Here is a 121,896-nt window from a genome sequence, read left to right as displayed (position 1 = left end):
TCTGGGCCAATGGGGATTTTCCTCCGTCCTGGCGGGAGTCCGTCATTGTTCCCATCCCAAAACATGGAAAAGACCGAGCTGATCCGAATTCTTACCGGCCGATTTCTCTCACCAGCTGCCTGTGCAAGTTAATGGAGCGAATGGTAAATCGACGTCTCATTTGGTGGCTGGAGCGTCGAAAACTCCTCTCTAGGATACAATGCGGATTCAGACGGAACCGTTCCACAATGGACCACTTGGTTAGGATTGAAAATTTCATCCAAGAAGCCTTCCTTCTCCGCCAACACGTAGTCGGTGTATTTTTCGACTTAGAGAAGGCTTACGACCGGGTCTGGCGACGTAAGATTCTACGCGTATTACGCGAGTGGGGTTTTAGAGGCTGTTTGCCCATTTTTATACAAAATTTTTTAACCAACCGTGTTTTTAAAGTAAGGACGGGACAGTTGTTGTCAAATTTTTACCCTCTTGACAGCGGAGTTCCCCAAGGCTCCGTTCTGAGCGTGACGTTGTTCGCTATTGCGATCAACGACATAGCTCACTGCATCAAGGAGCCAGTGTTAGGGTCACTGTTTGTGGATGATCTCGCGATTTTCTGCAGATCATCTAGGGTCGTGAATGCATCGCGAATGGCGCAACTCACCATCAATAAACTTCACAAATGGACCCAAAATAACGGCTTCCTTTTCTCTTTGGAGAAAACAAAGTGCGTTCACTTTTCTCGCACTCGGGGCGTCCATGTAAATCCCACGTTACACCTAGGTGGTAGAAACCTCCCATTTGTGGAATCAGTCCGTTTTCTGGGGATGACCCTCGACCACAAACTCAACTGGAAGGAGCACATTAATTCTGTCAAGGTAAACTGTTTGAAGTCTTTGAACATTTTAAAGTTTTTAAGCCACGCATCTTGGGGAGCAGACCGCACCACCTTAATTTTACTTTACCGCACACTGGTGCGGTCGAAATTAGACTACGGCTCATTCGTGTATGCGTCCGCTCGCGAGACGTATTTGAAAGCACTTAATTCAGTGCACAACGCAGGTCTGCGACTATGCACTGGGGCGTTTAGGACCAGCCCGATTCCCAGTATATATACCGACGCAGGCGAGCCTCCTCTATGCTACCGAAGGACCTGGCTTCTTTGTAGCTACGTTTCCAAAATTTTAGCAATGACGAGTCACCCATGTTATAGTTTACTTTTTAAACCCCGTTTTATTAATGTTTTTAACCGAAGGACTAAAGCAACCAGACCAGTAAGCGTTCGTTTTAACGATTTTATTCGCGGATGCGAATTCACGCTACCTGAAGTGTATCCTGTTTCATTCTCGGAACACCCCCCTTGGATCACTCCCACTCCGGTGGTGAATATTCTTTCACGATCTCGACCGAAGTCTTCCACAACTCCCTCGGAGTACCAGCGTTTGTTTGCCATGTTCCGATGGAATCACCCCAACCTTACCCCCGTTTACACTGATGGTTCGAAAGATAACTCTGCTTGTGCATGTGCAGTGTTCTCCCCTATCCACGGGAACATCAGAGCAAAGCTTCACCCGATGTGCAGTGTGTACACGGCGGAGCTTTATGCCATAAGGACAGCTCTAGAAGCCCTAGATGACCACGGCGGCTCCTTTGTGATATGCACTGACTCCAGGAGCTCGCTACAAGCCATCTCTGGCTTCTCACCCGTGCACCCGATCGTGCAAGAAATACACTCTCTCCTGCTGACCCTTTCGAGAAAGGGTTTGAATATCCATTTTCTGTGGGTACCGGGACATGAGGGGATAGCCGGGAATGAGATAGCAGACGCTATGGCCAAGGAAGCTCTGAATAACGAAGTTCTTGTCTCAACGCTGGTTCCCCACGAGGACTTACGAGCATCTCTAAGAAACGTGGTATTTGGAAAATGGAGGGAGTCATGGAGGATTCTAAATAATAACAAGCTCCGTGGCATCAAGGACACGGTAGCAGCGTGGCCCTCCTCAGCTCGTAGTAATCGGAGAGAGGAAGTAGTACTTACACGATTGAGGATAGGGCACAGCCCCCTGACCCATGCGTATCTCTTTACTGAAGAGAAGGAACCTCCCCAATGTGGGGATTGTAAATGTCCATTAAGTATTAGACACATCATGCTAGATTGTGTTAAGTACCGCGAAGCGCGAAGGCGAAATAATCTAGGGGGAGACCTAAAAACCCTTTTAGGAGACCACCCTACCAACTTAATCTGTACATTTCGGTTTCTCAGAGAAATAAACATTTTTAATAAAGTCTAATTATGTACACTTTCAACGAAGACATCAGATGCATTAGATTACTTTATACATAACAATTGTAATTAAATAGCACAGTAGTGGTGCAAAATGACCTTGCCGTCGACGCACCCTAAATCCAAACACTACTACTACTACTACTCTATACATAACTTTTGTAATTAAATCGCACAGTAGTGGTGCAAAATGACCTTGCCGTCGGCGCACCCTAAATCCAAATACTACTACTACTACTACTAGAGGAAATCATTTTGTTTGCCTTGTCAACATACTGTGAGACTGCTTGTCCTTCTCCACTATGAACTGGGCAGTTGCCAGTCCATCAGTACCCAAGATACGCACAGGAGAAAAGTGCCTGTGTTATGCAGAGATATTAGGCAAATCTGTGGTGATGATCTAGTGAAACCTGGACTGGTAACTGCAGTCTATCAGGGCCAAAATTCCGTGATGCCATTGAGGGGAAGGTGCTATTTAGCTCAAATAACCACCTCAATTTATACAAAACAGTATATTTTCATGTAGTAAATCAGTATACAGAAATGCACAGAGTAATGCCGGTTGGCGTGGTCACAGTAGCGTACGCTCAGCTCGGTGGTTTCGATAAGACTCCCTGTCATGGCGGGATGGCGGCGCCCAGTCAACGTCGTGGATCGACCATTGCGACCTCTGGCAGCAGCGTCGCGAAACTCTCCCGACAATTAATGGTAAGCACGCACTAGGTCTATTCGGGAAAACATGCACTTACCGACAAAAAAATGGGCAAAGTCCGCTATGTGTTGCTCCGGGTAGAGATCAGGAATGGTGCGCGCATTCAGTGCTCTGTAATCGCCGGAAGGGCGCCAGTCACCATCCTTTTTAGGCACCAGATGCAGTGCCGATGCCCAACAGCTGTCGGAGCGCTGCACTGTGCCGTTCCGCACCATCTCCTCGAACTCCTTTTTTTGCAATGTTTGCCTTGTTCGGTGCAAGGCGGCGGAGCTTGCAGACGATTGGTGGACATGGTGTCGTCTTATTATAATGTACTGTCGTGTGCCTAAATTCTGTCCCAGATGGCCGGGTGATATAATAAAAAAAAAAAATTGACTAGCTCTCCCAAATGTGGCGAGGCTGTCGGATTACTCTGTTTAGGTCAGGGTCCCTTTACACCCCTGCTTTATTCAAAATTTTATAATTTTACACTTCAATTATTCATAAGATTGTCTAATACAATACATATGTAACGTTCCGCAAACATAAGTCTCCTTATATACATTTCACTTTCATTGTTGCTTATTTAGAGGATGTATATATGAACAGAAATAAACAAAGAGAAAGCAAACAAATGAAGTGGACACCTCCAACACTGATTTCTGCACTTTCACAAATACATATAGTTCCACAATTATTTTCAAGATATTAATATGTCTAACTTTATAGATACATTTAGCTTTAATGTTGCTTGAATTAAGGAATATTTATATGATCATAATAAACAAAGAGAATAAAACAAAAGGACAGAGTTTTCCAACACTAAATCCAACAGTTTTACAATTACATACATACAGTTCATGAATGATTTTTCAAATTATACCTCAGTCTAGTGTACATATATTTTACTTTCAATATTGTTTAAAATAGAGAGTATTTATATGACCAAGATAAACAGCGAAAACAAAATAACAGAGTTCTTCAATACCAATTCCAACAGTTCCAAGAAAACAAATAGTTCCGAAATATTTTTCAAAATATACATAAGTCTAGCTACTTACATTTGACTTACAATGTTGTCTTTTTAGAAAATGTTCATGTGAACAAGATAAACAGAGACTATAAAAGCAAAAGCAAAAAGGCGGAGTATCTCCAACACTTATTCCTGCACTTCCACAAATACATGCAGTTCCAGACTAACTGTGGATACCCTCCAAATTTTTCCAATCTTGTTACAGTAACTACTATTTTGTCGTTATCCGAGTGGCTGTTCCCCAGCGAAATGTTTGATCTCCTTCATGGCATCCTGGTTTTCGAAAGCTATTTTTCCAAGGAGATAGGGGTCTTGCGGCCAGTCTCCCATGACTGCACTTAGTCTATCCCTTTCTTCTTCGTAGCACGAACATTCAAAGAGTCTGTGTGTCACGGTATCCGCATCCTTGCCGCACATGCATAGGTCAGTTTCCCTTTTACCGATCCTTTTGAGGTATTCCACAAATCCCCCATGTCCAGTTAGAACTTCGGCGAGTGGTTTGTCTATGTCTAATTTGTATTCTAGTATTTCCGCTATTTTCGGGAAGAATTTCTTAGTAGTCTGTCCCCTAATTTCCTCGTCCCATTCGTTTTGCCATTCGATGTGGATCAGTTCCTGTATTATTTCCTTATTCCTTCTCCATGTGTTGCTGTTGTCTATATTAATGTTGAAAAATTTTGTTGTTCCTGTTCTTTTTAGTTAGCTTTTGACTTTTTTTTCATAACTTCATATGCCATTGGCGTAATTCCTGCTATTACTGCCAGTGCCGGCTGACTCACAGTAGAGTATGCTCTTTGGGCTTCGTTGACTTTACGTTTAACTCTGCTGTGAAGATGGTTATGTCCCCAAATTTCACTCCCGTATGTAAGAATGGGTATAGAAACTGCCTGATATATGATTTTCAAGTGTCTATTATTCATTGAAAACTTTGTTACGCATATCCGTCTGATCTGCTGGAAAATGTCTTTAACTTTTTTGCAAATGAAATGGGCATGTGGAGCATATGTCAATTTCTGGTCTAGAATTATGCCTAAGTATTTATATTGACTTTCCCTTTTAATGTTTACTCCGTTTATCTTAACTGTGGGGTTTCTTTTCAAGTTTGTTTTGAAGCATACGTACACGGATTTCTTTTGAGATATCTTGACCTTATTTCTCGTGCACCATTTCTCCAGGATTCGGGTGTAGGTCACAGCTCGTTCTTCAAGCTCCGTTCTGGTGTCCCCCGATATTGTTATCGCCTGGTCGTCTGCATAAGCTGTGGAATTGCATCCTTCTGGTAATTCTTCCCTGAGTAGGCTGTTCATGAAGATGTTCCAAAGTAGAGGTCCCAGAATGGAGCCCTGTGGTGCTCCTTTGGATAGTGCTTTAGATGTCTGTGTGTAGTTTAGTCTATATACGGTTTTTCTGTTTATGAAGTAGCTTTTTATTAGCCCGACGATGTTTGCAGGTATATTCAGTCTTTTGAGTTTGAGAATACAAGTAGGCCACCACAACGAGTCAAATGCACCTTCAAAGTCTATAAAGAGAGTTATCATGTACTTTGTTTCTGTAGTCGTGATTTCGGTTGTCACTTTCTGTAGTGCGTCTATGGTTGACCTTCCTCTTCGGAATCCAAACTGATTGTTGTGGATTAGTTCTTCTTCCGGTACTGCATCTTCAATTTTCATTTTGATGACTCTTTCAAATGTTTTCCCCATTTCCGATAGCAGAGTAAGGGGTCTGTAAGATTTGGGATCTGATGGGTCTTTGCTTTTTCCTTTCAATATCGTATGTAATAGTCCTATTTTCCAGATGGTCGGGAAGTATTCCAATCTTAAGCAGTCCTGTAGTATGACGGTTAGATACTTTTTTAGAATGTTGATAACTTTTTGAAGGAAGACGCCGTGTATGCCATCTTCTCCCGGTGCCTTATTTTTCTTTATTAGCAGGATTGCTATCTCCACGTCCTCTTCGCTTATTCGCGTTAGGGCCTTCTCCGTTTCCCTCGAGTGCCATTCTTCTGATTCCTTGATGCTCTTCGGTCTCACCCTCCTCCGTGTCATCAAGGATAAGATTTTGAATAATATCTAACATTGTGTCTTGTAGGAATCGGATATTGCCCTCTTTATCTCTGTTTGAGCATAGTGGTGGTGAAATTTTTAATCTGTCGCAAGCTAATTTATAAGCAAATCCCCATGGATGTTTGGCTATATCCTCTTCAACAAAATTTTCCCAGGTGTTATTTTTGCTCTTTGTGACTTCGTTGTTATAGTCACATAGGGCTTCAATGTACCTTTGCTGATGAATTACCCTATCTTCGTCGATCCTGCAGCGTTGGTATGTTTTCCTCAATGATCTGCATCTCCTTTTCAGCCTCTCTAGCCTTGTGATCCACCAGGGGGCAGTCGGATGTCTCTGCTTTTGCTTGGGGATGGCAATGTTTCTAGCCGATTTGAGACTTTTCGTCAAAGATGCTATTCTTTCGTCTACATTTTCAGTTGTTGGGGTCCAAGTAATTTTTTCGTAGTACGTCCAGGTGGTCTCCGAGAATGACTTCTGGAATTTCTTCCAGTTCGCGGCTTTAACAATGTATTTCCTAGGTTTTTTATTAGGAAGGTCATTTTTCGGTGCTATTATCCATGTTATTAATCGATGATCACTAATGGTTAAATCCCCATTAACCTCCCACTGTTGAATAAAGTGGAGTGCGTTCCTATTGCTTATAGTTAGGTCTATATTGGATTCGCCGTTAGGCGAATAGAAAGTGCTTGGGTGTCCCGGTTCGTTAATTAAGAATATATCCTTTTTGATAAGAAACTCCTCAATCATAATCCCCTTTACGTCTCTTCCTTTGCTGAACCATATCTCATTTTTTGAGTTTGAGTCCACTCCAATTACCAAATTCTTTCCATTACAGTTAGAAATAAGGTCCGCTAGTTCGTTTAGCAATGGTCGCATATCTGCTGTGGGTGGGAAATACCCGGAAATAGCCGTAAATGTGATGTCCTTCGATCTTATCTCAGCCATTGCAAAGAATTTTGATGTCTTAATGTTGAGTACGTCGAAGTTGTCGTTTATCACCGCTATGGCGGCTAGGAATGGTTCCGGCGAAAGGTAGGGTGCTGTTTTTGTACAAACGTTGAATCCTGGTATTTTCCAATTGCGGTTCCTGATTGAGTGGAAGCAGTATGGCTCTAGAAATAGCAAGATATCTAGTTTCAGTTCAACAGCAGTGTTCTGCAGATCTGCAGTGTTGATGCGGGATTTCTGCAGGTTTATTTGTCCTACTTTTATGGAAGTTTTGTTTTTATGCTCCATAGTCGATTGTACTAGCTAGCCATTCCACTTTTTGTTCTCTAAGAGGGCACTTGCTAAAGTGAGCATCATGGTCTACATTGGTGTATTGAGCTACTGAGCAGTTGATGCAGCAGGGTTTTTCAAGTTTTTTCGTACATTGCCTGGAATCGTGGTCTTCTGCACAGTGGCTGCATGTTTCCTTATCGCTTTCGCAGGATTTGGCTAGATGATCCTATTTTTGGCATTTAAACCATTGGATGACGTTAAGATGGTATCTTACCGGGCACGACTCGTAATCAATATGCACTCGTTCATTATTAAGAAGTATTTTCCTTGTATTTCCATCTACTTCTATCACCCAGTGTATTCTTGTTGCCCCTCGTTTCCCGAATTTATACTTCTCAGATACTACACTTTCTGTTGGGAGGTTGTTTTGTGTCCTCAATGCATTAAGGATATCCTCTTCGTTTGTATTTGCTTTGATTCCACTGATCAGCATCCTGGGGTGGTGTTTTCTTTCTTCTTGAATTATTAGCTTCTTATTCTTGAAGCACTCTAATTTTTTCAATTTTTCTTCCAAGTTTACATCCTCGGTTTCCAGCCTTATTCCCTTATTTCTTACTTTCAATATCCTGGACACTCCTATACCAGTTATTTTTGGATCTACCTCTGGTGATCTGGGGGAACTCAGCCAACACCGCGTGAAAACGAGAATTAATAACAACGGTCTTCTCTAGTGGGTGATGGGAGGTCACCTCACGGCCGCGGGTCGTTAACGAGGTGACGTCGACAAGTGGATTAAAAAATGAGAGGAAGTCGATGCCAATTTTCAGCCTGTCAATGTCCGCGACGACGAATCGCCAGCGGAAGTCGCATTTGAGGCCGAAATAGTGCCAAGTCGATCCACCCGTAAGTCGAGATCACCGTACTGTTTGCGGCGAGTAGCTGATAGGCGGCTAATTCTTTCCGTCCTTTCACTTGGGCATGCGGATAAACACATAGTTCGGAACCTGTATCAGCCAAAAATTCAATTTTTGTTGCGGCATCTATGACGAATAGGCAGCGAGGTGTAGAGCAACGGCCATCAGTTGCCATTAACCGCTGCTCTTGGGGTTTTCCGCCGCGTAAGCCCATGGGGGGCGGCACTTGTGTGAAGCAGCACCTAACTTCCCGTGGTAGCAGCAAAACTGCGGGTCACGACCCTATTTTTTATTTTTATTTATTTCAAAAGCCCACGTACAGCAATTATTGCCAATTTACAGTGGCGCAATAACAAGATAATAAATAGTATATAACAAGAAACAAAGTACATATAATGTTACGGGAGTCATATCAACCTAAAATAAGCCGAGAATCAAGTACATAAAATATAACTAGAATCAAACCTCGAAATTAAAGAACACAAGTGTATAAAGCTAAAGAAAATTGTAGCAATGGTAAGAAATGGGAAGTGTTGTCATTGATGTTCAGAGAGGTAAGATAAAGCCAGGTTGGTAAAGACTTTCGGGGATAGGGAAAAGGGATCAATACTCGGAGGAAGGGAATTAAGAAGTGAGGGAAGGCGGAAAAAAAGTGAGCGCTGAATGAGTGATAATCTGTGAACTGGTGTGTGGAGCAGTGAGTGGGTGTGCGTAGGGCGGGAGGGTAATCGGAAATTAAGAAAAGAAAGGAGTTCAGGACAGTCTGTGATTGAGTTGAGGATATTGTAGATAAATTTAAGGTCACTTTTAAGGCGTACAGAAGGAAGATTGTGAATGAAGAGAGAAGTTAGAATGGTGTTAGTTGGCATATTTCGCATGTGAGGTACTCTATATTTTACTATACTTGAGAAAAAGTTAGTAAGAGATTTAAAGGCAGAGAGATTGGGACGGTTTTAATGATCAAGCTGTTATGGACATAATTCGGAAATGTTTTACCGTTCACCAGGTAAATGTCCTTATCCAGAAATGTGGAATAGAGTCTCAGGTTGACAATATATGGAACCAGAGGGTATTCGTGTTGAGCATTGTGTAACCCAGATGGGTAATCGATGTGTAGCAGGGTCAAGAAGCAGTTATCGCTATAGTGGTCTCATATTCAAAAATTTTATAAATCCATCAGCGGATGTTGATCTTGTGCTGACGGTGGTTATTAGGATCTAAAGAAAGCACAAAATTCCTTTCAGTGTTTTTTATTGAAAGAATTACAAATGATCTTCATTCGTACAATTCAAAGCAAAAATCCAAATAAACACTTATTTTTACTATTTTATTGGTCAATAGTATTTTGGAAATACAGAGACCTCGTCAGAAAAAAAATTACCATCATATATAAGAGAATCAAAGTTTTTAGGCTACATCAGAATACAATATCATTAAGGTAAAACCACCAGTAGTTGACACCTTAAGGATTTATATGTCTGTTTGTTAACATTACTTAAACCGAATTCACTGTAGGGGAAACTTAAAGTTACTGATAGCTGTACAAAGTATTCCTCTATCGTACTGTCACAAGAATAACATTAATAAAATGAATGTGAATTATTATTATTTTTTTTTTTTTTAACGGGCACAGGTCTAGTAGTTGACACCAAGCAAAAACAAGAATATTTAGTAGTTGACACATTTTATTTTCAGTAGTTGACACACTTTATATAACTCTTTATTTCAATACACTCTTTATTTATTGACACTCTTTAGTAGTTTACATATGTTTTAAATGAGAAAAGGTTTAATAAATGAATTTTTGCCTACTCTGTATGAATACAGGAATGAAATGAATGATAAAAGTTGTAGAAAAATACAAAAATTGAATGTTAACGTATTACATAACTTAGGCTCATTCTCTAGTTAATTAAGTTAAAAAAAATTAATATAAATTGTGCTAAGCTATCAGAATGCAAGAAGTTAATCCCATAAAAATTCAAGTTCCGGGACTGAGTAAACATTTCTCGTGGTACTCATTTTTAAAGGCTCGTCAATGTGGTATAATACAGTTTCCCATTCGTAGTCCAATTTATCCTCTTTTTCTGGCCATTTCCAGAGTCTCCCAGATTTTTTCATAGCTGTAATAGTAGCAGCTGTTTCACAAACATCAGTTATAACCCCCGGAAATAACTCTTCTTCATAAGAAAAAACTACATACTCCCCTACTTTCCTCTCTACTGGTTTCTTTAGGTTTTTCTCATGTATGTTTTCCTCATCGCTCTCATCTTTAAAATCACTGTCACTATCTGATGGCACCTCTTCTATGCCAGAGTTAGAGCTGTCTTTGTAATGAAGCACCCGCTTTGCAGTCCTTTTCTTATGCTGCCGAACTTTATCTTGTTTCGCTCTTTCTTTTTCATCTTTTTTCCTTTGTCTCTCGGCAGCACGTTCCAGTTTTCTTTTTTCTAATTCTTCCTTTTTTGCCAACTTCTTTCTAAAATAATCTTTACACAGCTGTCCTGAGACAATGGCAGGCATTTTCTCCTTCATTGATCGTTTTTGTTTTGGTTCATTCTTGTCTTTCTGGAAAAAAAAGTGTCTTTTGAATGGGCTGGGGATTTCTGCAGATACTTTAGAAGTTCCAGCTTGACAAAGATCAGTATGATTAATACTATCTCTAGCAGGCTTATCGATACAAGTAAGGTTGTTCGTTCCAGATGGCATATTGTAATCATCAGTGGTATGATAAGTGGACTCATCGATAGCACTAGGAGTGAGTGTTGCAGATGACAGGTCCCCATCCACAATGCTTAGATTGTCTGGCTCATTAGTAGCACCAGATGCATTTAACAAATTACTTTCCAGTTCTAATTTTGTCTTCTGCCACAGTTGAAAGAGTGAAATATCTTTTTCCTCCAACTCTTTATTTGTATCCCTGTTACAAAATATTTTGAGCTTGCTTTCTGGAACACTCTCATTGAGAAATCGAAGTCCTTCTTTTAAAAATTGTCCACGTTCTTTGGCTTTTGTGACTTGATTATCACCTTCAATGTTTAATGGGAGAGTGATAGCTTCTGGGTTCCATGGAAACAATCCACATTTTCTAAAACTATTTTCCAGGATAGTCACTTGTAGCACATTGTCTATAACTTCTTTCAAAAGTTTTGGAAATTCTTTCTTCTTTAAGACTGGAGCCTCCAAATTGGATAACCTCCATTCATGTACTTTCTTCTTCCAGTGCTCTTTAAGAGTCCTGAAAACCGAAACATCCATCGGTTGCAAGAGATGCGTCGCATTTGGGTACAGTGCAATGAGAATGATGCCATTTTTTTCACAAAACTGGCTCACTTGCAAACTCAAATGAGATGAGTGCCCATCCACAAAAAGAGCAACTGGCAAAGGAATATTTTCTTTCTTCAGCCATGGGTAGAAAATGTCAGCGACAAACTCGAAGAATGCCTCACAGGTCATCCAACCAGACTCTGTTCTTCCCAAGCCCCACGCTGGAGGGAAATTCTCTGCAATTTCCTGCGGGATCCTTTTATATTTGTACAAAACTGTTGGGGGAGGTACAGCACCACTTGCGCTACCTGTGATAAGGACAGTAAGGCATTCTTTCTCATCCGAATTTACTTGCTGATATACAGTCTTATCCCCTTTTTTTGCTAATACTTTACCACCCTTTGGGTTTAAAAAAAAGGCTGTCTCATCCGTATTAAAGATTCTTCTTGGATCTTGTAAAATCTCTTTTTGTTTATTTTCAACCAAGAATGTCTCTACTTCTTTAAACCAATTACAAAGGCTTTCCTTGGACACTGCAGCCCTCGTTGTGGTAAGGTTTTGAGACATACGAACAGCTATTCCAGGGTTTCTTCTCATAAATCCTTTCATCCATGATTTTCCTGGGCAGCTGTCTTTGAACGGGTTTGGCCTCTTTAACTCTTTTAAAAGGCGCTGCACACTGAAGACAACTTCCTGCATTGTAACAGGAAATCCTGCACGGGCCATGCTGTAAATCCAATTACTGATAGTGGTTTCTTCACCTGTACTTAAAATAGCCGCTGGACCCATTTTCCTACACAAATAGAATAGAATAATTTTTTAATCCTTCAAGTATACAACACGCTATACAATTGAATATGTCAATACAATAAATTACATACTACACACTCAAAGTAATTGTCAAACATTCTGTTATTAAATTTAAAAAACTCTGAGAGAGAGTACAGAGGATTCTCAGTTAGAAACCTTTTCTGTCTTAGCCTGAACTGAGATATAGGCATGGTCCCAACCAATGACGGGAATTTATTAAAAAGTTTCAAAGACAACATAAGACAAATGCATAATCAGAATAAGTTAGATAAAGTAGGTAGCCACATACTATGTAAAGACTAGTTTCCTAAGTCTTGAGCATCCTAAACTAGCCAATTATTAATACAAATAACAAATAGATTTAAGTTAATAGAAATAACAAATTTATGTGTAGGGATAAAAATACAGCCCTGCTGTCTTATTGACACTATGCTTGGGATGTAGACTCTTAAGCTAGACATAAAAACATGTAGACCTGTGTTACCTGTCAATTGGGTGTTTTCCTTCAACCTTGTACTTCAAAGTGACCCTTGGAACATTAAATTTTTTAGCTGCAGTTTTATATGGTGTTTTATGCAACCTTACATCTTCCACAGCTGCTTCCATTACCTCTTGAGTATAATTTCTAAAATTTCCCTTTGTTGGAGGCATCTGAAAATGAAAGAGGGAGTAATTCAGAAGTTGACACATTGTAACTCCAATAGTTGACACCCCCTGTCAACCTGGTAGAGACCACGAGAAAGGGGCCGCATGGGAATGGGCTGGACCTTGGAAAACCCGGAGGGCGACGACACTCGCCGAAGGGGGGGGGGGGGGGAAATTCAACACCTAGATTAGGAAGGGAAGATTTGGTTTTTGTTAATCTATGCTGGTTTAAGGATAAGAATTTCTTATTTCTTGTACTATTCCCAGTCACCCCTTCCACCTACCTTCTTCCTCCCGATACCACATGATATATAAGGATGTTTGTTTCTTTGTAGCCTTTGTACCTGATGATGACGCCGCTGCGTCGAAACTAGTAGTACCACATAAATAAATTGGTGGATTTATACATAGTTTGTTTGCTTTTATTTATTAGAATGAACCTCCACAAAGTTGAGCCTGTTACGATAGAGATTAATATTATGCTTTATGGAAAAGATTAAAATAATATCTGGTTCTCAGAACATTTAGGCACAGGTATTAGAATTAACAGTTTTAATCTATCTAAACTTAATGCCTTTGATATAAGGATAAACACCTAATACATGATTGCATTCTCCTCTGTTGAATCCTCGAATGGCTCCTTTTTACATTAAATCAGCATAAATAGTACATTCTAAGATATTCCAAGCATGCGGAAGGTCGGTAGATGTAATCCTTGGATAAATTAGAAAGGCAATTGTAATGACTTGACGCTACGATGGTTGCCGTGCAAGTGACGCTAAAGCATAGCGTCCCATTTATTGTTTGGCGCCAAAACAAATGGCACACTAAATTATATCTAACAGGTTACAAACAATAACAATGACAATATATCACATCATCTCCCTCCCTCAAAAAAAAATTGATTACAATTTTGCAACATCACAAAAAAAATGAAACTATATTGGAGAGAGAAGAAAAACCAAAGGAGATATACTTCATGTTAATAAATTGAACATTACAAAGAAGAAGAAAAAAAACTTCACAAATCCAAACACTCCCTCTCTAAGAGGGTACCTCCTTTGAGGGACACTGTTTCCGGTCACACTCTGGTCATTCACATTCCCTCCCACTTTGGGCAGCCTCGGTCCCCAGACACTATTTTGACACTCCCAACCCCCCACAGATTGCACCAATCCTTCTTCTAAACTGCTAACTAGGTTGGGACAAGATCTCAATTTCCTCCCATCCTGACTTTTCCTGACTTTTTCCTGACCAAAATCTTGATATATCCTGACTTTTTCTAGCGTTCGCCATAAGTTTTAACGCATGAAGAAAGATGTCATAAGAGGTCATATACAAGGAAATAGCTCAAAATATGCAACACTTCAGTATTTTTTAATTGTAATATCAGAAAAACTTACAAGAAATGTTACTACTGTACAGTACTACACGTTAGGTACTTTGGTACTTTCCAAACAAAATATGGCCACTGTGGACTAGCAATCATTGTGACTTAATCATTAGTCAAAACAGTAAAAAAAACAAGGTGAACAAAACAATCACAATTTACTTATTTTAAGTACACTTCACACATAATAATAGTTCTTTCATAGTGACTTTCCAAACAAAAAATGGCCACTGTGGACTAGCAATCACTGTGACTTAATCATTAGTCAAAACAGTAAAAAAAAAACAAGGTGAACAAAAAAATCACTATTAATTTAAAGTGCACTTCACAAATTGTCTAAGTTAGAAACTCCATTGTTAAGTTAGAAAGTACCAGTCAACTTTTTTATTTCTTCATCAATGGCATCAGCCTCCTTCTGGCTTGATGCTAACACTTTCATCTTTTTGGCTTGAAGCTCCTTAACTTCAGTTCCAATCATCTTCTCATGGGTCCTTTTTTTTTCGACCTCAGCGTCCTCAGATCGGCGCTGCTTCTTTGCTTCTTCATACTCGGAGCGCGCGTGCCGAAATCTGTTGATCATTTCAGCAGATATTTTTATGTTTTCTACGCCACCAGCAGCGTTGACTGAGTCGTACACTTGGCGCTGAGCCACCAAAGACATATCTAATTGGTTCTCTACTATTATCTCCTTATTGATGGAGAAGCCACGCTCGATGAAAGCTTGGCCATGGCTTATGATCAGAGCCATTTTAATCACTTTCACTAAACCATCTGAGCACTTATAACGATCCCAGATACCTCTCCAGAAATGATCTAGTCTCTGCCTCTGACGATCATATTCTTGACAGGCGTTAGCAAATACTTGTTTGTCACAGAGCACCTTAAAGTCAGACAAAATAGTGTCGCACTCACTTGCAGGAAGCCAATTGCGGCTGTGCAGTTGTTCCAAGAAGCCGTTCAGTCGAGTAGAAACGGCAGTTTTGGAATGTGAAATCAGTTCTGGGTCACAAAAAGTTATGGCTCTGCAGAGTTTGTAATTCAAGGGAGCCTTTTCAAGAATTTTACTAACCATAGCCTTCAGCAGGAGCACACACTCCTCCTTGAACTTCAGCATTTCTGGAGTAGATACTTGTACTTTTTTGAGAGCGTCCTTTACAGAAAAACTAAAATTGAAGTTCTTCACAGGAATCAGATTGTCTTCATTGGTAATGTCAACTTTACATACATCTGACTTTCGATTTACATAATCATTCTTGACAAAATGTCTAAGCAGGTTCGACACTAAGTTCGACAGGTCCGTGTGCAAGAACGGCGCCATTGGGTCATTGGTTTGATAAGTAGTCAAGAATGGCTCAACAAGTCTTGCAACATATGAGAAGAAGGCTAACTTAGGCCCCAACATCTTATCTTCAACAGCTTTTGCAACATACAAGAAGCCGGCAGATTTTATTTTATCCTCTTCAGGTCCAGTTCTCACTTTTTCAATAAAAGTTTTTACGTTTGGCAATATTTTGATGCAATTATCGGCACCAGGTGCATTATTCAACCACCTCACTGCACAATACTTATTTGGGAAAGTAGTAGAGCCTGTCCACTCTGTATACTTACTGCGACGGGCAGGCACATTCTTAAATATATTGTATAAGGCCCTGAGAAACATGACAATATTCCAGCCACACTTACTAACCCCCTCTTTGAAGGAATTATGAACTACGTGCAAACCACAGGACCCCATGAGCAGCAGCAGTGGCTCATCCTCACCAAACTCTGTTTTCATATAAATCTGGAGATCTTTCAGGAACTTGACATTAACATTCGGGCCATCCATGCCAACCATAAGCACATGAGACTGCACACTTCTAGGAATTGCTGTGCAGTATGCCGATATGAGATCAGTCGCCCTTGAGCGACCCAGGAACACTGAATCATAATATTTCGTCACCGTTTCATTTTGATCATCACACCAAAATTTAATGGCAAGATCCATTTGAGTCTTCTGGCTACACTTATTGAGACTCTCGTCAAATAAAACTACCACAAAATCCAGTTTGGTTAACTTAGATGTGATAACATCATGGAAATGTGGGGCTAAACCATGTACAAGTGAATAGGCGATTTTGTTCCGACCCAATTCCATTTTTGCAGCAATCATACTATCTGGGAACATTGTGGGAAATAACTGCACTGCCTTGCCCCCAGAAGACAAAGAAGTATGGCTCGTTACACAATAGATACACCACAAAATCTCAGCTTTGGTAGTATCTTGCTTCATTAACCAGGTGTTAAGACCTTGCAAACCAGCAGTCTTCGGGACGGCGATAACTTCGTTGGTACATCGCGCACATGGGCATGAACATGTGCAGGCAGGTGAAGCTGGTGTGGGGTCATCGGGATCGTCCCGAGGGTCTTCTGCAGTCCCACCCGATGCTGAGGAACCAGGTGCCGCCGCCGTGGGGTTCACCGACGCGGATGTAGAGGTAGAGGGAGTTGCTGTAGTCACCTACAAAAATCAGGCTGGGGTAGAGAACCAGAAAACCCCGAAGATTTTACAAATAACTCACCATCACTTACCTTCTTAGCGGAAGGCAAACAAAATATCTTGATCCCGTAACAGCTCTTCTTGTTCTCGACGGCAGTATTGTGGTGGGTTGATGACAGGTGTTTAGTCAGGGCACCGCGACCCATGTTGCCGAGTTGATTCGTCTTGCAGCACACCGAGCAGTAGAAAGATGTTGGTTTTCCTTCTGGCAATCCATGCTTTAATGCAGTCGAAGTCTTTGGTGAGAAGCAGCTGAAATGAAGCTCCTTTGACCAATCCTCGTTCCAATACGTCTGCTTTCCCCCGACCATGACTAGAGACGAAATGGGCCTCAGCATTCGGGTCTGAAAATAATACAATCTCATTTTGAACTACAGCACCATTAAGTTTCAATGAATAGTCGAATGGAGTGGATAAAATAACACGACAGTGAGTTTGCTAATATTCGTGACAGCCTACCTTCAATGAAGAAAACGCAACCTCCGCTGCTCTCCAGGCACACCGACTCGTCCGGACTCGTCACCGTCGCACTGTTATTGTTGACCCGCCGCGGGCGTAGACCCGGGGAGCGCGTGGGATGGCGGGGGGTGTGGGGGGAAAGGCGCGGAAAAGGAGCGACCGTGGAGCCAAGGTTTAGAGCCTAAGGTTGCCTCACTCGCTTCTGCGCATGAGCCTACCAAGCCGCTACTATGTCACAGACGACCCAATGCAACTTTGCTATTGCATTGTCGTATGGTAGTACAGAATTCATTTAAGGTTCCTGAGACGCTGCGTCGCCATGCGTTCAACACAATGTAGTCAATATTTCCTGCGCTTTCTCCGTTAATGGTCTCAGTAGTCCACAAATGATAAAATGACTTTTTGTGGAAGAAGAGCGCGTTACACTGCCGTGTATGCCGGCCTCCCGCTATACAGTGGCGACGTGCTCAAACTGTCAGAAACGAAGAAAGCTGGACGAAACGTCTCATACTACACGTGGGCACTTGAATTTAGGAATCCTTTTATTTCATGGATATACAAATCGGCACCAACAACCTCTTAATACCCCTCACACGTTAAAAAAATATCGCTGAAAGTGAATCGGTCAAAATTAATATGTATATATACCAAAGAAGTGATGTACAAGATTTGCGATGCTCCTATCACATGTGATAAGCTAGATTTTTTTCCACTTTTGAGATAAATTACCTAACATACTTATTCGTGCAAAGACAATTATGTTTTTACATCATCAACCCGAAAGGCATGACCTCCACTGTATCCCCATTGTAAGAAATCATTCAACCTCATTTCTAGACGTGAGACTAAAAACTAGTTGTAATTTTATTATTTTGTACGCCATTAAATAATACAGAGCAATTTTCCAGGCAATGGCTGAGCAGAATAACCCATAACATGTGATAATTGAAGTTCAAAAATATTTTAGCGCATTAAAAATATTTCTCAGGCATCACGGGAAAGATCGTAAATCGCATGATAGAAACCTATATTTTTTATGGTAATTATTCCTTCACTCGAACAAGCTATAAATTGGTAGTCTTGCTAAACTTCTAAGGTAAATTAGGATAAACCGTTTCAATTTTTTTTCTTTTCACGTCATATGTACTTGCAACTGTATTGAATCAGAACCTCTTCCAAGTGAAGGATTCTTTTTACTTTTGAGATTTTAGCCTGGTTATCCGATCAAAAGTCATTAATTCAGGTATTGATACTTTGCTCCAGATTTATTGGTAATCTTCATTGCGTTCAGACTTTATACTTTTCTCTATTCTCAATTATCAACTAATTTTTCCAGAGCATGATAATGAACGACAAGACGCATGGTGAGAAAATAGCGTTTTGCAATGACATGGTCATCCTTAGTGAAAAGCATATGCATATATGTGTTTTAGTTTTATTTAGCTGATAGCATACCTGACGGGTGATCGAGAGGAGCTTTAAAAGTAGGCATATGAATTCAATTATAGTGCATCTGAATTAGCAATCGGTAATTTCAAAATTTATTTTATAATCAATGATCGTTATTTTTAAGTGACTCACATTGCTGAATGTTTTCTAGAAATTTTCTAAAAATGCTTTGACTCTTCTGAATTCTCTCTGAGCTCAATATTGAAGTTGGTTCCTTTTCAATAGTCTAAATTATTTGCTAAACGTTTGCCTAATTGGAACCGCTGCAGCAAGCGATGTAAAATTTCAACCCTTTTCACTTTTTGCACTCGTCACATGTTTATTTTATTTTTTGATTACTCCAAAGGATTTCATGCATGCATGCATGCATGAGAGGGTTAAGAGTGTCTAAAGGCCGTTTTACACGGTACACGGAATTGCGCAGTCTGACGTACGTGCGAAGGCGCAATCAAAATTGCGTCGTGTAAAGCGGTGAATTGCTAGAACACATGCGAGAACCTTGCCATGCAGCGGCAGGCAGAGCGACGCCAGCACTCCTTGCTTCGGCGGTGAAGGCGGCAGCCCAGTTCGGCACGGGTTAGCACGAGGGGAAGGGAGGCGGTGAGACAGCGCGGCGCGGGCGTTCTCGGCTCATCTTGCGGCTGTCGCTTGCCGCCAGTGCGGCGTGCGGTGGCCGGCGGCACAGCAAAAGGCACACAATCCGATCCATCCTGACTCTTCGGGCGCTCATCCTGACGATTTCCTGATTTTCCTGACCAAAACTTTTTTTCCTGACTATTTCCTGACTTTCCTGACTTGTCCCAACCTAGTGCTAACCTCTTCGCTTCTGGGAGCTATTTCATGAGCAACAGCTACATCTTCAATCTCCACTCAACTTGGCCTCTCCCTCATTGTCACCCTTGTCTCCCTGCCCTGGATTTGATAATAATAATAATAATATTTATTTGCCCAAGGATACAATATGTCATGATAAAATCATTAAACAAGTATATAGGGCACGTCAAAATTAACAAATTAACATAAGAAAATGCTACATTTCAGATTGAAGATATTCTTTTATACTATAAAAACACTTCTCTATTAAGTAAGCAAAGACCCTCTTTTTAAAAACATCAATATTTTCTATACTTTTAATGTTTACAGGTAGGTTATTATACAATTTTGTACACATGTGCTCAGGCCCTCTAGATACCAGAGCTAGGTTCGATTGTTTGACATGAACGTCATAACATCTCCTTGTTTCATAGGAATGTATCTTATTATTCATAGTAAAACAACCTTTATACCTTTTTACATATATGACACTCTGATATATATATACGCAAGGTACAGTGAGTAATTTAAGGCTTTTAAAAAAAGGGCGACAATGAGCTCGATACTTTAGTTTGCACATACTTCTCACAAATTTCTTTTGTATAACAAACACATCATGAAGTTGGGGCGAAGATCCCCATATTATAATTCCATATGAAATTCTTGAGTAGAATAGTCCATAGTAAAGGGTTTTCAGAACATACTGGCTTACACTATGCTTTAATACTGATATAAGATAAAACACTGTATTCAGTTTTTTACATAGGTGCTCTATATGTGCATCCCACTTCATATTTCTATCCACATAAATTCCTAGAAACTTTACACATTCCATATCATTAAGATAATTATTTTTACATTGCAGTAGATCATTGTCCTTTGGGCTGTGCCCAGCAGAAAACAATATCACTTGGGTTTTATCATCATTAAGCCTTAGTTCATTGACATCACACCAAGTTTGCATGCATTTTATTATATATTGACTGGAATCAATTAACGCGGTCAGATTTTTTCTTTTTGATAAGATGGTTACATCATCTGCATATAATACACACTTATTATCTTGGGTTACAATTTTATTAGGTAGGTCATTGATGAATATTAGAAAGAGAAGAGGACCCAATACTGACCCCTGTGGTACACCCTTTTTGACTTCTAATGTGGAGGAGAAATAGACCGTCCCATCTTTCCTGTATGCTACTTTCTGTTTTCTTCCATGAAGATATGTCTTAAGCCAATTTAGAGGAATGCCCCTAATACCTATTGATTCACATTTTTTTAGCAATTTGTCATGATCCACAGCATCAAAGGCTCGGCTCATGTCAAAAAATATCCCCATTACCTTATTCTTACTATTTATTTCCTGTGTAATATTATCAATTGCATTAAATAGAGCCAATTCTGTCGATTTTCCCTGCTGAAAGCCATATTGATGGAGTGATATTATGTTTTGCTTATCAAGATAGTCAATGAGCCTTTTACAGAATACATACTCAAATAATTTACCAAATTGTGGCACTATAGATACTGGCCTGTAGTTTTGCAGATTATTTCTATTGTCTTTGTTCTTATACACTGGGACCACCTTAGATACCTTCAAGGAATCAGGATATACACCTTCTGACAAGGACTGGTTGACTAACGAGAGTAAGGGTCTTCGTATGAGGGACTCACAGTCTTTAATTACTTTTCCCGTTATTCCCTCAATGTCAGCAGACTTTTTCTTTCCTATCTTGGCTATATAGAGAGACAACTCTCTTTCTGAGCAAGGCTTAAGATACAATGAGCTACTTATTTTATGGTTTTCGAGAGTAGCTCCACTTTGGGTGGTAATCACCCTCTTAGGAAGTTGCAAGAATGAGTGGTTTAGGGTATTGGAGATTTCAATGGGATTTGTAGTAATTTCCCCTTGTTCATTTGTAACTTGATCTGGCAGAACTGTTGGGTTGGCATTGACATTACTTTTTATGATGTCCCAGGCTACTTTAGAATAATTAGAGGCATTCCTAAACCTTTGGTCATTATACTCCCTTTTTGCTTTTCTTATAAATATCTTATATTCTTTCTTAAGTTGAGAGTACTTCTGTCGCAACCCATCATCATTTGAGTACCGTATTTGCAAAAATGTTTGTTTTAGAACTCTGGATAAGTTTTGAACTTCTTTTGTAACCCATTTTTTTGTGCTGACACTCCTGTGTTCCACGGACTGCAGCGGAAAAGCTAAGTTGAAGTAATACTTAAATCTACAAAGATATTCATCAAAGTTAACATTCAGAGGTCTTCCACCATATATGTCTTTCCAATCTTCTTGATTCAACAATACACAAAAATAATTCATATTATGCTCATTAAAGAACCTACATTGATTTAGGGTTTTTGATTGAGGATGCTCCTCATGTATATGAAAGATGGATACAATAGCTGAATGATCAGATATTGCTGGGTCAAATACTGAAGTATTAACATTAGATTCATTGTAATCAGTGAAAACGTTATCCAGTAGTGTCCCTGTGCCATTAGTAATCCTTGTTGGAGTATTTACCAGTGGTTTCATTTGATAGGACTGTAAAATTCGCAAAAATCTTCTTTTATCTTGTCCGTCCTTTAAAAGGTTACAGTTGAAGTCTCCTGCCAATATAATATTTGGTCTTGACAATTGACTTGTCAAGGTGTACAACAGATTATCTAAAATTTCTAGGAAACTATTAAAGCTACTAACAGGGGATCTATATACAGATAATACAATAAAATCATTACTTGCTACAGTGTACCTCACTGCTGCACATTCAAAAATAAGTTCAGCATTTAGATTATGCACCAAATGCGACATATTAGAAAAAACTAATGTACTTTTTACAAAAATAACAACACCTCCATTACGATGATCTTTCCGACAATAAAAGTCACCAATCACATAGCCTGGTATTGATATAATTATATCACTCATCCAATGTTCACTTAAACATATAAATTCTGGTTTCTCTGCCTCTGCTAGTGCTTCAAGCTCTGCTATTTTGTTACTCAGGCACTGAATGTTTAAAACCAGTAATTTAAACCCTGAGTGTGTCTTTTGCTGATTTGAGTCACAGAAAGCTAGTCAGGAAGACTTACCCTTAGGTTCGACTCTCGTGTCAGTCGACTGTTGTCTTGGTCTTGTAAATTTGTTGATGATCACGCCAGAAGGCCAGTGAAGCGGATTAATCACCTGTTTAAAATCACTGTATTCCACGCCGAGTTTGAATGCACCATGTACACTTTTACCTTCTATTTTTTCACAAGAAACACACGTGACGTCAAACTTATTTTTTACATATTTTACCACTTCATCTTCAGTGGAATCGCTGGCCAAGCGGCCCACATATACGTACGTTATCATTTTCGCAGCTCGGAGACCTGCACCGTTGTTTTCAGTCGCACCTTTTCCGATACCAAAGAAGTTTCGTTTCTTTCTTCTGTGTTGCACTCGGGTATAGCCGTCGTCATCTGATTCTCTTCGTGATTGTTCATGGTTTAGGCGCACTATTCCGCAGCTGGTTTGATCAACATGGGTCGTTTTTTCCTTTTTTGCCGAAGGTTTTGAGTCAGAAACAGTGTTTGCTCCAAACTCATCCTCTTTTCCATCTCTTTGACGATGTTTCACCGGCTTAGCTACGTCATGTGAGGCCTCTGTTACGTGATTTGCCACTTCAGCAAAACTAAACTTTTTCACACGATTTTCATTCCCCGCGTGAAACTTAGGGTTATCCTTTAGATTGTTAATCTCTTCTTTTAATAATTCGATGTCGCACGCCATCTTGCTAAGTCGGTTTCCTTCAATAACGCGACATGAAAGACATTTCCAGAATAATCCGGGAACTTCCTCCAAAGCTCTCAAAGCAATTTCTTTAAGGCCCGTACACTTATAATGATAAAATTGCTTGCAATTTTCACAAGGAAGGGCTTTTTCACAATCCTTTAAATGGTTTTTACAAGCGTGACATTCAATGTTTACTTGACCGGCCGCCATGTTGTTACTGCCTTAAGACAATACTTAATGAAGAGGACACAAAGATCAATTGCATGTACCTCTGTGGAAGGAGTAACAGTGGAAAGAGTTTTATAGTGCAAAGTATTGCACGTCATTTTATATCAGCTTATGCATCGAGTTCCCATTCATTGAGTGAATTTGCATACGAAAATTTTCTGAATAAATCTTTGATTGTTATTGAAGAACCCTTCTTTATTGAGTGCACTTGTGAAGATATGAAAAGCATTTTGGCGGGTGCCCCTTTTGAAATCGGGAAAAAATACTGTTCCAAACAAAAATTAAAAAGAACTCCGGTGTTAATGACAGGAAATAATCATTTGCTGGGTAAAGGTTATCTTAGACCTCTTGACGAAGAGGCATTAAACAATAGAATTTTATCATTTGATTTTAACATTGAATTTAAACCGGACCGTGTTCTTAGTCCGGAACAGTTCGCTGATTGGGTCTTGTATGTTTATAGGGGATTGACATGCTGAAAAGGACGATGGCACAAAAACGAGCCGCAGAGGACATTCTAGATACCCCTCCACCGACTCAAAGAACGAGACGTGATGTTGGTGGTTCCTCGGGGGGCACGGGAAACTCTGGACAGCACGGTATACCCGAAGGAGAGAGTGAGTCGCCGATGGAAAGACCCATACCCTTCAACCACGTGACCTTTACCTTTCGACAACGCTCCTGGGAGGAAATTGATTGTTCATTAAAGACACTACCATTAACGATAGCCCTACACTCCATGCTCGATGATGAAATGATAGACGATCCAACGTGCTGCCAACTTGTTTGGGTTTCAGGATACATAAACCGATGGTAAAAATTTCGAATTTCATCGTACTCACGGATGAAATTACCGTGAGGAGCAATTCCCCTACGGAAATGTCTTCCTTTGTACAACAGAGTAAAATTATTCATTTCATGCCAAAACACACCGTCACCACCGGTTATACTATTACAAATACTGATTCTGCCAGTAAAGTTAAAATGGACGATTTGCTTAAACAGAAAAAAGATAATTTCTTAGTTTCTCTTCCGAATACAGAAAATTTTGAAAAATTAAATATACATTGCATAAGTCATCCCATTCACGCTAATTTATTGAATAACGATGAACGATATCAGGGCTATATTTTGAACGATGTGGATTACGGTGCCCACGATTTACTTGCAGCTGCAACTACTGAGGAAGAGAAGGAATGGCTTAATTGTAGATATTATTACGGTATCGTAGATGAAACGGGTACCGTGTCGGCAATGACGGATAATTGGGAAACGAAACAAATGACGTTAAATAGTTGCAGAAACAGAGACAAAATTGAAATTTTAGGTGCAGGGGATATTATCGAATTTGAAGTAGAAACGAATTGCGAGGGCGATATGTTGTATCCGGACCTCATTAATACACGGACCCCAGGGATTTTTAATACCTTTCAATTGAAAGGAATTGAAAAGAAATCGCAATTGACAACGATTAAACGGGGTTACACACCGTGGCCGAGTTCTTTTAATCCCAAACTATACAGAAGGAACGCAGCACTGGGAAGTCAGTGGTTGTTCGCAAAATACAAGCCCTTACAACATCACTTTTTCACCATGGTCCCCATTAAGAAAAATAACGGCTCACTCATGAAGACTAGGGCTTCGTGCATGATGGAACAGAGTTTTCAGGTTACGTTCGTATTTAGAGACGATGAAACATCAACTGTGGCACCACTCGATATGTGCCATCTGCGGGCTAGAGGAGGATGGGTGAACGGGAGACAAAACTACAATGAGATGGGAACTCTGATGCCATTTTTGACATGATTGTAAAGATTTGAAAATAAAAAGATATTTAAAATGTACATTTTTTCTTTTTATTTAATCACATGTCCATACATCTTTAAATTTTGTACCCTTATACCCAAAGGGTAGGGTATGTACTCTGTCGTTCAAAACGACCCTTTTCCTATCCTCCGAGGAGAGAGCCAATCTTCGTTGTACGACTGTTTGCAAGTGGTGTTCTTTGGACTGGATGCTGTACTGATCCACAAATATACTTTTATTAGAAAACAAAGCATCCTTGTAATCCTGAAATTTCACACGGGTACCATCCGGGACGGTTTTAGCAGAGGATTTAGTTCCTTTATTTTTCAGGCTGAACCCATCTTCGAATCGGATGGCATATGATTTCGCCCTCAGTCCCACAAATTCCATAATTTTTCTGTGCCCACTCTCATCGGACCACAGTCCGGCTTGCTTGTGGGTCCCCCTGGTTTTGATAACGAAATCGTCCGGAACGTCCTCGTAATCAAGAAGGGGTCCTAATTTCTCATCGTGCAGCATCGTCAGCAAGGGATGTTGTTTGCACTTTTTAAAATGGATCATGAGACAGTCCGTGTCACTGTACAAACAGGACGCATCGTCACCGAACACCTCTTGCAAACGGTACAAAAATTCATATACTCTCAATTTGGCCAACTCCAATATGGAAAATCCTAATTGGACGGGTTTATTCAATACTATATCTTTCTTCTTAAATTCACAAAAGTACTTATCGTCTACAATGATGTAATTTTGACAATCCTTGAGGAAGGAATTAGTTCTCCCAGTGCCCTCGTTATGTTTATCTTGCAGGACGGAAAAGCGTTTGTACTTGAAAGAGTCCTCAGCGCATTTTCCATATAAACTATTGTTGGCCAATTTGAATAGATTTGCATAAGATTTATTAGTGGATTGCTTTCTTAAATTTATATTTCTAGTCACATAGTCTTTGAATACATATTCCTGCGTGAAAATAAACACTTTGTGCACTTTCGTGATAATGAGTCCCATTTTCACATAATACTGTAAATTTCTCATATGTACCAAATAGTGATCTTTGTCCAGGAATGTTGTACAAAGTCTCTTGTTATAACTGTGCGGGGCCAGAGGGAATTGGTGGTGAGCATCGTGAAGTCGTGGAGGATATCTGATATCCACCAAGGCAAGGAAGCAGCGATCACCATCCTCCGCCCACCGCTCCCAATCACATGGAAGCTCTGTCAATGTCTCGATATGTTCGACACACAGTTTTTCACACATCACACTCGAATACAGACCGTTTATGTCCGTGAATAATATGCTTTCATCCGCTTTACTTTCGACATTGGCATATCGCGTGATGCATTGGGCCACTCCTCCTCTGATATTTTCCCTCACTAGTACATATAATTCAGAATCCGTAATAATTTTGAATGCCATGGGATTCGACAATATGCTGCAATGCCAGGTGAATGAGGGAATTCCTTGAAAATAAACTGGGTCACAATTATATGTTACGAAGGAAGCTTCGCGAAAGGCCTCAAACACTTCGGTCAACAACGCAACGTCAAGATCGAGATAAAAATTATGGTAATCTTTGAAAGTCAGCATGCATTTGTTATCGAAGACCTCGAAGGCCGCTTCCTTATCTTGCTGAACTCCCGTGACCTTGCTATACCAAGCGTCATCGCTATCCGGCAGTGTGTGATTCAGTTTGTTTGGGGAATCAAACCATTCATAAGGAAATGGGGCCTTGGATCGATATTGCTCCGGCAAATATTTCGCATACTCGATTGTATGCGATAGAGCATCAAGGGAAGACGGTAGGAAGTTAAAACTATCCATTATGCGAAACCGTACCTCTTCGGTAAGGACAGACATCACATCAATTTTTTCAAATGACTTGGCGTTACATTGTACCTGGGTACCGAATTCCCGTATGATTTCACGTAAAATTAGATGACTGTCATAACCACGGAAATTGTGAAAGAGAATCACAGCGGCGTTTTCGTAGTAAAGCCAACATCTTTTATGATACGAACCCCTCGTCCCGTCAATGAAGTTACGTTTGCCATGTAATACATTCTCCCTATTCAAAATTTCGTTTCCACAAATCATACACTTAGTAGTTTCAAAACCCGGAGTTAGCGACCACAACTTAATCCATGATGACAGCGTTTTTACAAAATGAGCAGCAAGTTCGGGTTCCTCGTCGACGGTGTGAATACTTTTCTTAATTATTCCTTTTGAACTTAAAACATAAAAGCAGTAACCTGAGATATGGTGCTCACCCGATTCTATATAGGCTTCGAAGTCCGCGTATATAACCAGGGAATGTTTACATTTGGGTTTGTTACCCACCATAATTCGAGAATCGGTTACGGTAGATACACGAACCTCACATTTTCCCATGGTATGGTAGCGTTTGCATCCCTCGCAAAATGCCCTAGCGTTTCCCTTCGTTTTATCCCTCAGAAACGCGTCTAGTTTTGTGATGTAGGAGAACCTTTTATCTTTATAGAACATACGTATTAATTTATCGGAAGGATTTCGCGAAACATCATAGATAACATTACCTCTTTCATTAAATATTTGAATATTGTAATTATCAACCGAAATATGCCAAGCCGGTAACTCGGATATATGCATATTTTCCACCATCACACATGGATTTTCACTCAACCATTTCTCGATACTTCTCATTTGCTGTCTATTGTTCAGCGTCGGGTCCCACGTATGTCCAAGCGCCAAGCATCCCGCGAACGTATTTTTCATCCTCGTGCGTCTCGTACCGGTGCCCCGGGAGAAGTATTCGGCGTTCCGGGTATTTCTCGGGGTTGGATTCGGAGAATTGTTGGGTTGGGAAGGCGCCATGGTAAACCACCACGATGCAATGCCAAGGAAGGTGAGGCCGGATTCCATCATCTGAGAGAACTCTTCGATGTCCGTCAACTTGACATAGGCGTCCCCGAAAAAGTCCTCAACCTCCAGCATGTCCACATCCAAAATAGCGTCCAGGTTGCAGCCCAGATGAAGCTCCACCTCCTCTTCGTTTTTCATGAAAAAAGCTGAAGGGTGTAATATCAGCTTTATGGATCTAACTTCATTCAAATACACCGTAATGAAATCTACGGCTTCTTCGAAGGTAGAAGCGACCCAGTAACCAGCGGCAGGTACTGCGTTCTGCACTCGCTTAGCCATCACGTTCGACTGATTTGATTATCGCCAAACAGGCCGCTATATAAAGAACTTCGTATTAGCAACTACTCAAAAGACTCCCCTTTAATATACCACCACTCAACACTGAAAAAACGACCTCCTCGACACAGAACAGTTGAGGACGATTGATGCAATTCTCCTATGATAACCCCGTGACATCACTCAGGCAAATGCATCATCATTACATCAATGCCCGCCCTCAGCCGTGCCCGTGCCCAGCAGTACCGTTCCCAGCCGTTCCGAAACAATAATATATATTAATTATATATTAATATGCCTGTGAATGAGATTCCCATCATCAGTCAAATTTTGCAGTTCCTTGTACCAAAAACCTCTTTCACCAATCCCTTCACCCACTTCCCTATACCATATGGGTAAACTTTCACAATCACCTCTTGACCACTTTTAAACACTCGCCCAAAAGAACCCCCCCGAGCTCCTCCTTGAGCCATTTATTGTTTGGCGCCAAAACAAATGACCCACTAAATTATATCTAACAGGTTACAAACAATAACAATGACAATATATCACTGCAATAATACGAAAATTAATTTTCATAGCAGCTTATTACGAGTAACAGTACAAATAACAATCATCAATTTCAATCTGATATATATCCATAGGTGAATACAACTCAAGAGGTTTAGCTATCAATTCTTAAAACAAAGAAACATGTGTACAGTAATTTACAACTCTAAAACTCTTTATACAAACATACTTGAAAAAATTGCAACGTATTCCACACACACTACATATACATTAATCATGGATGCCACAGAACAGATACAATGGAATTCCAGTACTTAAGTCCAACATTTTCATGCAAGAAATATGCAATGGGGAGAGGCTAGCAGATACAAGAATAGAGTGGAAACCATGTCAAATCAACCATATAAAAATTCAGAACACCCAAAATTTAATGCCCTTTGAACAATGTCAGCTTGGTGTTCAAATTACAGACATAATTTTCTCATTTCTGAGGCATGCTGCTGTCCTTTATGATGGAGCCGTATTTTAAAGTACTCAAGTAGTACAGCATTCAATACTAGATGAGACGAACAGAATGTTTGTCTTATCAATGTCCAAGCATTTGCATACAGGGAACATTTTACATTGCTACGTACCAAGATCCGTTTATAAGTTGCTTTAAACTGCCTTGCAGTTGGGTTATTATTGTGCCCTCCCTGGCTTCTTATTGCAGAAAAAAAAGTTTCCAAATGATCCTGGCTCATTTTGTAGGTCAAAATAAATGAAATGCAGGGATTGCTAAGCAACTTCCTTGACAATTTTCTAACACTATCAATACATATTAAAAGACCCAAAAATCCCATCTTCCTGTTTGACAATAATAATGGTGGCCCATGGGTTGACTGCTTCAGCCCTTTGATGTAAATCGATACGTCATCAAAAAACTCCATTACCTTACTTATGTTTGCCATTTTAATTGGGGACTTGAAGCCCTTACTAAGCAGATTTTTGCTATTCAACACATCAAACAAATTATTTAAGTACCTTATAAATCTTACAATGGCTTCTGATCCCTTAAACTCCTCCACCTTTTAAGTCTTTGCTTAAATACTCCAAGGCTGTGGCAACACTATTGCTTAGCATCTGAGCAGCAATTTTTACCTTCTTCTTTTGCCTAAATCAATTTATATGCTCAGGTTTCTATTTATTTGCAGCATGTAGCCCTTTGTTCGCTTGAAACCTTTGTAGTGTAGCAATATATTCCCACTTATCAACAATACATCCTTTACTTGCCAAAGTATTACGGACAAGTTTCAGCGTGTGGCATGCATCTAGCAGCACATGTAAATCTTTACCTGTACCTTCATGTTGAAATTCTGAGGATAGGTTTTCTGGGTCAATTGATGCCCCAAGGAACTTTGCCATGGCCAGATTAGTACTGGTCCCATTGAACGTAAGTGATACAACCTATTTCACTTAACTCCTCAATTACCCTGTACACCAAATTACCTCTTTCTGAGGAAGAGAGCCCATCGATTAAATAGTATGAAACTGGTTACTTCCTGCTTCCATTCAAGCATGTGGACATGAAGACCAGAGCTTCCTTTGCCACAGGTAATTCATCATTATCTAAATTAGTACCGTTATCAATGTAACCACTGAAATTTGAGCCATCCCACTCCACATGCTTCCGTATCGCCATTTTATCAAACATTAAGCCACAGTATACCTTTTTACCTACAGACCTTGCCTCATCTGCTTTCATTTTCAGCATTCTCAATGCCTCTAAGGTCATGCTAGGTGCACCATCTACGACACTACCATTTCCTCAGAGAAACTGGAGGAGGGAGACCAAGGCTGAATGTGCTCCTAACGTAGCTGTATGCCTTGGCACTATAGCAATTTAGAGTCAACGCAAAGCTCCTCCGGATACTTTGCGTGAGAAACACCTTGCTCCATTCTGCAAACTGTCTCCTTTACACATGATGGAACTGACGTCTGTAATGCAAAGAGGAGTTAGTTACCCACTGAATAAAAACCTCCATATCTATCATAAACCTACATATGATGAGGAAACTCAAAAAGTGAAGGAATAGCATCCTACTTAAGCCAGCGGCCACCGAATCATTCTTGAACTAAACATTGCCTGGCAAAATGCTTTGAACAAAGCTTGGAAAAGACTGTTGGCACAAATCCATCCCTTTTCAGCGCAATTATCCACTTCCTTTTGAGTTCTTGGCCATTAGGACAACTATTGTATGTGGGAAAGATAATACACATATATGAGTTGATTTTAAAATGAGTAAAGAGAAAATTTGGCTATCTATAATATTCAGAGAAAAGAGCAACTGAGGTCTTTCATGCTATCCTCGCACCGTGACCAAATATACTTGAAACTCTCAATATTATTCTCCATAATCGTTTACTCACAGAAAGGTATATAGTGCATGGACCTTGAAATGATATTATCTCACCTGTGTAAATATATTCCACTTCCTTTTACAAATCTCTCTTTGCAACCGTAGGCACTACAGGGGTGAACCATGTTTCACTGTGTGGCGTTAAGCAAGATCTGCCACATAGCGCGTGGCCAAGCTCTACCTCATCCCTCCCTCATGTTCGTGACGTCATGCTTCATCTAGCTATATTCAAAGTCTATGGTAGCGTTCAACGGACCGCACCCATACTTGCTGGCAGGCAGAGTCGCGGGAGTCTTAAACTGGCCTTCCCCGTCATGCAGCGTAACCGCTCACTGTTGCTAATGCTCCCCCTTATTCTTTGAGGAGAGAATTATGATTGTTCGCAACGGGAATCAAAGTAGCTGACATCTGGTGGCCAATTTCAGAAATGAGACAGAGGTGATTAAAATTTATTTACATTTTGTGTGGAGATCCTGGATCTTATCATGATGTTAGAGTATTGAGGCGATCTGATATGTATGCAGCAGTAGAGGCCAACATTGAAAGATATTTCCCTAACCAGACATTTCTGCTAGGTGACAAAGCATACAATGGAGTGGGTAAAAAATGGATTGTCTGTCCATTTAAAGAAAATGGGCAGCTCACAGATGGCCAGATTGACTTCAATTTCAGAATTTCTCAAACAAGGGTGGTCGTAGAAAGGGCATTTGGCATTTTAAAGGGTAGATTTCGCCGACTGCAGAAAATTCAGCTTCAAGATATGGAATTCACTGTAAAAATTGTGGTTGCCTGCTGTGTATTGCACAATATTTGCATGGATAATGGAAACAATGGAGAGGAGATGTATGAGGATGATGCTGGAATGGATCACAATGGCGTATCTGAGGATGAAGAGACAGAGAGAGAAAGGGATCGGCAGACAACAGATAGAAGGGAACAATTACTTAGAAGGATGCTTTATTGATGTAATAAATATTCATTCATTCAAAGGAATAAATCTCCCTTCTTATTCTTAAGTTATCTCAGTAAACCAATTTTTTCCTTCTCCAACGCCATCCTTTCCTTATGCCTGTCCATTTTCTTGGTCAGCTTCGGGGTTTGTAGCTGAAGTTCTTTCTTCCTCAACTCCAGCTGCTCTTTCATGTGCTTGTTTCGCTCCTCCTTAAATAGACACAGCTTCTCCTGGTGTAATTTCTGGTCATCTGTCCTTGTCTCGCATTTCTGCAAATGCAGCAGCCACTGTCTCTCCAGCTCCAGCTTCGTCCTAGCCGTTTTCAGCCCTGTACCACGCCCTCGTTTCCTCAGGGCAAATGTAGGAGTGGCCACCGGACTTTGAGCAGGTGTCGAATAAGTCTTCTCAGTTTGTGAGCTGTCGAGCTCCTGGGTTTTCCTACTGCTTTCCCCAATTTGTTTCAAGGAGAATCCACTGTTAGGCATGGGAGAGCTGAATGTGAAGCTGTCTCCACCTCCAGTAGACCTATCTCCCAGAATCTCAGCCATTCTCTCCTCAAATTCATCCAGTTGCCGTGGATCATTCCCACTAACCCTGTTGTGGACCTTAGTCCTGTGATAGGACTTTTTCAGGGCACTAAACTTCCAGCGAACCTGGTCACCAGTCAACTGCAAGTTATTGACCATACAACTAAATTAGATACCAAATAAGCAGAATATATATGAAATAATGTAATTCACATTTTTTAAAATATGAAATGGTGGTAACACAAATTTTTAGCGGTATATGACTGGGGTCCATTATTTGTACTGTTGGACCAATACCCTACTCTTTACCAGTTTTATATACAAGAAATTAATATCACATACACACATAAAATTTATTATATTTTTTGAAACATATGAAGGTATTATAAAACTTTCTCTGGTTCAATGCAAGGCCATGGGAGAATCAAGTCAACATATACATGATTGGCAGTGAATAATGATAGGAATGTAATTAAAAATCCTCATAATAGGTAATGTCCCCCTCTATCATAAGTCTAAGACTATTAAATCAAGTAATATCTCCTGCATTACTTACCGCTTACCACAGTGAATAATGATAGGAATGTTACGATTGATTAATGATTGATAAGGCAACTCCAACGAATGGAAAGCAGAAAACACGACTTGTGTCGACGCATGTCAACTTGCGTCGACGATTGGAAAGCACCCAATGAGAACACTCACCTTGATTCTCAGTGATCTTCAATAATGGTCAGCGACTTGATACGTGCAGCTCACCTCCAGGAGTTGGGTGGAGTTGATGATGAACAATGTAAGGATCGCGTTAATATAGGGCCAGAAGTCACCGTATGCTCGACTGTACTCCATGGAGAACAGGAGATCTCCGGAATTTACAGCTGCATTGTTGAAAGAATAGAAATACGTAGATTTGAAAAAATAGCTGGTAAGAAAATTAATAATAGTAATAATGATAATAATAATAATACAACTTTATTCCATTTACATTCAAATATATTACATTAGAAAACACTTAAATAATTATGGAATATATAGGTACCCCTTATTGAAAAGTTACGGGGCTACCATCTTACACTTTTTGCACAGGTCTGTTGCTAACACACATGAGAAGTAAATTTATTTCTTTGCATTCAGTTATTTGTTATCTTATCTTACCGATTGCATTCATTATTATAATATGATATTTCAAATATTTACTCAAGGATAACTATCTTTCTTATATAAACGCATAAATTGAGTGGAGAGCTGCCTCAAACTAATCTTAGGATTATTGACCGGCAATGATGTATGTTGAGAACACTCACCTTGATTCTCAGTGAATCTTCAATAGTGGTCAGCAACTTGATATTTGCGGCTCACCTCCAGGAGGTCGGCTGAGTTAATGACGAACCACCTGTGTGCAGATCGCGCTTATATAGGGCCAGAAGTCACCGTATGCTCTCCAGTAATCCAACACAGGATATCGCAAGAAGTTATAGCTACATTGTTCTTTCCTGCACTATCAGGGGTTGAGTGCTTATTCGATAATAATTTTCGCGTGCCTCATCTTTTACACTAATGTGCATCCAGTGTGATCGATGTTTATTTTTCATGAGAATGAAATTATCTAACTATAAATTCCTCCGGTTATCTGTGCAGGCGTAGGCACGCGCATGACTCGCTATTTAGCCAACTAGCGCCTCCAGGTGGTGGGCCAGTGGCATAGCCGGGCGTAAATATTTCTTTAACAAATGAAGTTATGAAAAGTGTTAAAATTAGCTTAAAAACACCTACTTATTACCCAGTTTTTAAAAAATTTCCCCATGGTCATGGACCCCCCCCCCCCCCCCGAACGAAATTCCTGGCTACGCACGGCGCCACTGTGGCGGGCAGTATATTTACAAGTCAAAAACCATTCAAAAGGATATAGACAGCGTCGAGGCTGGTTTCCTGTTAATTGCATGTATCATGCCCTGCCATAGCGTAATTGCCGCCCCTATATTACCGTATATACCCGCAGAAGCCGCGCACCTTTTTTCCGGAAATGCCGGTGAAAATAATGGGTGTGCGTGGCTTACACGAATCCTCCAAATTGTAATGCAAGCCGCATACCATTTTCCTTAAAATTCATATCGTTTATTTCTCCAGAATTTATCGTTGAAACTAGGAAACCTTCGCAGGAATTACATTTCTAACATTATTAAACCTTATTAATCATAGAAACACACGAGTAAATACGGTATTCATTGTTAACTTGTAAAATCAAATCAAAAAATGAAAGCATTGCGGATGTAGGAAGGGCCAACCCCCGTATTTTCTGGAAAAATTGAAAAGATAGTAATTTTAAGGGTGACTCCCGAATGCAAGTTTTTCTTGTAACTGCTTAAAAAATATATTCTGGCTGATATTCTGGTTCTTGGTATTGGACGGCCTGAAATGGTTAAAGGCAGGAGCTGTGGTCATTGACTGTGGGATAAACAGCATTCCAGGTACTTAGTGTTCATTTGATGTGACGTCAAGCAAACAATTCCAAGGTTTAAAGGAAAATATATTTTGGTGGTGGGAAAAGATAAAAATTTTTGTATAATTTCACTGTATTGGATGTCAGTCATTAGATGCCATGTGGAGTGTCCCTCACCTACCAAACTACCTTCAGGTTGATTCCCTGAGTTAGTGAAACTTTTTTGTCTGGGTAACTATTTTATGCTTTTTTCAGTCTTGCAAAAATGAAATATCTTTCATAAATCCATGCTTAATAATGCATTTACTTCAGTATTTGTAATGTTGCACACAGCACAGTATATTTATTATTCAATGAGATGTACTAGCAACAACTAATTGCAAAATATAAACAAAGCATTTTAATGCATGGTAACAGGTATCTATTTACATACATTGCAGTATAATGTTATTGGTTTATCTTGAAAAACTGACTTTCAACATTGCACTCAGAAGTATCAATTTTGCTTGCATGTAAACTTATGCATAATGACATGAAATTTTTATATTTTAGCCTTAAAAATCTTGAATTATTCATGAATTTATATTTTATCTTGTTGACGTCCTGTTCTAGATCCTACCAAAAAATCTGGACAACGACTCGTTGGTGATGTAGCTTTTTGAGAAGCAAAGAAGGTTGCCCCCTTTATCACTCCAGTGCCTGGTGGAGTAGGACCAATGACTGTGGCCATGCTTATGAAGAACACTGTTTTGTCTGCCAAGAAGGCAGCAATGAGAATGATGAGCCTGCAGTGGAACATCAAAAGTATTCCATTGAAACTGCAGGAACCTGTGCCAAGGTATTGTAGTAAATTATGGCGTTCTTCTGGAAAACTTCCTGGATGTATCAGTAATTACTTTAAAGTCAGATAATTTCAAGTGTTCTAGAAAGCCATGAAGTGTTAATTTAAATGTGAATAAATCTGGAAAATATTCTTTGTTGCTAACTCAAATGGTGATCTTTCCTCATACACTTAGGTATAGGTAAATGCCCTGGTACTGTTGTTAATTTTGGATTGTTGTTGTTAACTATTTTTAGTTTTGTTATGTTCCTTTTGTTTTGAAGGCAGCACACATTGCAGACATGTGGCATAGGTTTTTTTTAATGGTAGTTTCCTTTGACCTTCTGATTGCAATTTTACATTTGTATGTAGTAATGTAGTTACTTCAGTTACAATTGCAGTTACAATATATAGTTACTGATGTAAAGGTGGTGATGCCAAAAGCTTGGATGTATCTTGAATTGTGGATTATGTGCAGTAAAAAATTGTAATGCTCACAGAGCAAAGGGTGACACCCCCTTTTGTACTCCCAATTGACTGAAGTCTTGAAATGAATTGAACTCATTTTTATGGCTGTCATATACCATATTTACATGGATCTCAGAAAAATACAATTATAAGACAACGCCCATTTTGGAACTCCGCTGAGGAAAAAATTTAGTTTGGAAAATTTATTACCATGTATCTCTGATTTTGGTCTCTTCTGTTTTTTGTAAAACCTTTGAGAAGTAAGTAATAAGGTGGCCTATATGAATACGTCCATTAATTAATTATTTTTAAAGGAGGCAATGGAAATGGAAGCCAGGGAAAAATGTAATTTTGAAAATTAATTTCCATTTATGTATCTCTGAATATATTGCCTTTTGTTTTCTTAAAACCCCGTAGAAGTAAATGATAGGATGGCCTCTATCAATGTCTTCTATAATAATTTATTTCTAAAGGAGTCAATGCCTTTTTTGGAGTGCAAGTACTTGAGTGACTAATTCGGCTATCTGAACATCACCATCACGGCATAAATTGTTGGGTGGTGGACATAATTATTTGTTGGTGTATCATTGTTAAAGAAAAATGAAAATGTTTTTATAGTTATTGGAAACGAGAGACCTGATTTCGAAGGAATACTTGCAAGAATTCGAAGTGCGGGCATTGCAATCATGGCAATCCTTTTGTTTTTGTAAAGTAAGAATTTCTTAAGCAATTTATTATTTAATGTAAGTTCCTAGCCTTAAGAACAAAGGGAGAACAAGACTATTTGCACTTTTCTGTAATCATTCATCGCTGAGAAAAGTTATGGCAGGACAATCTCATGGTCTGTCGAAGTTATGGTATTATGTTTTTGAAATCATATTTACGTAATTACTATCTCGCCACAAGAGGGACTATGGTGTGACAATTATAAAACGGGAGATTATCTTAGCCATACTCAAGGCTTTTTGAAGCAAATTCATAGATATTACGGAGTGCACCTGACGTCTGATTGGTGCTGGCTGAATCTTTGAGTGCTGCCAAAAATATTTTTTGTTTTATAGAGAGTAATAATAATAATAATAATAATTTATTTGTCCGGCGATTTGTTCTCACAAATATAGGACACGTCAATTATGGTACAAAAATACACAGATACAAAAAACTACAAGGTATTACCATACATCATGTAAAAAGCAAGGTGTTATGGATGAAGAAAATCATCCACAGAATAAAATAACTTTTTCAAAAGAAACTCACGAAGCTTTGATTTGAAGAGATATATGTTTTTGACTCCCTTCACTTCTGGTGGGAGTTTGTTAAATAGCAGTAGGCCCATGTGCCAAGGTGCATAACTTGAGTTCTTGGTTCTTGTAAATGTTTGATGGAGGCTTGTAGAACTCCTTGTATAATGACAGTGGTAATCACTATTTGTTGCATAATTCGAAAGATTCTTTTTTGCACAGACAATTACAGCATACATATATACACAGGGGAGAGGTAAAATGTTGAATTTCTTAAAAAGAGGGCGACATGGAGCATAAACAGGCACCTTGCCGATAATACGGAGTATCCTCTTTTGAATTTTGAAGATTATTTTGGAATTGGGTCTAATAAAATAGTTTAAATCATGGAACTGAATTTTTAACATTAGCTTTTGTTGCAAAGCTATCGGATGGTAAACTCAGGTATCCATAATTTAGATTATGCAACCCACATTAGATGTTGAGAATGTTGCATGTGGTTGTAAGATTGTTTTCTCATTTCTGCAGGTGTTGGGAGGGAAAACACCTTAGATTCTTGCAAATATAGTTATAAACACTCCTTTCTGTACAGTTATTTTTGCATTCTTGTGTTTAATTATTAATATTCCCACTATATTTTTCTTGTTATTACTAACCCTATTTTTTGTGCATTGTGACAAATATATGTTTATTTGTTGGCTTGAATAAAAAAGGAGTATTCAGTGTAATGGTGATTATATGTTTCTAATTTGTAGTAATACCTCACCATGATTCTAAGTTCTGTGATTTTGAACTTCCATTATTTTCCAGTGATCTTGCAATAGCTCGAGCTCAGATACCCAAGGACATCACCCAATTAGCAGAGGAGATAGGCCTGGGTGGTAGTGAATTCTCTCCTTACGGGAACAAAAAGGCCAAAGTTGAACTTTCTACTCTCAAGAGGTTTTCTAATTGCAAGTCTGGAAAACTCATCGTTGTGGCTGGGTACGTTTGTGATAATAATAATATTTAATTTCCTGTTGGCTATACAAGTATAATATAGGATTTAGTCAAAAAAGGAAGAAAAGTTTATACAAAAGTTACATAGAAATTACAAAGAAGAGATCAGCAGTTAAATACATACATAATTATATTAATTTGTCATTAAGATACTCATCAATGCCATAATAGCATTTTTTCTTTTAGCTTATTTTTAAAAGTATTATCACTCACTGCACATTTTATTGGATTTTGGAACTTTATTATAAACCATGGAGGCTGAGTGGTGAGGACCTTTTCTGCTTACACTTAAAGGTTGATTATTCAGATGGACATTGTCTTTACCACATGTCTCGTGGTTATGGATTGAGGAGTTAGACATAAACAGGTGCCTATTGTTGTGATGTGAGTGAAGTACACTCTTGCATTAGAATTTTGCAATTATTGTCACGTAATCTTTCACCTTATTACTGAAGGGACGTTTGCAATGAGATGATAAATGTATTCACCAAAATCAGTATGAGCGCGTGTAAGAGACCCTATTTTGAGCATCGGTAAAACCAAAATGCGGAATTTTTCTTTCCCTCATTGCGAGGAGTTGCAGACGTATGCCTCTACTATCGATAGTTATCTAATTGTCCCCTTTCAATACCAAAAAAACTTAAGTGGCATTTTGAACTAAACGTTTACGCGGCATTTTGAACTAAAAATTTATCAGCGCTAATTTTCAGCTAAATTTATCCGGCGCTTATGGTTCGCGGAGTTAAGTTCGTATTCACTCGTAGTATTAACCTCTGTAGGATCCCGGATAACCTCTGTAAGACCTGTAATTTTTAATGTCGTTTTCCCCCTCATTTTCCAAATGGACCAATCGCAGTCATTGTGAGGACAATCTTTTTAGCCGAATCTAATTTATACAAACTACTCTTTGCCGAAAGTCATGGCGAGCTGAAATGCCAACATATGAAAAGCAAAGTTTCCTTGCGTCAACCACTTAGAAACAATCCATGAGGGAAAATATTATATGAAAATCTGAATAAATAGAACTATGATGAAAATCATGACTTTCAATAGAAGTAAGAGCACTCATTTATTTATTGTGAAAAACATTTTGAAACTTTCAAAACCACATAATTTACATAAAAACGGTTGATTATATTAATAAGACTGGTGTCGCGGTATGGAGCATGTCCTGTCACATCCATTTTGAAGTCACCGTGTGGCGAAAGAAATAATACACGGTTCAGAAGACCTTCATTCTACGTCGCTGGTATCATCGCCCTCTCCAGCAGAATTTCCCTCGTCACTGGTATCCCAAGTTATTAAGTCTTCGTTCCTATTGTCTTTTTGCTGCTCCACCCGACACACGCAATTTTGCAACCCGTAACTTATCCGCATCAGCCCAGCCACTAATTACCGCTATCTCATCCAAACACTCAAAAAATGCAAACGAATTCTCGGACGGGCCACCCGTAAACACTCCATCATACGATAATAACGAGAACTTCCTACTGTCGGGGTCTAAACTGGGGTTAGAGGCGCTATCACGTTCAACCAATCGGGATTTGAGAGCTTAATTTTCACAGGCTAACTCACGTAGCCTCTCATGAACGTCCTCTATTACTTTCTGCAACTCAACCTCCTTTACGCCAACACTAACTCGCCCCGCCATAATGGTCTTACCTCCTTATTCTGCTACGATATTCCGTCCTCAGATCTGCTACAGTTAGATGGACGACTCCCACTTCATGATACCAAGTTGTAAGGCCCTCTCGTCTTCGTCGCCCGGGGATTGATCGGGAAAATCGCACTGAAAAAGGAAACAACTCATGTCGTCAACAATCACTCTTTAATCTTCCCTTGTTAGTGTACACTCGCAGACTGACTCGCACGCTGTCATCTCCCTCTGATAAGCGTTTTTCTGTTATTCTCGGGTGCGTAGCAGGCTCACGTTCTTAAGAAAGATGTCTTACCTTACGTGGCCATACCAGCACTTCCTGTCGGGGTTGGGTGTTGAGGAATCGTGGGAGCCGAAAGGAAAGGAGTTATAGCTGAGTTTGGAGGGGAAGGGAAATGATGTCAGGAAGATGACAGCCGCCTCTTACACTATCCAAATTATTAGTAATGCAGCACTTCTTGAATTTTTTTACCTCCAAGTCTTCAGGAATCAACTTCCAAGAACCAATGGATCCACTGGCATGTTTGCATTAGACCTGGTTATTTATTCGTCCTGTTGATGTTGTTTCATGCTCCGTGCCTGCCATCCACTCTGTATAATGCCTATTCATGTTAGCCTTGAAGGGGCTATTTATACAGACATCCAGAGGCTGCAAAACTGAAGTCATCCTCCCAGGAATAATTACTTGGTCAGTTTTACGACTGTTCAGATATTTTTTTCAGGTCATCTGTTGAATGGCCACAAAAACTGTCCAGGGCAAGCATATTAGGAAGGTTGAGCAGAGCCCCTGGGCGACGTTCCCACACACACCTTATCCAATCCAACACCAAACAATTGTCCATCCAACCATTATCTAGAGCCTGAACAATAATGAATGGAGGTAATAATAATAATTTTTTATTCACCGAACTGGCAATATACATTGCATGGTTTCGTCACAAAAATCACTATGATACAAATTACATAAATACAATAATACAAATTACATAGAATCATTTAAATAATCGCTAATATCATAATAGGCTTTACCTGCTAAAAATTTACATAATTTAACTTTGAATAGGGAAGGGGGACAGCTTTTCAATTCAGATGGAAGTTTATTAAAAATGATGGATGGAGTGTGATGAGGTCCCTTGAGAGCTAGAGATAGATGGTGACTTTTGAGGTGAACGTCACATTTTGAGCGAGTGTGGTAGTCATGCCATTCATGATTCCTTGGAAAATGCTCAGGATGCATTTTAACAAAAGTGGCACAATTCAAGATAAAAATGGAGGGAAGTGTTAATATTTTTAGTTCCAAAAAGATCGGTTTACCAGGAGTCCTCTTAGGCACTTGAACCATAGCTTTCAATGCTTGCTTCTGTAGAGAAAATAATTTTTTTGCATGGTGTGAAATTCCCCAGAACATAATACCATAAGATATATGAGCATGAACATTAGCATGGTAGATAAGTTTGAGGGTAGAAAGAGATAGAAATGGGGCCAGCCTTCTAAGCATAAAAATACCAGTGCTAACTCGATTCATGATGGCTTCAATGTGTGGTGTCCATTTAAGGTCGTCTGAAACCAGAAGACCTAAAAATTTAACACAGTTACTTTGGGTAATGGGCTCATTCATCAGATTAAGTTGGTGATTAATTATAGGTGTGACACTCTTAGGGTGGAAATCCAAGAAAACAGTTTTGTTAATGTTAATTGATAAATGGTTGGTATTGCACCACTCAGCCATCCTGGAAATTGAAGTATTGACAGAATTTACCAGATCAGAAATATTTCTAGAATGTGACAGACATGAAGTATCATCAGCATATAACACAACATCCTGTTGAGGAAACAGGTTTGGTAGGTCATTAACAAAAATAATAAACAGGAGGGGGCCAAGTATGGAACCTTGGGGGACCCCAGTATTAATATCTAAAGGAGAAGAGAATGAGATATCATTACTATCCTGTGACCGGCACGTATATTTCACAATTTGTTTTCTACCAGTTAAATATGATCTTATCCAGTCCAAGGTTTTTCCTCTCATTCCAATGTTGGCCAGCTTAAGTAAGAGAATATCATGATTGACTCTATCAAAAGCTTTTGACAAGTCATAAAACACTCCAAGTGAATGTAAATTTTTGTCTCGGGCATTATAGATGGAATTTAACAATTGATATGCGGCAGTAATTGTCGATCTTGCTTTTCTGAAGCCATGCTGTGAATCATGTAAGATATCTTTTGATTCAAGATAAGAAATAGGTAGTTTTTCTTTCGGGAGGTTTTTCCTTTTAAAAATCACAAATGGAGGAAGTTTCTTCCCATCCACCAATGCTGCAAGCATCACAGTGCACCGTTGTTTTTCTCCTCCTCCAGTCGTCAACATTTCGGATTTTTCCCCTTTCTCGTTGACTGTGCATTTAATTGGCATTTCCTAATACACTGGTACCTGATCTACGTTTCTGATTTGGCCTAACAAGTACGAATTTTTTTGTCAAACTGCAAACATACTGCTGAAAGGTGAGCAATATCTCTTCATACATTTTTGGAAGGCGCTGAGAAATTGTCGTCCTTCTTCAAATGGAAAATCCCGTCGATAAAACCCATGAACTCATCCCTCACTTGCCCTAAACTGATTATGGCTGAACTTCATCTCTCTGGCTATTTCAAGCGCCTTAAAAACAAATATTTCCATCGACGCTGCGTAGCCAATTGTCGTCTATTCCTGATGTAATGCACCAGCTTTGTTCCAGGATGGGGTGGGTGGCAGATTTTCCCCGGAAGGATTTTCTTTCTATAAAAGATTTATTCTTTACAAGTTCAGTTAATACACCATGACTGTGACACCTTAAATGCCGGTCTACTACCTTCACCTCCAGTTCAGGGTAGCTAACTATCCATACATAAAATCACAGGGTTGCCAGCTATACATGCATAACATCACAGGGTTGCCAACTATACATACATAACATCTTCCCCTTCTTATACATTTCCTTTTTTAAATTGACATTCAGTGAATAAAACATGCGTAATGAAAATTTCAGGCACTCACATAATCACTGATGTATTTGGGTTTCCCAACATTTCTCGCTGGTCTATGACCTGAAAGGTTACTTTCAGTATCTTGTGGAGTCAGTTCTACACCTTTAACCTACTCTTGGGATATGGGAATACCAATTATATGACGACGATTTCGCCTGTAAAATGTCCCTTGAGTATCTTTCCCTAGATAGAACCTAGGGGTGGCACTCCTCCCTGCTACTACTACTACAGGCTTCTTACCCTGTCGCATCCTACCTGAGTCTCCAGTTTGAACTCTGGAAGGGGTCTGCAATGCTTGTCATAGGTGAATTTGTGTTGATCCTGCCTATTTATTAACTTTTCCCCAATGCCTTGTGGTACTTCTGGAGCCAAAAGGTTACTGTGAGTGGGTATTTTGTCCTTCAGCCTGTGACTCTGAAGGAGTTGAGCTGTTGAGCTATTGGGGTGTTGCGGTACTCCAGTAAGCCCACAAGGACACTACTGCCACTTTCATGTGATTTGTGGAGGATATTCTTAGTTATTCCCACTGCCTTCTCTGCCAGGCCATTTGCCTGAGGGTATCTAGGGCTTCTTGTTGTGACCTTAAAATTACATTTAAATGCGAATGAGTTGAATGCAGCACTGTTGGCGTCGTGTGGACATTAACTTGAACCGATAATACAGTTCATTTTTTCTTGGGCGACTATACTCTTCGAACTTATCAAGAACTTTCTGGAAGTTGGTTTTATCTCCCGGTGTCGTAAGTGTAAAGGTGTTATACACATCCCCCGCATCACCGATGAGGCTCAGGAGAATAGCAACACGAGAAGTTTTTTCGTCATCTTTGATTCCATTCGCCTGGAGGAAGATTTCCTGTTTCTGCCTCAATTTGGCCTGTAGGACGTATGCTACAAAAATACTCAGCAGGTTGAGTGTTAGATGTCCGGGTGGACGTATTTATTCGAGGTCGCGGTTACAAGTAAAGGTCACGATCACAATGTGCTTGAGAAGTAGTTGAGTACAATGAAGCCCAGCTCACAAGTTTCTGGTCGCACGGTTGAGGCGAGACTGGGGTAGAGCTGTCATGGTACGTTGCTCCTCTTGGCGTGGCCGCGGCCTCTGCCATCTGCCGGCCGTGGACGGTTACTTAAATGCTGGCGCAAGCTCGGCCGGCGAGCCACTTGAACTTGTGCTGCCACATCACCCCCTCCGCAGACTTTAGGTAACTAAAGAAAATATAAAATGGGAAAAAAGTCCATTAGTATAAATAACAGAGGGGAGCAGGGCATTAATGAGTTCATCAGTTCTTAAAGGGAATAGCTAAGTGGTATAGTCTGCCAAATGTTTTGGGAAATGGACCCGTCTCCCAGAGCGGGTCACTTATTGCTTCTGGGCAGCAATGGGCTGAGCAGGAGCAGGAGGATCAACAGCACCCGGTGGTGTTTCCAGTGTTGCCGGCAGGGTAGGCGGCGTCTTGTTGTCATCGATGCTGGGAGCTGGGGTAGCTGAGGAGCTGAGGCCCTCTGCTAGGATGTAGGAGGGCTTCAATCTATCGATGAAGATGAGCTTCTCCTTGCCCCTGACATTGATGATGAAGAATTTTGGCTCCCGTCGGACGACCAGGAATTGACCCTCATGTGGCGGTTGCAGGGGGATCGTGTGGCGTCGTTCCTCACGAAGACGTGAGAGGCTGTGTGCATGTCCTGGTGGATAAAAATGGGCCTCTCTTCATGGTGAGGTGCTTGGAAGGGCTGGATACGTCGGAAGTGCCGGCTCAGCTTTGCGACGAATGACTCGTCCTAGTTGTCGGGTTTGGAAGGAGCGAAGAACTCTCCAGGAAGGCGACGAGGTTCTCCATAGAGAAGCTCCGCCGGTGATGTGCCAATGTCGGCTTTCCAAGCCGCTCGAATGCCGAGAAGCACAGCGGGTAAAGTGTCGTACCTGCTGTCGGACTCGTGGTACATAATCGCAGCCTTTAACTGCCGGTGGAATCGTTTCACCATTCCATTGGCAACGGGATGTCGCAGTGGTACGGAGATGGCGGGGGCAGGTAAGCACAGAAAGCCGGTGAAAGAGAGCAGACTCGAACTGCCGGCCTTGGTCTGTGGAGACTCAACAGGGTGCCAAAACGTGATATCCAGCCGCGAAAGAACTGGCGTGCGACCGTATCTGGGAATGGCTTCGGCCCATCGCAAGTAGCGATCGACACAAGTTACACAATAGCGGTAGCCATTGGACACTGGCAGGGGGCACACTATGTCGATGTGGACATGGTCAAATCGTTGGGAAGAGGGGACGAAACTGCCTATGTGGGACAATGTGGCAGTGCACTTTAGAGCGTTGGCAGGGAATGCACGCTCGCGCCCAGGTGTCCTTTCGCATCGACGGCCACACGAACCTTTTGGTTACAAGTTTTGTGGAAGCCATAATGCCAGGGTGGGATAATTGGTGTAGAGAATCGAACACAGGCATATGGAACGGCTCCGTTAGATATGGCCTCACAGTGGGAGTCGATACGTCACACCAAACGGCACTATCGCATCTGGGGACGTGCACTTTCTCTAAACTAAGGGAATTGTCACTATCATCACACTCAGCGAAGACCTGTGCCTGCGATTGTGTTAGCACGTCGAAATCTATTCCAATCGACAGTGCTTCCACTCGTGAAAGCGCGTCAGCGACAACGTTGTCACGACCGGCAACGTGCCGAATATCAGTGCTAAACTGAGCCACGTAATTTAAATACCGGAACTGCCGGGGGGAACACTTTTCGGGCTTCTGCTGGAAGGCGAACTCTAGGGATTTATGGTCCGTGAATATTGTGAATTCACGCCCTTCCAACGTGTGCCGGAAGTACTTCACTGCCTCGTAATCTGCGAGAAGTTCACGGTCGTAAGGGCTATATTTATGCTGGGGCGGTTTCAGCTTACGCATGAAAAATCCAAGGGTTTTCCACTCGTCACCCTCTTGTTGGTTCAAAGCACCACCAATAGCATTATCCGACGCGTCACAGAATAGGGCCAGTGGCAACCGCACATCGGGATGTGCCACGGATGCCACGCTCATGAGAGCGTCCTTGCACTCGTTAAAAGCGCGGTCTAGTGTAATTGTCCACTCGATAGCATCACTACCCTTCTCTCCTCTCTTCTACACTCTGCACAGGGGGGATTGCACGTTAGCGGCATTCGGAATCAACCGTCTATAAAAATTAATCATCCCTAGGAACTGGCGTAGTTCCTTCACAGTCTTGGGTATAGGGTAACACTTCACCATGTCAATTTTGTTAGGGGTGGGTTTAACACCGGAGGCAGCCACTTTATGCCCATGAAAAGTAACTTCATCAACCCCTAACACGCATTTCGCCGGGTGAATCACAATCCCGTAATCGCTAATCCGTTTAAAGAGTGGACGCAAGTGGCACTCATGTTCACTGTCATCACGCGATGCGACCAGAATGTCATCCAGATGGGCATACGCGTGATTGAGGCCTCGCAGCACTTCATCGATGAGACGCTGGAAAGTCTTCGCAGCGTTGCGCAGGCCAAAGGGCATGCGAGTAAACTCGAAGAGGCCAAAAGGAGTGGTGACGGTAGTTTTAGGGACGTCTTCGGGGGCCACAGGAATTTGGTAGTACGCGCGCACTAAGTGTACTCTTGAAACAAAACTCTTACCGGCGAGGTTGTGCACGAAGTCCGCTATGTGCATCACCGGGTACAGGTCTGGAGTCGTTTGGGTGTTTAAGGCGGGGTAGTCTCTGCACGGGCGCCAGTCTCCGTCTTTCTTGGGCACCAGGTGAAGAGCCGATGCCCAACAGCTGTCCGATCTGTGGCGGTCCTGTTCCGCAGCATCTCTTTGAACTCCTACTTAGCGATGGCCAACTTATCAGGGGCTAAGCGGCGAGGCTTGCAGGCGACGGAAGGACCTGGTGTCGTCATGATGAAATGCATCGTGGAATGCGATCAGTATGTAGGTGTCCCAGATGGACGGGTAATCTGGTGAAATTCACTCAACACGGAATGAAAACGGGATGTGTTGACCACCGTCTTCACTTGCGGGTGCGCACAATTTACTTAACGACCGCGGGTTGTCAGAGAGGTGACGCTGTCGACCAGGTGGCGTTGGCGAACATCAACCAAGAGGTTATAATATGTCAGGAAATCAACGCCAATGATGGGTCTGTCGACGTCGGCGACTACGAAACGCCAACGAAAATCTCGTTTTAGGCCGAAATTCAGGGCCAAATCAATCCACCCATAGGTTGCATAAACCGAACCATTTGCGGCGAACACCTGGTAGGCGGATAGCTGTTTCCTAATGATTTCCTTCGTCTGTGACTGAGGGTACATGCAAAGGTCGGATCCTGTGTCGACCAGAAATTCCTTTTTGCTGGTGGCATCGATCACGAACAGGCGGCGGGGGTTGGAGCAATGGTCATCAGCCGCCATCAAGCGTTGCTCTGGGATTTTCCTGCCGTGTAGGAGCAGGGGGGTTGGCACTTCCTGGTGGCGTTGCCAAATTTCCCGTGGAAATAACAAACCCGCGGGTCACGGGTGCCTGATGGACTGCGATCTCGTCGCGGTCGGCTTTTAGATCGCGAGCGACCGCGAAACCTCCTTGTTCTTAAGGCTGCAATCTGGCGTTTAAGTTTCACTATTTGCTGGCGCAACTCTGACATTTCCGAGCACGCCGCGACGCTGGCGACCTGTGGTAGCTCTTTTACACGCGCTCTGCGGTAATGTACTTTTTTGTATATGTGTGCGTAATTATTCACGTATATCATACACATGGCTTTAAAGATTTTCCGACTTTATGAAAGGAGATTAAAGGGACAAGCAATTAAGGCGAGGTATTTTTTTGCAATGATTCCTAAAGGAAACGTTCTTAAGAACTTTGTTATTATGAACCTTCAGTTTTTCAGTCCTATGAACTTTGTAATAACGAGAGTCTACTGTATTTCTTCCCTAATGCCACCAATTTTTCCATGACTTGGGGTTTGAATTTTTATATTATTATCTTGTATTTATCTCCAGTATCACACCGACTCCTTTGGGTGAAGGGAAGAGTACAGCCGCCTTTGGACTTGTTTCGGCTCTGACAGTGCTAAAGCAGAAGAACTCTTTTGCATGTGTAAGGCAGCCATCTCAAGGGCCAACATTTGGAATTAAAGGTGAACTATAAAGATAGACTGAATTAACTGCTGAATTTAAAAGAAAAACCTTGCCAGCCTCGGTGGCGTTGGGGTAAAGTCCTCGCTTGCCAAACTGTAGTTTGTGGGTTCAAATCCTGCCTGGGTTGGTGGTCCCTATCCAGGGCATGGTTGTATGTGTCGTGATTTGATAATTATCGGTAGTAAAGGCTTCTCTCTATGTGCTGTTTACGGGGAAGTTAGAAAATAAATAATCAATTAATAAATTATGGCAAAAGTTCAGTAGAAATGTTTTGTTTGCTGTTATGATGAATGTTTTGGTTGTCACTAGACTTGAGGGAGTAACAAATTTTAGACATGAGCTGAGGTGATATACATTGACTCATTGTTGAAGATGAAGGTCTTCAATGTCTGTAGCTTGCAATGCCTATCGTTCCTCTTATTGTGATTGAACAATTTATTCACTATGTATAGGATGGCATACAGTAAATATTGTTGAAGATGCAGGTTTTAAACGCCTGTAGCTTGCTCTGCCATTCTTTCCTCTCCCAACTCAAAGTGCCCGTCCCGCTGCCCGCGAACACTCCACGGCGAATCGCAGGCAGCGCCACGCCTCATCCGCGTTGTGAACCATGGCGGCAGGAGTATGAAAGGCCAACTCTCAATTTGAATAAAATATTAAGTACCTTAGAAAAGCTTAGCATATTAAATTGTCCATTAGGCTATACCCTGGTGGTGATGTTGAGGTCATTCAAATTGCCTGTATACTAGGCCGGCCCTTATTTTTCAGAATTGCGAAAAGTTATGTTTTCCTAGTCTCAAAATGATCCAAATGAGGTTTATATTCACATGTTAAAATTTGGTTACTTTAAAATAACGGCAACCCTTGCCCCAAGGGCCCTAAGTACTGAGGACCCTCAATTGAGTTATTTGGAGAAGAAAAAGTGCTATCCATATGTAAAACGTAAAAGTAAAGTCGTTTAGGGCCGATTTTTTGTTTGTTTTGACCTATCTGAAGGCGCTTACGAGATATTGTCCGTCGTAATGCAATCCACCCCCCAGGGCACCACCCCGCACCGCGGCGCCGCTGAGGTACAGGCCGCACCACTTACTAGAGACTTCCCTTCCACCCCCTCCCCTCCCTCGGCAAAGACTTTCCTCCTCCTGACAATATTTACAAGCTAGTGGTACAGAATTGAACAGGTTGTTCCTCTTGTGTCATGACTAATGTTGTTTAAGCCTACAATGTCAATTTTAACTCTTCATTGCCATCCTATGCCCTGGGTACCGACCCCTTAAACCTTAATTTGTTGCCACCATATTGTGGCATATATTAAACCTTAATTGCGATGGCTATACTATTTGTGTACAGTGTACACAAATAGTATAGCCATCGCAATTAGTTTTTCTCCTGGACATTTTTGCAAAAATAGTATTTTATCCTGAGGAATATGAAAAATGATGGAAAGGTATGGCCATACATACTCACTGAAATTAAAACATCCTATTATCTGCTTATGCATTGCTCTTTTATCAACCTCTCCCTCCTTTGATTTGACTTGAGTTTTGAATATGTAGTTGAGTCCAATTTTTTTTTTCCTTCAACTTGACTGGGTCTGATTTCCAGTTACACACACACCTTTAATAGGTTCCAAATGTCTATTTGGGGCAGGGGAGGGGGTCACAGAAATTGGGAAGGTTGAATAATGTCCAAGCTGTTTTGTTGGCTCTACTGATTGAATTTAATGTTTGAGTGATGATTGTACTGCTGTATGGCAGTCCCAAGAAGTGCAAAATATGATGATGTCATAAAAGTATTGATAATGCAGGTAAGTACCGCGAAGCGCGAAGACGAAATAATCTAGGGGGAGACCTAAAAACCCTTTTAGGAGACCACCCTACCAACTTAATCTGTACATTTCGGTTTCTCAGAGAAATAAACATTTTTAATAAAGTCTAATTATGTACACTTTGAACGAAGACATCAGATGCAGTAGATTACTTTATACTTAACTTTTGTAATTAAATCACACAGTAGTGGTGCAAAATGACCTAGCCGTCAACGCACCCTAAATCCAAATACTAATACTAATAATAATGCAGGTGGTGCAGCTGGAGGAGGCTACTCTCAGGTCATACCAATGGAGGACTTCAACCTGCATCTGACTGGGGACATCCATGCTATCACTGCCGCCAACAATTTACTGGCTGCACAGTTGGACACTAGGGTGTTCCACGAGGCAACACAATCTGATTCGAATCTGTTCAACCGATTGGTTCCGAAGAAAAAGGGCGTGAGGAAGTTTTCAAAAATACAGGTGAGCTAATACAGGAGTATGTGGAATACTCAACCACCCCTGCATTATAGTATACATTTGAAAGCTAGTCATATGGCATGTTGAAAAAATTCAGCTTTTCCTAAATTTTCAATCCATGATTATTTGTAAACCATCCTGAGGATATATATAATTTAACACTTGCCCGGTGAATGGAATGAATAAACTTCTGCTGCTGATGTTTTGGGATCTGTATCGTTGCCTTTCATTAGCCTTGAGAATGGGTAATGGGATGGAACTCGAAACATCGGCTACCTTAGATGTTCTACCACTGCAATCAAAGCGGTGGCCATTGGTCGTTTCTCGGGGAGCTCTAGCATCTCAATGAATGATTCTGGCGGCCATTCATTTTCATGTCCATTCATCCAAGGCGGTCCTTGCCACCATGATGCCATCTCGTGCAATTGTTGTGAAATGTGATCCGCTGGATTGTCCACTTCTCTGATATGCCTCCATTTGCATTGCTCGTGGATCTCGGCAACCCTGTTGGCGACGAAAGTCTTCCAATTGGATGATGATGCCTTCAGCCATGAGAGCACTACTGTAGAATCTGACCACAGAGTAGGGCTTCCCGAAAACAAGAGTGATGATGAGACCTTATGAATGAGGTTGGCGAGGAGTACTGCTGCGCAGAGTTCTAGCCTGGGAAGAGTGGTTTTCTTCAGCGGCGCCACTCGCGACGTGGAGCATAGAAGATGCATCATGAATTTTCCATCTGATTTGATGGACCTGACGTATACACATGCACCATAAGCAGATTCTGAGGCATCACAAAAGCCGTGAATTTCATGAACGCTGCAATTCTTTGCAATAACGCACCGGGGAAGTCGCAAATCATTGAGGCATCTGAATGATTCACGGAAATCAAGACATTTTGAATGGAGCTCCGCAGGAAGTGATTCATTCCATTCCAATCTGAGTTCCCACAGTCGCTGAAGGAATATTTTTGCCTTTAGAATGATTGGTCCTATAAGACCCAGAGGATCAAATATCCTCGTAAGATCGGAAAGAACTGATTGTTTAGTTACTCGGGCTTTACAATCGAAGTTCTTCGTGTCGAATGCAGTATTTTCACGGCTGAATTGATTGCTCTGTGGATGGCCCTTCAAGGAATCCATCAAAATGACACACCTTATGTCATCTGCACTGACTCAATGAGCTCTCTGCAGACCATACTCCGTTTCTCTCCGTCGCATCCCATTGCAAACGAAATTCATGTTGCCCTCCACTCCCTCCAAATGAGGGGTGCGAAAATCAGTTTCATGTGGATACCAGGGCATATGGGAATACGCGGAAACGAAAAGGCAGACAGAGCGGCGAAAGAGGCTCTATCCGATATAGAACGCAATACACTGCCAATACCTGCAGGTGATCTCCAGGTAGCGTGGAAGAGAATCGTTCTAAATCAGTGGAAAGAACGCTGGTGTTCCCAAACGGGGAACAAACTCCGTAGAGTGAAACCTGACGTGTCAGAGTGGGCCTCTTCGGTCAGGAATACTCGGAGAGAGGAGGTAGTCATCACACGACTGAGGATAGGGCACTGCGCCATGACTCACTCCTATCTATTCACAGAAGAGAAAATCCCGCCTCATTGCGAGGAATGTGACTCTATAATCAGTGTGAGACATATCCTGACGGAATGTGACCTATATCGGGTATTGCGATATAGGATGAACCTTGTTGGAGGACTAAACGACATGCTTCGTGACGACCCTGAACGTCTTAGTCGGGTAATAAAATTTCTGAAAACTATTGGTCTGCTGAATGAAATCTAACCTCGTTACACAATTTGTATTCACGCACACACCTTTCTCACCTATTATTTTATATTCCGAGGAAATAAATATCCAGATACCTTCAGGTTAAGGTTTATGACGTGATCCTCCCAAAATGAATCTTTACGAATGGAATGATGCGGTGCAAAATGACCTAAGATGTCGACGCACCCTAAAAACAATAATAACTAACTAACTTCGTGTCGAAATGGAAGATGTCCACGTTTGGGTTCCAAAGAATTCCCAGGCTCCAGATGGTGTTGTCTCCTTCCGGGCGAATCTGATAAGATGCCTCCCTGTGGTTCAATGGAATTTTCTTCAGCAATGCAGGATGATTAGAGCACCATTTTCAAAGTCTAAAACCTCCTCTTTCTAGCAGTGGGATAATTCCTTCTTGAACTTTCTCAGCCTACTCGATCGAGTTGCTGCCTGTGAGGAGATCATCAACGTAGAAATCTTTTATCACCACTGCTTCAGCGCGGGGATCACGATGCGATTCTTCCAGGGCCAATTGCTGAAGACATCTTGTCGCTAAAAACGACGCTGAGGCCGTGCCATGCATCACTGTGTTTAACCTGTAGGTTTCAATTGGCGCGCCTTCTTCGTCCCTCCATAATATACGTTGCAAATTGGTGTCGGGTGGATGAACTTTGATTTGGCGATATATTTTTTCAATATCAGCTGTCATTGCATACTTGTGTATCCTAAATCTAATAATGATGCTGAGCAGATCATCTTGAATGGTGGGCCCTACCATTAATATATCGTTTAATGATACCCCTGTTGAGCTCTTGCTTGACGCATCAAACACAACTCTCAATTTCGTCGTTGAACTGGTGTCCTTCGTAATTGAGTGATGAGGAATGTAGAAGGCGACGCTCCTTGGTGGATGGTCCTTTTCTTCTACGACATACTCCATGTGCCCAAGATCTTGATATTCCTTCATGAATGAAGAATATGCCAATTTCCTCTCCTCATCCATTAGAAGTCGCTTCTCAATCATCATAAATCTGCAATTGGCGATTTGCTCAGAATCTCCAAGGTGACTGACATCTCCTTTGATGGGTAGTCTAACGATGAAGCGCCCATCTGCCCCTCTTGTGGTGTTTTTCTTGAAATGTTCTTCACATTTCACCTCTTCTGCTGAGAATTTTGAAGCAAGTTTGCACTCCTCTAATTTCCAGAAGTTTTTTACCTGGTCTTCCAAGTTTGTCTCTACACTAAAATGGCATGATGATGACAATGATGCTTCATTAGTCCGCATTTTTCCTGATAAAATCCAACCAAGAGTGGTTTTCTGCAGGATCGGTGTGATTGGTGATGTTCTTATTTGCCTAATGCACAAAATATCAAGAAATAGCTCTGCACCTATGAGGAGGTCAACGGCTTGCGGGATATTAAATCCGGGGTCAGCGAGTTGGAGGTTAGATGGTGGATTCCAATTTGAAATACCTACAGGAATGGCAGGTATTTCTGAAGTGATTTTTTGCAGCACTAAGCAATTAATATTAGCTTTGTACGCCGTTGTTCTCGATTTGATCGTCATCTGCACTATCTGAGCGCTTCTAGCGGGCGATCCTCCCATACCTGTGATGCCTATTGCGCCAGCTTTCCTGTTGAGTCTCAAAAGCTGCGCCATTCTTTCAGTCATGAAGTTTGCTTGAGAGCCTGAATCGAGCAGCGCTCGACAAAGATGAGGGGAGCCTCGCGAATCATGCACCCAGACGACTGCAGTGGAGAGGAGAACTGTTGTTGACACTTCCCCCTGGCATGGAAGACTTGCTGTAGTGGACTGTATTTGTGTCGAAGACGGAATGAATGGTGTTGATTTTGCTGATAGATTGGTCGCTGAGGTGTGGGTTGAGTGGTGAAGCAAGCTGTTGTGCCCTTCACCGCAATGCCCGCAATTGCCTGATGAGCAATTACTTTTTAAATGCCCTCCCCTTAGGCAGTTAAAACATACTCCAAGTTTTTTCGCATCGCTAATTCTCTCAGGAACGGATTTCTTGAGGAATATACTGCACTGATACAGTTGGTGGGATCCTTTGCATAGCTTGCATTTTGATGCAATGGCCACATTTCCCACCATTGACCTTGCTGGTCTTTGAGAAAGGTCCCTTCTCTTGATGGCGTGACGTAATAGTGGTGCGAATAGCGCGATGAGCGTCTACTGTCTCCATCACTTGGGATTTTTCCTGAAGGAAACCAAGAAGCCTTGCGACACTTGGCATCTCATCCCGTGGCAACGACGCTTCCCATTCCTGATGAAGCTTCAGGCCTATCTTGCTGGTGATTAAGTGGACAAGAAGCGCATCCCAGGAGTCAGTAGGCACCCCCATTGCTTGGAGAGCCCTCAAGTGTTTATTAAAGTGATCCACGAGGTTTCTCACTTCCGTGGATGACTCCTTTATGAGCTGATGGAATTCGAATATGACCTTCACATGCATGCTTACTATATAGCGCTTGTTCTCGAAGCGCTGCCTTAATAGACCCCACGCGATGCTGTAGTTTTGCTCGGAGGTGGCGAGAGAGGCTATTACTATTACTTGCAGTGCTTTTCCAAGCAAGGTTGATCTCAAATAATGGAATTATTGAATTCCTGATAATGACACATTCTCATGAATAAGGCTGTGGAAAGTGTCGTGGAATGTCACCCATTCGTCATAAGCCCCATGAAAAATTGGTAGATTGATTTGCGGGAGCTTCACGGGAGCAGCATCATGGCCATTTTCTTCTGAATTACTTGTGGTGGGTGATTGAATTATTTGTTCGGCCTTTGAGACGGTATCGAAATACGCGTCCTCGAATTCCTCCCGCTCTCCGTCGCCTTCCGCATTCAATAATTTGATTTCTGATTGCACATCTTCAAAGGCCTGCCAACAATCCTTAAATTTCTCCAGGCGGAGACGCAATTCATGGATTCCATCAGGAATCTTAACACTTTCCACAACATTCTTAAATCTAGTGGCTCTAGCCTTGATTTGCCGGCGTTTTGCAATTAATTCTTTAATTTGTTCTGCCATCGCTGAGAAACGTGCCTTAATGGGTTAATTAGCAGTGGGGAAATGACAGGAAAGGATATGCACTCACTGCCTACCTTGTGCTGCGATGGCTGCGTAGTAATGCTGCACTGCTGGTCTGCCAATGCCGCTGTGGTGGTTGATGTGCCCTCCGCTGGTTGGATGGCACCTCTCTGGAGATGCTGATTGATGAATAGTGCTGATGGTCCTCTGCTCTGAAGACCCCGATTTGAGTGTTTGCCGGGAGATGCCTCGCGATGAAATAATCTTGCGCCGATGCACAACGATTCCAATTATGATTTGCCAGTCACTGGTGTGATCCCGGCCCTAAGGACCAAAAATGTTCGCGCAATCTGGCCCGAAGGTGGCTCAGAAGAAGTGCGCGCGGGGACGTGTGCCCCGGGTTATGATGAAATGAAAGGCAGGGACACCTTCAATCGAATTTGGTTTATTTCACGCGCAACTTGCCGAGAAGCGCTCGACAAAACTCTGCGTCCACATGCTCCCGGCTTTCGGAAAACACTGACTTGAAACCCATGCTGTCAGCGAGGGCATCGATGCTGGGGTAAGAAGGTTACTGACCCCCAAGTAACGGCACTCCCTCACTCCAAAAGGGTGTGGGTCGAGTCCCCCTTGGCGGAGACCATATCTTCTGAAGCGTTGAACTTCAGCATGGCTCACGGTACCTAACTTCCTCAAAATCATCATTCCTTGTAAATATATAGTGGTTGACTGAATTTCATTTCATATATTGAATTATAACTTGTATAAAATAATTTATTCCTCAAGCAATGCAGAGTTGGGGGTAATTTTGCTGTGTGGTAAAAAATTGCGACATTTTATGTTTGCCTTTGGTGAATGCTGTTTATTTTGTGAAGATGTCCTGTCTATTCCATATCGATGTTTAATTTTAATGACAGTTTATTAATGAATTAATAATTATCTCTGAATAGCTGAGGAGACTGCAGAAGCTGGGAATCTCTAAAACTGACCCTGACAGCTTGACTCCTGATGAAATAAAGAGATTTGCGAGGCTTGACATAGATCCTGCTACAATCACATGGGAAAGAGGTTGGTCCTACCGAGTTGCTGTTTCCCTGCTTCTTGTATCTGCATTTCCAGGAGGCGTCTTATCATAAATGACATAATGGTTAATTCTTCCCCAAATTTTCTTATGGAAAAAATTAACTTTTTTTGTACGTATTAAAAGTTAGACCCTTTAATGGCAAAAAAATCCAAAAATTGAAATTACTCTTGCTGGTGCTGTGAATGTTTGTGGTTGGGCATAAGCTCTCACTAGTCTTGGTAGTATTGGGCATAGTATGATATGGTATTGCCCATGTGTTTAGTATCTACAGGCCACGGTGAGCTTCCTGTATAATGAATTACCTATAATCTTCCTCTCAGAGCTGTTGATATTAGACCTTAGCGTTACAAATTTTGTTTTAATTCTTATTTAGGTTATCCTTCATTTTGTTCAGAGTTTTAATGAAAATCCTGACCAACTTGTTAGGTTTTTGGTCATTCAATTATTAGGTCTTCCATAAAATTTTATGAATCATTTCTCTTGGGGTGGTAGAGCTCTATCTAGTTAGCAATGGTACTCATGAATGGAATTCGTATGGAATTTCTAGCTCTTGTTCTAGAGGTCCTCATTTCGCCTGCCATACTCCCTAACAGGTTAAGGGCCCAGGGATCGGACAAGTGTGATTATTCTCAGTGAGTATGATTTCACCTGAGTTGCACTCCCAGGAGGCGCTGCTCTGACACCGGTGTCTGTTTAAATGTCTCTTTGCATATTACGATGGCAAACAATCAAGGAAATTTTTCTCGGAATAGAAGGATCAACAACTTTGCTATTTCGGCAGAGTAATTTATTGACACCAACCATGGTTTCGTTACAGAGGAACATTATCAAGGTGAAAAATGCAGGTAAATTTACAGTATATATATAGCAGAAGGTTGGGTAGGGAAATTTCCGGGAGCCGTTGGTTAGGGGGTGGTGGGGGTTGGGTTTGGAGTTAGTTTAGGCATCACTGTGGGTGGGGTGGGTGGAGGGGTGGATGAGTAAGTGGAAAAGTGGAGGAGGGGGAGCGAGAAGGGTAAAGGTGGTCATTAACCAGGTATGAGTCCCTCTGGCTTAAAATTTCCAGCTCTTCCAAGGCGTCTGATCTCCGTCCTTTCTTCTCAAAGTGCAGAATAGTAGGGATGAAGTCACTAATGTGAAATTTTTCTCTCTTATCAGTGGTGGACACAAATGACCGATTTCTGAGGAAGATAACTATTGGCCAATCAAGTGCAGAGAAAGGCCACACTCGGGAGACATCATTCTCGATCACTGTGGCTAGCGAAATAATGGCTATTCTAGCATTGGCCAATGACTGCCATGACATGAAAGATCGGCTGGAAAAAATAGTAGTGGCACTGAATCATGAAGGTGCACCTGTGACTGCTGATGATTTGGTAATTATTCCATTCCTCTTGTAATGTCTTGCTCTCATGGAATCCTTATCTAAATGAGTGGCGTAACTAGAAATATGCCTTATGGAGGGATGGTATGGCCTGGGGTGGCGACCCCTCCCCCTCAGGCAAAATCTAGGAAAAATAAAAATGATATGCCTGGTAATAAATTTTACGTCATTTTGGCACTAAAAATTCAATTTTAATGAGATGCAGTTATAAATGTCAAAACTGTTGTTTTTAATGATTGCGTAATCCAACAGCTCCCAGTGATTTGTATTGTGTGCCACAGAGCAGTGCCACAGCGGCTGAATCCTAAATCTGCATTTAGACATTCATTTGTTCATCGTGTTGTATCCTATGGTTTATGTGCGTGTGGCGTCGGTATTGTCAACCACATGTCAAGAAATATGTATTAAGCCTTAAATACACTTGTTAACACCTTTAAATAGTTTTTGCTAGTCGTCATTTCCCCTGCCGTACTCCCTAACAGGTTAAGGGCCCAGGGATTGGACAAGTGTGATTATTCTCAGTGAGTGTGATTTCACCTGAGTTGCACTCCCAGGAGGTGCTGCTCTGACACCGGAGTCTGTTTAATACTCCAGTTGTGAAAGCCCAGAAATGAATAGCCATGAGTTCTGGAATTGGGGTGTGCTACATTTTTGAGGTACTGCAGTATTAGTATATAGTGACTGCGGTCATATGTGAGTAAGCCCTATGCTTGACCACAGTGGGTCACACTGCAGTGTCAACTAAGGAATATTCAGTTCTATAGTGAACATGTTAATACATAATTAGTGATGGGTCGATTCCAAAATTTTATCGATTCCGATCCCGATTCCGATTCTGACATTTCGATTCCGATTCTACCGATACCGATTCCATCGATTCTGATGCCATAGGCTCCAAGAAAAATATCAATTAATTCCAGGCAACAAGAAAACTACTTTTTTAAATATTACTCTGTGAAAGAGTCAGTTGACAAAAGAATCTTTCATATCATTGCTATGTAATTAAAATATAATAGCTAAATTTCAAAACAGAACATACCTGAAAAGTGGTGTTACATGATAGGTATTACTTTAGAATATTGGCACTCATATATGTCGACAACATATATATATATATCCAAACTACAAGGGAGAGCCCTGAGTACAGGAATTTTCATAGCTGTAATAAAGATTACATACTACGTATATGAATCATGTAATATTTGGCCCTTTCAAATTCTCAAGCAGAAAATCCAATTATTCTACATGCTCAGCCAAATCTTTTGCAAGTTTTGACTTCTCCATGTTACAGTATTAATTCCTGCAGAAAATTGCCTTTTCCTACACAGGTGTGTTATTGGGCAAGTACTTTCCCACCAAAATTGCAAGATTTTGGAGACTTTGGAATTTTTATTAAAAATTATATCAACGATTTGTTGGATCTTGAATCTTAATGGAATTCAAGTGGACGAAGCGAACAACTATAGAACTAAACTTTAGTTTTGTAGAGCCAAAAAAAATGCTATACTTCTCACGTCATTCAATCAACCTTAAAATCTCTTGCTTTTTTAAGTTCAAGAAAGAAACTAAACGCTGCAAATGAATATTACATCGGACGGACGCAGTAATAAAAAAGGCTAAAAGAGCCTTGTGGGGTGAAAACTCCCCCTACCGTGCGACTCTCCTCGGCGGGGTGGAAAGGGAAAAAGGGTATCGCTTGTTGCCTTTCACGGAAACAGTTCATTTTTCTCTCTCTTAAGCATGCTGACTTAATCTCTTCACTTTACTTCAATACCCGAGGCATATTTCTTACGCGCGGGATGGTTCCGAAAAATATCCAATCCTTAGTATTTTCACTCGAGTAATGCGCTAAATGGTCTAGTCGATCTATACATAATCCTTTTTAACATCCTCAGTTTATTGTTTTAAGTCAATGAAGACGATTATCCATGCTTTAAATGACGATTTGCAGGACTAATGTTTTAAAAAACTTAAAAATCGGCCCCAGTTACCGAGCCTCAGAGGTCCGCGGCGTGTAGCTGAGCTTTGACGCGCGATTGAAAAATCGCTCTTGTTTCCTTCGTCGCAGACTTTTTTTTCCAAGATTTTTAATTAGTACTCTTTAAAAATCTCTCCTATATATTGTGGTTCAAATTTTCCGAGTTATATTTTTCGTAAACGAAAGATAATGTCTACTTAATGTCAAATTCCACGTGAAAAACGGGTCGGCCATTTTGCGTTGTAAAACCAGACAGATGAGAGCCAAAATCTTCAAAAGTCATTGAAAGTATAGGCAAAGCACCAGATCAAAGGGATATTGCGTTTTTTATTCCACAAAACTCATATCAACGGAAAACCACTTGGACAAATTCAAAGGATTTTGAGGAAAAACGATATCTCGTGTGGCATTGAAAAATTGGTCATGTTTGGGCCTCTGTATCTCACTAAAGGTTCGCAATTATGTAAAATGGCATATAAATCAATATTTGCTGATGATTTATGAGTATTTACGCTGAGTTTGCAGTCTTTATCCCCAAAAAGGTCATTTTGGACTTTATTCAAGCTTTTTCCGATTTCGGACCAGTTAGCGCGGGGTAGGAACTAGGAAGACGATCGGCCGCCGCGGCTGGCGTAAAGGTATTCGGCGCCTACATCGACAACAACAATAGTGTATTCGGCAGACTGAAACTACCAGGCCAAGGCATTAGAATGACTTATCGGCTTTAAAAACTGCATTAATACACGAGTTTCATGATAGCGCTTCCTGTCGGCAGATTGCTGGACCTACTAGCCTCGAAAGCTCTGTAGCCTTAACTACTCGACTCGACATCCGTAATGCTACTCGAAACGCTCGAGTCGAGTACCAACTGCTCGATCGACTTGAATTTTCGAGTACTCGCACATCCCAAGAAGATATGTGTTTTGTTATTACGATTACGTGGCGCGAAAATTCAAATGACTGTTGGAAATGCGGTCGTATATTTTGTTGTTTGAAGTACTGCTGGAATCGGAATCGATTTTTCGCCTTGGCAAGTACTCGTTTTCGATTCCGGTTCTTGGCCGAGAATCGAGGAATCGAAGAATCGAGGAATCGAACCGACCCATCACTATACATAATGTATTTATCCAAGTATAGCCCCCCTTTTTCTCCAAAAGTGCCCATGGTAAAAGTAAAGGGCACTATATTCAAGCATATTTTTTAAATTTTTTCCCAAAAGTGAGGCGTCTAAATTAGAGGGGGGACTATATTCAGAAGGGGACTATATTAGGAGAAATACAGTATGTAGCCAATTCAATTGAGAGTGCTAGGGTGTATGGATGTTAATTGGGGGAAAGTTCATGACTCATTGTAGTGCAGTGTGGGAGAGACTAGCTTGGGTAAGAAGGGTTGGTTGCCATTTCTCCCTTGGGTAAGAAGGAAAGAGTTTATGGTTGAAAGACAAAAAGGGGTGGAGAGTGAAGGCAAGACTAGAAGTGTGGAGATATGTACAAGTTTGTTTTCATATAGTGATGCAAATTCACGTACATGTACTTTCCCTGCAGCTGAGAGGTTTATGTTGGAAATTTGGAGTTATTTTCTCTGATTACATTCTGTTAAATCAGATTTATAAATTTCATATGGATACAGTTGATTAGATAATTAGGTGACTTAATGGGTGGGCCCATGTTTGCTTTCACAGGGTGCTACAGGTGCAATGGCTATTTTGCTGAAGGATGCCATCAAGCCCACCCTAATGCAGACACTTGAAGGCACTCCCGTTCTGGTCCATGCAGGCCCCTTTGCCAACATTGCCCATGGGTGCTCCTCCATTATTGCTGACCACATTGCCCTCAAACTGGTTGGAGAGGATGGCTATGTGGTGACCGAGGCTGGCTTTGGCTCTGATATTGGTGAGTGATCAAGATGACAATAATGAGTCTAGCACATGAGAATAGCACAGTTTATAGCTTGTTCGAAAGTTCTTACCCTCAGAGTGAAAGCCATTTCAAGGTATGGTGACTTTGTTTCACAAGTTTTAGGCAGTATTGCATATTAATAAAAGGAGGCTAGGTGCTGATAGAAACTTAGCTTTGTGCTACCCATGGGTAAATATCCACAGTAAGTGGATCCACAAATAGTGGCGATTTTGGCCTCCACTAACAATTTTGTGGATCCACATTAACGTTTGTAGATCCACATTAACGTTTGTGGATCCACCAATTTTAGTGGATCCACTAAAATACTTGTGGATCCATGTATTTTAGGGAATCAATGAAATTATTGTGGATGCAATGGAACCACATGTTAACACATGAAAATATAATTGCCGAATGGTCTGCGAAAAATAGGTGCTGGGAATGTATGACACCCAACAAAAATTAGGGGTACTAGTTTATGCTGTACGGAGAGACCAGGCCACATTATTCCCCTATTAGAGGAATACGTCCAAAAGGGAAGTGTTATATGGACGGATGGCTGGGCAGCATACAAAGGGTTAAAGCATCTAGGGCACACAAACCATACCATGAACCACAAAAAGGAATTTAAGAGTGTGGATGGTGTGTGTACCAATGAAGTGGAAGGATACTGGTCACGACTGAAGCAGTTTGGTCGCCTTACCGAGGTTTTACACAGCAATTTACTGGTAGAACACATTGATGAATTTATGTACTGGCAGCACTGTCATGGAACCCCTGCCACAATTTATAGACACTTTTTAATTCACCTAAAAGAAAGATACCCTGTTTAATGCTATTTTTATAAAGTTTTATTTTCTCATATTATACTTAGTAATATGTTCCATGTAAAACGGAATGAGCAAAGAAATTCTCCGGCAGCTGGTTTTATTCTCTCTAGTTGCTCCGCATGTTCGCTCTCGGCCGGGCAGTAGGTGTCTGACTCGAGAGCGGACGATGTAGAAGAATGTACAAAAAAAACGCAATGCCTCAGTGGCGCTGATCACTTAAGGCATGTAGCGCCAACAACTCAGAACTACATAATGCACTCAATGCGGGCAAATTCAAATACTCAAACAAATATGTTCATTTAATTTATTTGTAGTCACATTAAAAAAGTATTTGAAAATTTGCCATTACTTCTCAAATAATTTGGACTGATTTCGGCTTTTTTTTTTACTAATTTGCCGTGTACAGTCGACAGACAAGGGGGGTGGATTGGGTAGTGCATGGCGGTAGCCATAAAATGTTGAAAGCCCATGAAATGCAGGAAAAGACATCTAATGTGGGTGCAAATAAATCATTTGAATTAACTCAAGGTTGGAAAGGTATGATTCCCCTACTCAGTGTTCCAGCATTTCAAATAGTGGATGGGTTCGTAATTGATTATATGCACGCTATATTGGCAGGAGTTATAATCAAGGCCACAGATTATTTTTCAATTCCTCTTCTCATGGTAAGGAATATTACATTACGGACAGTTCATTGTTTAACTCTCGTCTCATGGCTATTATTCCTCCTCAGTGTATTTTGAGACGACTGCAGTCAGTGGAACAGCAGGCTCACTGGAAATGCAAAGAGTGGAGGAGTTTCCTTCTTTATTACTGTTTGCCCTGTTTGGATGGTTTTCTGGCCCAAAAATATTTTAATTATCTTAAGTTGCTTGTTGCTGGAAATCACATTCTTCTCAGAGATACTATTTCACAGGAAGAGCTTTCAAATGCTGAATCTTTGTTTAGTGGCTTCATTCTGGGATACAATAAACTGTATGGGGATGAAAATATGACATTCAACATACATTTATGCTCACATCTAACGCATATGGTGTCCCAGTGGGGACCGCTATTCAGCATTTCCTTTCAAATCTTGTAATGGCCATCTTCTGAAACTTGTCTAGGGAACCAGGGGTATTACCACACAAATGTGAGCCACTGGCAAGAGTCAATGGTTTCATGAAATTTTCAGCTGATGATTAAGCCCATTGATATTTCACCAAATGCTCTACCAGCTAATCTTCCAATTCCCAAAATGATTCAGTTTCTAAGCAATTGTTGACAAAATTTAAAACTGACCTCTGAAATTGATGTGCATATGTTTTCAGGGATGGAGAAATTCTTCGACATCAAATGCAGGTTCTCTAAGCTAGTGCCCAATGCCATAGTGCTTGTGAGCACTGTTAGGGCTTTGAAGATGCATGGTGGTGGTCCTGCTGTCGTTCCAGGAATACCATTGCCCAAGGAATACACTGAGGTAAATCACAGCTCTTATTCATGGATGATTAAAGTATCTTAGTAAATTGAATGATTGCACTGCACAATCTTAGATTTGCATCATGCAGCAGCTGCCTCCTGGGCAACTTATGTATGGCATAACTGTGTTATGTGGTGTCAAAAAATTTTGTTTCCTACATCATGCAGTGGTTTGGCATAGCTACTGATGTGTGGTTCTTGGAAACCAGTGCTTAATATCTTGAAAATCCCAAATTTTACTCAGTACGGGAAGGAAAAATGACTACCAAGTTAATCTTTGTTTTGCACGTTTAATATCCTATTTAACTGATCTGTTGCATGGAATTTTCATTAAACATGGTTATTTCTCATTCATATAACCCTTACATGTTATGCAATACATTAAAATTGCTGTACTCTGAGGAAAAATTGTTAGTAGTTTCTTCAATGGATATTATGGTAACTTTTTATGTGTTTTTGTTATTAATATCATTTCATTGAACTTATAATCACCCCTTATATTTTTATGAAGAGCCTCACTTTATGCTGTCTTTTCACCATAGGAAAATCTAGAACTTGTGAGCAAAGGGCTTCAGAATATGTATAAACACATAAGCAATGGAAATAAATATGGTCTTCCAGTTGTTGTTGCTGTGAATGGATTCCAGTTAGTAATTGATTTTAATTATCTTAAATACCGTACTTATGTAATATATTTTTTAAAAATGTATTGAATTCACCGATGCAATTGAATTAAGTCTATGTGGTTAGTTTCATAATTATATTTTAGATTTTCCTCTTGTCAAGCTGCTGAGATGAATAGAAGTAGTGAGTCTAATTTTCTAGGTCTGAATGGGTAGCATCATTAGAATAGCTTTATTCTTTAACTACCATATAAGCGCATATTAGAGACGCACCTTTTTCCCAGAAATTGCAGCTGGAAATAAAAACCTCAGGAAAACTGCAGTCAGGGGGCCGTGGGGCAGCGGCAAATAGTGCTGGTAGTTCCAACGGTTCCCTAGAGAGTGCAGAAAGTAGGAGCCAGATTATTTCTCTCAGGTTATATTTCGGCAATGCCAAAAAATAACCTAATACTCAGTTTAACTGGTGCTGAAAAATAACCGATTTTTAATCGGTAATCTAATAAATAGACAAGCAGGACTCTTGGATAAGCTACTTATATCCGCTCACATAATTGACAAATAACTTTTTTGGACAGGTTTTTCTGCTTAACAGTGATAAGGGTCCTTGGTTATTTTCTGATAAAACCTAAGAATTAAATGCGCTTAGAGCATAAAATCTAATTAGTGCTTGCTTCTTGTCTGCCGGTGAAATGACCTGGTATGTATAGTTTTTCTGCATAAAATCTAATTAGTGCTCGCTTCTTGTCTGCCGGTGAAATGACCTGGTATGTATAGTTTTTCTGCACAGTCTAAAGGGTATCCGGTTATTTCCTTCTACAACAGATGAAAAATCTCCTTGTGAAGTGACTGATTTTGGTTTTTCTCATCGTGAGTGCTAGGTTAAGGGCAAAATAATTGAATCACTGCTCTCTCTCTGATGGAGAATCTAGGTACTTCATGTTTCCGACCAGATTTTTGGATGAATGGTATGCAAGAAGCAGGTCGAGGTTCGAAATGCAATAGTTTATTCTTAAGAACTGCTCTATAAGGTCGAATATTTGCAATATGCAATGCTTCAGGTTATATAACCTGAATATAACAGTTTTTTAAATCAGGTTTTCTTACTCAATTACTCCACTCACTCAAAATACTGGGCAACCTAACAATGGTTTTTTTCCTCATAACCGCCCATCCCTACTACAAGTGAATACCTATTTATCTCCGAGCGCCATAAATATTGTGTAAATTTAACTGGAAAAATGTAGCATAAATTTTTAGTATTGAAAATGGAAATTTGGATAACTTTCGAAAGTCCTGGCATATGTCTGCAACACTGCGTGATAGGATAAAAAATGTGGCAAACTATTTTCTACAGCTCCGATGCTCAAAAGAGGGGTTCGTCTTGTAACGTTTTTTTTTCATTTTTCCACTTCTAACTTAACAAATAATTTTATTACACTTTATAAACAAGTTTTATAATTTAAAACTCGGGAGCAAAAACACATCCGCACGCCATGATTATTACGAGGGTCATCCAGAAAATAAGTTCCGTTTTTCTTTTTTAAATCGAGTATTTATTGAAAAAAATTCAAACTTGCAGGAAACGTTTCTGACAATATGTATTATTTTTCCACATAATCTCCAGAGACCTCAATAAACTTCGTATACCGAGAAATCAGCTTTGAAATCCCCTCCTCATAGAAGCTTCCCGCCACCACCTTGGTCCAGTTGGTGACTGCTTCTTTCACTTCCTCGTCACTTGTGAAACGTTCTCCGGCTAATCCCTCCTTCATCCCTCCTTCACAAAATCCCAACCGAACTGATCAAAAAGTTCCGTAGTGGATCGAGCGACGTGAGGCCTTGCGTTGTCGTGGAGAAGGCACACAACAGAGGTCAGCATTCCTCTTCTCTTGTTTTGGGTTGCCCGAAGAAGCTTCTTCAGTCTCACAATACCGGGAGGCGTTAATTGTTTCTCCTTGAGGCAAGAAATCAATCAGGAGGATCCCTTTTTGGTCGCAGAAAACAGAGGCCATGATCTTCCTGGTGGACTTGACAACTTTGAATTTTTTCGCACTTGGGGAGGTGGTGTTTTTCCACTGCATGGATTGTCTTTTGTTCTCTGGGGTATAGTGCGACACCCAGGTCTCATCTCCAGTGACTATGGTCTTGAGAAAAGGATCCCCTTCAATTCTGTAGCGGCCCAAAAATTCACGAGCTGCAGCCACTCGTTGTGACTTGTGTTCGGGCGTCAGCTCTCTCGGAACCCATTGGGTGCAAACTTTTCGAAAATCGAGTTTTTCCGAGACAATCTCATGAATGATGGATCGTAAGATCTCAGGGAAACACTCATGGAGTTTGTCCACAGTGGAACGGCGATCTTCGCGTACAGCACTGTCGACTTTTGCCACAAGTTTGTCCGTGACAACTGAGGGTCTGCCTCTTCCACTTTCGTCCTCAAGTGAATGTCTTCCCGCCTTAAATTCACGAACCCATCTCCTCACCATTGATTCACTCATTACACCCTCTCCATACACAGAAACAAGCTGCTGATGAATTTCAACCGATTTGAATCCACGAGCATGAAGAAATTGAATCACTCCGCGCACAACAACTCGAGACAGAACAGGCACCGAGGTGGCGGGACGCGACGCCGAGGACCCCATTTCAACGAGTTGCTGTGACTCTGTTTTCAAGACTACTGAGCCTATCTCCCTCTCATTCTATTCAGAAGATTCCCCTCTTTTGTATAATGTAGCCACATTGGTCAAAAAGTGCCTCTAGCGATCTACACACCAAAATGGAACTTATTTTCTGGATGACCCTCGTACAATCCAACTCCCCCTCTCTGCCTACCGTCCACAACAATCTCCGTCCACCATCACTTGCCTCATTGTTCCTCTCCCACCAATTGTCACATCAACATTCTCCGACTCAACTCAAATAACACTCGAAATTAATTCTTACAGTCTCTTACGTGCGTTAATATGGTATTGCTATGATTATGCTGCTTAGCCTCTAAGAAAATTCTCTGCTAGTTTTTTTTGATGCATTACATGTTATTATTATTCACATGTATTTGATGTTATACCATCAGACACAAGGGCATAAAGTGTAATGTGTTATTCTGGAGGACTTCTGTATGTGCTGCATTGCATGAAGTTGTGCTGTAGTCCTGGTCATGTGAACAAGTACATACTTACATCACTAGAAATTCAAGTTTTACTGGTGTGAAAAAGGAAAGGTGCAATTTATCAGAATTTAAAAATAATTTATTGTAGTCAGTTTCAATGATATTGCATTATCTTCAGGGTGATTTTTTAACTTGAATAAAATGTAACTAATGTTTATAATTGAGATTTTCAAGTACCAAAAACCATGTTGAAATCTTCTGGGTTTATCTTGTTTAATTTTAAAATTTATGTGTCTTTCTGGAATTTTTTAAGCATGGGAGAGATGAAAATAATTTTGAGACGTCTGCGTTGCCACAGGTCTGATAGCAACGCTGAGTTGGAGCTCGTAAAGTCCTCAAGTATTCAGAATGGAGCATTTAAAGCTGTTATCTGCGACAACTGGGCCCGTGGCAGTGAGGGTGCAGCTGATTTGGCTGATGCTGTGATTGAGGCCTGTCAACAGCCATCAAAATTCAAGTAAATATTTTCCTTGAATTACATTGCCTCAGATTTCATTTTTAATTTGTTCAAGCATTCATATTCCCAGTTTCAACCATGTGCATGGACTATCCACAACTGCTGATTCATTTAAATTCTCTGTTACCTCCATGAAATCAATGTTTGATATTTGTTCTGCCCATCCTGGCTGGGCAGCATTAGGTAGCACCCTCTTGGCAATACTCGTCTTTGTTCCTATTACTTTATGGAACCAAACTTAAGATTGTTGATCAGTGATGATGATGATGACTCAATTTGATTTCACTATATACCGTGTTGCATTTTTCCGTAAAATCTGTTAATGCCTCTGCTTTGCTGTTGAAGTTAAGTCATGAATTTTTTTTACTGGAAATCAGAGGAAAGTCAGGGTAATTGAAAATGGAGAGTTGTTATGATCCCTGTGAATGGAGGACTGTTGAGGGCAATCACAACCCAATCACACAATCAATCAACTAATCACCCAATATCTCTTTTGCAGGGTATGCTACGTTGTCATCATCTGCAACTCTAAACTGTCATTTGCTTGTTTTTTTAACATGTTTTCACTGAATTTCTTCAAGGTTAATATGAATTAATGAAATGAATTTGCTGTTTTATTTGACATTTATCTTTCATGATCTCTATGAATTATTTTGTTGTACAATAGAGCTGCATAAAAAATGTTGGGAAGAGTGTACGTACTGACATAATATCATGAAGTGCTCTGAATGTGGGAAATTGTGTTTAAATAGTTTGAGAACACTATAAAAATGAAATTCTGTCATTCATAGGTAAAACGTCTGAATTCACATTAAAATTTGTATTATTGCATTTGTGAATTTTGTAAGTCTCCAATTAGATATTTTGTTTGAATCAGTTGGTGGTACATAGTATGTGATTTGTCGTGGTGAGAATGTTCTATATTATTTAAGGTAATTCACCAGACAATTTTCCTTATTGGAACTTTCTAATTTTAAGATTGACTAATTTTTATTTTAGGTTCCTTTATGACTTAGATAAGCCAATTTTGGACAAGATCACAATCATAGCCAAAGAGATATATGGAGCTGATAAAGTTGAAGTTTCAGAGAAGGCTCAGCAATCAATGAAGCAGTACACTAGACTGGTGAGTTCCCATGGTTTGATTTAGTGGTTTTTCAGAATCTGCTTAATATTTGAGACCATCGAATTATTATCGTATTACAAAAGACAACTTACTGCTAGCAGTAAGAGTACTGGATCATTTCTATGTTTGTATGTAATAACATTTGTGTACTTGCAGTCCTTGAATTTAACTAGTGATGTGTTTCTAAAAAACATGCGTTCTAGGGGTAATGTACAAAAGTCAAGCAACTAACTAGTGAGTTATAGAGAGTAGCTGTAATGATTGAATCACATTTTTATCATAATTATATTGTCATTCATTCATCAGCTGAGCCATAAGTGTGCCTAACGACTTCATTTTATGGTTTACTTGCTAAGCTTGAGCTTCCTGTTTTACTGGGTTGATTTTCATGGCCAGATGGAAGTTAATTTTTTACTTCAATCTTAAAAGAACATTTATTCTCCGTTGTAAAGATTCGCACACACTGAAACTTATATTATTAAGAATTAACAGAACAACAATGCACATGATAACACACAGAAATTAGCATGGAATTTGCATTCACATATACAGTGAGTCCTCGTTTAACGTCACTTACCGTTCCTTAAAAATGTGACGATAAATGAAATGACGTTAATCGAAGCATAATATCCCATAAGAAACAATGTAAAAAGTGAATATCGGTTCCTAGACCTCACAATTCCTATGCGAAAAAATTTTAGTGTATCATATCTGGGGCATTTTTTACGATGGGAATGCCAAACTATGGCATAAATACGAGTTCCTGTCTTCATCGACGACAATAGCAGCAGTGACGTAAATCCTTCTCCATTTTTGTATCTTCCCGCATTTGCTTTTCGGCTTCGCTATGGGGTGCGGTCCAATGAATGCTACTTCCGCTACCAGGCGCTACAGACGGTGCTCCGGAGCACCGGTCCATATGCGCTACGTTCGCTACGAGAATTTCTTTTCGGACCGGTCAGGATCGAAATCAAAATGTCGGAAATGAACGAGGCCGGGCAAACTGGGATTATGAAATCGAAGAGATGGTTTTAATTGCGAATTGAGGCGGGCGGGCGTCGCCTGGGCATCATCATTGCTGAAACATCGTCGCAGTAACAGGAACCAAAATTATTGTGAACACGGTGAAAAAAGTGACGACAAAAATTCCGAGTTCTACATGGAAAAATGCCTTGAAATCACTTTTTAGGTTCCTGAAAACCATCATGTGAAGTAAACTCGGCGCACCTACCTAAGAATGCCACCTGGTGGGATTTGCACAGCGTAACTATAAAAGATTCAAGGTGAGAATGGAATAAAAAAAGCGAACCTTTTCAAACATTTTAATTCCGTTGTAACACATAAATATTTTTAGCACTGTACAGAAGTTGAAGGACAAGCTACACTTTTGAAATTTTTTTCGACAAAAATTGAAATTGAGAAGAAACCATGTTTGAAGTGAAAAAGTGCGCTCGGGGATTCTTACTTCGATGTTTTCATTAGAAAATTTATATTACACATTTTGCGTGGATGTGGATGGAAGGGAATCGGCGACATCACTGGTAGCCCTGAAAAAATAAGCGTCGAGGGATTTCTGAGTGGCGGCTTTCATTTTGTCGCGGTAGAGTTCCCTGTAACAGGCCATACCACCCTCAATAGCCCTATACACACGTGAACTCCTCTCAAAGTCAGGGTCACAGTTTCGGAAAATTCCTATTCCCCTCTCAATTAGTTTTATGGCTTCACTTAAGTTTTTTGCACTAAGCTGCTTCGCTTCCATTTCCCCGGAATCTTCCTTGGCCTCTTCCAAAGCCTTCAGTCCTTCAAGAATTTGAAGGTCCTCTGTCGACAATTCCTCTCCGTGGGATGAAATCAACTCCTCCACATCATCGAGAGAAACTTCCAGGCCCAGGTCCTTCGCGATTCCAACAATTTCATCATGTATGTGTTCCTCATCCTCAAACCCTTCGAAACCAGTAGCGTTGCCAGGAAGACCTTTCCCCACGCCTTTTGCATTGTGGAGCACTTCACATCTTTCCATGCGTTAGAAATATTTTCTATTGCGTCTTTCACATTGTATGACTTCCAAAACTCGCGAAGAGTTACAGAAGACTCCCCTTCAACTGCACCCATTGCCTGCGCAAAGTTCCGACGAAGATAGTGTGATTTAAAGGTCTTTATGACGGCCTGATCCATGGGCTGCAGCAAGGATGTGGTGTTCGGAGGTAGGAACACAACTTTTACATTCTCACAGTCATTGCCGATATTGGGAGGATGACCGGGGCAGTTGTCCAACAGGAGCAAAATCTTATGGGAAAGATTCATTCGCTCGCAGTATTGTTTTACGGCGGGAAGAAAATGGTCGTTAAACCATTCACTGAAGATAGACTGTGTCACCCAAGCCTTTTTATTAGCCTTCCAAACTACAGGCAAGCAATGTTTTGCCATCCCTTTAAGTGCCCTAGGGTTCTGCGAATGATACACAAGCATTGGTTTCAGTTTCATATCACCAGATGCATTGCCCCCCAAAAGTATCGTCATACGATCTTTCGCCATCTTAAAACCTGGAATGGACTTCTCCTCCTTGGAGATATATGTTCTAGAAGGCATCCGTTTCCAGAATAAACCAGTCTCATCGCAATTAAATATTTGCTGAGGTAAGTAACCGCCTTCCTCAACAATTTCTCGAAGCATTTCAACGAATGCGCTGGCAGCTTCACCATCAGCACTGGCTGCCTTGCCACTCGTTTTCTCAACACCACGCGAATTAGATCGCTTTTTATAGAGATCGAACCACCCTCGACTACCCGTGAAAGGTTCCGGATTAGGTGTATCTTTGGTAAGGTCACCATATATGGCCAATGCCTTTCTATGGAATCTAGCCAAATCAACTGGCTGATTTTTTTGTACTTCACTCTCAAACCACAACGTTAACAAACGTTCCATTTCCACTAGAACGGTGTTTCTATTTCGTGATAAATGTTTTGCGCCCAAGGGAGTTGCAACTCTTCCAAACTCTTTGATCTTTTCCTTTTCTTTCAAAATTGACCTAATTGTTGACGGTGGAAAGCCTAAAATTCTTCCAATATCAATTGAAGTGGCTTTATTCTCACTTCGTCTGACAATATCAAGTTTTTGCTCCAAAGTTATAGTTTTCCGCCTTTTTTTCTCTCCCGCTGGTTCAGAAGATTCACTTCTCTTGGACATTTTCGTGGAAATGTCTCCGATGCTCAAATTTGCTAAAACCGTAATCGCAATTAACAATATACACACCGTTTTACACGTTTTATAAACTGACAGTATTACCGCCCACAAAACGAACAACCTGCGACGCCTGCCACTTCGCCTTTTTTCTCGCGCGAAATTTAAAAGACGTGACGTTATCGCGAAGCGAAGGCGCGATAAACGAATGACGGTCTCAAAATTTTCGTGACGTTATCGCGAAATGACGTTAAACGGGGTGACGTAGAACGAGGACTCACTGTGCATATATACCAACACTTCCAATGAGTGAGCAGGGTTCTAATTAATTTGGTACTTTGGCATGGGTAAAGTATCTAACCTCAAGAACCGGTGGAACCACGAATTATAGAACTGAAAAGTCCTATCTCTAAATCTCCTGATTATGGTTATAGTGGAACCTCGATCTATCGTTTTCAAGGGGATGGACGAAATGAACGATGAACACGGGAATGTTTGGCACGGTTGCCTATGCGGCAGGAAACAGGTTTTTTTTGTCCGTAATAGTGATATTCTAGAAAGGATTCATGTAGGAATGTAGTTGTTTACAGGAATATTTGAATTTTATGTAAAACTTTCGGGCATATACTTGGTTCGACTTATATCTCTTTCAATAATCCTAAGGAATGCGACACCTCGCTAAAAAATGTTTGCTTGCTGTCTCGGCATTCACACTGCGACGGATTCGGCAGTCGCATTACGACCATCTCTCATCACCGAAATTCAACAGCATGCTAAAATACGCATGCTTTGCGTCAAAACTTGTACACTTCAGAAGTTTTTTCCGAAATGTGTTGCAGGCCTGTTTTTTTGACGGAGTTCCGAAGACGAATTGTGCCTGTGGGGACCAACACTTTCTAGTGTAGTCTTCCTACCTCTGCATTCGGAATAAGATTGCTTCAATACTCTAAAGCCATTACGATGTTAAAAAATTTCTACTCTGGCGTAGGCTTGCTACAATTTAAATTATGTATATTGAAGCCGGGCAAAAATGATCTATTTGAGGACGACAAAATACATCGCTTTCACGGAGCCGCAAACCCTTGCCTTCCCGATGCATTGGCGGATCTAGGAGGGGGGCACGGGGGCACGTGCCCCCCCAGACCCTTAAAATATATGCAAGATTTTTAATACGTCCCATTATCATTGCGTTCATTTTGTATTACGAGGTATCCTTGTGCCCCCCCCCCCCCAGAACAAAATCCTGGATCTGCCCCTGCCCCGATGGATAATCAAACTATAATCATTACACCACCATAGCTCATGGAGAGGGGGTTGCTATTTTTAAATTATGTAAGGAATGTTAAATGTACCACATGAAAAATACAATCAAACTATGGTCCATGACATGGAACCGTACCCATTCCGAGAAGCATTCGGCATTGCGATTGCCATTAAAATATGACATTGAAAAAGGCGTATCGAGGTACGTTACTTAGGCGTACGAGGTACTTCCTCTACAGCCCCAGTAGATGTCTACGCCTCGCAGTGGAGTAGCCAGGAATCTCGATCAGGGGGGGGGGGGGGTCCAAAACTAGGGGGGAAAATTTTTGAAAAATAGGATACTAAGTTATGGGTTTTAAACTAATTTGAACACTTTTCACAATCGAAAAAACTTCAGTTGTTAAAAAATACTTTGTAAATTCATGATTTTTTAATAATTTCTTTTCTTTTATTAAGGAAAATAATTGTGATTTTATATTTTGGGGTGGGTGGGGGTCCGGACCCCCCCTGGCTACGCCACTGATGCCTCGCACAATTCTTCAATGGTTTCAGTGCCACTTGTAACCACATGATGATCTACTGCAACATAACTCTGAAAACTGTATTTCTGGGCTCTACAGAGTTCTTCCCAGTCTTGACCAAAATCATCAACATCACCGTCTGCAAGTTCATTATTATCAATCGGGTATCGGGTGCCCAGCTTTATGGAAGCAATTCTGAATAGTGTGCTGGCTCACTTGTTTCTATGCTGCCATAATGTAGTGGAGTGCTTCAAGTACGTTAAGTTTTTTCTTCATTGCCTTTCCTGACTCCATAAGACAAATAGATTTTTGTACGAGATGTTGTCTATAGTGTGCTTTTAAACTGCGCATAATCCCTAAGTCAAGTGGCTGGAGCGTACTTGTACAGTTTGCTGGGAACCGTACCACTTTAACATTCCTCAAAAAAGATGTGTCTTTGGGGTGTGCCACACAGTTATCCACAAAGAGGATAATTTTTCTATTTTGGCCCCCCATCTGCGCGTGTAATGCATGGAGGAACGAAATAAAAATTTCTGTCGTCATCCATGATTTACTGTTTGCGTAATATTTTGTCGGCAATTTTCGTATGTTTTTGAAGCACCTCGGTTTTGGCGATTTCCCTATCACAATCGGCACTTGCTTGTCGCTGCCATCACTATTCACTCAAAGCAAAACTGTTAGCCTGTCTTTGGATAATTTACCGCAATGGCAGCATTCTCCTTTATAGGTCAATGTTCTATCTGGAAGCACATTGAAAAACAGACCAGAATCATCTGCATTATACACAACTCACGGATCGTAGCCCTCCAGAATCGATGGCAGACTTTCCAGCCAGTCATCCGTGCTTTCAGCATTTACTTCTGCACTCTCTACCGCCAGCTTCTTGAATACAAGGTCATGTCGATTTTTGAATCGACTTATTCAGCCATTGGAAGCCTTAAAATTTTCAACATTCAATTGAGTGGCTACAATCTTCGCTTTTTCCTTTAATATCACTCCATCAACGGGAATATTAGACTCCTGTGCCTGCTGGAACCAATTGAAGAAAGTTTCCGATTCGGCAAATATGGACTCCTTGCCAGTCTTTCACTTCTTGGATGTGCTTCCACATTCGTCTATTTGCTCTCAAATCTCACTCTTCTTGGCTATTATAGAGTTTAATGTACTTGTAGACAACCCGAGACGTTTTGCAATGTCAACTCGCTTTCCCCCCAGATTTTTTCCATTTCTTCAATTATTTTGAGACGATCTTTCTAAGTTCTCACTTGCTTCTTCGGGACGGCCATGGTCGGAAGACGAATAAAAATTAAAGTAATAAAAATGACACCAGACTTCACAAAGCCACACTGAAAACACTGGCTTTAAGTCAGTAAACACAGGAAAATACGGCACCACTCATACGAGGTGAAGTTCGGAACTCACGCTGAGCCGATTGTCGAGGGTGAAGCGCGATCAATGCTTGTGTAACAAAATATCCTGAGATATCCCTTTGTAAGTGAATCTGACAAGAGAGATTTAAGTACATATGTCATAATTTGTTACCTCATATTGTTACCAGAAAAAATGTTGGATCAACTGCGGAGAAGCTCAAATGCGAGGGTATCTAGTTTCGTCTGCCTCGTCTTTTACTAACAATTTCCTCTCTTAAAATGCTTAATTAATTTCAGAAATACATGGTGTTTGGTCTCATTATTTCTTGAATTACGAGGGTATTACTAATATTTCAATCTAATGAAGGTATAATACCAATTCCCGAGAGTCATTTGTTACTCACCTTTGGGGCCAATAGGTGACTCAGGCAGCAATTGGCTTCCAGAATTGGGAGCTTTGAAGCCAATTAAGATGAAAAAGGTCTGTGGGAGAGTAAGGAGGAGGGGTAAATTTGGAAAAAAATATCTCCAACATCTCCAATTAAATTTAGGCTACACTGTTTATAGCCCACTGAATGCTTGATAAAATGTCTTAAACTGCATCTCTCCTAAAGTTGTCGTTCGGAAGTTATGGAAGTTCAATTATAATTTGCTTCAAATTCATAAGAATAGCTTGTGCTTGTCAAGTAGTAAAATTGTCCATCCCAATCTACTTCAGAGAAAATTTGTGCCGCTGATATGGTACCATGCATAGCTATATGTTTGGAGGTGTACTATTTATGCACTATCTTTGTCATACAATCTACAATTTTTAGGTGACTCTTATCATTCTCTGATGTATTTATTCTTCTTGCTAATGTCACGCAAAGCTTCCTGATTTTTCACTTGGTTTCTGTAATATTTCAGTGTCACATTCCACAATATTTTGCTCTCTTCATATAACGTAATACGTTTTTTTTGTCTCCAAGTCGGACCATTTCTAGCTACTTTGCTGTAGGGGATTTTCCATCCATTTTCCCTTCATCCATTGACAAAACACAACACGACACAATAAACAACAAATTACTGGAGACTCGAGCGGCAACACAACCACACTTCAGCCCAACTTCCGCAATACTGTCGGGAAATATCTCCCACGGTGTGATCAGGCGACAGTGCGAGCGCGAGACATTGGTAGAGCTAAGTTTCATGTTTAGACCTGCGGATCGAAGTGTCAGACACTCCGCCGCCCAGCTCGCGGCACTTCTTGGGACAGCTGTACCGACACTGCTCACTGGCCTGTTTACACTTACAATTTTACAATTTTGATAGTCAGACAGAAAAATCGTGCAATTTCTCGCAGGGGTAAACCTAGCTTTATGGGACTTTTTTGGGACCAGGGACAGCGAACGATGAATGTGGGAAAATGATCAATGCGGGAACAATAGATCGGGGTTCCACTGTATACAGTAGATTCCGGATAATTGGGACACATCGGGACGGGCACACTTGACAACACCTCTTACCTCATCGTCTTTTGTTCTTTCAATGCTTTTTACTTTACTTTGGCTCTACAAGTATTTTTTGTTTCAGGGGTATGATAAAGTACCAATTTGTATGGCTAAGACCCCTTTATCTCTCTCTGCTGACCCAACGTTGAAAGGAGTTCCATCAGGCTTCACTGTTCGGGTCAGGGATGTAACGTTATCAGCTGGTGCTGGATTTTTGGTGGTTCTGCTTGGAGAGGTGAGTACAAAACCCTTTTTGATGGTGGGAGGGAGGATAATTTGGACCAGTCAACATGGTTTCCTCGTTTTGACTGAAGGAGTTCAGGACGTACAAAATGAATCAAGGTGCATTCCTGATGAGATAAGAGGTTGTCAAGGCCTGGTACAAGACTGATTGGTGCCATGCCGGAGCAGGGTTTAGAGCTCATCTTAAACTGATATTTTTTGTATCAGTGGCTAAATCGTACCATTTTGAAACATCCATGCTCTAGAATGTCCAATTGAGCTGACCTGAGCATTACTTTGCAGTGTTGAAAATTTGTCTGAACATCAATGCTGTCCACTCGTCGTTAAGACTGCCACAGCATTGAAGCATTCAAATGCGGACATTGGGGCTCTTGTTATCATCTTATATTTTGGACATTAATCTACATTTTCACATCTTCTTTCATGAATTCAGTTTCGTAATTGTCAGTCACCAATTCACACTATCATTCAGCAATGTAAATATGTACAAGTGATCCATCACATGTACCAAAGATAAATCCACATTGATAAATGCAGATGTATTTTTGGTAGATTACCTAGCTGATGCGTAGGCATTGTTTGTAATACATTCACTGATGATTAACAGCTTATCCCGTCGTATTTTGTGTGAGATAGCATTTTTTTGTTGCATTCTTTGTTAGTTCCCCCAAAACCCCCCCTCGCTGCACCACTGATCAAGGGAACCAAATGATTCACTGTGAGCCCCCTATACACACTCATGGCTCGGGTGAACAGTTTGATCACCTTGATAATAACTACTATGTACTAATCTAAACCGAGGGTTGGAACAATAATAGTTTTTGTGGGACATTAATAGGTGATTTATTTTGCACATTAGATTTGTGGTTCCTCCAAGTGATGCCTGAGCACGTGATACATGTATACAAATAAAATAGGTTGATAATATTTTTTTACTGTACTATAGTTTGAAGAAATTTAAGAAAGTTTTTAAAATAAAGAGTTTTTCCACTGGTCATTGTCTACTGCAGTACTAGAGGAGATGTCGTAAAAACTTGGCTCATTCCATGTCAGAAAGTAAATATAATAATTTCTTTGTCAGAGAGAATTCTAATGGAAATAGAAGCCTTGTGTATCCTTGCATTAAAATAGGATTATCCTGGTGTTTATGCATTCAATTTGAATTTTTATATAGTTTGTCGAAAATATCACAGGAGGGAGAAACTCATGCACTGCTAATCTGTAACATGGATTATCTGTGCACGGATAATTAAGAGTTTAGTACATATAGACCTTTAAATATTTGGCTAAAATTTAGTGAATCTGAAGTGATTTTTGAAAGGGTATTCTTTCATTATTGCCATTTGAAATATTGAATTGGTTTCGAACTCTTTATGATGGGAAGAATATTGCTTAAACTGTTGGTTCCATTTGATATTTCAGATAACAAAGATGCCTGGACTATCAACTAGGCCCGCTATCTATGATATGGACCTGGATTGTGACACTGAGGAAATTATTGGACTATCTTAATGATCCCAGCGAATGATAGTGGAGAGCAGTGATTTGGGCTATGGATGGGGTTATCTCAGTGTTATGCAGAGTTCACATGGAGCATCTCAGGTGGAAGAGGTTATTTGCTTCTCCATGGTATGCATAAAAACTGGCAGCCCCCAGCTATTGTGTGTACTATACAGCATGGCTATGCTTTCTGATAGATCTGCAATATTTGGTGCTTTTAAATAGGCAGTGTAGAGGACAAATGATTTCATTGCTGTTTAAATTATTGAAACAGGAATTGGCCAATTTGTATGGTAAATATATGCATTTTATCTGCATAGTTCACGAATTTCTCATGTTTTTAAAATTGTATCATCACATTGTTTTCAGATATTTGTTATGTCTGGCAAATTGAAAAATGTTTTTGTAAAATGTGTTCATATATTTTTCTATGAATTTATGGGGCAACATTTTAAAATTGATGTGTCATTTGTCAGTGCCATATGCTTCGTTTGAGTACCTTTTTGGTTATATGTTGTCATATCTTTCAACTAAATGTTTTTTTGCCTTACAAGACCTCTTTAACCAGAAAGATTACTGTGCATATGATAACCTAAATGTGCTAAAAACATTTCCAGTGTGGTATGTTTCATGGTATTGCTTTAAGTATCTTCCAAATTGATATGATGCTGATTGATCGTCATTGAACATATAAGGTGAGCTTTAATATGAGTCAGTATTCAATAGGCTTCAGCGGGATTTTGGTTTTGAAGTTATTAGGCCACATTTTCACTCCGATAATCATGGTGCTACATTTTTCAAAATCCATTGATGTATTTAAAAATAAAAGAACCATTGTATTGTAATTGATCATCCTCTTAATAGCTGGGATTTATTTTTCCTGTGGAGATAGCTTTTTGCAAGAAATTTAATGGGAGTAAATTGAAGTAACAGTAGCAGGTGAAATATAGTGGAATGACTTGTAAGTATGAAAAGAATAGAGAGATGACAGTTTTCCACAGGTTTGTTGAGATTACAACACGTTTCATCCATTAGGTCATTATCAAGTACATACAATCGTTTGTACTTGATAATGATCTAATGGTTGAAACGTGTCGTACTCTCAATAAACCTGTGGAAAACTGCCATCTCTCTATTCTTTTAATACTTACGGGAATGATTTGGCTTGATAACTGATATTTTAAAAATGATATGTAATTTAGATGGTTATGTTACTAAAGAGGTTTGATTTCTTCTTCGTAAAATATCTTGGGGCTTAAAATCAGATAAATTATGTGTGTTATTAAGCATAGAGTACAAAAGTGGCACAGCTGTAAACAGATCTAGGTCAGTTATTCTAGCTCATTATTCTGGTAAAACTATTTCATGTCTACTTTGTGAGAAAGTGTGTATAACTGGAACTAAGAATTGAATAATATGATAATTACTCTTTGATAAGTTCACCGTGAGCATTGCTTGTAAGTTTTGAATCAGCCTCTATTTATTTCCTTACGTTGTCCCGCCCTCTCTTGACCATTCACCAAGACTTTATGAAGTGTCTAAAGTGTTCAAGAGACCGCATGCTTAAGAATTGTGTTGAGTCATGCATAAGGGAGCAGCATCATATTGTAATTAGCTCATGAGCCATTTGGTGATTTGGGCCAGTTAACTCCTAGCTCTGTTCACTTCTTTCAACCATATGTTGAAATTTATGTAAGATGTTACTTCGACTGGGTAATTTGGAAGCATGGAAAGGATGATAAATCTTTAAAGCATTATAAATATTTTGATGAAATCATTTGAGGTACTTTCTGTCTCTATAATCATCTTAAAGCATTCTCCTTGGTGTGAAATTAAGTGGATTTACTTTCTAGAAAATTATAGGATATGTAGTGCTCTTCATTTTTGTGTTTAGTAAGTACATGTATGCCACATTAGTGTGATTGTGTAATTGTGCCCTAAGTCCTTGATGTCATGGTCAATATGAACTTTCCATTTGGACATTTAAGATGAGGGGATATTTATCTTTTTATGAGAGCTGTATCATTTTCAAGGATAAGCTTACTTCCATTCATTTACGATTATTGGATGTTATCAAAATCACATTTAGCAATGATCATTGCTAAACGTGATTGATTAGCTGTCATGAAATAATCAGCTCAAAATATGGGTGAGTTCTCTGTGTTGAAAGTTTGTCAATGAAAAATTGTTGATCAGTTTTAGGTTATGATGGTTAAAACTTACAGTTTTTTTGTGGGCTGTTTTAATTGGCCTCAAACTCTTCCATCAGTAATCAGTTGCAATTAACTTTTGAAGATGTCAGTAATTAGTGATAAATTATGAACATGTTTCAAATTGTGTTTGACAATCATTAAAGCTTATCAAGTAGTGGATTAGTCTACAATTGATATTGAATTGCAATGTTCACATTGTTGACAATGGCTTAAATTAATCGAAGTGATACAATGGTATTTGTAAACATAATGACAAGTTACATAGTTGTTTATTGCTGTGTATGTAAATCGGACTGAAATATATTTGTGTGATCTGCTATCATGATTGTGGAGAGCTGATGACGCAAATGGTCACAAACATTAAGTTTCTGTTCCTTCTATTCCCTTTTGTTGATTGTTATTGAGTTATATCAACAAAGCCTATGTTGTGTTAGAGCTGCTGATAATTTCCAAGCTTAGTACATCTTATCTTTGACCATTGCAAAATCTCATGAAAGGAGCATCCATCAGAGTTCTAGCTAAGGATATAGTTTGCCCTGACTGAGATCCCCAACTCAAGTGTTTTTAGTTGCTTGAGTGGATGTGGTTCAGAAACTGGGATAGTTGTATTCATCATGGTGCTTTCACCCCTGCGGGCTGGGGGATAGAGAATACTCCCGCAGTATCCCTGCTTGTCGTAAGAGGCGACTGAAAGGGTGTAGGTTAACTTCTTGGCAAATGCCCTATTAATACAAGACATCAAATTGTCAAAATGGGAACAGTGTTCAGATGCCCACAACAATCAACCATTTTTGTTTTCGCCTGGCAGCTGGAGAATGATACTTGGACAAATTAATTACATAAGTACCTAATTACTTTGTCCAAGTATCATTCTCTGATAGAATTCAGTCTGTTTCAAAATACCAGCAAATATTTTATTTTTAACTTCAAGATTTTCAATGAAATAGTTAAGGCATTAAATGATTTCTTACGGTATCATTTAATTTATTTATTTACGTTATCCCAATAACCCAAGGGAAAACATTTCAAAAACTTAATAAAAAACACTTTACAAAAGATATACCAAAAACATAAAAATTAGTTATGAACAACTGTTATATACATAATTGTTGCAACTCACCACTAATAAGAATTTGTAGAGATTACAACACTGTATGTAAACAGTTAGATTTATCATGGGATAAAAATCTATTTATATCTCATAAGTTTTATAATAATTAAGAATAGTGTGTAATTGTAACCTGCAGAGTATATTAAGTAAGTTAACAAACCGCTTTAATATGGCATGCGAATGGTACACCAGCACACAGGACACATCTGTCCTCGTCCATGACTACAATCCGAGAGTGCATTCAATTCTCCAGTTCCTACCATGCCATGCAAGTGGCGCCACAGTCACGAACAACTGACATACAGTAGTGATGGGCAAAGTCGATCATTTTAGTGATTCAATCATTTTGACTCGAGTCACATAAGTGATTCAATCAATTGATTCAATCACTATGATCGAAAAGACTCAAATCAAGATTCAATCACTATGATCGAAAAGACTCAAATCAAGATTCAATCACTATGATCGAAAAGACTCAAAGGAGTCATGATTGAAAAGACTCAAAAGGAATCAATATCGAAAAGACTCAATCAATGGATGTAATAAATCACTTTGAATAATCGAATAAATACTGCCTCATCTGCGAAGAGCATTGGTAACGCTGATTGCTATCCATATTATCATTTCATATACTATTTTAATTGTGAATTCCTAGATGAGTAAATTAGATTGCAAAAATGAAGGAAGTAGTGTCATGAAAATATTTGGGAAGGCAAAACTGTCACAGTTTCTTAACACTAATAGAATAATTTCTAACTATATATCTCAAAATATAACACAAAATACACCACACACTATGCATGAATCTGATCTGCAGGATAATTTTATGAACGGCACAATAAAATATAACCAGCTTTAACTTCTACTTCTTAACGTTCTCCTACAGGAGTCATCTTAATATTTTCCTTTTACGTGTATTGGTGTTATTAATACTGATAACTGCTGGAAAACATTTAAGAAAAAGATTACACAAGTATTCAGTTCTTCATAACATAGTATTTAATTTTATCACAACTATTTCTGCCCTTACGAAAAGAGATTAAGCATCGGTCATTCCAAATTTTGAATCAAACCGGAAACCGAGATGATTGATATGAAACCGGAAGTCGGAGTGATTGATGATTGATGATCGACTTGTTTAGCGAAATGAATCATGAGTCATTTGATTCACCTAGTGATTCAATCTTTTTGATCGAATCGTTCATGATCGACCCATCACTAACATACAGTAATACTACACAGCAGACCACACACATAACTCTGCCCCCTCTATTTTTACGATACAAAACACTAAATAGTTACACATTAAACAAAGCATACACATAATGAATGATAGTTATTAATCACAACTCAAAACAAAGTCTTTTAGGTCAGTACAAAATCATCTAGATGAGCTGGAGGTTTAAGTGTCCTCCGAGGCTGAGATGAATTTTGCTCGGTAGCTGTGGGTCTTCCTCCAGGGTTATCGCGGAGCGGAGACCCTTTGAGCAGAGGATTTTGTATAGCCACCCACTCATCAGCCCAACCCAGCCAGGTGGTTTTTTCTGGAAAATGAGGGTAGTCCTCAGTTGCAGCTTGAACCTTTGGAAAATCAGAGCTGGGATTAGTATTTACAACGATTTTGGGGTCCGAAGTACGAGCGATTGAGACAGAATCAGACTCCGAACACCAATTGATGTAATGAGAGTTTATTGGCTCCAAAAGAACAAAAATAAGTTTACAACGCACTGTAACACATCTAGTATACGAGGTGTGTTCAAAAAATATCGCGACTTTTGTGTTTTTTCAAAAATTATTTATTTATTCATGCATATCTATTTTGTCCCCTTCAAAGTAATCCCCATGAGATATTATACACTTGTGCCAACGGTTTTTCCAATCTTCGAAGCACTTCAAAAAATCATTTTTTTAAATCTTGTTCAGCTCCTCCTTCGATGCCGTCTTTATCTCGTCAATCGTAGCGTAACGTCGTCCTTTCATGGGTCTCTTCAGTTTAGGGAACAAGAAAAAGTCACAGGGGGCCAGATCTGGGGAATACGGTGGCTGCGGCATCATTAGTGTGTTGTTTTTGGCCAAAAAGTCGCGCACAAGCAACGATGTGTGAGCAGGGGCGTTATCGTGGTGCAAAAGCCAATTTTTGTTCTTCCACAAATCCGGGCGTTTCTGGCGGATTGCTTCGCGCAAATTGCGCATAACTTGCAGGTAATATTCCTTATTGACCGTTCTACCCTGTGGCAAGAACTCATAGATATTCATGAATAAATAAATAATTTTTGAAAAAACACAAAAGTCGCGATATTTTTTGAACACACCTCGTATAATGTACTGACGCTCAGCCGGCACGCACGTATGTCTCTCCAGTCAGTCCTCTCTCCTTAAACTCCGGGACGCTACTCTGGGCGCGTTCCGTAATTCACTGGCAGTACTGCTACTGCTGCTGCAAAACGGAACGGAAAACAGTACTGCCACTGTAAGCAAGACAGTGATTTCGGAACGGTCAACAGTAGCTGCCGTGATAATTTCGCGGGAAATAATGAATCGTGCAAATGCCACTATCAAAGTAAATTCAATATATACGTTGTAAGCATGGAACTTCGAAATTGATGTATTGCAGCTTAAAGAAATATTTTTAAATATCCATTGCAATCGAGGAGAGACACGTCCCCAATGAAAAAATTGTATAAACCTGTTTCAAAATTTTATACAATTTATACAATTACCATGGTAATTGTATAAATTGTATAAAATTTTGAAACAGGTTTATACAATTTTTTCATAGGGGGTAAGACCTTTAAAATTAAAAGTACTTCAATATCAGGTTGAAAAATGCCTTCCATTGTTAGGTTTTCAGTGCGTAAACATTATCAAGAACAATTTACAAGGCACCGATGCAGGATTTAATTAGCCGTCCCTCAATATTCATGATTGAAGAAAAGTTAAAGGCAATATACGCTTTACTACACATTATATTTCGTACTTCATGCACTGACGCAAAATAATTTAAGCGAGTATGCTGAAATTCAAGCAGACGAAAACAAGGGTATAGTTTTAGGGTAGAAGATTGCCAAGGGAGACGAATTTAGAATATGCTTACACATTAAACGGTATGGCATGGAACAAGAAAGTTGCATCGCATTGATAGAAATCAAGAAAGTTTATGCATACATTTCTGTAACACATGATAGACATACATGTGTGGAAAACGTAATTTTAATTATAGTTTCTTGCGTTGAAGTTTTTAGGGATTACTTCTTATCTACAACTGGAGTTAACGAGACATTATTCAAGACACCATCGGTTAATCACACGAAATTAGCAAACCAAATATTTCATTTCAAAAATTCATTCGCGCATCACAACACTGGCCATTTTCACATCCAATATATATTTATGAGTGGAAGTTATTTTTCTCAGTTTACTTGAATATATTCAGCATTAAGTCCATTATATTTCATTTACTTGCGTACTACACTACGTATAGCGTACTATTTGTATTGTGTGTGTTTTACAAGGCGATTGTTGTGTTCCAAAAACAGGTGAACATCGGCTTCCGTCTGCTTACTGCCGCTGCTCCTGCCCACTGCAAGAGGCTTTTCTCGAGAGTAAAGCACCTTCATTCTCGGGCAATTTTTTAGGAATTGTCAGCTAGAACAATGCCATATAGAGTCACGATTTACCGTCGTTTTAACACTTTTTCACAAAAATCATATTCCATTAGGCTTTAAAGATTACTAGGAGTAATTTAAGACCTGAATTATCTTCGTCAAAAGTAAGACAACATCGTTATATTTCTATTTTCCACTGTAAATAGAATCTATCCAGAAACGATGGAATACATTTAACTTTGACTGAACCAATAATTCAAAGAGAAGACGGTAAAGCAGCCTGATTTACCATCAGCCCCCAAAAAATCATCTTTATCGGTTGCTGAACACTTCACGAACCCTACTTTTAAAAAGCAGATATTCGAGCTTTTCAGTCACTCGAAGTAGATATTATACATGCCTAAAACATTTTATTACCCTTTCCACTTATTCTTTAGTGGCAGTGAAGAGATAACTCAGGCATTTATTATAACTTGCATCTTCTCGCGCGCGCAATGACTATACGAAAACACACCGCCAAGTTAAAATTTTACCGCCAATCGTCTGCTTACTGCCGCTACTGCTGCTCTCGGCTTGCAGTAGCCGCAGTAGAGTTCACCGTAGGGAACGTCATCAAACGACTGACGTCATCCGTTACTGCACCGTGCTGCCAGTTGATTTCGGAACGAAATTCACTGGCAGTACTGCCAGTGAATTTCGGAACGCGCCCTCTGTATGCTAGGGCGCCAAAATCCCCAGGGTCCCGTTACCCTGCCGGCGCCAAGGGCCTTCCGCCTGTCTCCCTCCAGGCGGTGCTGCCTTCCGGGAGTGGCGCGCTATGATTTGAACGCCCGCCACACCACCCCCTCACCAGTGACAGAGCTCTGGAGATCTGGAATGATACAGAAAGAGAGAAAAAAAAAGAAACGGAAAGGGGGTTGAAGGTTGGGTGGTCATAGGGAGTTAAGTGGCGAAATCGCGCAGGTGCGCCGGGAAATGGACCCTTCGTCCGGATCTTGTGATGCGGCCGTCGGCAGCCGGCGCCATCCCGTCAGGCTGGGGTAATGGTGGCTGCTCGGTCGTTTCGGCAGTCGTCGGCGTTGCGGCGTCCCGGAGTGGCCGAAGAATGGTCATGGGTGGAGCTGCAGGCGTTGAAGTGATGTCATTAGCGGCGGTGAAAGCGGGTTTGAGGCGGTCGATGGAGACCATCACCTCTCGCCCACGAATGCGCAGCACGTATCCTTTGCTGCCTCGCTGAAGGACCTCGAACGGACCCTCGTAAGGCGGCTGTAAGGCGCTGCGGGATCTGTCATCTCTGACAAAGACAGAAGGGGAGGAAGCCAAGGTTTTGTAAATAAAAATAGCTCTTTCACCATGACGAAATGCGGGCCGGGGGCTCAATTTAGATATGTGCCGCCGCAGCTGCACCACGTAATCGGATTGGTCCTCCAATGTATGACCAGTCGATGGCGATAGAAATTCGCCAGGGAGTGTCAGTGGTTCTCCGTATACCAACTCCGCGGAGGTGGCCCCGAGGTCATCCTTAAATGCTGAGAGTAGGCCCAAAAGGATCGCTGGTGGGAAATCCGTCCATCCTTGAGATTCGTGGCAGTGTATGGCTGCCTTCAGTTGGCGGTGAAGACGCTCCACTAGCCCATTGGCGGCAGGATGATAGGCAGTTGTCCTCAGGTGTGTTGCTCCTGAGAGGTCGGCCAGCTTCCGGATGAGGATGCTCTCGAACTGGCGGCCTTGATCTGTGGTGATTCGGCGGGGGGTGCCAAAACGCGAAATCCATTCTCGAAAGAATATTTTGGCTACCGTTTCCGCCGAGATATCAGAAATGGGGAAAGCTTCCGGCCAACGAGTGTAGCGGTCGACCAAGGTAAGGCAATATTGGAAACCACCGGAGTATGGCAGGGGGCCCACTAGGTCCATATGTACATGCTCGAACCTGTGGCTGGGGGTAGGAAAATCACCTATCGGGGAGTTAACGTGCCTCGTCACCTTATTCTTTTGACATGGCACGCCATTCGGGGCCCATTCCTTGCAGTCCTTCTTCACTGAGGGCCAAACAAACCGACAAGCGACGAGTCGAGCCGATTCTTTAATTCCCGGGTGAGATAGGCTGTGGAGGGAGTTAAACACTCGTCTGCGAAGGGGGGCGGGGACATAGGGGCGGGCAGCGGGGGTGGACACGTCGCACATGAGTGTCACATCAATGTCAGGCGCACACTTTCCTCAACACAAGGGAAGACGGGCCGGTTCGCAGGAGCGCGGTTAGTTCTTCATCTGCCTCTTGCTCCTTGGCAAGGTCTTCAAATGACACAGCAGGCGATACAGCCTCCACGCGCGAGAGTGTCCGCAGCAATATTGTCTTTGCCAGCGATATGGCGGATATCTCCTGTGAACTGGCTAATGTAACTTAAATAGCGAAACTGCATTGGGGAGCACTTTTCGGGTTTATGATGGAACGCAAAAATGAGCGGCTTATGGTCAGTAAACACAATGAAATGTCGCCCTTCAATCACATGACGGAAATGACGAATAGCGTCGTGCACAGCCAAGAGTTCACGATCATATGGGCTGTACTTCCTTTGTGGCGCCGTCAGCTTCCTAGAGAAAAAACTCAAGGGTGGCCAACCGTCGGTTGTGCGCTGCTGAAGGGCGGCGCCGATGGCGAAGTCCGATGCATCCGTAAATAATGCTAGTGGTAGTTCGGGGTAGGGGGGGGCGAGCATAGTGCCCTTCACTAGACTTTGTTTACAAGCCTCGAAGGATTTCTTTTGTTCGGGAGTCCATTGCACTTGGTCTTTCCCTTTCACTTTCCCCCCCAATAAGTCACTTAAGGGAGCTTGGAGGGTGGCTTCGCCCGGGAGGAAACGCCGGTAAAAATTTATTGTTCCTAAAAACTGCCTCAGTGCTGTTATTGTTAGTGGCAGAGGGTAATCGGTGATCACTTTCACTTTTTCGGGCAAGGGAGTCGAACCGTCACAAGAAACACGGTAACCCAAAAATGTAACCACAGGTTGGGCAAAGACGCGCTTCGATGGATTAATAACAACCCCGTACTCATTGAGGCGTGTGAGCAGTTGGTGGAGGTGCTCTTCGTGTTCTTCCTCGGATGCGGAAGCAACGAAAATGTCATCTACAGATGCAAAACAGAAGTCTAATCCTCGAAGCACCTCATCCATTAATCGCTGAAATGTCTGAGCAGCGTTGCGAAGGCCAAACGTCATGAATTTGAACTCGAAGAGCCCGAACGGAGATTTGATGGCGGTTTTTGGGATATCCTCGGGGGTAATGGGATGATACGCCCGCACTAAATATATAGTAGAAAACACTGATTTTCCAAGAAGATTATGGGAAAAATCCTCAATGTGAGGCACGTGATACTGATCGGGGATTGTCCGTGCGTTAAGCGCTCGGTAATCGCCGCAGGGACGCCAGTCATCTCCCTTTTTGGGCACTAGGTGGAGGGGAGATGCCCAACAGCTCTCCGAGGGGCGTGCCACTCCATCTCGTATCATGGTTTCAAATTCCCGTTTCGCCAAACGGAGTTTGTCGGCTGACAATCGCCTCGCCTTGCAGGAGATAGGTGGTCCAGGTGTGGTGCGTATGTGATGCACAGTGGAATGTGATGTCTGCCTCGGTGCACCACCAGGATGGATCACATTAGGGAACTCCGCCAGGATACTATGATATTTGTTTCCCACGCATACGGCCTTTATGTGGGGGAGAGGGTTTCGCACTATGCCGCCGCTTTCCTTCAGAGAAGTCGTGCTGTCGATGAGCCGTTGATTACGGATGTCCACCAGGAGTCCGTAATGCCTTTTAGAAATCGGCTCCGATGATCGGCTTCGACACGTCCGCCACCACGAATCTCCACACAAATTCCCGGCGAAGGCCAAGATTTAGATGCTGCTCAAGCCAGCCGTAAGTGGCAATGACCGTGTCATTCGCGGCGAATAACTGGTACGCGGGTTTTGGGCGGGGACCTTTGAGTTGGGTTCGAGGAAAAACGCTCAAGTCGGATCCCGTGTCGATGAGATACTGTAATTTAGAGGTGGTGTCCGTGATGAAAAGGCGGCTGACAGCAGGGCGGGAGTCGGTTGCCGCGTTTACCAACTGCCCTACTTGTTTTCCGCGAAGTTACATGGGGGCTCACAGCAATGCGCCTTCTCCGCAAACCTCGCGTGATACCAGCACAGCCCGTCGCTAGATGGGGGACGGGAGTTCGCACGGGAGCGGCTGCGGGAATTGCCTCGGGATCGCCGGCGAGAGCGATTTGCAGAAGGGTCGGTGATCTGCGCGGACACGCTGGCGGTCATTTGGGCCATCTGGCTAATCTAGGGTAGCCACCTGCAGGGTAAGATCTTCCACCCGCTTAAGTACTGCGTCGTTGGCGGAAGTGCTGGCTGCCTGAGGCGTTGGCGTGACGTCATGTACCCTGTCCGCCAAGGCAGCGAGGGCATTCAAGTCGGCGTCCTGGTGCACCGTGAGGATGGTGTGGACATGGGCGGGCAGGCGGTTGAGCCACAGCGTCCGGAGAAAGGTGTCGGGAATCGATGTGCCGGCGAGGGATCGGAGATGACGCAAAAATTGCGATGGTTTGCGGTCTCCTATCTCCTCGTGCTCGAGAAGTTGCCGAATCCGCTGCTCTTGGGACGCCGTGAGACGGCGTATCAGCTCCTCCTTCAGCCGCGCGTATTTTCCATCCGCCGGGGGTGAAATAATGAGGTCACTTACTTCCGCGGCGTATTTCTGGTCTAGTTGAGACATGATGTAATAAAATTTCGTGGCACCCTGCGTGATCCCGTTCAGGTGGAACTGCCCCTCGACTTGGGCAAACCACACCGCGGGGTCTTCGGGCCAAAACGGAGGCACGTGCATGGAAATGCGCTCGACGCGGTTATCACCGTCTGCCATCGCGAACACGACACAAATATTATAAAACACAATTGCATAAATACTCTACTTAATCGATAAAATTATCACTCACGTGGTCCTAAAACGATCACGTCGGCGTGGTCACCACTTTAGAGGTCCGAAGTACGGGCGATTGAGACGAAATCAGACTCCGAACACCAATTGATGTAATAGGAGTTCATTGGCTCCAAAAGAACAAAAATAAGTTTACAACGCACTGTAACACATCTAGTATATAATGCACTGACGCTCAGCCGGCACGCACGTATGTCTCTCCAGTCAGTCCTCTCTCCTTAAACTCCGGGACGCTACTCTGTATGCTAGGGCGCCAAAATCCCCAGGGTCCCGTTACCCTGCCGGCGCCAAGGGCCTTCCGCCTGTCTCCCTCCAGGCGGTGCTGCCTTCCGGGAGTGGCGCGCTATGATTTGAACGCCCGCCACAACGATATTAGGATTCGTATTCGGATATCGTAATTTTATGAATGAAGCTGAGTTTCGGCTACCCGACATCATCCTCCAAGGATGCTCAGCTAACCCGCCGTGGGTCATTCCACGACCAGACGTTATTTTTTCTTTAGCGCGGGGAGCTAAGTCCCCCACTTTGGATTTGGAGTACAAGCTCCTTTTTAAAGAAGTTCTCGACCGCAAACCGCGGCTTATACCCATTTATACTGACGGCTCAAAATCCGAATCAGCTTGTGCCTGCGCCATCATTCCTTATTATGGCGGCACGATCCAAGCTAAACTCAACCCGCTCTGCAGTATATACAACGCAGAACTTCTTGCCATAAAATATGCTCTGGAAAATATATCTTTACGCAAGTCCTATCTAATCTGCTCAGACTCCTTAAGTGCACTCCGTGCCATTTCAGATTACTACCCCTCTCATCCCTTGGTGCAGTCCATACAAGATACCCTTTACTCTTTGAGCAGGAAGGGCGTTACAATTTCTTTCATGTGGATCCCGGGGCACGTCGGAATTCGAGGCAATGAGATAGCGGATGCAGCATCGAAGAAGGCACTTAGTAAAACCAGCATCGATTTCGATGGGATCTCCTCGGACGATCTAAGAGCCGCACTGAAAAGAATATGCATGGAGCAATGGCAAGAGGTGTGGAATAATATCGCTGGCAATAAATTAAGAAACATCAAAGTAGAGACGACCGCTTGGTCCACCTCAGCCAGGAATAGTCGTAGGGAAGAGGTCGCCCTCACTAGGCTTAGAATTGGTCATACCGCGCTCACACATGCATACCTCTTCACCGAAGAGAAACCAACTCCCCGCTGTGATAGCTGTGCCTCCTTTGCCTCATTGCCTCCTTACTGTGAGACACGTTCCTGGCGTATAAGCCTCGGGCTTGGTTCCGGGCCCCGGTGTGTTGTACCCTTAGCAGGGTTCGCCTTGAACCCTCACAATTCATGTGAGACACGTTCTGGAGGAATGTACAAAATACTCTCTTGAACGCAGGGAACTAGTTGGAAACCAAGATATACGAACCAATCTGGGTAATAATCTGGATAATATTAATAATGTAATGCAATATATCGTCAACACAGGAATAATTAAACTCTTGTGACCTCATACAATGGGATACCCTTTTTTTGTTGAAAGCGCTTAATAGAACCCAATAAGCTTCCTTAAGGTAAGGGAACTATGAGCGGTGCAAATGACCTTGCTGTCGACGCACCCCAAAAAACGCATCTCTACTTGGTTGACATTCCTACGCTCAACATTACCAGAGTCTGAAATAATTTTAAAATTATGAGGACCCTCAACTTCAGAAATTGCTCCCTTCAACCATGGCCCTCCCCATCCATAATTCCTGTAAAAAACTGTCCCCAGCAGTGAAGTAATTCGTAGATGCTTCCCTCCTCCCCAGCAAGATTTCTTTTGCTCATTCAAATATACATTAGGTGGATGTAGGTTGTCTAAAACAGTTTTTAACCCTCTCCCCATCAACAGTTCAGAGGGATCTGACCCTGTGAAATTATGAGTAGTTCGTAATGTGAGGAGGATGTTGGCTAATTCCTTTTCCCAATCATCGGCAGGCAATTTAAGTAGTAATCTTTTAACGGTCTGCAACATCCTTTCTGCTAGCCCATTAGAGGCAGGGTTATAAGGAGGAGTTTTGTAATGGGAAATGTCATTTTTGTGATAAAATTCTCACATCTTCTCAGACCTGAAAGCAGGTCCATTCCCCGCACGGGAGGAAGAGAGTAATCTCTTCCTTTGGGGAGTCGCGCCCCCACGGACCCGAGCCCACCGGGGAGACAACCTCGTCAAAAAACCCTTCGTACGCTAGGATAGCGTCCAGACAGCATGTGACTCTGCTGTGCTGAGTAGCCGAAACATCTGGCGTCCAGATTCACCCACGTGTTTGCCGTGCGTGGAGACCCGTACAAGGGGGAGAAGGGGATCCTGGTGGGTGAGTTCTCCGGCACCCAGCTGGGCGTCGGAAACCCGGTATGGGCCGGAGTTCAACACCCCACTTCGGCCCTGGATTCCCCGAAAAACGGGCGGCCGAGAAGAGCCCAGCTCGGTCAATCGGCTCCTGGCGGCTGGGGAGCTTGGCGGTTCCTTCCGAGCGTACGCCAGGACGGGTTAGTGCTGGAGATATGGGGGTCTCCGTAGGGCGGCCGAAGGTGCGTGGGTTCGGAGGGCCCCCGCGCTGGAGGTTCTAACCCAAAAGAGATCCCCTATCAAAGGTTCCTATATCCCTCGGGTAGCCCTGGCGACCACACCGGATCTCGGTGTGGCGTCCCGAATGTGTGGCTCCGTGGTGGGTGGGGAGCCCAGGGGATGAATTTCTGTTTTGAGTCCATGGATAACAACTTTCTTCCTCCAACGAAAAGATCCCGTCCGGAAGTGGGCGGGGGAGAAAGTAAGTCTACCGCATGTCGGAAATTCCTTGTTATGAGATGTGCTAATGATGGTGAGACCCTGACAAAGGTATCTCCCTTTCTAATAAGACGAGTTCTGTCGGCAGCGATACCCGGTGACTTAGAATCGGCCAAAAAATTAAGGGATGGATCACTGTTAATTAAAACCAGCAACGAAACACAAAGCGAAAAGTTATTGAAAATGACAAAATTTAACGAAATACCCGTTAAGGTCCAGGTGCACCAAACACTCAATACATGTCGGGGAGTCATTTCGCATTACGACCTACTCTACGTCTCTGAAGATGAGATAAAGAGTGAGATGGCGTCTCAGGGTGTAATAGACTGCCGCCGTCTAAAGACAAAGAGGAACGGTGAGCTTACCAACAGCACGTCCGTCATCCTCACTTTCTGTCGTGACAAACTTCCTGACAAGGTCTATGTGGGATACGAATCTGTTTCCGTAAGGCCATTCATTCCTAGCCCCATGCGGTGTTTTCAATGCCAGCGTTTCGGCCACATCGCTACCAGATGTGAGGGCAAGGCCACCTGCCCGCGCTGTGGCAAAGATAAACACGAAGGTGACGCGTGCACCTCTGCACCAACCTGTGTGAATTGCGAGGGATCACATCCGGTTTATTCTCGAGATTGCCCCAAGATGAGAGAAGAGAAAAAAATAATGGAGATAAAGACCGTGGAAAAGCTGCCATATCAAGAAGCACGAAAGAAATACAGAACACTCATCGCGCCTACGTTCTCCCGTTCGTATGCTGCCGTAGTAGATAGTGAGAAAAATAACAATTCAGACACGCAAGAGAAAAATAAGGAAGAACATACTATTAAGAATGCAAAGCAAGCCAAGCCGGATAAGGCTACCAAGCCGGCAACGAAGAAGGGCACACCGCCGGAAAAAAACGATGCTAGTCAGGGCTCTTCAAAGAAGAACCCAACCACAACACCCACCGTGGCCACGCAAAGCAGGCGTGGAAAATCTCAGTCCCCGGGTCCATCTGGTTCGCCTACGCGTAGCCAACCAGAGTCTATGGAAGAAGACGAATATATTTCCGAATCAGAAATCATCCGGGCTAAGGCTAAGGAGAGAAGACGCATTAAGCGTTGACTCTCCCTCTGTCAGTTTTAAATTAATTAGTCTATTTATTTATTTACCTTTTATCAATTTTTAATGGCTTTTATCATACAGTGGAACTGTAACGGTTTTTATCGGCATAAGGAGGAGCTAGACATTTTAATCAGAGATTTTAACCCGTCCTGTATATGTCTGCAGGAAACACGTTTTAAGGACACGGACAAGGGATTTTTAAAACATTTTAACGCTTTTAGATTGGACGATACCAGCGGCCAACGAGCCCATGGTGGAGTTTCGGTTTTTGTCCGGGAGGCTCTTTACACCTCCCGAATAAATCTTAACACACCGTTCCAAGCGGTAGCGGTGACGGTGCACGCTCCCGAGGCGATAACGGTGTGCAACGTTTACCTGCCGGAGGGTGCACCCGTCACCCGTTTTAATCTAGAATCCCTTGTTCATCAGCTACCTCAGCCTTTTATTTTACTCGGAGATTTCAATGCTCACGATCGTCTATGGGGAAGCACCCCGGAACAGTGCAACCGTAGGGGACGTATTTTATCAAGTTTTATTAGTGATTTTAACCTAATTTTGCTCAATAACGGCGAGAAAACCCGTTTTAACTCTTATAGCGGCGATTCTTCCTCCATTGACTTGGGTATTGTATCGACTAGTTTGGTCAATAAACTCAAACTCTCTGTGCATAAGGATCTTAGTGGGAGCGATCACTTTCCCCTTTTAATCAAAAGGGAGCAAAATTTAAACCCCGATTTTATTAGACCAGGCTGTTGGATTGTCCGGAAAGCTGATTGGCATCTTTTTAACTCAAATTTTAACTACGTGTGGGATAAAAACAACGACTGTGTAACAAACGTAAATCTTTTGACATCCAGCATCATTCAAGCCGCCGAAATTAGCATACCACGATCTCGAAGCATCCTTCCAAGAAATGCTGTGCCATGGTGGAATGAAACCTGCGCAGAAGCCATTAAAAAACGTAAGAAAGCTCACCGAATTTTCAACAAGTATCCTACAGCAAATAATCTCTCCGCTTTTCGGCGACTAAGAGCGAAAGCGCGTCAGGTAGTAAAGGATGCAAAGAGGATTTCTTGGATGAATTTTGTCTCCGGTGTCAACCACAGGACTCCACTTGCACAGGTATGGCGTAAGGTGAGGAGCATATCGGGTAGCAGCCAGCATCTAGGTATATCCTTCCTAGAAGTCGAAGGAAAGGTTATCACTTCTCCAGCTGCCATAGGGAACGTATTCGCCCAATTACTCGCCAAAGTGAGCAGCGACGAATGCTATGAACCTTCTTTTGCGATCCTCAAGAAAAGGCTCGAGAACGTCCCTATATCCTTTATGGAGCCTAAAACAACGGCAGACTACAATATGCCATTTACCATTTGGGAGCTGAAATCTGCCATCCAAGACTCCCACGACACGTCCCCAGGACCCGACGAGATCCACAATGCCTTCCTCCGAAATCTATCGGAATCGGCGTTGCTGGAAATCCTTGAAACATTTAATCAGCTCTGGGCCAATGGGGATTTTCCTCCGTCCTGGCGGGAGTCCGTCATTGTTCCCATCCCAAAACATGGAAAAGACCGAGCTGATCCGAATTCTTACCGGCCGATTTCTCTCACCAGCTGCCTGTGCAAGTTAATGGAGCGAATGGTAAATCGACGTCTCATTTGGTGGCTGGAGCGTCGAAAACTCCTCTCTAGGATACAATGCGGATTCAGACGGAACCGTTCCACAATGGACCACTTGGTTAGAATTGAAAATTTCATCCAAGAAGCCTTCCTTCTCCGCCAACACGTAGTCGGTGTATTTTTCGACTTAGAGAAGGCTTACGACCGGGTCTGGCGACGTAAGATTCTACGCGTATTACGCGAGTGGGGTTTTAGAGGCTGTTTGCCCATTTTTATACAAAAATTTTTAACCAACCGTGTTTTTAAAGTAAGGACGGGACAGTTGTTGTCAAATTTTTACCCTCTTGACAACGGAGTTCCCCAAGGCTCCGTTCTGAGCGTGACGTTGTTCGCTATTGCGATCAACGACATAGCTCACTGCATCAAGGAGCCAGTGTTAGGGTCACTGTTTGTGGATGATCTCGCGATTTTCTGCAGATCATCTAGGGTCGTGAATGCATCGCGTATGGCGCAACTCACCATCAATAAACTTCACAAATGGACCCAAAATAACGGCTTCCTTTTCTCTTTGGAGAAAACAAAGTGCGTTCACTTTTCTCGCACTCGGGGCGTCCATGTAAATCCCACGTTACACCTAGGTGGTAGAAACCTCCCATTTGTGGAATAAGTCCGTTTTCTGGGGATGATCCTCGACCACAAACTCAACTGGAAGGAGCACATTAATTCTGTCAAGGTAAACTGTTTGAAGTCTTCGAACATTTTAAAGTTTTTAAGCCACGCATCTTGGGGAGCAGACCGCACCACCTTAATTTTACTTTACCGCACACTGGTGCGGTCGAAATTAGACTACGGCTCATTCGTGTATGCGTCCGCTCGCGAGACGTATTTGAAAGCACTTAATTCAGTGCACAACGCAGGTCTGCGACTATGCACTGGGGCGTTTAGGACCAGCCCGATTCCCAGTATATATACCGACGCAGGCGAGCCTCCTCTATGCTACCGAAGGACCTGGCTTCTTTGTAGCTACGTTTCCAAAATTTTAGCAAATACGAGTCACCCATGTTATAGTTTACTTTTTAAACCCCGTTTTATTAATGTTTTTAACCGAAGGACTAAAGCAACCAGACCAGTAAGCGTTCGTTTTAACGATTTTATTCGCGGATGCGAATTCACGCTACCTGAAGTGTATCCTGTTTCATTCTCGGAACACCCCCCTTGGATCACTCCCTTTCCGGTGGTGAATATTCTTTCACGATCTCGACCGAAGTCTTCCACAACTCCCTCGGAGTACCAGCGTTTGTTTGCCATGTTCCGATGGAATCACCCCAACCTTACCCCCGTTTACACTGACGGTTCGAAAGATAACTCTGCTTGTGCATGTGCAGTGTTCTCCCCTATCCACGGGAACATCAGAGCAAAGCTTCACCCGATGTGCAGTGTGTACACGGCGGAGCTTTATGCCATAAGGACAGCTCTAGAAGCCCTAGGTGACCACGGCGGCTCCTTTGTCATATGCACTGACTCCAGGAGCTCGCTACAAGCCATCTCTGGCTTCTCACCCGTGCACCCGATCGTGCAAGAAATACACTCTCTCCTGCTGACCCTCTCGAGAAAGGGTTTGAATATCCATTTTCTGTGGGTACCGGGACATGAGGGGATAGCCGGGAATGAGATAGCAGACGCTATGGCCAAGGAAGCTCTGAATAACGAAGTTCTTGTCTCAACGCTGGTTCCCCACGAGGACTTACGAGCATGTCTAAGAAACGTGGTATTTGGAAAATGGAGGGAGTCATGGAGGATTCTAAATAATAACAAGCTCCGTGGCATCAAGGACATGGTAGCAGCGTGGCCCTCCTCAGCTCGTAGTAATCGGAGAGAGGAAGTAGTACTTACACGATTGAGGATAGGGCACAGCCCCCTGACCCATGCGTATCTCTTTACTGAAGAGAAGGAACCTCCCCAATGTGGGGATTGTAAATGTCCATTAAGTATTAGACACATCATGCTAGATTGTGTTAAGTACCGCGAAGCGCGAAGACGAAATAATCTAGGGGGAGACCTAAAAACCCTTTTAGGAGACCACCCTACCAACTTAATCTGTACATTTCGGTTTCTCAGAGAAATAAACATTTTTAATAAAGTCTAATTATGTACACTTTCAACGAAGACATCAGATGCAGTAGATTACTTTATACATAACTTTTGTAATTAAATAGCACAGCAGTGGTGCAAAATGACCTTGCCGTCGACGCACCCTGAATCCAAATACTACTACTACTACTAGCAGGTCCATTGTATGACAATATCGTCTGGCAAGCCATGAGTGGCAAACCAGCTGCACAAATTTGCTGTAGTGGTCTTTGATGATAGTGAATCCTGAGTGGAAGCTACCTCCACCAATTTGGACATTGCATCCACAAGAATCACGAATGTTTGACCCAATATTGGGCCAGCAAAATCTACACGAACTCTAGATCATGGCTTCATAGATACGCTTCATGGAATGGTGGGTACCTTAGGGGAATTTTTTCAGTGCAGAATATTGGGAGCAAGATTTAATTAAAGATTCAATGTACTCGTCGATCCCAGGCCACCATACGTAATTCCTGGCCAGCCCCTTTGTGCGTTCAATACCTTGGTGCACCCGGTGTAGCATGGCTAACACTTGAGGGCGATATGTTGGAGGAATTATCACCCGGTTGCCTCTGAACAGACAACCCTTCGTCACTGACAAGGATCCAGGAGGACGTCTCAGGTACCACTGCACGTCAGGGGAATTTTCAGAGAAATCCCATCCATGTAGGACTCGGCACAGGACCTTCGACACCACAGGATCCTTCCTTGTGGCTTCTGCGATGGCACTAGCTGACAGTTGGGAATGATGTACAGCAGACTCCTCAAGGAAAAGGACACCTGCTGGGTCAGGGGATAAAACCTCTCCTTCCTCTTCCAGGGACAACCTGCTATGAAAATCTGCATTCCCATTGTGGGAGCCAGGTCTATACAATACAAATTTGTTATGAAGAGAGACAAACGGAGCACTCGTGGGGACATAATGACTGGCAATAGCTTCCTTTGAGGGTTGAAAATTCCCACCACTGGCTTTCTGTCACTGTATAAGGTGAATCTTCTTCCCCGCAGATACATGTACAATTTAGTTACACTAAATATAACAGCAAAAGACTCTTTGTTCACTTGCAAATAGCTTCTCTCGGCGGGCTTATGGTGTACTCAAATGAAGACCAACACGTTCGGATGCAGGGCAAGGACGGCCGCCAAAATGGCGGAGTCCAACTTTATTCCGTTAAACAACTAACATATGAAATGCACTCACAATATACTACATCCCTCCCCAGGGAGAAAAGAAAAGGTTAACAACGTAAATAATGCAAGAGATAAAAGATTTAAAATAATAATAATAATAATAATAATAATAATAATAATAATAATAATAATAACACATTACTTTAGACAAGCACATTAACTCGTGTCGGAATGGAGAACTGCTGTCTGTCATATGTCTGTATATGGGAGAATCGGTCAGGTCGATCCCGTGATCCTCGATCAGGCTGTTTATGATGTGGTTGTGGAACTGATTGTTTAGAGCTCCATCCGTTTCCATGAGTGTGATGCCGGTGCCAATCGATTCAATCAATTTGGCTATGTGGAAAAATTTGTCACCATATCTCACAGCCATGGTTGCGAAATCATCCAGAAATGACTTAGTTGTCTCATATGAACCGTGCTCATAAAAGGTCCCGTCGCACATCATGGAGTACATCAGTACTGATAATATGTCACAGTATTTATTGTGGATCATCAATAAGTATGACTGAGGAACTAAGTGATACCGATTCTCGTGTTTGATTATGGCCAGGTGCCCGTTCCACACGCATGAGAAATTTCCAGTCGCACTGTGGTAATACGCTTTGTCCCTTAGATGTGCCATATTGTTGTCCATGTCGTATTTCTTAAACTTCGTCAGTGTAGTGTTTGTAATCATTCTCTCCGTATCCCATGTATTTCCTATATAAGTCACCAATGAATCGGGCAAACTGAGGTTCTTTATCTTATCCATTAAATGATATTTATCCGCCAACATCACTTTAGATTTGGAGTTCTTATAAAGATAATCAGCTTGGATCCTCAGATTCCTTTTGATGATTTTTAATATGCGATCACATTTCATCTGGACATCCCGAGGAGGCCGACCGGTCTTATGGGCGCTGAGATACAATTTGGGAAAAACATGGGAGTTCGCATTCAGGTCATCCTCGCCTAGTCGGAAACCGAGTTTATCCTTTGCCTGGTCACAAAGGAACTGGTCCAAGCGGGTCATGTCGTTGTTCTTGATCCTTCTAAGGCCACATCTTGCTGTTGAGTCCCTCAGGGCAGTATCCATCTTCCTGTCTCCTATGGCGTGGAAGGGATGAGCCAACAGAGTGCCGCGTTTCTGGGACTCGTCGAACATCCTGATTCACTGTCTATTAGAACCTCAGTGAGATGTCCCTATCTATTTGAACACCCGCGTTAATTGAACTGAGACAGCTGCTATAACTTAGTGAAGTCTTTGAGTGTCATTTATTTTAGTTGGTGGGTTGTTATTTGGTTACATCATACACCAGAAATTAGCTCTGAAGTATAAACTCATAGAAAATAATAACCCGTGTGGGGTTTTCCGTCCCCCATCGGGCGCGTCCCCAGGTGGCGGATCGGGGAATGCTCGGCAGATATGCAGGGTAGGTGGGAAATAAAATACCACCCGCGGACCAAAACGGAAACCGAAATCCAGGCGCGTCTGATCCCATATTGGGCGGCGTCCTGGTCAGCGTTTGTCCCCATGTTAGGGGCGGCTGTCTCTGTACCTGGCCGTAGGTATAAAAGGCAATACCCATTCTTAATGATGGAGACTAAATCGGAAGCCTCGGATGGCCTGCCGCTGCCTGGGGATCGCCAGGGTGCCTCTGGAGCCGTCGCTGGAGGTAACAGTATGCGAACCGACGGTGGTCATGCACTGAGGAGGCGGGTGCTGACCGGGAGACCCGAAGAAAATACAGCCCGCCACATAAGCAGCACCCCAACACCTACACAGGCTGCGACAGCTGAAAGTGCTTCCCAGAATCCACTTTTTCCTGAGACCACTGAAGCTGGCCGTAAACGTATGCGCATGAAATGGAACCATGAAATAAACTGCTCTATCATGCGTATGTATTTTTTCGTAACAAATAATGAAACTGACATGACGGCATATCGAGGAAAGCTGCATGAAAAATTCAAAGAAATGTACCCCAACTGTAATGTAACACCTCAAAGATTATCCGACCAAATTAGAACAATATTCAGAAATAACCTCATCTCAAAGCCCATGCTAAGTAAAATAAAACAAGAAGTCTACGACTCCCTAGCTACGGATAATAGTTCACATGACATAAGCACAGGAATGGGAAATCACCTTGAATGCGAGACAACAGGCGCGGCCGTCGGGGAGACCAACATCAGCGGCGAACAACAGGATAATATCGACACGGTTGTCATAGAACACCAAGCTTCAATTTGTGAAGAGGCACTGTACAAACGTGTGGAAGATGAGTTCAATACGTGCCTTATCAAGTATAGAGGACTAGACCCCACAGGCAAACCAGGAATACCCAAACAACAATCGTCTGTCAAGCTTGCAAAAATTATTAGTATAATAAATGAAAAACTATTACCGGTATATTTAAGTGATGAAAAAACATTTCAAGACCTACACGATTTTATATACTGCGGAGCAGCCACAGCTGTTTTGTGCAATGGTGGCAGGATTGTCCCGAATAGCAGTAATGGCAACAATGGGGAGGAGCCAAGACCGCCGATGGTCAAGGGAGAACGCATTTGGCGCAAACCAAAATGGAAACTCCGATTAGAACGGAAAGTGGATGCCTTAAGACAAGACCTTGCACGTTTAATCCAGTTTTCGACTGGTAATCCAAGTACATCATTAAAAAAAAAAGTTGAGAAGGCATTCATAAAATACCGTTCCCACACTCAATACGACAAGCCCAATGAAAATATAAAAGAAATTATTGACACCCTCAAGCAAAAACTTGCAGCCACAAAAATGAGACTCAACAGATATAATAAATGCACAAGAAGAAAACAACAGAATTCCCAATTTGAAAATAATCAACGAAATTTTTACAGAACATTGGGCAATAACAAACAGAAGAAATCTATTTCTTGTGAAAATAAAAACCTAAGTAATTCTAACTCTCAGGAAGTGGAGAAATTTTGGTCAAATATTTGGTCGAATGATACATCCCATAATGGAAATGCGCCTTGGATGAGAAATGAAAGAACAGCAGCGGAAAACATAGAAACTATGCTTCCCCCCATTATTACAATGGAAATTCTGGAAAAAATTCTTAGCCGAATCCATAACTGGAAAAGTCCAGGAAGTGATAATATACACAACTTTTGGTACAAAAAATTCACCAGCTGCCATAAGCATCTACTGAAATATATAAACGAATTTTTGAAGTTTCCAGAAAATATTCCAGTTTTTTTTAATGGAAGGTAAAACATATTTATTGCCAAAAGAAGTCGCATGTAACGATCCATCAAAATATAGACCGATAACTTGTCTACAAACATTTTATAAAATTTTCACCTCTTGCATAACAGAAGTCATCAACAACCATATAGATGAGAACCACATTTTTACGGAAGAGCAAAAGGGGTGTCGCAGAGGAAGCAAAGGTTGCAAGGAACAGTTGATAATTGATTCAATTATTCTTAAACAAATACAAGAAAAGAATAGGAACCTACACAGTTGCTACATAGATTACAAAAAAGCTTTTGACTCTGTTCCCCATTCCTGGCTTATTGAAGTACTAAACATCTATAAAATTCACCCAGAAGTTATTAAATGTCTCCATACTGTGATGAAAAAATGGAGCACCATCTTGCACATAAAAACTGACGAGGGTCTTTTGCAGACGAATAATATCAAAATCAAAAGGGGAATATTTCAAGGTGACTCCTTGAGTGCGTTATGGTTCTGCCTTGCGCTAAACCCTCTATCAAACCTCCTGAATAATACTCAATATGGAGTCAAAATAAAAGGAAAAGAACCAAGATGCCACACTCTATCGCATCTCTTCTATATGGACGATCTCAAGCTATATGCAGGATCTAATAATAATCTAAATCAATTAGTCCGTTTAACTGAAATATTTTCTAAGGATATAAACATGGAATTTGGAATAGATAAATGTAGAACTATCACAATATTCCGAGGTAAAGTACAAAGGAATGATATTCCACTACTGGATGGGCAAATAATAGAGGCCATGGATGAGGGAGATACCTATAAATACCTAGGATTCCAACAAGCAAGACGACTAGACCACTCTACGATAAAGCAAAAACTTTCGACTGAATTCCAAAATAGAATCAAGAAACTTGTTCGCACGGAATTGAACAGCAGAAACCTCACTAATTCAATTAATACCTTTGCCATCCCTCTCCTGACATACTCCTTTGGTATAATAAAATGGTCACAAACAGATCTAGACGACCTACAAAGAAAAATTCGATCCCAAATGACGGAGAAAAATATGCTCCATAAAAGCTCAAATATAGAGAGGAGCACGTTGCCCAGAAAATTTGGTGGAAGGGGTATCGTAGACATCAAGAATCAGCACAACTCACAACTTTCTCAGTTACGGAAATATTTTTTCAGCAAGAAATCTACCTCGGATCTCCTGAGAACTATCTGTGACGCAGACAATAAATACACACCGTTAAACCTATCTGACGAAAGTATGCAAGTTAGTGAAACCACTGTTACTATAGACAGTAAAATGTCAATATGGAAAGCTAAATCCCTTCACGGAAGACACCCTCATGCCCTGGAGGCCCCTGAAATCGATAAAGATGCATCGCACGCATGGCTCAGGCATGGGCAACTCTTCCCAGAAACAGAAGGATTCATGATCGCAATACAAGACCAGGTGGTGAAAACAAAAAATTATGAAAAATATATAATTAAAAACCCAAATTTATTGGATGACAGATGCAGAAAATGTGATAATGCCTCTGAGACGATACAGCACATCACAAGTGGATGCACTAACTTATCTCAAAAAGACTACCTACACCGTCACAATCAAATATGCAACATCATACACCAGAAATTAGCTCTGAAGTATAAACTCATAGAAAATGGAGTTCCTTATTATAAGTACACACCTAAAACCATCCTTGAAAACGACCACTGTAAGATTTATTATGACCGTTCAATTATTACCGATAAAACAGTCCATAGCAATAGACCTGATCTAGTAGTACAAGATAAAACTCACAATGAAACGTACTTGATAGACATTACCGTACCTAATTCGCATAATATCACTACAGCCTACACCAGCAAAATGGAAAAGTATGAAGAACTTAAAAATGAAATCAAGAGATTGTGGAAATCAGATAAAGTACACATAATACCCATAATTATCTCCGCCACAGGAGTAGTGCCTCATTCACTCCATCAAGGTCTTCAAACTATTGGACTGCCGAAAAACTTGTTTATTACCATACAAAAAGCAGCAATTTTAAATACTTGCCGGATTGTCAGAAAATTTTTCAAAACAGAGTAAAGAGACGAGAGTACTTGGTGATACCCGTACCTCGCCTACAACCAGCAAAAATGCTGTGAAAACATAAAAAAATATATAATAATAATAATAATAACCCCGTGTGGGGTTTTCCGTCCCCCATCGGGCGCGTCCCCAGGTGGCGGATCGGGGAATGCTCGGCAGATATGCAGGGTAGGTGGGAAATAAAATACCACCCGCGGACCAAAACGGAAACCGAAATCCAGGCGCGTCTGATCCCATATTGGGCGGCGTCCTGGTCAGCGTTTGTCCCCATGTTAGGGGCGGCTGTCTCTGTACCTGGCCGTAGGTATAAAAGGCAATACCCATTCTTAATGATGGAGACTAAATCGGAAGCCTCGGATGGCCTGCCGCTGCCTGGGGATCGCCAGGGTGCCTCTGGAGCCGTCGCTGGAGGTAACAGTATGCGAACCGACGGTGGTCATGCACTGAGGAGGCGGGTGCTGACCGGGAGACCCGAAGAAAATACAGCCCGCCACATAAGCAGCACCCCAACACCTACACAGGCTGCGACAGCTGAAAGTGCTTCCCAGAATCCACTTTTTCCTGAGACCACTGAAGCTGGCCGTAAACGTATGCGCATGAAATGGAACCATGAAATAAACTGCTCTATCATGCGTATGTATTTTTTCGTAACAAATAATGAAACTGACATGACGGCATATCGAGGAAAGCTGCATGAAAAATTCAAAGAAATGTACCCCAACTGTAATGTAACACCTCAAAGATTATCCGACCAAATTAGAACAATATTCAGAAATAACCTCATCTCAAAGCCCATGCTAAGTAAAATAAAACAAGAAGTCTACGACTCCCTAGCTACGGATAATAGTTCACATGACATAAGCACAGGAATGGGAAATCACCTTGAATGCGAGACAACAGGCGCGGCCGTCGGGGAGACCAACATCAGCGGCGAACAACAGGATAATATCGACACGGTTGTCATAGAACACCAAGCTTCAATTTGTGAAGAGGCACTGTACAAACGTGTGGAAGATGAGTTCAATACGTGCCTTATCAAGTATAGAGGACTAGACCCCACAGGCAAACCAGGAATACCCAAACAACAATCGTCTGTCAAGCTTGCAAAAATTATTAGTATAATAAATGAAAAACTATTACCGGTATATTTAAGTGATGAAAAAACATTTCAAGACCTACACGATTTTATATACTGCGGAGCAGCCACAGCTGTTTTGTGCAATGGTGGCAGGATTGTCCCGAATAGCAGTAATGGCAACAATGGGGAGGAGCCAAGACCGCCGATGGTCAAGGGAGAACGCATTTGGCGCAAACCAAAATGGAAACTCCGATTAGAACGGAAAGTGGATGCCTTAAGACAAGACCTTGCACGTTTAATCCAGTTTTCGACTGGTAATCCAAGTACATCATTAAAAAAAAAGTTGAGAAGGCATTCATAAAATACCGTTCCCACACTCAATACGACAAGCCCAATGAAAATATAAAAGAAATTATTGACACCCTCAAGCAAAAACTTGCAGCCACAAAAATGAGACTCAACAGATATAATAAATGCACAAGAAGAAAACAACAGAATTCCCAATTTGAAAATAATCAACGAAATTTTTACAGAACATTGGGCAATAACAAACAGAAGAAATCTATTTCTTGTGAAAATAAAAACCTAAGTAATTCTAACTCTCAGGAAGTGGAGAAATTTTGGTCAAATATTTGGTCGAATGATACATCCCATAATGGAAATGCGCCTTGGATGAGAAATGAAAGAACAGCAGCGGAAAACATAGAAACTATGCTTCCCCCCATTATTACAATGGAAATTCTGGAAAAAATTCTTAGCCGAATCCATAACTGGAAAAGTCCAGGAAGTGATAATATACACAACTTTTGGTACAAAAAATTCACCAGCTGCCATAAGCATCTACTGAAATATATAAACGAATTTTTGAAGTTTCCAGAAAATATTCCAGTTTTTTTAATGGAAGGTAAAACATATTTATTGCCAAAAGAAGTCGCATGTAACGATCCATCAAAATATAGACCGATAACTTGTCTACAAACATTTTATAAAATTTTCACCTCTTGCATAACAGAAGTCATCAACAACCATATAGATGAGAACCACATTTTTACGGAAGAGCAAAAGGGGTGTCGCAGAGGAAGCAAAGGTTGCAAGGAACAGTTGATAATTGATTCAATTATTCTTAAACAAATACAAGAAAAGAATAGGAACCTACACAGTTGCTACATAGATTACAAAAAAGCTTTTGACTCTGTTCCCCATTCCTGGCTTATTGAAGTACTAAACATCTATAAAATTCACCCAGAAGTTATTAAATGTCTCCATACTGTGATGAAAAAATGGAGCACCATCTTGCACATAAAAACTGACGAGGGTCTTTTGCAGACGAATAATATCAAAATCAAAAGGGGAATATTTCAAGGTGACTCCTTGAGTGCGTTATGGTTCTGCCTTGCGCTAAACCCTCTATCAAACCTCCTGAATAATACTCAATATGGAGTCAAAATAAAAGGAAAAGAACCAAGATGCCACACTCTATCGCATCTCTTCTATATGGACGATCTCAAGCTATATGCAGGATCTAATAATAATCTAAATCAATTAGTCCGTTTAACTGAAATATTTTCTAAGGATATAAACATGGAATTTGGAATAGATAAATGTAGAACTATCACAATATTCCGAGGTAAAGTACAAAGGAATGATATTCCACTACTGGATGGGCAAATAATAGAGGCCATGGATGAGGGAGATACCTATAAATACCTAGGATTCCAACAAGCAAGACGACTAGACCACTCTACGATAAAGCAAAAACTTTCGACTGAATTCCAAAATAGAATCAAGAAACTTGTTCGCACGGAATTGAACAGCAGAAACCTCACTAATTCAATTAATACCTTTGCCATCCCTCTCCTGACATACTCCTTTGGTATAATAAAATGGTCACAAACAGATCTAGACGACCTACAAAGAAAAATTCGATCCCAAATGACGGAGAAAAATATGCTCCATAAAAGCTCAAATATAGAGAGGAGCACGTTGCCCAGAAAATTTGGTGGAAGGGGTATCGTAGACATCAAGAATCAGCACAACTCACAACTTTCTCAGTTACGGAAATATTTTTTCAGCAAGAAATCTACCTCGGATCTCCTGAGAACTATCTGTGACGCAGACAATAAATACACACCGTTAAACCTATCTGACGAAAGTATGCAAGTTAGTGAAACCACTGTTACTATAGACAGTAAAATGTCAATATGGAAAGCTAAATCCCTTCACGGAAGACACCCTCATGCCCTGGAGGCCCCTGAAATCGATAAAGATGCATCGCACGCATGGCTCAGGCATGGGCAACTCTTCCCAGAAACAGAAGGATTCATGATCGCAATACAAGACCAGGTGGTGAAAACAAAAAATTATGAAAAATATATAATTAAAAACCCAAATTTATTGGATGACAGATGCAGAAAATGTGATAATGCCTCTGAGACGATACAGCACATCACAAGTGGATGCACTAACTTATCTCAAAAAGACTACCTACACCGTCACAATCAAATATGCAACATCATACACCAGAAATTAGCTCTGAAGTATAAACTCATAGAAAATGGAGTTCCTTATTATAAGTACACACCTAAAACCATCCTTGAAAACGACCACTGTAAGATTTATTATGACCGTTCAATTATTACCGATAAAACAGTCCATAGCAATAGACCTGATCTAGTAGTACAAGATAAAACTCACAATGAAACGTACTTGATAGACATTACCGTACCTAATTCGCATAATATCACTACAGCCTACACCAGCAAAATGGAAAAGTATGAAGAACTTAAAAATGAAATCAAGAGATTGTGGAAATCAGATAAAGTACACATAATACCCATAATTATCTCCGCCACAGGAGTAGTGCCTCATTCACTCCATCAAGGTCTTCAAACTATTGGACTGCCGAAAAACTTGTTTATTACCATACAAAAAGCAGCAATTTTAAATACTTGCCGGATTGTCAGAAAATTTTTCAAAACAGAGTAAAGAGACGAGAGTACTTGGTGATACCCGTACCTCGCCTACAACCAGCAAAAATGCTGTGAAAACATAAAAAAATATATAATAATAATAATAACTCGTGTGGGGTTTTCCGTCCCCCATCGGGCGCGTCCCCAGGTGGCGGATAGGGGAATGCTCGGCAGATATGCAGGGTAGGTGGGAAATAAAATACCACCCGCGGACCAAAACGGAAACCGAAATCCAGGCGTGTCTGTTCCCACATTGGGCGGCGTCCTGGTCAGCGTCTGTCCCCATGTCAGGGGCGGCTGTTCTAAAGACCTGGCAGTAGTTATAAAATGCAAATCCCCCATCAAAGATGGAGACTCGGAGTATGAGATGCCTCGGAGAAAGGTCGCTGCCTGGGGTTCGCCAGGGCACGTCTGGAGCTGACGCTGGACGTGACAGCATGCAAGCCGTCAGTGATGGGAGGTTGAACAGGCGGACACCCATCGGGGAACCCGAAAGAAACACAGCCGATGATAATAGAATGGATACCACCAAACACCTGCAAACACCTGCTTTAGATGCTTCCCAATCTACATCTGTAGAAAATCGAGGGACCACTAAAGCAGGAAAAAATCGTGTACGCATGAAATGGACTCCCGAAATGAATAAATGTGTCATGCATGCGTATTACACCATAACCCGGCTTGAAATAGATAAAACTAGTTATAGAAAATACATTTTTGAGAAATTTAAAGAGCATTACCCAGAATGTGTAGTCACCGAACAAAGAGTAGCTGACCAGAGACGTGCAATTGTATTAAAAAACCTTTTACCAGTTCCAATACTTGAAGAAATAAAACATCAAGTAAGCAAAGAATTGTCCAGAAGTAGCCTTATAGACCCTCCAATAAATGAGGATGAAATCAGTTTAAATGTTGGACCTACATCTAGCGAAGCTGAACCGTCAACAACCCCACGTCCCGCAGAGGAATCTAGGAACGAAACTTTTAAAACAGGAAACTCAGGAATCATCAATAGCCAATGCCAAGAAGAACATATTGACACCAATCAGTCCAAAACGACAAATCTTGAAGAGACTGAAATATCAGAATTGCTAACCAAAACGGTAATAGAATATTTCGGTTCAGATCCCAGCCAGCGACTGAAAATTCCAAAAATAAATACATCAACGAAGTTTATGCAAACCGTCGCTATGGTCAATAATATCCTACCACAGCTAACCCAGTATTTAAGCAATATTTCCGACATCCATACATTGATTTATGCTGCTTCTATCACCATTAGTAAACACTTAGGCTTCAAAATCAAACCGAATTCCCGATCTGAAACAGTGCCAGTAAGAAAAGAAACAATTCCACCATGGAGAAAACGCTTAGAGAGCAATATAAAACATCTAAGGCAGCAAATTGGTAAATTGACCCAATATCAAAATGGAAATAGATCAAGAAAGTTAGTATCATCACTTAAATGTGCTTTCAAAAATTTCAACATAGATGTAGCCAATGAAAACCACAGCAGGTATGTCAAAGAGTTGCTCGAACTTAATAAACAAAAACTAGCAGTTAAAGTTGGGCGCCTTAAAAGATACAATAAGTCTTTCAATAGAAAGGAACAAAACCGGGAATTTAAAACTTCCGAAAAATCATTTTACAAGAAGCTGAGATCATCTGCAACAACTGACATCGAAGGTAAATTGCCAGATCAGGATGGAGTGTACAACTTCTGGTCCTCAATATGGTCGACCCCAACAGAAAGCAATTCGAGTGCAAGCTGGATTGGAAACGAAGAAAACTTACACCTCAATTTAGCTGAAATGCAGTTTACCAAAAAATCAACCGAGGACATCAAAATAGTTTTAAGAAAGGCACATAATTGGAAATCACCAGGTCCTGATGGAATTCAAAACTTCTGGTATAAACAGTTTACGTCTCTACATGGAGCCATAGCCAAATGTTTTAATGATATTATTAATAACCCAACAATCCTCCCTGATTTCTTCACAACAGGGATAACATACATGAAGCCCAAAACAATGAATACGGAAGATCCAACACAATATCGACCCATAACATGTCTACCTACTATATACAAAATACTCACGTCTTGTATTACAAATAAAATATATAGCCATATTGACCAGAATAATATACTTGCAGAAGAGCAAAAAGGATGCCGAAAGTTCCATATGGGATGCAAGGAGCAATTGACAATTGATTCTGTAGTATTACAACAATCACGCAAAAATAACAGAAACCTTCATGTTGCTTATATTGACTACCGTAAGGCGTTTGACAGTGTCCCACATAATTGGCTCTTAAAAGTTCTGACTACATACAAAATCCACGGCACCATCATTAAGTTTTTAGAAGCAACTATGGCAAAGTGGAAAACAGCCCTAATGGTCAATATATCGGGTAAAGGCTTTATAACACCAACAATTGATATACAACGGGGTTTATTCCAAGGAGACTCATTGAGTCCACTTTGGTTTTGCCTGGCGTTGAACCCATTATCAAATGCCCTCAATAGCACTAAATATGGATACAAAATAAAAAATAGTACAAACACCAGTTTTACTTTGTCTCACCTTCTCTATATGGACGATATTAAAATCTATGCCTCAAATGAAATACAGCTCAAGTACCTTTTGGATGTCACAAGTAGGTTCTCCGCGGATATAAAAATGCAATTCGGATTGGATAAATGCAGATTGCTTCACATAGAAAAAGGGAAAATCAAGTATGGTAACTTCAATGTTACAGAAGACGAGTCAATAATATCTATGGAAGCAAATGAGAACTACAAATACCTTGGATTCCTGCAAGCAAAATCAATACAACATAAACAGATCAAGAAGGAATTAACCACTGAATTCCATAAAAGACTAACATCCATCCTTAAAACAGAATTAAATGCACGAAATGTAATCAAAGCCATCAATACGTTTGCGGTACCTGTGTTGACATATACATTTGGAGTGATTGACTGGACCAAAACCGAAATAGCAGGCATAGAAAGATCAATACGTACAACATTCACAAAATTTAATTTACATCACCCAAAGGCTGCAATAGAAAGGCTAACGCTACCCCGCTATATGGGAGGTAGAGGGTTAATAGATTTACAACAGCTCCTCAAAAACCAAATTCATGGACTAAAACATTTCTTCTACGATAAATCAAACAGTTCAAAGCTTCACAAATCAATAGTATATGCCGACAACAAATTAACACCATTAAATCTAAAAAATGGCACGACCGATGAAGCAACCAACACAGGAGCTGTTCTATTAAATAGAAAGGTAGAAGTATGGGCCCAGAAGGAATTGCATGGACGACACATCAATGACCTCAATCAACCATATGTTGATAAAATCTCATCAAACAAATGGTTGTCATTGGGACAACTTTATGGAGAAACCGAAGGGTTCATGCTTGCAATACAAGATCAGGTCATCCGCACTAAAAATTATGCAAAGTACATCCTTGGTGATAAAAGCATAACAGATGACAAATGTAGAAGGTGTTTTCAAGTACCTGAAACAATCCAGCACATTATATCTGGCTGTAAGATGCTAGCTAATACAGAATATTTAAGTAGACATAATCAAGTTGCAAAAATTATCCACCAAAAACTGGCCTACCAACACAAGTTAATAGATACTAAGACCCCATATTATGTGTACCACCCTGAAACAGTGCTTGAAAACGGCGAATTTAAAATCTATTACGATCTGCCTATTCAAACAGATAAAACTATAGTTAATAATAGACCAGATATAGTGTTGATTGACAAGAAATATAGAACTTGCTACATAGTTGATATTGCTGTGCCACTGTCGCATAACATCGAAAAGACATTTACAGGAAAAATTAACAAGTACCAAGATCTGGCAATAGAAATAAAAAGAATATGGAATATGGAACAGGTTTATATAGCTCCAATTGTCATCTCAGCTACCGGTATCATCCCAAAACACATACAAAATAGTTTCAAAATACTCAACCTCCATCCAAATACTTACATCAAACTGCAAAAGGCTGTAATAATTTCAACCTGTCATATCACGAGAAAATTTCTCAACGCAATTCAATAGTGAAGAGTTACCTTGGTGAAAACCCGTGCTCTTAACACTAAAGCTACTCAGTGAAAACTGAAGAAAATTTAAGAAAAAACATAATAATAATAAATCACATTCAAAAAAGCAAATTTCACTCATTCACCAATTCAATCTCTTTTTCGGCACTCTCTGCCTCAGGGGATATCGTCTTTCACAAGTGTCAACACTTTCTCTAGCATGGGCACTCGATATTTCACTTCCCCCAACTCACGCATGTTTATTGGAGGACAGTCTCTTAGACTCCCAGTAGCCCACAGGCTCACATTCTTCATCATGGGTGGACACAGGCACTGAGGGGAACACTGACATTGGGCTGGCCAACCCATTTGAGATTTCCCTACTTTGATTCGTTCCATCACAAACTTTGAGAGGCCCGTCTTTTAATTCACTGCATTTGGATCCCACACTTCTCATTTGGTTGACGTGGCGATGCCACCGCTGTCCATTTTCCGTGAGGACGCGGTAGTTTCGGGAACCCAAAACATCCTCCATTGTGGCCTGTACCCAGTCTCGTGCCACCTCTGTTGTAGGCTGTGACCCACACTTTGTCGCAGCAACTAATGAAGTTAGTTCAGCCACAAAACCCCGAAATTCTGATTTCACCTGCGGCTGTCCCAACAAATTCAGTTTTTCATTCGACCACGTCTTTACATTAATGGCACAAGGTTTCAACATTAAAGAACTGAACTTTGATTTAAAAAACTTGACTCCCAATAGTGGTGTGGCCTGCATCGGTATCCACCTCCATACGCAATGACACTCGTTCAATATTATCTGTTATTTGTGCCGGAGATGGTGCTCCCGTGGAAGTGGTGAAAAATAACAAAAAATTAAGTTTACCACCGTTAATTTGATCGTCTGAATCCAGGGGTGGCTCGATGATGGCATGGGCTGCAGTTGGGGTGGCCCGGCGCACAGTGGTCCCAAATCGAAAAAAGCTGGCCAAAATTAATTACGCCGTTGTTATTAGGTACATATTTGACCTAAAGGTCTATTCTTATTGTTTTTGACCCGCTTATTCTGAATTTATAGCTATTTTTTATGTATTTGCAATAATTTTATTGCTATTTCACATTTTGTTTAAACACTTAATTTTTTTAACATTGGAATTTGAGATTATACTGGTGATAGTAAATTAAAATTATACATATCATAAAACTGAATTAGTTATTTAAAACATACATAAATGCATATAAAATGAATGCATTGTTTATTTTTGGACAAATTTTGAACAACTTATTTTGAATGAACCAAGAGAACATTTTCTACTTTCTCATATGTTTGATCGTATTTGATACGAAAAATAAGTTAATATTAATTGGAAATTTATATTATAAGCATATTATTAATATTATTGTACTGCATTAATTGTTTAAAAATTATAATATCTAATTGTAATTAAGTAGACAATTTTATAGTTCCTTGTAACGTGCCAATGGATTTGGAAGCAATTTTAAACGGGGTTCCGTATTTCACAAGTTTCAACGGAGGCATTATTACAATCATTGAAATGTTATAAAAAATATTTCACAACTCCTATAACTCAAGTTAAACGCCAAATTTATTGATACGCTTGCTATAAGCTCTTTACGAAGTGAGGCATCAATTTAACGAGCACATGATTTGGTACGAAAAATTAAATGAGATTTTCCATTAATTTGGGCTTTTTTAATTATCAAAAAAATAAGGTAACATTTCTCCTTATCTTTCTCAGTCATTGTTACGAAAAAAATTTAAATACATTCATGATCACTATCCGACAAATCCTCATCACAGTCGTCATTCACTCAATTCTTCCAGGATTAATAAACTCTTTACCTCGACTGGTAATTGAAGTAATTTCCTTCTTTGAGCCTTAGAAATACTTGATATCATTGCATCTGAAGTTAGGAGTAATCTTTTAAACAGGTCTTCATTCGTTGCTATCCAGGAAAATTTCCTTGCATGGTGCTCCCTGAATCTTCTTATGTCCTTATTCCTCGCCTCCATTGCCTCCTCGGACAAGTGGACAATAGAAAGGGCAGCTTCTTTAGATGTCCGTCGGAGGAGCAAGTACTGATGTTTCGTGAAATTACCAGAAACGATCATGGAAAGGGCTTCTTCGTGGGAGATTTTACTTTGCCTAACATCCTTGGCTCTCCATTTTGATAACACTCGCCGCGCTCTTGAGAGAGTGGTTGTTGTCACCTCATTTATTATTTTCGCCACGAACTCATCACCTTTGCTTCGATAACTCATGGATGCTCTACTGGCGATGTGCTAGCTCTAAGATCCTCCGTTTTCCATCTCTAGGCCCTTTCACTGGACTTCTCAAATTGTTTTAATAAAGGCGGAGGAAATTTCAACTTCTCATTTAGGCAGTCAGCGAACTTTCTTCTAAAAAACCTGTCATTTCTTTTTCTTTCCTTCCACCGGCGAAGATAATTTGAGAGAAAAAACACTTCTCCGCAATTTTTTTAGGATAACTTTTGAATTAACGTCCTCATCTAACTCTAACTTGTTGCTCCAGCAATCCAATAAGTATTGGTTTTTAAACGATAAGGACCCTTTTCCACTTTCAAGAAATTTTTCATGCATCTCAAGACGCGTGAAAATTTTCAGAGTTATCGAACTAAAACACTATGGGCACTCTTCTTCAACCCCACAAGTCTTCTTTAAAAAGTTCGAGGATACTCGACTTTTTCAAGACTCGATCTTCACGCTTGAGGAATTTAACTTTCACGTCTTTCGTTTGGTAAAATCTGAGTAAAACTGAGTTTTGGCGAGAAAATTTCGGGCAAGCGATGTCTAGAAGTAATTTGGGGGTTCCACAGTGTGAGGTTCGCGATGCTATTATCTCCATTTTCTAGGAAATATCACATTTGAAAGGTGAAAAGGCTTACTCCGTTCATCCCCGGTGGCCAAAGTGCAATTCATAACAAGTGTACAGAGAGCGGTGGTTGTGTTTTCCCGATGGGCGCAATCAATAGCCTAGGCCTTTTCGGCCGTCGTTTGCCCTGCATGTGGTTGAGGAGGCCGCTAAGGAGGCGACAGAGGGACAATGTGCCGCGTGAGGGCGAAAACTAACCCGTCTAACGGAAGGAAAGGGTGGAGTAGCCTTTGAGGGATTCTTTTTTGTTTTGAATGCATTCATGTTTTTGAGGATTACTATAAGCACAGCTGCGAACTTTCGTTCCATAAATATATCCTTCCGCTCGAGCAATTTTTATGAGAGCATGGGCACGCGTAAATAAAAGGTAAGGTCAAGTGGAAACTATTGATGATAAAACGTTCTACGTATGACAAGAGATGTTTATTCATAGGGTAAATATTTTTTGTAGAAATAAAATATCCAACAATGTTGAATAACACCCATAAATACTGGATTTCCTCGAGCCCTACCACGCGCCAGCCAGGCCGCCGCCCGCGTCAGCGCATTGCATCATTATAGTTAAATCAATGCTGAGGTCGGAGTAGCAACTAGTAGCAAAAATTTTCTTCACTACTGCGTTGCATATACTTTTCCCTTTGTATTGGTGCAAAAGACACCGTGCATTCACGTGCCTCTCTAAACGATATTGTACATTTTATTTGAAAATTCGGGTAAAAAACACTCAAAGTTACAAAATATATATAAAATAGTAAACATAGTAAAATCCGAATAAAATTTATGTCCCACTATGTAATAATGTTTATATTTGTAGTTAAAATGTTTTTGGCCAAATATATCGCGTAAAGGTTGTCCTGCATGACGCTGAACTTCATCAAAATCGACCGATTTCACGCAACTGTGATTTTTACGGTGAATGCTCCATGTTTGACGGATCACTGCAGCCGCTCTGATGAACAAAAATACTAACTTAGTAGTGTATTTTGTAGACCATATCCTGTAGAATACGAAAATAAGGTTCAAAAATTCCTTGAAAATTTTCGAAAAAACGACTTTTGGCCAGCTTTTTTCGATTTGGGACCACTGTGCGGCGGTGCTCTCTGTTGATGCTCTGCAACGGCAGCTGTGCTCCCTGGTTCTGGGCCCAGCGACGCTTGGCAAAGCACATCTTGGCCAGATGCCCAACCTTGCGGCAGTAGTGGCAGGTAGCATTTATCGCAGGGCAGTCTCTGTGCGGCGTCTCGGCGCCACAGCGGCAACAGATCGTACGCCAAACTTCATGTTGACGCCTGTTTGAGGGTTGATGGGTATTCAGTGGAGTCTGAAGGCTGTGGGGTCTGTCTGTGCGGAAAACATTTGCATTCGGGAAATCACTACTATTAACCGCTAACACGTTCTAATATTGCGCACGACTTTCAGTTTGCTGCGCTTGTAGCTGCGAAACGTGAACTTTAGCCTGTTCTGCAGCCATGGCTGTCTACAGCGCTTTTAAGGGTGAGATCACCTGTAAGGACTTGACGTATGAGTGCTTGGTCAAGCTCTGCGAATTTGCAATTGTCAGCCAATTGTCGCAAGTCGGCAACAAAGTCCTTGAACGGTTCACCCGGATTCTGCATTTTCAAATCGAACTTTTCCCGTTCCACCCAGATACACGGAGTTGGTATGAAATGACGTGATAACAGCGCGAGAACTTATTCAAACGATTTTGGAGATGGTTTCTCTGGGGAGCAAACTTCCTTAACAAAGGCATTTGTGTGCGAGCCTGTACACGACAGGAAAACGGCTCTTTTCTGCGTGGGCGACGTCCCAAGTAACATTTTTGGTTGGCTCTATGTTGGTAGATGGTGGGACACAGCGGTTGGCCCATGGTATGATTTGGCCACCTCGCCAACCATATCCCAACCAACGATTCCCCAACGATGGGCCAACAGAGCACTACAGTCAGACCTTCAAATTCCCAACCCTAAAACGACCACTCTCCAACGGTGGGCCAACAGAGCATTACAGCGGGCCTTCAAAGTCCCAACCCTAAGCCGACCAGTCTCCAACGATATACCGTTGGCCCTTTTAATTTCTGCAAACAGTTTCCCAACAAAAGCTGTATTTTACTGGCATTTATCATTTTTATAGCATGAAATTTAAATTAATTTAGCTTCTCACTTGATATGATACTGGTAGATAGAAGAATATTTACCTTTAACTCCTTATAAATCAAAATGAAATGTAATACATTAATAACACAGGCCAACAAAAAAAAACTTTTTTTTTGGTGCCGGGAGTTTTTGAGCTGATATTAACAATATTAGAGGTGCTGAATCCAAATATGATAACCGTTTTTATGTAACAGCTCTACTTTTTTAGATACGGCGCATTTTATGGTTATATTCTTTCAAATTTTTGATATATTTTAGAAAATATTTTCAAATTTAAATCAATCTATAAATAAACTAATTCATAATCACTCTGCAGTATTTACTTTGAAAATCACCTTTATACCTTTTAGAAAGGGGTTGGGGAAGATTTGGCGTGTTTGAAGAAGGGGGAGACAGGCGTACAGAGCGGAGGCAGTGGGAAAATATACAACTAAGGGATGTGGGAAACCCACGGTGGAAAAGGACCCTAGTCATAACTGTAGAATAACGACACGTGGGAAGAATCACAGATAAGTGGAGAAGAGTAAAAAAGGGGGTATAGGGTAAAGAGAGAGTGTGTCTTTGAAAATGGAGAGGCGGGAGTAAGTAAGCAGTAAGGGGATTTCCGAAAACAAATGGTCAAATTCTCAAAGTTTTTGTAAAGCAGCCTCTAAAAATGAGCTCAATTCGAAGAAGCTGTGTAAATCATTGTGATGTGTTTTGTTACATTTGTGGGGAATATACTTTAAAAGAAAATAGGAAAAACATTACAGACTTTGTGAAACGTGCATACCTAGGATATTTTGGTGTTCAGCTTGGTAACCAAGGTAAAAAGTAGGCACCGCATGTTGTGTGTAAAACATGCACAGAACATCAGCGGTATTGAACTACAGGAAAAAGGAAAAGTTTAAAGTTTGGTGTGACAATGGTTTGGAGAGAACCTACAAACCATATTGACGACTGTTATTTTTGCATGGTAAATGCTTCGGGAATTAATCGAAACAATCGCCACAAATGGAAAAATACAGATTTGCCTTCAGCTAGACACCCAGTACCCCATTCAGAAGAAATCCCGATCCTAATATTTCAGACGTATGTGAGGATAAATATGAGCCATGTGAACACATTCCTGATTCTATTGACGATAGGGACAGTGACTACGAGGCAGTATCAACAAATCCTCAACTATTTAATCAAGATGAACTAAGCGACCTCGTTAGAGAATTGAACTTACCGAAGGAAGCATCTGAACTACTAGCTTCATGGATGCATGAAAAGAATTTAATGGAACAAGGTACAAAAATTAATTTTTATCCCACAATTGAAAAGGATGTGCTACTCCTCTTTACTCAAGAAGACAATCTTACATTTTGTTTAGACGCTGAAAGGAATGGGACTACCGCAATATGAAGCTAGTGATTCGCGTTTGTTCATTGATAGCTCCAAGCGTAGTTTAAAATGTGTTCTTCACAATGTTAACAAGTTTGGCTCAATACCAATCGCTCATTCAACTGAAATGAAAGAAGAATATGATACAATAGTATTGGCCTTACAGAAGATAAAATACTAGGGACATCGCTAGGTGATTTGTGTAGATTTAAAATTGGTGAACTTTCTTCTTGGGCAGCAATTTAGCAACACAAAATATCCTTGTTTCTGGTGCCTCTGTGCTAGCAGGGACAGACAAACCACTGGATTAAGAAGGAGTGGTCAAAGAGAGAAAACTTAATTATTGGGTAAAAACATTATTGCTGAGTCTTTGGTGAACGGGAGAAAATCACCTTACCGCCCCTTCATGTTAAACTAGGCTTAATGAAGCAATTTGTAAAGGTTCTTGACAAGGATGGACCATGCTTCGGCTACTTTAGAATAAAAATGCCGCAGATAAGTATAGAAAAACTCAAAGCTGGTAGTTTTGATGGGCCACAAATCAGACAACTTACAAAGGATCCTGCTTTTGTCAAGCCATTGAATGAGATTGAAAAAAACAGTTGGCTTTCATTTGTTTAGGTAATAAAATTTTTTCTGGGAAATCACAAGCGAGATAAATTATATTGAGCTGGTAAACAATATGCTCTCCAACTTTAAACCACTTGGATGTAATATTAGCATGAAAGTTCACTATACACAATCACTTAGACTGTTTTCCTGAAAATTTAGGCGACACAAGTGAAAAACAAGGCGAATGATTTCACCAAGAAATCAAAACAATGTAAGATCGCTACCAAGGAAGATAGAATAAACATATGATTGCAGATTACTGCTGGTGCTTAAAACGAGACTGTTTTAACAAAGTGCACGCAAGAAAATCGCGCAAAAGGAGCTTCCGTAGTCTTAGTGACGTTTTTACGTCTTTTTTTTCTTTAAATTGTTTTATTTCAGTAAAAAATGTTACTATTTGTATTCAATTGTATTGTAAAACTATTGTAATTGTAGGTGATTTAACATTCCTATAAATAAATCAAGTCGTTATATTTTGTGGGTTTTATCATTTATGTAATATCATCATATTGAACATTTTTTTACGTAAGTAACAACATATCTGTATCTGGAAAACTAGAGCTGATAGGAAAAAACTAATATCATATTTGGATTCAGCACCCCAATTATACTTAGAATCAGCTTTAAAACCTCCGGCACCAAAACCACTGTTGACCTGTGTAATTAATGCTATAGGACAAAATAGGTTTAGTGGTTATGAAAGTGGAAAACAAGAAATCAATATCAGTTCAGAAGGTACCCATATTTTATTTTCCAGGACAACATTTCAACAACACCTTTCCATATTACAATAGGGCACAAACAGAAATTGTCCATCTTCTTTGTAGGGCAACAAAACACACTTGGATAAAATCTGGGTGGATTGCAATTTACATCCAGGTACTAAGGTTTTCACTACAAATATACCAATCGTACCTCTTCTAATTGTTAGAGGCAATTCAAAGAAATCCTCTTTAATTTCAAATATGTCACCCTACAAGACGTACACCCCAGAGTTATTTGACTCAATTGCCTTCACAATTCCAATTCTCTGGTCTTCGGTAACGAAGGCCGAGTCTGGGGAGAACATACTTAGACAACAACCATGCAAGTGACTGAGACGAATCATCCTGAGAGTAGACCCGTCACCACCTTGTGATTTTGAAACACCTTGAGTACTCCCAGAAACACTCATCTCCTGTATTCTATTTGAGACTTGTTGAAGAGGTC

At 41.1% G+C, this 121,896-nt stretch overlaps 4 protein-coding genes across 5 annotated transcripts; 1 reads left to right on the top strand and 3 right to left on the bottom strand.

Annotated features, from left to right (window-relative positions):
* Positions 1-10,118: 10,118 nt before the first annotated feature.
* LOC124168297 lies at positions 10,119-13,247 on the bottom strand. The gene is made up of 2 exons (XM_046546446.1): positions 12,745-13,247; positions 10,119-12,243 (listed from the first exon to the last, which is right to left on the bottom strand). The coding sequence occupies exons 1-2, from the start codon at positions 12,948-12,950 to the stop codon at positions 10,149-10,151; spliced, it is 2,301 nt and encodes a 766-aa protein (XP_046402402.1). The 5' UTR covers positions 12,951-13,247; the 3' UTR covers positions 10,119-10,148.
* A 1,367-nt stretch (positions 13,248-14,614) lies between these two features.
* On the bottom strand, positions 14,615-19,579 carry LOC124168023. 2 transcript variants are annotated; one of them, XM_046546107.1, is made up of 3 exons: positions 17,294-19,579; positions 16,867-17,178; positions 14,615-16,795 (listed from the first exon to the last, which is right to left on the bottom strand). In XM_046546107.1, exons 2-3 carry the CDS (start codon positions 17,170-17,172, stop codon positions 14,657-14,659), a joined length of 2,445 nt encoding a protein of 814 aa, XP_046402063.1. In that variant the 5' UTR covers positions 17,173-17,178; positions 17,294-19,579; the 3' UTR covers positions 14,615-14,656. The 2 variants fall into 2 exon arrangements, with proteins under 2 accessions (XP_046402063.1, XP_046402062.1); XM_046546106.1 differs by having other exon boundaries at positions 16,867-19,579.
* A 16,214-nt stretch (positions 19,580-35,793) lies between these two features.
* Positions 35,794-81,208, top strand: LOC124167764 (C-1-tetrahydrofolate synthase, cytoplasmic-like). The gene is made up of 14 exons (XM_046545778.1): positions 35,794-35,899; positions 36,000-36,225; positions 38,727-38,900; positions 48,606-48,742; positions 50,825-51,039; positions 56,806-56,923; positions 58,098-58,315; positions 61,983-62,193; positions 64,340-64,488; positions 65,030-65,133; positions 68,578-68,736; positions 69,736-69,862; positions 77,769-77,921; positions 79,352-81,208. The coding sequence occupies exons 2-14, from the start codon at positions 36,104-36,106 to the stop codon at positions 79,439-79,441; spliced, it is 1,977 nt and encodes a 658-aa protein (XP_046401734.1). The 5' UTR covers positions 35,794-35,899; positions 36,000-36,103; the 3' UTR covers positions 79,442-81,208.
* Positions 81,209-90,678: 9,470 nt separating this feature from the next.
* On the bottom strand, positions 90,679-91,263 carry LOC124167615. Its single transcript, XM_046545596.1, has one exon. The coding sequence runs from the start codon at positions 91,261-91,263 to the stop codon at positions 90,679-90,681; it is 585 nt and encodes a 194-aa protein (XP_046401552.1).
* Positions 91,264-121,896: the final 30,633 nt, after the last annotated feature.

This window comes from Ischnura elegans, chromosome 11 (genome assembly GCF_921293095.1).
Source record: "Ischnura elegans chromosome 11, ioIscEleg1.1, whole genome shotgun sequence".
NCBI classification, from domain to species: domain Eukaryota; kingdom Metazoa; phylum Arthropoda; class Insecta; order Odonata; family Coenagrionidae; genus Ischnura; species Ischnura elegans.
Note: the sequence above shows the minus strand (reverse complement) of the source record. Positions and strands in the feature narration are given on the sequence as shown.

Coding starts and splice junctions, on each gene's coding strand:
- LOC124168297 (XM_046546446.1), bottom strand. CDS start 12,950: ATGTGTCAACTTCTGAATTACTCCCTCTTTCATTTTCAGATGCCTCCA. Junction 12,244..12,744: donor GGAAAACACCCAATTGACAG/GTAACACAGGTC, acceptor CTATTTGTGTAG/GAAAATGGGTCCAGCGGCTA.
- LOC124168023 (XM_046546106.1), bottom strand. CDS start 17,199: ATGAGATTGTATTATTTTCAGACCCGAATGCTGAGGCCCATTTCGTCT. Junction 16,796..16,866: donor GTTTGCCTTCCGCTAAGAAG/GTAAGTGATGGT, acceptor TGATTTTTGTAG/GTGACTACAGCAACTCCCTC.
- LOC124167764 (XM_046545778.1), top strand. CDS start 36,104: ATGACTGTGGCCATGCTTATGAAGAACACTGTTTTGTCTGCCAAGAAG. Junction 62,194..64,339: donor TGGCTTTGGCTCTGATATTG/GTGAGTGATCAA, acceptor ATATGTTTTCAG/GGATGGAGAAATTCTTCGAC. Junction 65,134..68,577: donor GTTGCTGTGAATGGATTCCA/GTTAGTAATTGA, acceptor GCGTTGCCACAG/GTCTGATAGCAACGCTGAGT.
- LOC124167615 (XM_046545596.1), bottom strand. CDS start 91,263: ATGGCAGACGGTGATAACCGCGTCGAGCGCATTTCCATGCACGTGCCT.